The sequence below is a fragment of the Apteryx mantelli genome, chromosome 19, assembly GCF_036417845.1.
Source record: "Apteryx mantelli isolate bAptMan1 chromosome 19, bAptMan1.hap1, whole genome shotgun sequence".
Classification (NCBI taxonomy): domain Eukaryota; kingdom Metazoa; phylum Chordata; class Aves; order Apterygiformes; family Apterygidae; genus Apteryx; species Apteryx mantelli.
This window is the reverse complement of record NC_089996.1, coordinates 9,413,195-9,547,795: the sequence shown is the minus strand read 5'-3', so window position 1 is coordinate 9,547,795 and position 134,601 is coordinate 9,413,195. Positions and strand designations below refer to the sequence as shown.

Sequence of the window (134,601 nt, the reverse complement as noted above, 5' to 3'; positions counted from 1 at the left end):
CGATACTGGGTTCTCTGGTTGAGCAGAAATATCCCTTGTGCTGCAGCCGCAGTCTTGTCTCCTTGGCCAGGGAGAAAACCTCTTGTAGGACTCTGCCTTAGAAATGTCAGCAGGTTCTGTCATGGACAGGGCATCAACAAAATGGCTGTGCTCTGGTGGGGCTGGGCTCCTCTTTTTCGCCTCTTGGGAGGTTTCTTTTTTGCGCCGCACCTCAATGTACATCTTCCTGTTAGGTGGTAACAGCCTCGGTCTCTTCTTGGAGGAAATAGCAAGCAGCAAGTCTGTAACACAGATTTGGACAAACTCCTCATCCTCCGAGTGCTCCTCTGAGTGCTCCTCTGAAATCTCCTCCGAGTCCTCTTTGCAGTCTAAAGGGATGTTGACTGGCTGGTTGCCTGTAGGAGCAGGGTCTGTCTCACCAGGCGATGTCTTGTCTGTATTCTTGCAACAGTCCTGTGATGCTGAACCAGACGTGGGTGTAGAAACCGAGCGCTCTTGTGGAGTCAACACCTCTAGAAAGCAATCAGCCGTTTCACTGGAGCTGCAGCTGGGCTGTTGCACCTCATTCCCAAGGGAGAGAGGGACAGGCCCATGCGATGGCTGTGGCCCTTGGGCCGAAGCGCCACTGGGTGGCTGGCTGCTTGGCAGCTGAGGAACAGCAGAGCTCTGGCATGGCTCATGTTTCTGATTTTCCTGCCACGCACGCATTAGGCTTTCACCTGCCGGACCTGGGCCTGTCTGCTCTGCTTGGTCAGCCCTCAATTTACTCAACCCGCTTGGCCCTTGGAAGGGTCTTGCTGAGGTTGAAATGTTAAGAAAAAAATAGTAGCTAATCCTCTTAAGAAGAGAGAGTGCGAGTTAGAGGTGCTCCAGCTTTGGAGTAAACCGTTTAGAACCTCTAGCGTTGTCCCAGTGTTGCCAGGAGACTGCAGGTTCCGGAGCAAACGCCCCGCAAGCACCTCTGGCAACCAACCGCAGGGGCCAGGCAAGGCTTTGGCCCTTGTAATGTCACAAACAAAGAGCCATCACTGCGGTGGCTTTGTGACATGCCATACCTGAGAAATGGCCTGTCCAGTAGGATGGAGGTTGCTACCAGCCCTAGGGAGTGCTTTTGGGCCAAAGCCACCTGTATGAATTTTCAAACAACAGCTATTAGCTGTAGTTTATTTGGAAAGGCCAGTCTACCAGTTAGTGACAGTTCTCCCTACTGAAGGACTAAAAATTATGGCTGGAAATTTCTAAGGGGCCTTGGGCAGTTTAACCAAACAGTTGCCATTAGCTTCCACTGGGGATGCTGGACAATTAATTCCCACTCCATATGTCTTCTGTAAGATATTCTTTTGCTGCTGTGCACCCAATAGTGTGAGGCTACGCGTGTGACCTGCAACAGCCAGCATGTTTCAGTGCTTCCTCATTGCTTCCAGCTCCAGCACTAGCTTGCTGTCAGTTATATGCCCTCTTCTGCAGTTTTGTCTGGAGTAGCACTGTCTTCATAGTATTGTAGCAATGCTTCGCTAGTATTAATAGAGCCTGTGTCTCTTGGTATTGAGTGCATCCTGCATTTCTCCAAGTATTTTTTTACTCCCATTTATGGCAAACCTGATCTCTGACAAAATGGCTGATCTCTGACAAAGTGGGGCATACATTGTATCTTACTGAACTGAAACATGAAGCTGTATTTACACCTCCAGTTTAAGCTAGTGTAGATCTGTGTTGCTACTGAGAGCTGGTCCATCCTCCCCTGCTGCTTGTACCTGCTCCCTTTCTTGTGCTAAGATATATTTGTGCTTTTTAATTTTTTTTAACAAGCTTAATATTTTGCTGACTTGAAGTGATTTGAAGTGAGGGGAGCAATCGGCAAGAGCAGCTGCAGGCAAGTGGGCCCACGCACTTTAGAGAAGGCTCACCTTTACATCAGATTAGCTGTAACGTCAAACTGCGCCTTTGATGCTGTAGTCAGATGACCACCAGAACTGGTGCAACAGAAGCAGCTGAGGAATACAGAAGGAACTGGAGTGTCCTCCTTCAGATACCGGTTATAAAGTCAGTTTAGCTGTAATACAAAACCTCACCCCTAGCTGCTTGATTCCTTCTGGTTTTATCTCTGCGAGCTTATTAGCTTCTGTTAGGAATTCTCAAATACCTGGGTGTAATCATTTCAGTCTGGACAATCTAGCTTTCCACGTTGATTCTCTGATTTATACTTCAGGGGCTCTGCTGCCTCCTGCAGAGAAGACATTGCTTGTGGAAGAACAGGCCCTCTGGGCAGCCACCTGCCAGCGCTGTGGCCCACACAGTTGGGGAGCTCACTCCTGCATGCATGCATGAAGAATCAGGTTGAAAACCAATTCAAATCCAGGGGATTTCATTGACTGAAATAAATTCTATATCAAACCCATAGCGTCCAGCTACAGAGAAAACTCCCTAGGTATGAACTGGAAGGGAAACAAGGACTGCTCCTTCCTTGAGGCCACCCAGGCACCTCAGTGTGTCCAGTGAAAAGAAAGTATGATTGAAACAAGAAAGCACGTCCTCTTTAGTTATGCTCTCACTAACACAGGACACAACAGCAGTGAAGATGCAGTCGAACGACAGTTGGGCCTGTTTTCCGCTTTCTAGTAATGTCAGAGTTCCTGCTGCTCTCATTACCCCACCAGTTACTCACTATATTGTTACCTGCTGTGGTTACCGGTCCGTCAAGATTGAAGTCAGTACAGGTTTGCGGGGCCTGATATCTTTCCTTTGCTCTTTTTAGGCACTAACTACAGATGTAGGTCAGGGGAATAAAAGGAGGAAGCTTGAGCTGGGTCTTAGCAGAGTGCAAAGTCTTTCGGCTCAGACCCAAATAAAATCCATCCCTCCAGTTTGGTGTAATGCCATCTGTACAGTGTGTCAGTGTGTCCTTCTGGCTGACCTCTGGGTAAGGGACATGGGACATTGGCTCGCAGTGCAACAGGATCATCCAGCCTTATTGAATGGCAGACAATTGGGCAACAAAGCACTCCTGAAATATTCAAGGAGGTTGTTTTCAAACGTGTGTAACTTAATTGTTTTGGTTTCTTCTTGCAGTCATGAATACTTTATTTGGCTTCCTCGGGTTACTGCTGGGGAAGAGGCCCTCGGAGACCACCTAGCTCATCTTAAAACGGCTGGAGGAAGGGGCCAGAGACTTTATCATTTTGGAGCGGAGAGAGGACTGGAATCCCCTCACAGTAGCCTAGGGTGCAGGCTCAAGGGAGGATGTTTTCTGTCAGTATGAGGCAGCATGAGGTATGGAAGGAACAGCATTGATATTGTCTATTAATGCCATGAGAGCTAGAAAAAAACAGAACAGCATTGGCCACCATCACCCCCAACTACCCCCAAACAGGATTGTTGTGCATCTATGCACAGTGTCATCTCTCTGATCAGTCATGACCGTTGTCTGCTCATTTATGCCTGTGATTTAGCCATTTTTAAAATTCGGTGACCTTATTAGCTCTTTGCTGCAATGGCATCAATGCTTTTATTTCCTGTTGTTGATTTAAGAAGAATTTGCAGTGAGAAGGAGGCACTGATGTGTTACCTGTTTTTAATCACATTTTTAAAATGGTGGCTGAATACTAGCTGAAATGACTTGATGTTTTGCATAAATGAAGGAATCTTTAGGAAACTGGGGAGTCCTGTACGTCCTCAGGGAACATAGCCTCTTTTTAAGCCTTTTGTTTCTTCCATCTGCTGCTGCATTCCCCAGTTAAAGCTCTTTCTCCGAGGTAAAAGGCCTTTTAAATCAGAGGACCTGTCTAGCTGGAAATTCCCCTTGGTACTGGTGTCCCTGGGTAGCACGTAGATGGCAAAGACGATCTGCTTTCCAGCTGCTTACCCCACCCAGCACTGCCTTCTCAACCCTCTATGTCCAGACAGGAGAGGGCACAGGGGGAGAATGGAAGTGAAACTGGGAAAGTGCAAGCAAGATTTTAGTTCCAAAGATGACTTAATTCCCATTGCATGTATCAAGTTTTAAGGGGGCTCTGCATGAGGGCAAGCTGCGTCACTGCTCATACTCCCCTCTGAAGTGAATTTGTCTTGTCTTTGACGCAATGGCGTGTGCAAACCTACGCGGTAAATCAGTGGCCGAGATGGGCACTGAACCCAAGACTTGGGCTACGTGCTCCATGGTCCAGTTTGCTCAGGGATCTGTAGGTGAAATCTGGAAATGTCCCATCTTTGCTGTTGGTTACCTTCCCTTCCTTTAAAAAGATATGAACAAACTGCCAACATTTTGCTAGGAGCACTTTAAAAGCCAAACAAATGTAGTGTTTAGTCTGTGCAGAGAATTCAGGTTAGAGGTGCTGAGGCAGACAGGCTTGAGACTGAATAAAGGTGGAGAGGGAATATTTGCAGAGAATCAATTTAGCCTCTCTCATTTCAGTGTAGCTCAAAGCAGATGATAACTCTGATAAGAGAGCTAACTTGATCCGTGCCTTCTTCTCAGCTGTCCTCCTCAGGCAAAAACCAATCATACTGTCTGAGACTTCTGACAAATCAAAGAAATCAAAGAAATACGGAGGGCTCCAGTTCTGCCTTGGGTTCAGAGCCTCAAAGAACCTCCAGCTGATAATGACATACTTTGTTAGAGCCACTTTCTCCACAGGAACCCTCAAGAGTTGGAGTTTTCAGAAAAGTTTCTTCCCCCCCCCCACCCCCGAAGTTTAGAGCTAATTGCCCAGGGGTTTTTTGCATGGTTAGAAAAGAAATTCATGCTCCAGATGGCACCAGTCATTTTGGGCTTTAAAGAAAGGATCTTTCTTCTCACCAGAGTTATTTATAAATAATGAATGAAAGAAGGTGATGAAATAGTTAACTAACCTGCTGTTCTACAGGCTCATTCTTAGTGAGCTAAGGAGGAGAGGACCATCCAGTGGCAGAAAGCTTAGGTAAAGTGGATTTTTTAAGTTCTCCAGCTCAGCACCCGGTTTTTGTCTTTCCTTCTCGGTGGAGGAGACCTCAAAGCATAGTGCATAACAGCCAAGGGGTTCTTGGAAGGAGACGGGAAAACAGGCCCCACCCAAGCAAACGCTTTTAAGCATCCACTATCTTATCTTAACAGCACTAATCACATTTTAGGTTAGGGCCACTTGTTCTGGTTGCTGGCCCCACCTAAACTTATCTTGTTTAATCTCTCCCCCCTTCAGAAAAGCCATTTTGGGAGGGGAGTATGGGTAGAAGGGGACTGTGCTTTAAAGAACCAGGGCCACCTTCACGGGAGTTAAGCACGGCACTAAGCACACTGTCCGTTTGCAACCTGGTGAGTGCAGAGGGAGAATGTGCGTACAGCCCACGTGTGCGCGCTTGCATTGCTCTCTGCTTTCTTGGGGAAAAACCTAGCAAGGGGAAAACCATCACTGATTTCAGAAAAACCTAGGAAGGGGAAAACCATCAATGAATGTGGCAGCAATGTTGCGTGGACATAATCAGTTTCTGTCTGCTCCTGCTGGGAGTAACCTTGACCTGCCTGCAAAAGCTTTGTCCAAAGGGGAGCGGAACTTTATTTGGAAAAGCAAACTGCATGGACATTCAGTCTTTCTGCTTGTTATTGGACTGAGAGATTTAGGCAAAGTGAGGGCAAGAATGGTGCCGGTTTTGCTGCCATCTCAGTGCTGAGCTGGAAGCTGCTTTCCTGTTGTCAGCAGAGAACTTGGTGTTGGCAAGGAGAAGAGGAAAAGGCTACCTGAGCTGCACATACTTGGCTCCCTGAAATAAAGCTCCAAGGTTGCAGAATAAAGAGGCCTATAATTTAGTTCTTTTCACCAATTTAAGCTCTTATTTGGATGGTATTCACAGTGCCTTGACTGATAGTCTCTTGGACTGTAACAGCCATTTTTGGTACTGGAATCGACGTATCCTTTTCAGTCTCTAGAGATGTACCCAGTCATACCATCTCTGAGCCTAGCTTCTGCTGGGGTGAAATCTCTCCTATCCTCTTATCCCAAACCCTGCCAACCAGCTGGTGACATGGCTGGTTGAAAAGTTCAAAGGTGCCATGAGAAAGCTTGAATTATTCATGCCAGTTTCCTTCCCTACGCCTGGCCCAGCCCGGCCAGAATCGATGTTAGACTCCACAGCTGGGCGGGCTTGCAAGGACGCTGGGACAGACTGCGGCTGCTTGGAAACAAGGCACAGGAGGATGAATATATTACCGTATACACAAATATGAGCTATGATATGTGGTGCTGAGCAACTTGCTGGGATCAAGCGGACAGTGTAGGTACGTTGAGAAATTTACTATGCAGAGTGATAAAGAAGGAGCTTGAGCAATTCTTACAGGTGAATGAAAACATAAGCTGCTAAGACAAAGTTCCAAACATTTTCTTTTAAGACTAATGACTGTACTTTATCCTCTGTATGAGGTAGGAGAAACCAGTCTGGAGTACTGTGTTTATGGAAGATGAGATTCACTTCTCTTACTGGTCTTAAAATAATAACAGGTATCTGCACTTCTTTCTGTCTGTAGATTCATGCTGTGTTTCTTGATAGCACTGAGGTTCTTCCCTCTGATGTAAGCAATTCTCATTTCCTCTAAAAAGGCAGAATAAAATCAAACTGTTCTTTTTTCCTGTGGTGATTTGGGTGGAGTTGTTACAATGAGTTGAACTGAAAAACTGATGAGCAGGATCTTTCACCTGCTGCAGTGTGTCAAGGAGGCAGATGGTCCAGGGCAGTCAGAAAACAGGGCTGGTGTCAAAGGAATTGTTTATATAAGCAATGATTCATCTTACAGTTCCCAGTGATAGCAGCAGTGTCACAAAGCAGTCTACTTTAAAACCCTGTCTCAGAAAAAACTGTGCGCTCCAGATTTTCATGTTCTAACCCAGATTCCGAATCTGAGGTACTATCTTTACAGTGAGTCAAACTAAAGTCCTGTGTCCAAGCTCCCTACAGACTTCGGCAGTGTTCCCGATATTCCTCATCATCCAAGTGTTGCAGCACTTTTATTTGGTGGAAGATTTTAGCTTTCTGGACACTGACTATCTAGCAGTAATACATAAAAACAGACCTTATTTATTTATTTATTTATTTATTTTAAACTTCATTTGACATTGTAGAGAAGCAGTACCAACTTTAAGCCTTCAGGAGGACAGAATATTAACACCTATCCTGTGCTGAGGATTTAGGGTCTAATTCAGCTACCATTAATCTCAGTGACAAAAGTCCTGTTGCAGGATTTAAAGATCTAGGCCACTAGTATTGGTGTATTAAGCATGCGGAACTGAAATAAAGTGACTAGAGATTTACGTTTTTGAGAGACTACTGTTTAAAGAGAGGATAAAGGAAGAGGATTTGATGTTAGGAAATGAACTCTATACTGTGCAACATACACATCCAGGATGCTATGAATAGTGTCAGATCTAGACCAAAGTAAAAAAGCAAGTTTAGAGGGCTCCCTAAAAACACTGATTGTTGTCTTTCTAGCCAGGTGTGCAGTGCTGTTTCTATTACTTGCTTCTCCCTGATGTTGAGGCAACGTAACAGTGCTTTCTGGGCAGCAGCTAGTGGCTCAACATCAGAGCTGCAGCTGGGGAAGAAGGAGATACTGTTTTTCCAGATGCAGAGGATTGTTCTGCCATGCAGGAGAGAACAAAATTAGTACACAAGAAAATACTTGCAGTAAAACCATGTGCTTTATACACCTACTGTGCTCTTTTTAGAGTATCAGTCTTCCTGGACTAGGTAAATCTCAAATGTGGTTTTGCTGCTCTCCTTGGGGTGGGTGAGGCCAAGCAAACTTTGATCAGCTGAATTGTCCTTTACCAGTTTGTCATTCCCAGAGCACTGGAATGTATTTTCTTTGTTATTTGTTTTTAAACAACTTCTAAGGATGCTTGGTCTGCAAGCAAGTCATAGGGCATTCTAGAGAGCGGGTGGACTTCATTAGTGGACTGCCTTCTTGCAGTGCTAAATGTTAAAAATTCTCATTCCTCATCAAGTTTTATAGTAGCTACAAAGATTTAAAGCTTTATGCTGACTTGCCATCTTGACTACTCACTCTTCCTCCCCCTCCTCCTGCCCTAGGGCAAGAGGAGGCCTTAGACGGGATGGAAGCACATTTCAAAAAACTTTGGCCAGAACCCTTTCAGGCTAGCAGAGTGTGTACAGTACCCAGCAAGGGTTTACTTTTCATATGGGGAAGAAAACATTGGTTCTGTATAGTATAGCTAATCCTCCCAACTCAATCCCATCTATCAAAAATTGCCTGCCACCCTTGTGTGTCTGTCTTTGCAGTCCCCATTGCTATTGGGTATTACTGTCACAACTTGTACAGTGCAACCATGACTGCTGAGATGCAGGGTAAGAGCTGTGAACCAGATAAACGTGTTTCCAGTATCCTGTCAATAGTCCTACTTCTGACTGAAGGCTTCCAGACCCTGTATTTCATCCTTTAGGTAAGTTAACACCTCATGGAGTTACAGTGAAGGTGGAAATTACTAACAGAATCTTGGCTGCTAGGTCTTCAGTTGCCTGTTGAGAGAAATTGTAAGAATATGATAGAAGGATCTCTTCTCCCTGTAGAGAATCCACAGAGTTGGCTGTAAAGCAAAGAGAAAGAGAATGAAGGAGCAAAGGGAGAGAAGAGTTTAACATAGAAGGAGGTGAGAGGACAAAATACATAACAGAATTTCCCCGTGTCCTGTGTGTTGGTTTGTCCTTATGCATGGTTGGCTAGTGTCATCTCTAAGGTAACTATGAATGTCCCTAATAGGAGGCTTTTTACCTTTTTTCTTTGGAAATGATATTGAAGACTAGCAAGAGGCTGACTCATAAAAGTTTTTTATAACTGAAAAGGATAGAGGTGATATTTTCCAACAGGCTGAAAGATCGGGACTTAACCTATGGGCACTTTTACGTCCCTTATTTCCTGCCTATGATTAGAGGAAAGATAAAGAGGTAAGTAATGCTGATTAACATTTGGAATACTGACCATTCCCTAGACTGCCAGCTAATAACAGCACACTCAGGAGGACTTGTGTGGAGATGCCTTTGCCTAATGGAGCAATATTTGCTTGTGACTTCTTGCTCAGTCTAGCCAGAAAGACACTGAACACTTGTTCCTGGAACACACCATTCAGAATCAAGCCCCATCATGGTGAAAGAAAAGATGGAGTCAAACAAATCCACTGACATGCACTTGGTCCGTAGTAGAAGTTTTCTTTGGCATAAATATGTTTGCAAGGATTTATTTGGGTACTTTTGCAATACAGTTATGTATGCACAAAAATCCTAATGTAGAATCAGTTATATTGGTGAAAATCCTTTTGCTGCAGGGAACGAACATACGCTATCCTAAAAAAAAAACCAATCTTCCCTCAGTATTTTATGTATCAGAAGCAATTTTGAAGAGCGGACTTATACTACAAAGTTAACGTACTTAGTTTTAACTGCTTTTTTTCTGCAGAGATTGTCTGATCACTTGATTGGATTTTTATTGTTACTCTCCACTCTCCCTATGATATTTATTTTTCCACCACTTAATTTCTTTTCTCTTCTTCCCATTCCTCATTTATTCATTTATTTATTTAGCCTTCTCTCCAATAAGATTTCAGCAGAGCTGTTAAGGGGCAGACTTATTATTTGCTATGAGAGCTGGTTTCCACATATAAATTTTGCTACTTGGGCTAAACTGTACTTTCAGGATGGGTCAAATCTTGAGCATGATCTATTTAATAATGTCCTTCTCTTGCACTGCAGAAAACGTAAAAGGTTTTCCCTGGGATAAACAATTACTATTTAACTAAAATTAACACATTTATTTAAATTTAGTCAGCACTTATTTGTTAGGAGAGAAGTGCTAGAATAAAAGGGGGAAGATTAGCAAATGATCACAAAAACCAGGGGTTATATTTTTGCATCAATTCTAGTTTGAATTCTAGTACTTCAGTATCAATGCAACTGGAACAGTTTGAGTTAGATGCCTTTTTTTAAACAATTGGTTGCCGTCTTTTCAGTTCTACTCAGTGATACAGCATCTACTCAGTATTCTGTATTTTCAGCCTTCAAGCTAGCGTTGTTCATGTAGGTCCAGTTGTGATTCTGGGTACCTAGGAAACTGAGTTAATGATTTACTGTTCATTAATTTGCTGTAGATCATTAGATGTGTTTCTCTCTCCTTCAGCATAAAGAAGGTTAAAAGAGAAGGAAAACCTGAAATGAAATAATCTTTCTTTCTTAAACTACAGCATGGCCAAACTTTTGTCAGCTGTGGAAAATCATGGACTTTGGTTCAGTTGTCTATATATGACTGGCCTCTGGAAAGAGACCTAATAAAAGAAGGAAAAAAAGGGTGATTCATGACAAAATGAAATAGAGACTAACCTGGTGCAAGACAGTCAGCTTGGTACTCCACAGCTGTATAGGTGTGGTTCTGCAAACATTTGTTCAGTTCTACAGAAAAGAGGTAATTATCACTTACGAGGACCTGGCCTGTCTTTGTAGCTTATTTCACAGCAAAATGCACAATGTTTTCTTTCATAGGTGAACTGAGATAAGCACTCACATCCTCCTGAACACTGGAGGAATGGCTCCTTCCCGATCCAAGACTCGGCACAAAAAGTTTGGAAAAGAGAAAGTGCTGAACTGTGAGAAAAAGGCAAGCTCTCCGGGAGATTCAAAGATCCATTGTGGGACACTGTGGGAAGAAAAGAGTAAAGGCCAGCTGACAGGCAAAGAGTCATTGCCTGAACAAGATGAAACCCTTGAACAGGACACCTTAAAAAGCCAGAGGCCGGTGAGGCCTAAGGGAAGCAAAGAAGGTGGCCACAAGAAGTTATTCCGGGAGGAGAGAGCCTCCAAGAGAAATGATCAAAGAGAATCTGCTTTTGGGAGAAAACATGGAGAACAATTAGTGTCCAAAGTGAAGAAAAAAGGAAAGGCCTCCAGACAACGGGATCTGACATCAGGACAAGAAAGTGATGACAGTACTAGTAAGGAGGAAAAGACCACTGTAAACAGCAAGAAACAGAGTTGTACAAGGAAGAGTGGAAAGCATCCTGTTGTTGGTGAAAAAGTCACCGAGTCAGAGTCTGTAAAGTCCTTTGCAGTGCAAAGTGTTGAAGGCTCTTTTCAGAAACATGACTTGCCACAGAAAACACACAATGCCAGGCCTAGGAAAAGACACAATGAGAATCGTGGCTCTAAGGAAGCTTCTGAGAGGAAGTCAGGTTCTCAATTTCAAGGCAGTGCAGCACAGGGCAAAGGTGAGAGAACTGGAGGAAAGGAAATTGGAAAACATACCAGGATTATTGTCACTGAAAGCGCAGAAGAAAAGATCCTGGAAACTTCAGATAACTCTTGTTCTGACTGCAGCAGTGAAGCCCATTGGACCCCTAAAAGAGGTAAAAAAAAGACTGGAGTTGACAGCACTGAAAGCGGTGAAGAGAAGAGAAGCTCTTCAGAGGAAGATGGCATCAATGAGAAAGAAGCCATGCTGGAAGAACTTCCTGCAGCTGAAGGAAAAGGCTACGAGAAGCTGCTCAATGAAAGCAATGAAGCAGCTAGTGTAACTGAAAGGCAGCAGGTGACCACGGATGGAAGGAAGGAATCTGAGGATGAAGGCACTTACTTTTCAGGATTAGAGGTAGAGGAGAAACTGAAGAAGCAAGATGACATGCCAAGACAAACAAAATCTATTCTAACTGAGAGCAGTGAGGAAGATGATGAGGCAAGTGTTTCAGGGTGCCAACTCAAAAGTTCTAACAGAGAAAATGACAATAATGGAGAAGGCAAGGAAAATATATTAGAAAAGGACAAGGATCAAGACATGTTAAAAGATGACCATGATCATTCTTACAGCAATGGGGAGAATAACACTGAAGTGAGCATTGACAAAGGAAAAGAAGTAGTAGGAAGAAAACCATTGTCTAGGGCTGTGAAAGCAAAACTCCACCACACTGACCTTAGCAAAGTACTTCAGGGAACTGAAGAAGAAAAGAAAGTGAATGATGAAGGCAACACACTGGAGGATAGCCCTTTGCTGTCCAAGCAACAAATGACATTGACAGAGAAATCCAGGAGGTGTGATACTGCAGAACAAAGTGAAGTGGTGGGACATATACAGACAGACAATTCTTCCTTAGACTGTAGCAAGCAGGAGTTAGCAGTGATGTTTACAAACAAGTGCTCTTCTTCATCCCAAGTCCTTCTCAATATGAAAAGCAAACATAAAGATGCTGAGATGAAACTATTAACAAGCTGTAAAACAAATTCTGTCCAGATGGCTTTGGAAACCAACCCTGACCTGAAAAAGGTTGAAAGCATCTGTTCAAAACCTACCACTCTAGAAACCCTCAATATGCATAAGGAGCCCGAAATAGCTCAGAGTTTTGCAGAGAAAAGATTAAATCTTTCAAATATTTCAAACTGCTCCTCTATTACAAAAAAACCATCTGATAGGCAGCTCCTTTGCAAGAGGAAGAAAGTTGGAAAAGTTATTGGAAAGGTTAAACTGGGTTCAGGCCAGACTCTAGAGGCAGAAGAAGAGAAAGCAAAGGAAGAAGTGACTGCAGATGCACCTTCTGAAAAAGAAAATGTGCAAGATAGGAAAGGATCCAAGTACTTGCATACCCTTTCTACTTTCAGAAGAGTCACCAGCTGGCTCAGTCAAAAACCTGCCAAGAAAGCAAGCCTGAAAGCTCGTCTTTTGAGTGTGGCACGTGCAATTGGTATCTCAGGATGGCTTCTGAAAAAATTTGGGAAAAGGAAGAAGAGCAGCAAGCCTTTTGGGTTCAGAAGGAGAATGGCAATTAGGATTGTAAGCACCACTGGGTGGGTTGGTAGGTCTGGCAAAACCTGCCCTGGTGCAGCAGGACAGCTGGGGATGGATGAGTTGAATGACAAAGAATCTTCTTGGCCATTAGTAGAGGGGAAAGGTGGTGCTGAAACAACAGAGGAGCTGGGACATACTGATTTTCATTCTGATGGTTCCCCTCTTCATGGAACCAGTTCCTTTCCATACATACGTAGCTTGGATGAGGAGGAGAACAATGCTGCTGATGCCAAGTTTGCTATAGTGTTCCCTAGAGTCCACAGCATGGTTCAGACAAAGAGTTCCTTATCTGGGCGCTCTGGTAGTGATTATTCCCTAGAGAAAGTGACAGCTCTATCAAGCAGAAAATCTGTGATACCTGTGCAACAGGGTTGCAGATTCAAATGTGACATTCCCAGATCTTTGATGGATCAAACCCCTCAGAGAAACAGCCAACAATATTCCTGCAATGATGAAATATTTGCATCGACAGCAGGCAGTGCAAGACAGATGACATCTACCGCAACCCAGTACGGAGTGACTAGGTTTCCGAGCTCCTCACCCCAGCAGATCAAAACTCCTGAGGGAGCTTCCACATCCCAGTTCTTCACCACTGGGCAAGACTTGCAGTCTCACCACAAAGACACTAAACTCTCCCTTTCTTCAGAAGCATCTGGAAATTACTGTTATGCTCTGGGCTTCCTTCCACAGCAAGAAGAGGATCCAAGGTATATAGCAGATTATTCCAGTGAGGTAGATGTCAAAGAGAGTTCAGGTGTCCTTCAGACTGCAGGGTCAAAAGTCACATCTTGTATTCACTGGTCTCAGCAGCAGGCTCAGGGACATGATCCTGCAGCATGGCTGAACTCTGAATTGCTGCTCCCACGACTCACCATTGAGAACCTAAGCAAATGGACCATTTACAAGGACCCACATCTGTCAAACAGCTGTGGGATGAAGGACTTCAAGGATCAGTGGGAAGCAGAAGATATTACTGAGGATATGCTAGAGGTGGATTTAATGCAGAAACAGGTACAGGTGATGTCCTCAGGAGTCATTTGAACACAGTGGTTTGGGATGAAGCTGAACTTCTGATTTTCAATAATGTGTTTGTGTATTTCAGGTGTACATGAGTGAAGAGAACAGTGTGGAAGTTGAGGAGATTGAAGATCTAACTGGACTGGAGTATGTATTGTCAGCAGTGTTCTGCAGCTGACTCAAAGTCACAGGGGCTTTTTTGTTGCCTTTAAAGCTCCTGTTGGCTCAGCAGCAGAAAGAACATTGTAGATCCTCGGCTATCCCTTGAGAAAATAGAATACCCCTAGTAGAGGGTATGATGCTCCTGAGAAAAGCTAAGTAAAAGGCTGAATTGTGCTATTTAAGTCATGGACCTGTACTGAGTCAGGTGTAGAGGGAATTCCTGACTATGTTGTGTGCAGTGTGTCCCCATGCTCTGCTGCACGGAGTGCACACTGAATCTTGAGTGTCACACACCAGAGAGGGAGTAGCTCACGGGGGCTAGCAGACTTTCTTACAGATGCATCCGCAAAACTCTAGCTCTCCTGCTAAACTATTCCCAGTCCTGAAATGAATTTTAAAAAACAAATCTACTTTACAGATAGTAAAAATGAGGTCCAGAGGCTGATGTGACTTCTGTGATGTTGCAGAGGGACAGAACTGGGAATTGAACATACCATTCTTTTTGATGAAATGGTCAGTAAATCAGGAAGACTTACAGGATGAGAGGCACATTTCTGTCATATTCCTACCAGCACTGACATCTGTGGCTTTTGCAACTCCCATTGCCTGCAACTATGGCAAACTCAAGCCCTAAATCTTTAACAGTTTTAAAGTCTTGGGTGTACTGCTATTGTCAAAAGAGGAACACCTAACATGACTCCTCACACATGCCCTGACAGCCTGTACCCTTAACATGCTGCTTGGAGAGACAACTATAAAGGCTGTATGCAAGGAGACATGAGCATGACACAGACAGGGACAGGCTGCATGTTCTGAGCTTTGGTTGCTTTATTCTCTCTGATGTGGTTAATCCTGGACAGGTTGGAAATGCTTAAGGCCAGTGAATAGTCTCATATCCCAGCCTCCTACAAAAATTGTGGAAGGGCAGAAAGGTTAACATTAAAACATGCAAGTGAAGCCTATAGCTGACAAGTCCTTTCCTTTGTTTCTAGGGAAGTCTGTGAGCGCTCAGTTCTGCTGTGTCTGAAGAAGAGGTTCCATCGCAATCTCATTTATGTACGGGTAGCGATATATTTTTTTCTTCAGTGCTCATTCATTCTGAACAAGGAGCTTCAAGAGAAAATGATTTCTGTCATTCCATCATGCTTTGATATTTCACCAAGTAGCACAAGAGCTTGCTCATTCCTAGGAACAGTGATAAGAAGGACACACACTGTTTTCACTCAGAAAAGGGGTAGCATGAAATGTTTGTGGTAAAACCTGAAAGCCCCAGAGTTTCTCTTGAATTTTGGTATTTGTTGCCAACTTTTGAGTGTGCTTGTGTTCAGTTTCAGACTCAGCTGCTCCTAATGGAGAGAACTCCCCTGTCTTAGCAAACCAGTTCCAAGTAAAATTTGTGCATCTCAAGATGAAACTTTGGAGTTTCAGCAAACATTTCACAGTGTTGTAGTCTGGAGCTAGTTCTCTTTTTTTGCAGTCTGGACTGTTCTCTTTTGCACTTAACTGGCTCAGGTGTTCAAACCTGTGCCTGAAGTAGCATGTGGAGCTTGGAGAATAGGAAGTGACCAAAGAAGAAAAAATACCCTTTTCTCCCACAATACTAATGACGCAGTTTTGAAAAACACCACTAGAAAATTGCACTATGCCCTGAATGAGCTGGCAGCATAGTCAGAGTAGATAGTATTCCTTTAAAGCTCATTTTAATCTTTGTATTAGTATATGTCTTCCCAGTCGGTGGCATTCCTCATTCAGAAAATTCTAATAAGCCACCAGACATAACAAAACCTTTTTCTCCTGTTCTTATTTTTGGCCTAGACTTACATTGGACAAATATTGGTTTCTGTGAATCCTTTCAAAGACCTCAGTATCTACTCTGAAGATGTGGCTACCCAGTACCAGCAAGGGAGCCTCTCCAAAAATGCCCCGTATGTTTCTCTTTCTCAAATAACTCCCTAGACTCTTTTCCCTTTGGGCTCTGGAAACTGTTTTATTTGCTTCAGGCTGTCTGATAGGGCAGGATGAATGCCACAGGAAGTGAACAATCCATTTGCCAAAGTGGTAGTTGCCTGAACATGCAGTACTACAGAGCTAATCTCTTTAGCTCAAGTTTCTTCGCTACTGGTGGAAAGTCCTAGATTGGATGCTGACTGGGACTGTAATGTGTGCCTATACCTGAGGAGTTCCTGGCAATATGCGCTTCCTATTGCTAACACTGGCACAGTGCTAGCACTGCTGGAGCTAGCAACATAGGCAGGTTCCTCTAGTGCAGATAAGACTGCTGGGGCCACCTATATTAAACACCATGGCACAGAGCATTGCTCGGGTTGAGCTGAAGAGGTTCTGCAGGAACCTGAACCTTGTAATGCCTTTTAATTTAGGTCAATAGTGGTATTGACCTAAAGTTAGCAGGAACAAAGCTCTGATTTCCCTGAGTCCTTGCATTTCTCAGATCATGGTACTGGCCCATCTCTAATGTAGATCACTGATGAATAACCTTTCAGTGCCATGTTTGTGTGGCAGAAATGTAGAGTCGGTTTAGTTAACTGGAGTTTCCCTTCTGTGCAACTAGACACATCTTTGCCATAGCAGAAATGGCCTACACGTTATCCCAGTCATCAGCCCAAGAACAATGTGTCATCATCAGGTAAGAAATGATTTAAAGGCTTATTCATTTCCTAAGACTTTCATCTTTATATTTCACTGACCATGAGTTTATCACTCGGGCTCCTGTGTGAGGGCTGTGAGTAGAGAACATAAATAAGATGGATTTTTCTTTCACTTTGCACAAATATAGTTTGAATTTAGTTTCTCCTCAGTTTGGGGGAGTGGGAGAAAAGGACTTTGTCCTTCCCCAGTGGATTCTTATTTGGGCCTCTTTTGCCAAGTACTCTCAGTGTTTCAAACAATATGTGACAGATCTTCATTTGTTGTAAACCAGTACAACTTCACTGATTTACTGTAACAAGACCTCTGATATGGTTATATGAGGTAAATCTGTTTTGACCCCTGCTTCCTTAACTCTTGTTCTTCCAGTGGACACAGTGGATCAGGTAAAACAGAAGCTGCCAAAGTAATTGTGCAGTACCTGGCCATGCTGTACCAGAGATCAGACAGCTGCAGGCTTACTCAGGTAAGAGGCAACTGAGTTTGTGCTGTGATGGCTTAGCAAGAAGTGGAAGCCAAAGTTAATGCAAGAGGCCATATTGTTCATGCTGTTTCTCCATTCCTGTTTCACTGGGCTTTGGATGGGTTGTGGTTCAAGGTGAAGCTGCCATGAAGCCAGGGGCACAGCTGATTTACCTGCTGTTGTTTATTTTAGTATCTAGGAGCGCTGGTGCTGTACAGGCTGCTGTATCTGTTTGAGCAGAAAGATGATACCTGCCTCAGGGACCTTATAACAGAGTCTGGGAGTTGAATCTGAACAAACACAGAGCAGAAGTGAAAGATCATTGCAGTGAAGGGGAAGAGCTCATAGAGCTACTTACCCATCGTTGGAGATAATTACACCATGATAAATTCGAAAAGAGACTCTGTAGCCAAGTTGGAATTAATTCAATGAAGTCCCATCTTACCTGGATTTTCAGAATAACAGTTACTTAAGTTCCTTTTGGGTTTAAAATCTATGACTCCTACTAGGGTGTTCTCTCCCTCTTTTATTCAAGCCCTGCAATGTCCTACCTATCCTGGAGAGTTTTGGGAATGCCAGAACCATTCTCAATGACAACTCAAGTCGTTTTGGGAAGCTTCTGCATGTCCACCTGCAACAGTGAGTTAAAGGGACATCATGGGATGCTGCCCTTCCCAGCTGCCTGGGGGTGCTTGATGAGGAAAAGTCTAGCAGTAGTCAAGGATCATGCAAAAGCCCTCTCTCTCTCACACTCAGGATAGGAGGAGGGTGAGTTTAATCCCCTACTTTGCTTTTAAGTTTCCTCTGCAAAAGAATAGATCTTTACCTCTCAAAATGGGAAATAAATTAAGGACATAAGAACGGCTGAACTGGTTTATATCAGGGAGTGATCTAAACCAATATTGTGCCTCCAGCACTGCCAACAAGTGTCCACTGAGGCAACAGTAAGAGCAGACCAAATATATATGATGCTTCCCTCTAATACTCTCAAAGCCCTTGGCTGTTTTCAGCTCAGGAGTTTTTCAGAGCCTGTTGTGGTTTTCCATTTTCTTCTTGAACTCATGTAAACTTCATGCATCTGCAACAGTCTTTGGTGAGTGTTCTACAGGTCTAACCAGTTCCGTGAAAAAACACCTCTTTTTGTTTTGAACCTGCCTTTCTAACATCTGGTTCTTTCTTTCTTTTTTTTTTTTTTGACTGTTGCCAGGCACTGAGCTGATGTTTTTGTGGAACTGTCTATTATAACCCAAAGGTCTCAGTCTTAAGTAATGGTTAGCTCAGAGCCTGTCAGTTTATATCTGAAGCTGGGATTACTTGTGCATCACTTTACATTTATCTACAGTGAATTTCATGTGCCATTTTATTGCTCAGTCACTCAGTATTGTAAGGTCTTTCTGCATTTATTCACAGTTGGCTTTCATCCTCGCTACCTTGAATAACTTCATATCATCAGTAAGCTTTGTCATCTTTCTACTCAGGTCCTCTTTTAGGTCACTTATGAAACCTTGAGTTACATATCACAGGTCAGAGAACAGACACTCTGTGGAACTCCTGTGGTGACCTCCCAGTGTTATGAGGATTGGCCATTTACTCTTAGAATTGTTTTCTTACTTTTTAGCCAATTATATATCCATGTCAAGACCTTCCCTCTTATAGCATGATTGCTCAGTTTCCTTAAAAGTCCTACAACTTAATCAAAACCTTTTGGAAATCCATGTAGACTATATCTGTCAGATTGCCCATATCCACATGCTTATCATCTCATCTGAAGAACTCTAGGAGGTTTGTGAAGCAGGACCTCATTTTACCAAAGCCATATTGACACTTTTCAAATCAACTATTTATTCAGATGCCTACTAATTCTGTCCTTCATTACACCTCTGCCTAATCTGCCTGGGACAGACAGGCAGATGGGCTTACAGGCCTATAGATCCTTGCATGCAGCTTGACTCCAAACTGCTGGCCTCATAGCACACTATTGCTATAGTACTTGGCCTCCTGCTGTTGGTCTGGGATCATGTTGTGCAAGGTTATGTTCAAATACAAAACAAAAAGGTGGTCCCTGTCCCCAAAAGCTGTCAGCCTGACATAAGGAATGGGTGGGTAAGGACAGATAGGGGAGTGATAATGCAACTGAAGGGAAGGTGTGTAGCTCGTCCCCTGAACATTTTGGGGACATAAGCTGTGAGAATCATTCAACTTCAGGCTCCCTTGTACTCTGGAGGTTGTTCAGAACCCAAGTTGGAATCTTGAGGGATGTTTTATGGCAACTTTCTGTGTAATAGTCTGATCCAAAATGCCAGTGTTGGATGTCTTCAAAATTCAGACCAAGTTGGTCAGATTGTACCCTTGTTTCTTAGCAGCAACTCCCTCTGCTAGATCCTCAGAGAAACAATCTACAGGAAATCTGTCACAAGCCTCTTACAGAATGTCTCCTTCTTATACTCAGTGGGGCCATGGTGGGAATGTCCATCTCCCAGTACCTGCTGGAGAAGTCTCGTGTGGTGTTTCAGGTGAGGACCAATGAGCCCCTCCCTCCTAGAGGGGTCCCTCACTCTCTTTGTATTATTCATATTTTATGTTAAGTTCACTGTTAAATAAAGGGGATGGGAATAAGTATAATTGCCTCCCATTTCTTCTGTCAGCAAGAAGTACGTCACAAGGTGGCCGCTTCTCTTATTTGAATAAAATAGGAGCTCTCTACTCCAAGCAGGTTGAATTAAGCCACTTATTAGGGCTTACTGAAAGTTAAGTCTTTCCTCACCTAATTTTTCATGATGTCTGGAGTCTGGAAAGGGTCAGATATTGGAGCCCTGTGAAAGGAACTGCTCTTGGATGGAATGCTCTTAAGGTGTCAGTGAGAAATGCTGGAAACTTTTCAAATGACCCAGTTCTTGGGTGGTTTCTGCCCTCATCTTACTGACCTCAGAGTTTCATTGTCCACCTATTTGAGTGTTTGGTTTGTGGAAGCATGTATTCTCTAGGGTCCTGGAACTGGACTCAAGTCAATTCTATAAACTGTGTACCCTATTAGGCCCATGGTGAGAGGAACTACCATGTGTTTTATGAGCTACTGGCTGGGCTGCCTATGGAACAGAAAGAGGAGTTGTACTTGCAAGAGGCAGAGTCTTACTTTTACCTGAATCAGGTGAGTGAGGTGATGGTGCTCTGCAGCAGGTGATAAAGTGAAATTGCTGAGACATCACTTCTCTCTGATTAGCAGGGCCCTTTATGAGGCACCTGATAACTTTGCTTCTCTCCTGATGTGCCCCTCTCAGCACTATGCTGAAGTTTGCTCTGCTCCTTCTCACACTTGACCCAAGAAGGAATGCCTTGGTGTCTAATTTCCTATTTTTCTCACCCTTCATGGCCCCTGCTGCTCCCAAAGAAAGCCTTTTAAAAAAAGCCCAACCATCGTGTGGCCCCATGGCTCCACCTCGTGGTGTGGAAATCCCTTGCTCGTCACCTTTTCTTGCATTTGTCATTTATTACGGGACTGAAAAGAACATGGGGAATTTCTTTTTACCTTCTCCAAAACGCGCATGATTACTTGACTGAGTCAATGTGTGGAAAGTCTAAAACCACTGAAATAAACTTTTGATTAAGATTTATTTAAATCAGAAAATTGTTCCCCAGACTTTTGGCAAGTCATCATCTTGGAGCACGGTTGCTTTTGTTTGAGAATGGTTTCCATACCCAGGGAGTTCACAGCATCAGCAAGACATCTTTCCTGTTTCAGCTGTGTGGGTCAACTTTCCCAGGTGAAAAAAACTCTTTTATAGCAGTTATGGCCTTTTGAGGAACACTTGACAAGTGATTGCTATCATCTTTCCTTCAGGCAAGGAAGGGACAAGTAGCATTAATGACTCAAGAATGGAGGACAATTAAGGGCCCATCCTACCCAATAGATACTTATTAGATGATTGCTAAGGGCTAGAAAACTTACCTGCTTGAGGGGAAGTCTGTCTTGGAGGTTGGTAATATACCTTTCTCCACCACCTGGGAATAACCAAGACGACTATGCTGTTTCTGGCCTGGATCAGTGTTTCTGAGGTCTGCTGGCAAGGTTGTGTTGACGTATGCTGTGGAAAACTTGCACCTGTCACCAGCATTATCCTGCCAGAACCTGCTGGATATGGTGCTGCTGCTCTGTTAGGAGTGTGTTTTTTGTCAGCTCAGACAACACTGTTTGCAGAGAGGATGTAACTACCTCTGCAGAAAGATGCTCCTATATTCTCATGGGGATTTTCTAGTGGCAAAGGCTCTGTGTTGTAAACCAGGCCCTATGAGATGTGATGTTCTAGGTGATAGCTAACAGGAGTGTCTCAGCCTGCTGCAGAGAAGAAATGGAAAAAGATCAGATCATGTGGAAAGAAGTTTAGTAGAGACTGACAAAATCTCTCTCAGATTTCTCTTAGATCTCAGGCTTGGCAAGAAAAAGCCCAAGAGCTGCCTGGACCTCATTCTTTTCCTTATCTGAATCTGATGTCAGGTGGGAGCTTTCGTCAGAGACTGCTCTTGTACACAAACAGGTTCTACAGACTTCCTTGACCCAGGACCTCCAAGTGCTTCAGGATCACAGGTAGTTGTTAGGAGTGTCATTCTTGCAGAGAAAGGCACAAGAAGGATGGAAGTGATTTACCCATAGTGAAACTCTATGTCAGAGGCGAGACTATAACGCTGGACTGCTCTCTGTGTGTATAGAAACCCTTTGCCTTGATACATCAGGTTCTGGTACCATCTGAGGTAGTAACTCTGGCATGCCTCACCTGGAGGAGATTCTAGCATCCCCTCCCCTGTTGAGCTGCACTCCAGTAGTGGGTAAGGGGTGTCTGTGGGTGCCTATCTTGAAAGCATAATCAAAACACATCATCTGTGGGCAATAGAGATCTTGCTCTCAAAAACTTCAGGGAGAAAAGAGACTGGTCTTCTCTGAATGCTGAACTCCCACTAGTGGCAGCTGGTTGTGATGTCTCTGGTCTTTCTGTCTCAGCTGCCTCCAGCCCTTACCCCTGAAATCCTGGTCTGAAGCTTGCTGCTGGGACCTCAGCTTCAGCTGGGGGCAAAGGGGGCTGACTATGATTATTTCTCCCTTTTCTCTTAGGGCAGAGTGTGTGACATCCTGGGGAAGGAGGACAGTCAAGACTTTGTGGTCTTGGTGCAAGCTCTGGAGGGAATCAGCCTTTCAGACGATCAGCTGACCTCCACGTGGGCTGTGCTGGCTGCCATTCTGCAACTGGGGAACATCTGCTTTACCTCCTATGAGGTATGCTAACCCTTGGCAGCTTGGGATTGGGCTGCTAGTGCTGAGCATTGCAGTTGTCCCATGTGATGGGACCAAGGATGTTATTTTTGACTGAACATGATATGATCTGAAGACCATCCTGTTTCTAGCATATGAGGTTCCAGACTGACCGAGGCAGGGACAGAAGATGGGAGGCAACCAATGGGCAGCTGTTTGAGGAGCCAAAGTGAACCTAGATGGTGGTGTTCTGCCCAGGCTGTGACCTGTCTCTGTGCTGCTGAGATGCTGTCAAGAGTATTAGTTTTATCTGGCATCTGGTATCTAGTCCACAGTTGAATCTGTTGTTCTCCTCCATTATCTAGAAAGGATCATTTGAACATGCAGTCATTGCCAGTGATACTGAGATTCGGATTGTGGCCAATTTGTTGAGCGTCTCAGCAGATCTCCTGCAAAGTGCTGTCACTCACCGGGTCACTGTGAGTACCTCTGTGGCCCTTTCTCGTTCATCCTGAGGGATGACATGCTCTGTCATCAGAAGGGCTGCCACCTTGCAGGGTCGAAAATCTGGGAAGTAACTGTAGAAATAAAATGCTGTAAGATGGTTCCTATGCTGGATCAAGAAGGATGGGCTGAACCCCTCAAGGCAGCTCTGTCAGGGTGGAAAGATTGTAAAGTGGCAGAACTCGCATCTAGGAGGCTCTTCTCTAACATGACACGGTTTCAGGCCTAACATCTTGGCTAGTTGACTGCCCAACACAGATGTGGCAGCAAAATTCTGCTTTTATTTTTTCCTTTTTGGCACCTGGGGAAATTCTGAGGCCAAAAAGAAAATCCTGTAGTTAAGCTGGGCTAATTTTCTTGTGGATTTTCAAAAGAGAGGTATATTTGCAAGATAATAACAGTAAATCCCAGCTCTTTCTATGTGTCCAGGTGATGTCGTATGATCAGATCTTCACCCCTCTGTCTGTAGAAGGAGCCATTGATGCCAGGTAGTTCCTGCTGCTGTTTGTCTGGGTTGGTGAGATGCACTCAAGGGTGCTATCTCTGCTGTAACTGTCTTTACTCCCCTCTCCCTCTCAGGGACTCCATTGCCAAGACTCTGTATTACCTTCTCTTTGAATGGCTGCTGCTGAGGATCAATGAGTGGTTGGCTCCCTCGGAAACGGACTGCACTGTGGGCATTGTGGACATATATGGTTTTGAGGTTGCTTTTCCCATTCCTTTCATATTTTATGGGCTGCAAGTGCGTGTGCTAATTCTCTCCAGTCACTGCCAGAAATGGGAGAGAATCTGATCATGTCTGCAGAAAGGAGACAGTATTTGTACCATGTAATGTAAGTGCCTCTGTTGCGGGGGGTACTTCTCCTTCAGAAGCAGTGGAAAGGGCTCCTTCAGGAGATGATTTAACACATTTACTATAGATTCTTGCCATGAATTGCCATGTGGAGGAGCCCATCTCTCCCATGACTTTGTGGCATAGGTAGAATCCTAAGGCATGTACAGTTGGGTGGATTGGTGTGTAGGTGGAGTCCTAACTGATGTAGGCAGTTAAAAACCTAGTCTCAAATGGTGAGAATGGTTTCTGGTGCTCCCACCATCTCAGCCTTACATGTTTCATATCTTTACATGAAGTGACCAGTATGGTGCTGCATAAATAGTGCATATATCTGGCTTTCTAAGGAAGAGGAAAATGATTTGGGTTAAAATCAGACCAAACCAGCACTTTCAGTGAAAATGTGAATCTGACCCATTGTATTAACCCATTGTATTGAACACAGATCAAAACTGTGGTTTCAGCAAGTGTGCTGGAGTTTAGAAATCAAGGAGGTTATTTGTAATGTTAACAGGACACATGGTGATTTTGACTCCATGGTTCTGTTCTTATATAAAGAAGATTTGACAAAATCCCCAAAAGTTCTTAGAGTGTTTACTCTTAAACAAATTCCTGTAAAAAGCAGCTTGGAGTCCTTTCCTCACAGCCTGTGTTCTGCTGCTCTGCAGTAGCTCAGGGAGCCAGATCATTCGCTAACCTGTTTTCATGGACCAAACCCAGAAGAATTTCTGATATAAATAAGCTACACTGATGGAGGGAGCTGAATGAGGTAACTCTTAATGAATCACATTTTAATTATTGCTGATGCTACTACTAACATAGAAAAGAAAAACATTTTTAACACAGTTTTAATCTGTTCCCATTTGTTCCTGAAGACTTGAATGAAGTTGGAAATATGTTCACACAGTCTATTAAAATGTATTTTTTTCATGTGCTTCAGCCTGAGTAAGGCTTCCTAACATGAGTAAGAGTTAGTCCAGAATCCACTGAAGTTTCTGAAGAAATTTGCACTGATCCAGTATGTTTTAGATCAGGCCAAGGATAGGAGAGTTGCAGGGATTTTTGTGAGCAAAGGCCTTGCAGATGAGACTTTTTGAAACTGAGGTTAGGGTTGCATGTAGAGTTCTCAGTCAGGAATAAGTCCCCTTGTGGCATGCATAGACCCATGTTCCTGCCTCAGTGAGCTTCTAGGGGCTTCGCAGACTTGTGAGCAATAAATAACATGCAGAACGAGCATGGAGTGGTATGTGCTTGTCAAGGCCCGTGAGTCTTATGCTTAGGATTCATGTTAAAGTCTATGCTTGGACTGGTGCACACTGAGAATGATAGCACATATACAGGTTGGGGTGTGCATCCAAGAGTATATCTCTCTTCGTGCTCCTTCACAGCTTGTTTTGCCTCTTGCTGTTCAGGCTAGTCAATAAACCAGGCTGAGAGCTTGCAAACCAAACATAAGATGATTTGGATTTCTCAGCTTCAATACCACTTATTGATTAGAACAAATTGCCTGGACTGGGGGCTCAGATCAGCACTAGCTGGTGCTGTGTGTTATGCCCAAAAGGCACAGCCTTCTAGGAGGCTGCAGGTTGGACATGTAATGCCTTTTTGTCTTTGCAGGATCTAGGGGTGAACAGCTTAGAGCAGCTCTGCATCAACTTTGCCAATGAGCATCTTCAGCATTTTTTCAGCCAGACTATCATTGCCCAAGTGGAGGTAAATGGAACTCATGACAGCAGATGAGGGGCAGCATGTTTGGAATGAGCTTGAGACAGCAGCAGCTGGAGAGTGTCCTTTAATGGGGAAGAATGAAACTGAATGGACTTGGCCCTGTTAAGCAGTACTCATGGGATCCTAATCCAAAGAAAGCTGGCTATTACCTTTTACTAATTTGGTAGTAAATTAAGAGAAAGAGAGATTGTTAGTGCCTTCTTCCTCTTACAGATTTTATAAGCAACTTGGTCAGGATCAGGGACCTCAGTTGGTACTCCTAAAGCCTGTTCTGATAGATTCGTTGTAGCATTTTGCTCACAACTTCACAAGCTCCTGGAAATAGAAGCATATTTATCAGACTTGTTGACTTTCATAATTCCCTTTATCTTATTCCAACTAGAAGCCTTTCTCCTTCAAATTAGGAAAATCATTAGTGGATTTAAAAAGTTTCATAAGACAAGAATAGATGATTCTAGGCAGGTTTCTAACAGCAGGGAAACACTAGCTTCCTGAAGAGTAAACCAAATCTGTTTGTTAACTCCTTCAATTTGTTCTTGTTTTCATGGCTGGATTTGACTAGTTGATCTTTAACATGCAGGAGGAATATAGCCAAGAGCAGTTAGTTTGGATTCCTATTTCCAAGATGTACAGTGAGTCATGCCTCGATTTCATTTCTGCAAAACCCCATGGCATCTTGCGTATCTTGGATGACCAGACTTCACTGCCTCAGGTGAGGAACTCTTCTTATCTGATCCCTCTCACGGGATAGATATGGCAGGGTAGTTATACCCATTAACAAAGGTATTTGTGTGTTTACAGAGGTGTTACGTGTTTCTACACGTAACAGTGTAGAAACCTTCAGTTTAGCAGTGACTTTTTGTCCCACAAAATATGTTGAGTGGCAGGAAACATGTTTATCATCTCCTTTTCAGGCCACTGACCACACTTTCCTCCAGAAGTGCCATTACCATCATGGAAACAGCCCTTGGTACACCAAGCCCAAGCTACCTCTGCCAGTCTTCACTGTGAAGCACTATGCAGGCCCTGTCACCTATCAGGTGAACTCTGTGGACTGGCAGGGGGTTCTGAGCAGTGGGAGCAATGGGCCAGAGTGGAAGCATGCTGTGGGTGTCCTGATGGACCAGCTCCGAGTGCTGTGAACAAGACCCTCTCTTTGTAACTGTACATCCCTTTAGACTGTCAGTGTATCAGGAATGAGGAGAGACAACCAGGTCTGGCTCTGGCAGAAGCAAAGTAGGTAACTGGAATTACCTACTTTTTGCTCATGCAAGAGCCCTGGAAAGCCAGGAAAGCTGGTGCTGCTGAAGAGGATGAAGTGAGACATCAGAGCCTGTCTGGCAGTGTCTTCCACTGCGAGGGGAAAAAGGAGCAATCCCTCCTACAAGCAGCAGCCACTTTCCTCTCCACTCTTGGTGGCAGCAGGAACAGCAAGCCTCAGTCTCTAGCACTTACCCCCAGCTCCCCTCTCCAGCTGTCTGTCTTAAGTCAAGGTGTGTGTAGGAGAGGCGTTTGCCGGTCTGGTTTGTTGATCTGTACTGTGCATTAAATCAGGCTTTGCCTTTGCAGGTCCACAAGTTTCTTACTAAAAACCGTGACCAGCTGCGTCCAGAGGTGCTGGATATCTTCTCTCAGAGCCGCCTCAAGGTACTGTAGTGGATGAGGATGAGGATCTTTGCTTCAGGCACCTAACAAGCCCCTCATGGCTTTCATATGAGAAGCAGAAGGAGCCTGATCAGGCTTGGGGAGAGCCTGGAGGAACTGTGAGAAGATTTGTTCTGCTGAAGGGCACTTGGGAATTCAGCAAGTCCCTTCTTTGGCTGCAATTAATGCATTTTATATATAAAACTTACAGACTGCCTCAGGATGGGGGTCCTGGCAGTGCTGGGAGCAAGGGAGAATGATCCTCCAGTTTCAGATAAAAGGGACTGTTCTTTCCATGTAGCTGAGGGAGCTTTGGCTGTTCCTCTGTGTCTTTCCAGTTGGTGTCTCACATTTTCCAGAAGGCTAAGGCTGCCTACAATCAGCAAAGGGAGCTGGGGGCCAGAGGGAAAGGGCTCAAGCCTCAGGCTTCCACCTTGGTGTCCAAATTCCAGCAATCTCTGCAGGACCTCACAGCCAAGCTGAGGAGGTGAGAGATGCTGTTATGGTGCCATCCCTACTTTGGGCTGATTGCTGCACCCAGAAGCTTCCCCTCCTTGGTTATTTTGGGATGGATTGGAGTGAGTTCTTGAGCAGGGGCTGGTTGTGAGCTGCTGAGGCAGAAGGAGAGGCTGGTGTTGTGTGTTGGAGAGAGGTGTCTTGGAAAGGTGGAGGCTCTGTGAAGTCTGCCCAAGTCAGCACAGAGAGGAGGCTGGTGAAAGGTTCTTCCTTTCTTCTGCTTTACAGGAGTCATGCCTTCTTCATTCGGTGCATCACCCCTAATCCCAAAAAGGTAAGGCAGCATCCTGAGCAGCAGAAGTACTCCACTCCTCTCCAGCACCTTGCCTGCCACAGCTGGGGTTAGGGCTTTTATTTTTTCAATCGATAGCTGAGACTTTTCTTCCCCTTCTTTCTCTCACGCCCATCCCTGTGGCTGTGTGAGCTGACCACATGCTAGGGGATAAGAAGCCAGTGTCAAATGGGGACTCAAAGGATTCGATGATTAGTGTGTCCTGTCTCTGTAGACCATTGGAAGATCTACCTGAAGACAGGACAATAGAAGGAGCCCCTTTCTAAGCACCCAACCCTCTGTCTCCTTTCTTTTTTCTTTCCTCTCCCTTTTCCCATTTTTAATTCTGTCTTATGTCCACAGCTGTCAAATATCTTTGATGTGGAGTATGTCACTTGTCAGCTGAGGCATTCTGGGATACTGGAGGCCATCCACATTAGAAAGGAGGGATACCCATTTCGTTTTCCATTCCAGAACTTCCTAGCCAGGTAGAGTGGTTTATTGGCTTGCGATTCCACTCAAGGCCTGGGTGGACTTGTCAGCACATCAAGATTTGTTCTTTGGTGACTATAGGTAGAGCCCTGACTTCCCTTATATCAATGTATTGTCTTCCAGGTATGGAGTCCTGGCTGCGAGAGGACATGACTGCTTGGAGGAGAGGGAAGCCTGTGCAGCAGTGTTGTCTCACGTGGTGGGGAACCCCTCCGAACTCTATCAGATTGGAGTAACAAAGGTACTGCCTATAGAGAAACTCAATCGCACAGTTCCAGCCATCTGTTCACTGGGTATCAATGGAGAGTGAGCACCTCAGCCTTTCTGCCCAAAGAGGGAGAGCCCTGCATGCCTCTGCCTCCATTTTGGTTTGCCTCTTGCCGTTGGTATGAAGGAGAGATTTTTAGTGACTTGGATGGAAAAACAGGAAATGCTGACTCCAGGTTGTTGTAGTAGCAGGGCCAACTCCTTGGTCCAGCTAGTGTTCCTCAATGGAGGCCTGGGCTTCTTGCTTCCCTGTCTGCTAACCGCCATCACTCCCTGATGGCCTGCTCCTGAACTGTCCTCCAAAAATACTTCCATCCCTCCCTCCTGTCTCCTGTGCCTAAACCTCCTGCCCTCCCCAATGGAAGGCAATGCACTTCCCTTAGCAGGGGATCTTATAGCCAACAAAGGCTCCAAGGAGGTGAACCAGCAGCTTTTTATTATTGATCACTCCTTAGAGAAGCTGGCAGCTTCCTTGTGGGTCAGCAGCTTCTCCCTTTGCCCAGGTGTTCCTGAAGGAGAAGGCCAGGCAGCTGCTGGAGAGACGGTGGAACCAGAGACAGAGCTGGGCCATCGTTACCCTCCAGCGGAACTTCCGCCGCCTCCTCCACCGCAGGCGCCTCCGCATCCTCCAGGAAAAAGTCACGATCATTCAGGCTCACTTCCGTGGTTATCAGGCAAGGTCAGGAGTCAAAGGTCAGGCAAAGTCTGGCCCTTGTCCTTGCTTAGGATGACAAGGTGAGGATGTGCCTGGCCAGGCCCCTGGGTGGGGAATCCTGTTGGATGAACTCTTACTGGAATGACTGGAGCTCACTGGAGCCCAGTGGGCTGTGGAGGCAGTTCCTGATGAGGACCAGGCTTAACAAGGGAATACCACATCCAGATTGGCTGGTTACATTAACCTTATGTTTGCCCAATACTCTTGAATTGAGTCCGCAGTTTGCCCAAACTTGTTGATATTTCCTTCTCATTTGCAATTCTTCTCTTTCCACAACCCTTTAGGAAACAATACAGGAGACTGAAGAAAACTTTGATGCAATTTAAGGTCATGATTTTAATCTCCAGACCCTTTGTTCAAAGGAGGATGTACTGCCAGGTAACAGCCCTGTTCACAGAACTTGTACTGCAAGAGCTATTTCTGCCCTAGGTAGAGAGTGGGTGAGGCCAGGGCAGGGCTGGCCTTCAAGACAGTTTATTGGAAGTGAGGCAATGATGTGGTAAAACTGTCTTTCACTCTCTGACTGAGATAAGTGTAGTCAAAAGAAGCAGTCACTGAGACTGGAGCCTTCTCTCTGTAAACAAGGTACAGAACCGGCAAAGGCAGTACTTCTGTGAGTGTGAGCTTCTTTAGGTTGCCCCACACAAGACTTGAGTCTGTTCCAGCTCTGGACTCCAGAACTGCTGTTCTGCTCAACCTGTAGTGAGTCATTCATCTTGCTCTTGCAGTTGCCCAGTTTAATTTCTGGTGTTATCCCAGATAGTGACTGAAATGCAAGATTTCTTCTGTCCACTGTGATCCTTCACTGACCTCCTACAGCTACTTCAGTCTGCTGGAGTCCTTAGCCTTTTGGAAATCAGCCAGGTTCATAGATGGGGTGAGAATAGGATGGCAGTGGTTTGGGAAGATAGAAAACTGTCTGCAGGAAGGAGCTATGATTCTGTTGAAAGTGTTGAATATGTTTTGCACAAGCTGCTAAAAATAAAATTGAAAATAGGGAACCAGACCACTCATGGTAGCAGCTAGCGTCCCTGTAGCTGGCAGCTTCACAAGTTAGGGAGGGAGGAAAGCAATGCGGCTGCTGGCATGACTAGTAAAGCACAGGAAAGAATGTTCAGGTCAATGTTGTTGGAAGACTCTGCAGAGGTGCCTTCTGCCATGCCGTGCCTAGACCAGCGTGTGTTTCTGTTCCTTCTCCTGTCCCTTCCTGCTTGGACAGGATCCAGCTTTTCTCTGTCCCGGGTAACCACAGCAGCAGTGCTCTTTTGAACCTGTTTCTATTTCTCCAGTGTTTGCTTGCTGAAGCCACAGTACGTACAGTAGCAACAATAAAGCTCTCAAAGTTCACCTGCTGGAGAGAGACAGCCCTCTTCCTCCTTTCCTCCCTCCCCACAGCCCTGCCCTTTGGACTTTAGTATGCCTACCATCTTTCTCAGCCCAGCCCTCATAACATCCCATCTAGTCACACCATTCTGCAACGCAGACAAGCAGGAGAGAGAGAGGGAGAGACTGAAACCCTCCTTTTCTACCTTGGAGCGGGCTGCAGGTGAGTGGTGAGGCTATGGGACAGTAGAATGGATGGGAACCGGTAGTGCTGCGAGAGAGTTTGACTGTTGCTGTCCCTCCCACCCCCTCTAAAGGGGTCCCTATTCATGGACAACCTCTTAGGTTCTGTTCAGGCTGCATTATCACCTTCTCTGGCGCTGGTGGAGACAGGTGAATGTTTCTGACAGCTCGTGTGTGCTATTGCTTTTGTCCTGAGATGCATCGAATGCCAGGCAAGGGAAGAAAGGTGTGGTGGGGATGCTGGGCAGGTGGCAAAGGCTGCTGCTGTTGAACTGTGGTGTGCGAGGCACTTGGTGCTTGAGCAAACCTAAAGGCTTTGCCTGAGCATCCCCTTCCCATTCTGTGTCATGAGTCCTAAGAAGGCACTGTAGCTGTTTCATCATTTTATCTGCTAGAGCAAGACACCAGCTCCTGCCTGTCCACAGTGTCTGCTCCCAGAACTAGCTGGACTTATATACATCTTTTTCTCCCCCTCTCCTATCTCCTAACAGCAGGAGTTTGAGGAAGGGAAGCAAAGAAGGAAGTCCCTGGCCAGTGGTGACAAGGAGAACGGTCCCAGCCCGGGAATGGTAGGTTAACAAGCAGTCCTGAAGAGTCTGAGACAAAACAAGGCAGGCTCTCAGGGCATTCCTCTGCCCCCTGTGCCTCCTCAGCTTGGGGGACTGATGGATGGGAATTCCCTGGGGTACCTGTGAGATGGAACAGTGCTGAACTCTGGAAACATTCTTAGGCATTGTAGATTCTGGATAAAAATGTGCAGAATGGGAACATCCAAATGACTCAGCATCTTCTAGGAACCTTTCTGTCTGACCTGCCAAAATGAGGCCCTTGCCATTTTGCTCATCCTTTGGATCCACAAGGAGGGGATGGACTGGGCTAATGAGTTACTATTTAATTCTATTCTCTGATCACCCATTTGTAGTAGGGCCTGTTTCATTCCTGCTCAGTGGTGGAAGCTGGGAGAGCTCAACACTTTGCAGGAACACAAAGATTTGGGGTGATGTAAACTTGGTGCTGCTGAAGTCATGCAAAGAACAAGAACATGCCTGTGATCTGGTGCTGCATTTCCCACTAGGAGTTTTAAAACTTTTCCTCAAAACCTGGTTTGGGATTTCCGTTTTTATTTACTACTGGAAACCCCGGAGTTTCACTACAGGCCACCTCTTTTACTTCCACCCTTCTTGTTACTGTTTGGGTGTTGAGTTGAGACAATACCATCCTAGCGTTGCTCTTGGGGTTCATTTGAAACTGATGCAAGGATTTTTATGTGTTCTTGCACTGTTTGGTGTAGGCTGGCTTTATACTGCAGGTGGCTTCTCTGAAAGCTTGTTGGGGAACAGCAAAACACCTAGACAGTGTACAGAACCCACATGTAGGCTGGAAACCTAGCAGTAAGGGTGCAGTTTAGCCTGATATGAAGAGCCTTTTACCTCTATAGCTATCTTGGTAGGTCATTGTTTCCCAATCACTGGGCATAGTCAGGCATCCTAAAGTGGTCCTGAGGAAGAGTACGGTGTTCATTTGTTGCACTAAAACCTGTTCACTGGATCTGGGAGGAAGAGGAATATGTTCAGCTGTGAAGGGTAGGAATGAGGCAGTTCTGGGCAAATGTATTTACGGAAGATGTTGTAGATGAAGAGAGATGTTAAATGCTTTATAGTAATATAACTGCATAAGCCATTAATGGTGTACAGGAGTAACCCGTATCAATTACTGAAGTAACACTGCTAACTGATGTCATTACTTGTGTATTTAGACAGCGTGCATTTGCTGTGATGCATGTAACAAGGAAAGCTGGTCGACACTTTATCACCCACAATTTTGTGTGGATTTGCCAGTAATGACAATAGTTGTATCCAGCTCTGGGTGCTCTTAAAATACCACCTACTTTCTCAGGTTTGGATCCAGCAGTGTGGAATTTCACAGTACACTTCCTGAATGCTCCACTGAGAAGCTTGTTTTAAAATCAAAGACTTTATGATGAGCAAAATCAAACTGATCAAAAATACTGTGAATCAATTAATAATTGCTGAGAGATTATTTAGAGAGAGATGCCAGAATGGTATGCTGGTGAGTAGTGGCTTTATTATGCAGATCTTAAAAAAAAAAAAAAGAAAAAAAAAAGGTGAAGCTTCTGACCCTTTTGCTCTGTTAAATAGTTTCTTCATCTGAGTAGTCTTGTCAGAAATAAATAAGGCTCTCTGGCCAGCAAGATACCTGCCCTGAACTGGGACCAATATGAAGCAGCAGTCTCAGGTCAATGCTCCAGAGCACAATTATCTTTGGTCTTACATTACATGCAGATACTGATTTTGATACGTTGTGGTGCGCTGGTCCATTTACTTCCTACCTTGTACAAATGTATGCATTGTGCAAGGTGCAAAACAGTGAAAAATCAAGGTTCTCTGCCAGATTTTCATCAGAATTACCGTAGTGAAAATATGAGTTTCCTTAGGAATAGTGGTGGTGCATCAAAAATTGGAATCAGATCTCTCTCTAGCTATGCTGTAGCACTCTTTAGCACTCTGAAAAATTAAGAATAGCAGAAAAAGGAGCAGAAGGAAATTGCCCTTATCCTTAAACCACAGTCTCTTCCTTGCAAAATGAAAAGCCTGTGAGTAATGAGAGATGAGTCAAAGAAAATCAATGTGCCTGTCTCTTCTCTCTGTGGCAATTGCTGTTGGTAGAAAGAACTCACCTTTCCTTGATTTGCTGACCCAACTCAGATACTTGCTTTAATGTGATACTTCCTTATTTGTAACCTTTCTGAACATGCCACATGCAGAAATTACTATTGTTGTTCAGCTACCCAAGTCCTTGTTATGGCCAGCTTTTCAAAGGTGGCTTTACCCGGTCTCAGCAAAACAGAGTCCAGGTTTAGCTGTTGTTTCAACTGCAGGAAATTTCCATTTCTGGTACCCCAGTGGTTGACTTGCTCACTCTCTCCCCAGGATGTGGGACTGCTGGAGATCCCTGCAGAGCTTGCGGCACTCTTGCACTTAGCTGAAGGTTAGAAACTCTCTCTCCTTCCCTCCCTCTCCTGCACTGTTTTACTTTGTTTATTATCTTGTTTCCTAGCAGGAGGTTGTGTGTGTGCCTGTTCTACCTGCTGTCTCTCACCCGGGCTGTATTTGTTTTATTAGCATTGCAGTGTAATTATGATAAAGGCAAATGGATGTTGTGTATGTGTATGTTTTTGTTTTCTTTTATTTTTTCAAATCACTCAAATACCATTAATCAAAATTACTTGCCCGGCTCTTGACCTGATCTTGAGCAAGAAGCTATTCACAGTTTCATTTCCTCTGTAACTCTTTGTACAATGTATATGATTAAGTTGCAAATGTGTTGAGACAGGAATTGCCTCCTTGGCATGTTGGTACAGCATCTAATAAAATGACAGCCCTATCTTTGGCCTTCTATATAGTGCAATAATAGGTAATAATCAGTCAGAAGAATCTTGTGAACTGGAACAGACTGTGCTGGATTCCCTAGTACTCCATACTTCATGGCATACCCCTCCAGGAACTATCAGCTGGTCTAGGAGCTTGAGGCTGGACTGCACTGAAGCTACTGGAAATTAATGCTGATGGGATGTAAACAGGGAGGAGGACAGAGGGCATCAAGGGGCATATTGGTTTGGAGATAGAGGAGTGCAGCAGAAGCTGTGCTGCACTGAGAAATCTCTTCATTCAGAAAGATGTTTGCTCCTCTATTATTCATGATAAATCCTTTATCCAATGCCTCATTATGATAACCTCTAATTTATTTGTTGACCGAGCAGTTGCCAGCAGTATCTCTGTGTAACCTCAGTGTTTCCTGTCCTGTAAGCTCTGCATAACAGAATTGAAATGCCAGGTGTTGACAGTCCTCTGGGTGTTACCCAGGCATAAGAGTCCAAAAGATCAGAGCTGCAAAAGCTTCCCACTGATGTAAGGCCTTGTGGACTCAAGGTCATGAGGATGTGCCTGCTTGGTGGGTTGGGGGCAGCAGGGATGGGTTGGGAGTCTCTGGAGCCAAGGGGTCTGGTACAGATGCTTGGGTGAGAGTAGATATGTGGAATAACCACATGTTGCGCTGCAAGTCAGGTATGCTCTGGCGGCATTTCTGCCTGCCACAACACAGGACTTCTTTCTCTTGCAGGTCAATATCAAGCACAAGCCAACCAGATAACTGAGGCATTGCCTCCAGAGGTCAAGGTCAAAGATGACCTTTCCCTCCCACCTGCCATCAACAGCTATCCCTTCTCCTCCTTCATCAAGTCACACTTCCAGGTGGGAACCTTTCTCATATCTCCCCATTGCTTCCCTACAGGGAGGACATGCTAGTTCTGGTAACACCAAGTACCAGACTCCATGTTTCTGTCCTTTTGTTTCCTTGTAGAAGACAGATTTCCCTGCCCCCGGTCAGCCCTTGCAGCACCCCTTAACCCATCTGGAAGCTGAATACCAGGAGAGTGCACTTGAGGTCAACAAACTGGTGAGAGACTTCTTCCTTGACCAGGGCCTTGTTGAAGAACAGGTGGACATAAGAGAATACTTTGATGCCTTCATACAAGATGCTGAAGCGCATGGTGGTTACTACTGTTCTTAAAATACGCAGTGTGCTAGGAGAGCAGAACAAACTCCAGCTCCTTCTAGGCGTTGGAGCTGTCTGACAGAGATCACATGCAGCCCTGAAGGGTTTCTGTGTTTTTGGTGAGACACAGACCAGCCCTAGAGGGTAAATGTTATCTTCAGTGAGTACCTAAGTAAGACTTAGAAGGTAAAAGGAAGTCTCAGTAGGAGTTTTGCTACTGATTCAAGTGAGAGCAGGACTGAGATCAAAGTGAATTGCCTAGTGGCATAGTCTCATAACTTGGCAGGGCATATAGGAATTAGAATGCTAAGCTTTGTTTCGCAGTGTTGCAGCTTCAGTAGCAATATATGATATGGTATAAGGGAGATCTGTCTCCTCCCTCCCTCAGGCACTTATTCCTATACCTCAGTCAGAACTGGTCTCAGGCAGAAACCCAGGTCTTTTCCATGATATGGTTTATAGCTAAAACACACTGGTGTGTCACAGATGTACAGTTGCGTCAGTGCACGACAGGGGACAGTGAACTGTGGTATAGAGGCTGGAACGAGTGGCCACAGGCAGGGACTTTGTCATCAAGAAAACTACGCCTGGAACCACACCTTCTGTAGTGTTGGTGTAATGAGAGACACCATTATATCCTGGGTCAGCATGGTTCTGCGCTACTGTATCATGAAGGTATCAATAGCAATTGTCCTATGAAGACACAAACTGAGTTTCCTATATAAGGAGGGTCCAGCCCTCTTCTCTGTGGATGTGAAAAGTACATTTCTTAAAAATGATGATTTTTACTCTCTGAAATAGAATGAATCTTCAGAGAATTTGTAAATAAATCTGTTAATCCTTTGGGGAGTTATGTGTAATTAAAATAAGCCCTCTTCCATAAAGAACTAAACAACCACCATCTCTGATTTTTCTCAGTAGTCTCTGACACCCCCACTGCCTTCAGCCAGAGATTTTAAGAAGTGTTGCTCTTCGAGAAAAAATAGATCATCATAAATGTCCTTTTCAAAGCTGTCCATGGCACATTTTAGAAAATTTTTAATCTAATGACATATTGAATTGTAGAGGCTGAAAAGAAATTATTTTATAGCTAAGGGTGAGAAATATAAATTACAAGCACACCTGTGATGCTGATGTGCCTAGCAAAGAAGCTGAATCATTGCTTAAGTGAGTTGTTTGAGCATAGCATGTCTCATGCTACTTGGTATAATATTAAATACACCAAAGTCTTTTTAACATTGAGCTGTTAGACTGCATTTTTTCATGTCTAGTTCTCTGAGTGTTTCACAGAGATCAGCTCTGAATCAATTTGTTTTTCATATTTTTACAGCTAAGCAGCCTGTGGGCTCAGACACAGGAGAAATAGCCCATGGTAACAGGCTCATCTGTCTGAGCTGTGATGCCTAAAGAAGGGGAATTGTTTTGCCCAAGAGCAAATTGTGTGTCAGAGGCAGAATAAGAATAGACTGAAGAAGTCCTGACACTTAGTCAGAGTCCTATCCCTATGAACACCGTCCCCCAAATTCCCCAGAAATTAGGTGGTGCATGAAAACTGAGCACAAATCCAGATGTGAGTGTTGGCTACTCTTCCTAGGGTCACAAACACCCTGATGTCTACAACTCAGAGTTTTGAGGTCACTTTGCAGCACAGTTTAGGCCAGAGCTTTGCAGCTAAAGCTCTCTCTTTTTCCCCTGGATGCTTCTAGATTTTGCGGTTCATTGGTGACAAGAACCTCCATGGCTGGCAGGAGGTGCTTCTGGGCAACTACATTGCTGGCAGAGGTTTGAATAACCTGTCCCTGCGTGATGAAATCCTCAGTCAGGTGGTCAGCCAGACGTGGAAGAACCCAGACATGGAGCAGAGCCAGCGAGCCTGGGTCCTGATGACAACCTTGCTGAGCTCTTTTGCTCCTTCACCAGCGCTGGAGAAGCCGTTACTGAAGTAAGGAGGAGGGAAGGGCTGGTTATGCTTTGATTAGGGCTGAGAGAGATGAGCAATGTGCTAAAGGCAGCTGCCTTTTCCCAGATTTGTTTCAGACCATGGCATGGAAGGCTACAATGCTGTTTGCCAGCGCAAGATCTTGACAGCAGCACAGCACACACAGACTGGCTCAGCAGCCTCCCGGGCCTACCCTCCCACTCAGCTGGAGTGGACTGCAAACCAGAGGAGAGGGAAGATGGTGCTGGATGTCCATACCTTTAATGGTAACTCATGCTTCTGCCCTTCCACCATCACCTAGTCCCTAACGACTCCTCCAGCGCAGAAATTAGCATTCAGAAAATACTTCCATCAGCTTGGTGAAGAGTGATCAGAAGACCGAATGCTTCTGGTTGGTGCAGCCACTGAGGATAGGAGTATCTGAATCCAGACCCCAGCTCTCTAAAACCTGAGCCTGCTCAGCTCAGACCTGCTACTCAGGCATCCTGAGCGATGGGATTCTTCTGGATTGGGGCCCATCTCAGCAGAGGTTGCTGTCCTGGTGGTGCATCTCTCTGGATCTAGTTTTTCTGTTACCCATTACTGCATAGGCCCTATAGCAGCATCCACTGCCTTTGTTACAGACTTTCTGAGCCTTTCTCTGCTCCCAAACATTGGCTCATGCTGCTTCCTGAGTTCTCAGAAGCTCTGCGAATTGGGTGCAGGGCATCCCTCCTCTGGCTTGTTAGTGAGGGGAGTGATGGCCCAGATGAGCCACAATGTTGTGAGGGCTTTCAGCTGTTGGATTGGAAATGCTTTGAGATGTGCTGTGAAACAGTCATTATAGATTTGAATGTGCTCATGCAGAGTCCTCCGTCTGCTTTCAGTTCTTGTGGGCCCCTTCAGGAGTGTGTGAGGCTTTTCAGCTGGGCTCTACCTGTGCTCTCCAGAGCCTAGGTGTTGCTTAGGGCCTTGCCAGGGGCTGTGTGCACTGACTCTTTCTTTTCTGGGCTAGAGGAGAAGTTCTCAGCTGAAGTGGAGTCCTGGATGACCGGGGAGCAGTGTGCAGGCTGGCTCCTGAATGCAAGGTACTGCCAGAGGATGGGAGAAGATCTGGGGCTATGAAAGAGACCAGCTTAAGAGTTCAGACTGGTCAGGGCTGCAGGCTACAGATAGTATGGTCAGATGTGGAATAGCCCCTCCTTTCACCCTCCCAGGACATGCTTGTTCCCTCTCCCTTCCTTATCTGTGCATAGACTGCAGGTTTTCCTAGGAGCAGAGGACTTACAAATATGATCTATCAGAGCTGCTTCAGAGAAAAGATGCAAAAATTGGACAAATCTTAAGTGATTCTAGTTTCTTCCTGACCTTGTGCACATAATCATTGGTTCGCACCCAGAAGCTTAAGGACTTAAGCCAGGATAGACAAGGCAAGAGGAAATTGAATGCAGTGTTTCCCTTTCTCTCTCTTTCCCCATGCTTGCCCTGCCATCTTCTCTCTCCTTCCTTTCTCTTTTACCAGGGGCTGTGATAAGAGCCCTCGAGGGTGGTCTGTCTCCATGTTCACCGGCAACACGTGGCAGGATCTGCTGGGCTGTGACTTTGTGCTGGACCTCATTGGAGAGATGGAAGAGGCCAGGAGCCCCAGCAACCCCTCTCAATCCTCAGTCACATACCCCATCAACCCTGAACGGGACAGAAGCTTCCTCCAGAACTCTGCCTTGGATCCGTGAGTCACCTCATCCTCCTGCTCCACCACTTCTGGCCCTGTTACCCAGAGGCCCATCTCTTCTCACATCACTCTGTGCTGTCCTGATCTCATTTTTACCTTCAACAGGATCCCCCCCGCTCCAGGCATCCAGGCCCCTACCTTCCCACCACCTAATCTGCCTCCAGACTTCAGCCACCTCTACACAGGTGAGAATGGTTGACTTTTCTTCATGAAAAGTAAAAGTAAGGCAAGGGTTCTGCTCCAAAACATGGCTGTTTAATAAGGACTGGAAAGAGGGAGATGTTCCTTACCTGTCTTGTCACCAGACTCCTCTCTGCTCTTAGATGCAAGATTCAGAGATGACCTGAGGACTCCTGTGGGCTTGGATCACTACGTGGATGATCTCTTCAGCCCTGTGCTGCATCAAGGTTCCAGGGTACTGGTAAGTTCCTTGCTGTTCCCTCTTCCCTCCTTTCTCTCTGCAGCTCTCCTCTCCCTGTGACTCCCTCCTCAAGCATTCCTCAGTCTGACTGTTCACTCTGCCTTCCCTCAGCTCAGATGAGCGTTTGGATGGTTCCCCCACTGTGAAGTCCATTTATCTGACAACTCTGTTTTTTGTTGATGCAGGATATGGAGAGCAGAGAGAATCTGACTGGCCGCATGAAAGGAGGTGGGAAGATCGGACCCACACAGAGAGGAATCTTTCCTTCCACAGGTCTGTAAGGGGATGGGGACAGCTAGGAACGCCTGTGGGGCTACATGTGCTTGAATGCCTCAAATGCTAATTATTGCATGGGCTCAGCTGTTTCATGAAGAGCATTGGACTTCCAGCTTAGGTAATTAGAATTTGTATTCCTCCCTCCCAGGTGCTGGGAGACACAGATGCTTTGGAGAAGGTGCCTAGCTACGGGTACCACCTTTGTCTTGCTTTTAATTTCTCTCCTGAGTTGGTCTAGGGCATAAGGCAGCAGATAGCTTGCCTCTGACCCAGACCACCTCTTCCCTAGGCCAGTATTTGTAAGTCCTTCATTCACTTTCAATGCACCTTGTACTTTCCCAAAACAATTGCTGCCTTTCTCAGGTGAGGGTTTTAATCTTTCATATTGCTTCTTTACAGACTTTCCCGTCATCTCTAGCTATTCGATGGGTTAGTAAGTCTGAACCTTGTGGAGGTTTTGGTTTGTGTGTTTGGCTTCTTTACTTTTCCTTGTGTGTGTGGAGCCCAAGACTCTGTTATTTTCAGCAGGGTGGAGTCAAACACCACTATATTAATGGCACTGAGAAATCTGCATGTGTAGGAACACTCCCAACTGTTTCAGAAAGGTGGGGATTGTCCTGTTCACGTCTGCAGTGAGACTGGAGCTATTTATGGCTATTGTAGAGCCTCTGGGGCATGACCATAAGCCCTATTTCAGATCACTGGCATGAGACCAGTTTGTCACTCATGTGGCTACTTATGTTATTCTTAGTGTGCCATTAGAGAATTTTGTGCCCTTTGGTCAATTGTGGAATTGTGCCATTCTCACTGGGTAGAACGTCGTGATTCAGAAGACCTTTGCTGCATGCTGTCTCACTCCTAGCTGACGCTGATCTTTGTGCCTCTTGCTCCGCTGGCTTTGCTCAGTGGGATTTCTGTTCTGTGGTCTCGTGTGGATGCTGACTGCTGGGAGCAGAGAAATTCCTTTCTCCCCACAGTACCTTCACATGCTACTCAAATCAGCCCAGGCCAGGGCTCATTGTTCGTTCACCCATGCTACCTGCTGCAAAGAGACCCACATGGATGTGGCACTTCCAGAGCTCTTTGCCCATCGTTCAAAAGAAATCCTTCTCCATAATCATACACAGGCAGGAGGTGTCTTTATGCTTAGTCATGAAGGATGTGGTGTCCTAAGGCTGCAAAAACAGAGTCTGATTCCTGCTATTGAAAAGCTCATCAGGCCACACGTTTCTCTTTGATTTCCTTTTTCACCTGAGTTTTGCTGTGTATCCTGCTGTGTATGAAGAGATAAGCCCTTCACGTATCTCTGTGCTTGGTGTGTGTGGAGAGAACCAGAGGTACCAAGCCTGTGTGTCGTGTTCTGCAGGACTGATCGGGGCTTTCTGATCTGGGATTCCCCAAAAGCACTGTGCATGTGCCTCTTTGCCTCTAGGCCTCCCTGCAATGATGCAAGTACCAACTTACCAGCCTGTGCCTGCGATGGCGGGGATGATGCCAGCATCCATGCCCATGATGCCAGGAGCTGGTGGGATGGCACCTATGCCAGGTAATAACACAGTGTTTCAGTAACTATACAGGGGAAGAGAATGGAAGGGCTGGCATCCTAATGAAGCCTGTGCATTTGAATATTAGCAGTATTTTGTCATCATAGCACTTTAGACCTTTCCTGGGAAATCACAGACTTTACATTCAGGAGGTTCAGCAGCTGCCACTGCAGTGCAGCTACCTCTAGAGTGTAGTCCACCAGCTGTTTGGCAGCTGTGCAGCCACATGTTAGTGTAGCGTGATCTGTGTTGGGGCTGAAACCAGGACCAACTCTTTCAGAAACAGGTGAGCTGAGTGTACAGCCGTTGGGTAGCTCAGCTCTGTGAGAAAAAGATGGGGCCAGGCAGGCTGCTCTGGGCTGATGCTCAGGCACAGTGGGGAATGATTGCCTGTGAGTATTTGCAGATACGTGTGCGTCTGTCTTTCGCAGCCATGGTTATGCCCCAGGCCCAGCCTATGGTTCCAGCTGTAGATCCCAATCAGTTAGCAGCACAACAGCAAGCCTTTATCAACCAGCAAGCCATGCTCATGGTGAGTGGAAGGGACTGGGTGGGAGAGGCCCAGGAACTAGGGAAGAAAAACACACTAGTGTATGTGAGCTGTGAAAAGATTAGCCATGCTTACGTTCTGCCTTGGGCCTGCTCTGTAGCACTCTGTGCTTATGTGCTGGGGGTTAGGTGTGTCAAGTTGGAGTTATTTAAGACTGCAAAGCTGGGAATCCCCTCTTTGCCCCTTTGTGTAAATAGGGACATTGAAGCACCACAGGGTGAGTGAGTAGCAGGGGTAAGAGCAGGTCCCAAGAGGCCTCAGCTGTAATTCCCAAATGTATTTAAGCTGGATTTGCTAGGGATGCAAATCTGCAGTATTCTGCTTTCTGCACAAAACCCCGTGAGGGCAGGAAGGCCCCAGGCTATATCACTGATAGCTGAGTCTTTGGGGTGTTGTCAGGAGCTCTGAAGGCCTGCCTTGTCCATAAAGGCGGGGGACAGGGAAGTTGTGATTGCCAGTGAAAGAATGGGGCAGCCTGACTGATAGTTGCTGTTTGTGAGGCCTAGGACTCATGCACACTGCAATTCCTTCCTCCAGGCCCAGCAGATGACCCTTCAAGCCATGACCCTGTCTCAGCAGCAACAGCAGCTACAGCAGCGGCAGCAGCAGTCTTCTGAGAACTCAAGGCCAAGAGTCTCAACTCCACCACGAAACCCAGCCACTTCCCCTAAACCCAAGAAGTCTCCCAGCAGCCAAAATGTTGCACAGCCACCGAAGGCTCCAGAACCTCCAGCTCAGGCGGAAGAACCGGTACAAGGAACAGATGGTGGTGGTGAATTGGGTTTGCATGTCATATTTTGTGTTTGCTCTGCTCCCCTTCCATTCTGGCAGTGGTTCGGCAGAGAGGAGAGCAGAGAGCTACACTCATCTATGACACTGCAGCCTTTCAAACTCTACTTGCTGAGGCTTTAAGATGCAGGGTCAAACCTTGGTGACATTTAGGTCCGTGGAGGGTTGGCTGCAGTACTGGCCAATTCATTCCCAGCTGAGCTGAATTTCAATGAGGTATATAGGAAATTCATGACTTTGAATTCTTTATCTTCCAGCAAGCTGTCTTGGGGCTATAACATCCTCCTTCTCCTCTGGACTTGGTTGATGTTTTCTTGGGTCAGAGCCCGATCTCTTGGGACACTGCCAGATGGGGAGTTCTGTGTCAGGGTCCAACCCTAGTGAGGGAAGGTCATCTCTAGAGTTTAAGGTCACTCTGGAGGTGTCCCTGCTGGCTAGTACTAACTGACCATGTTGTGAACTGCTTGCAGATTTTTGACTACACGAAAGACCAGTTCTCTGACAGTGAAGATGATGGCTACCCTCGGGAGACTTTCGAGCAGAAGAGAGAATATTTCCAGAAGATGGGTGAGCCTCTACCACTTTGGGAATTTCACTCATCACATCATCTTGCTCTGCAGCCTCCACAGCATAGCAGCAGGGTTCCCTGTCTGGAATCCAGCTGATCCCTGCAGGAGCTTGTGGTGCTGCATGTATCAGGAACTTTGTGTGCCTGTTCAGCTGGCTGCAGTTAAGATTGTGAGGCATTGAGTTGTCAGTTTTCTAGAAATTTTGGGCTTGTGACTGCCACATTCTCCTTTGCCCTTGGAAAGCACAGGCTTCTGCTGACTGATGCAAGGGTGAGAACCAGGCAGCCCCATGCCAGGGGCTAGGTGTTTGTTATGGCTTTGATGAGCCGGGCTCCCCCTTTCTGTGCAGGACAGCAACAGATCCGAGTGAAGAAAGTCAGGCCTCCTTCTAAAACCTGGACTCCTCCAGCAAATCCTCAGCCAAAGGAGGAAGAGGAGAAGGAAGAGAAGGAGAAAAGGAAGGAAAAAGAGAAGCCCAGCCCTAAAACAGAGGCAGGTAAGATGACATGCAGTGGAGACCCAAGCAGGCTGACAAGCAGGAACTTTCCAGGAGTGAGCATCAGCCCAGGATATAGCCAGAGAAGGAAAGGATTTGGCTGTTCTGTGAGTCTGCATCTTGAGAACAGAGGAGTGAGAGAAAGGCCTGGGCTTTATAAAGTGGGATGTCAAAGCAAGGCACAGGAAGGCCAAGACTAGTCAGGCCAGGAGTGAAAGGGAGGGACTTTCAGATGGGATTAAGGGCTTTGTCCTGTGCTGGTCTGTTGGTTAAAGCTCTCATTCCCAATAGCTCCTGTTCCTATCTTGCCACCTCCTGAGCCAAAGCCAGAAAAGCAGACACCAACAGCGAAGAAGGAGCCACCTGTAGTGAAGCCTTCGGGCCCTGAGTCACGGCCTGCACCCAGCCGGGAGATCCGCAACATCATCAAAATGTACCAGAGCAGGCCAGCCCCTGAGCCACAGCCCATCGAGCCTGTCAGGTGAGAGGGTGGGAGCCACCCAGGTGGGCAGAAAGGGAGATGAGGGGGACCACATCTCAGCACTGCCACAAGGCTCCGTTGTGGCCATGACCCCACTGCAGCCCCAGCAACTCTGTTTTCCCTTGTTTTGCAGGAGAGTGTCCAAGCCATTTATGAAGAAGAATGACCCCAAGAATGAGGCTCTGGCCAAGCTGGGGATGATGAATCTCCAGCCTCCCAAATCAGTGAGTTTCTTCCTCTCTGATCAGCCAAGATCTCAGCAGAGAGAGCCTGTGTATGCAGCTTCCAATGAGTTGGGAGCTATCTGGTAGTGCAATAAGAGCCAGGTGATTTCTTTTTTGGTTACAAGATAGCTGTGGGTTCAGAGCTCATGGTACTGCCCATCCTAGAATGCATTCTTGTCTGTAAAGTTCCTTCAGATCCCGGAGAAAGGCCCTGAAGCAACAAGGCTTATTGTGGTATGTTTAGGGCTGATCTGAAAGAAAACAGTTCAAAGAGAACTATTCATGTCCCCCACATTTGGCCCCAAGGTCTTCTTCTGTTGATGTCTTTTTTCCCCCCTTTCCAAATGGAGGATAGAGTCTCAAGTACTTGGTTCTCTGCACCTGGATTTGCTCGATCCTCATCTGTTTGTGATTGTACGCTGACTTACAGTTTCCAGTACTCCTGATCACACAGGTCTTGCTTACAGAACTGAGCTGCTGCCCTGGGGATGATTTCTGACAGCGGTGTCAGGGCAGAGTGCAGTGGTGCAGAGAATGACTGTCTTGAATGGTTTTGCTACCTTGCAGCCATCTCCTGGGCCACTAGAGAAGAGTCCCAAAGGGATGCCTCCACCTCCCCCACCCAAGAAAGGCTCAGCTTCCAGCTCCATCAGGGAGAAGCAGATGCCTCTCCTGTCCATCTTTGGTGACCCACCAAGTACTCCTCCAGGTTCTGAGACCCCTCCTGCTTCCCCACCTTTGCGCGCGCCACTTCTGCCTGGGGACCAAGGCTGGCAGGAATCTACAGGGAAAGGTGAGTGTTGACTTTGCCAGAGTGGGTTTGGTGGCAGGTGGAGGATCAGATTCAAACCAGTGGCCAGGGTGCGAGGAGAGTCACAGCATACACTCTGTTGTTTGCTAGCTGGCCAAAGACTGAGTGGGCTCTGGGGAGAGGCACAAGACTGTGTGAAGTCAGAGATGCTGTCACCACAGTCGCTGGCCCAGCTCTAACTCCTTACTTCCCAGTGCAATGCAGGAGGTCAGACAGGAATGATGAAGAAGGGGCTGGGTTTCTCTAAAAAATGCAGCTAAAAATAAAAAGGACCTTTGGGCTACAGCTTTATCAAAGTCCAGACCACAACACATTTTATTGCCTACCTGAATCATAGTTGCTTTATCAAAGCTGCAATTCAAGGGACAGACTTTAGACTAGGGGGAATGAAAAGGGAGGTGTTCTACCTTCTAGAGTCTCTGGAGGGCTCTTAGAGATGAGCTAAGGAATGTGGGAGTGTTTCTCAGAGGGAGAATGGGAGCCTGGGAGATCCTTGGACACTGGCCACATAAAGTATGTCTGGATGCTGCCCACCTGAAAAATGGGGTAGCTAATGCTTCCAAGCAGTGTTTCAGAAGTGTTATTCCATCCGAGGTTTTGCCTCTGAACTTCAATGGGAGCCTAGGGCCATAATTCATTTTATACTATACTATTTTGGACACATGTACCACTGTCTTTTAAGCTGTTTCAAACACTCATCAGCATTGCATTTTATAACATGCAAAGAGCCCATGCACATTCCTGCAGGCTTACATCCTGCAGCAGCTTCTCTGATATAAAAGAATTGCCCTATTATTTCTTTCCCACTCTCTTAAAAAAAACCCCAATGTTTAGGAAGTACTGTGAAAGCAAACTTAGGTAGCTGGATTAGCCTCAAAAATCCCTACATTCTTTTTATAGGGATATAGAAATAGCTGCATAGTGGGATCTATTGCATTTCTTGACTGCGAACTCCAAAATTTCAAAAGTTGTGACTCTTAAATGAGGACATTCCTACCTCATAAAGGAATGCCTTTGAGTGGTTGCCTTCAAACTGAACCTATCTCTAATATCTCTCCTGCAGAGAGAAAATCCAGTGCAAGTACTAGATGCCTTGTACCTGAACCTTACAATATGCAAACTTGGGAGAACTTTTGTGTCCTTTTGAATCCTTCAACAGTCATTTTATAGTGATGTAAACTGAAAATGTGTCTTCAAGCCTAAGCACAGTGGCAATATTTTGCCTGGGATGCTGCGTACTCCTTATCTCTGGAGTGCTTCGTTTTTATCTTGAGCACTGAACTTGGTGGCTAGTACAGCAAGTGTAAGTGCTATTGGAAATGCTGGTACATGACGACTTTTTTGTGCGCGCATCCACATTAGCTGATCACTGACCTTGAAGAGGGTTCCTGACAATAATCTTCTGTGAGGCACATGGCACTGTCCCCTTTCTCTTGGTAGGGCAGAAGGGGGGAAGGTGACTCTGTAGTCACCAAAGCCCATCTTTACTGCTCTTTCTTCCTACCCAGCCTCTACTGTAACAATGGCAAAAGATGACGGTATCAAGACCCAGCTGTACAGGCTCACTGCCAGTGTCAGCTTCTCCTATGTCAACCCTGCATGGAAAATCTTTCTGCGCAAAGAGGTACACTCCATTTGCTGAGGGCCTTGTTGTAGGGGGAAGGAGCTGGTCCCACAGTAGGTTAAAATCTGCCTTTGCCTCTGCACCTGCTGTGATGTAAGAGTGCAAAGATAGTTCTGGGAGGAGGCCGCATGACGCAGGAGTGGGAGTTAGGGGATCATCTGGCAGTTAGGGCATCAGGGTCCTACTCCACCTTACCAAATCTTGTTCCTCAGTTTCCCTACCTGTCCTTACCTTCCTCTGTAAAGAACTGAGAGATCTAGAAATGAAGTGAATCTGTTGTTACCTGCTGCTTTCTCTTCAAAATATTACAAATGTGTTTAAAATCAAGTGTCGGAGAATGCACTGAACTGAGCAAGGTTTTCCCTGTGGCCTCACCACTTTACTTCTGACCCTTCACTTCTGGTTCTTCCGTTCACATTCACCCTGTCTCTTCTCCCACTGACTTTAGAGATGGACTCACTCCTCTCTGGCAGTAGGGCATATAGATTACATAACATCCCTGGCGAGCTATTTCTGCAACATCTGTAACATCAATGTTGCTTTTCTCCTCCTCTTGCAGGTGTTTTATCCCAAAGAAAACTTCAGTCACCCTTATTATCTGAACTTGCTGTGTGAACAGGTGTGTACTGGTGTATGACTCAGGGCCCCTCGCCTCTGCATTGGGGGACAAAATATTCTGTAATAATATTGCATAAGCTGTCTTCACTCCTGCATCCGTAGTAGTGTTGGTCCCTTTCTCAGGTCCACCTAGCCAAGTCCCTACTCTCTTCTCTCTGAAACCCAGTCTGTTTTACAGCCTCAGATGCTCCAACACACTCAGCTGTGGCCCTTTCCATGGAACCCTCTCTGTTTCCTTCCTCTGCAGATCATCCGTGACACCTTCTCTGATTCCTGCCTTCGGATCTCCAGGGAGGAGAAGCGCAAGATGAAAGATCTACTGAGTAATTAACAGTCCCATCCTCCTTCCCTCCCTGTGCCCACCCCAGCTCCTGGTTTTAAGTGAGAAACAGGCCTCCAAGCCCTTTCAGGCAGGACTTAGTGCAGAGGATTGTTTGTCACTGCAGCAAGAAAGCACATTTGTGTGTGTTGTGTAGTTCAGTGTAGAAACATTCATTTATTCCCGATGGCCAGAACATGGCCCCAGAATTTCTCTGAGCCAAGGAAACTTAGTTCTGATGTGCTCATTGTGGAGGGAGAAAACTGAGGCACACAGATGGGATTTTGAAATGTCTTAAAATCCATCTGTCTTCTTTGACAGGAGTTTCATGGAGAGGGGGACAGACACTCGTAGTAGACTGGTGTGTGCAGGTTGTGTTGGTTCTTCCCATCACAGTGTCCTTTTGCCTCTGCATGCTGTTTACTGCCCCCAAATCACAAAGAATGGTGTGAACAAGTCCCAGGGCAGAGGAAGGCTTGGCCATTTTTGCCTTGCTGAGAAAACACCTGCTTTGTATCTCTGCTAGCGGAGTTTCGGGTTGGTGCTGATGTCCAATCCATTCAGGAGGATGGGATAAAGAAGAGGATTGTACTGGCTGCTCGGGATAACTGGGCTAACTATTTCTCCCGCCTTTTCCCAGTTCATGTGAGTCTTAATTGTCTCACCAGACCCTGGTGTGCTGTGGCTGCATGGCTCTGGTTCATTTGGGATGTCTTTCTGTCTCGGCCATCTCTTCCTCCCTGGCCACACATCGCTCACTCTTCTGTGCTTTCTGTACTTTTCTCTTCACTTGCATATTTTCTTAGCTCTCATGCCCTAATCCCTGCTCCATGCTGTGATGTAAGAGTGCAAAGCTCCCTGCTGGGCAGTTGTCCCTTGAGTCTTTGTCCCCATAGTTCTCCCATTTGTGTCTCTCCACCCTCAGACTCTTGCTTCTCTGTCTTCCTTTACCTGCTTTCTCCATTTGCCAGGCTGCTGCAAAAATATTGCTGTTTGGCACCCCTGCCAGCCCAGGCCTCCTTCCTGGTACATGTGGCAGCATCTTCCCCGCTGTGTCCTGTCTACTGCTGCACTTCCCTTTTAGGGTGAAAATGGAAGTGACATTCAGATCCTGGGTGTTTCTCACCGGGGCCTGCGGCTGCTGAAGGTGGTAAGGGCGGCTGGCCATACTCCTGAGCACCTGAAGATTCTTTGCAGCTACAGGTGAGCAGAAGGGCACTGATTGCTGCAGGAGGAACGTTTGTGACTTGCAGGTTGCTTTTAGAGTGGTCAGTCAGTGGGAGGCAGACTGAATGGGTGAGCTGACAAATTCCCTGGTTGTGCTGTGCCCTCCAGGATCGTCTCTGTCCTGTCATGACTCACTGACCCTCCCTCTAATGAGTTTGGTGTTTTCCTTTCCTTCCCACATTGCACTTTGCTTAAAATAAGTAAGTGCTAAGCCTGATTCAGCACCATGCATGGCATCAGAAGGGAGGTTCTCAGAGTGGTACAGCAAAAACCTTCAGCAGCCTACAGTGCTACTCTTTATTGTTATGAGTATTGGTGAAAGACCACCCTCTGGAGCATGCTGAGGGCTCTCTGGCCTCCTCAGAGCCCCATCCCCATGAGCTTCTGGTTACAGTTCAGGCAGACCCTAGCTCTGGCAGAAGCAGCCTGAACATGCTGGCTGTGTTCTCAGCTTTGCAGATGTGCTGTCAGTGGAGCTGAAGGGCAGCAACACCCTGGAGTTCTCTCTGAAGACAGAACAGCTCCTCCTGCACTCTGCAAAGGCTAAGCACATCAAGGCCATGGTGGAACTCTTCATCCAGGAGCTGAGGCAGGTGAGAGAGTGGCTGTGGTGCAGCAGGGAATGAAGGTGGTTTTCCCCCATGGCCCCAACAGGGTGACATGGTCCGAGCCTCTTACATCTTGGGGACAAGATCTGACCTCCCCATCACTTTTTCCCCAGGACACCAACTACGTTGTTGCTCTGCGCAGCTATGTCACAGATGACAAGAGCCTCCTTAGCTTCAAGAAGGGTGACCTCATCCAGTTACTGCCCATGCAAGGCGTGGAGCCAGGTGAGGGAGTTTTCCTGAGATCAGCAGGAAAGATGGGGACTGGGTTCAAGGGCCTGCTAGATCGTGGAGCCCTACATGCTGCTATCAAGCAGACCAGAGGAAAGCAGACTGTTAAGGGCTGACATTGTGCACCTTTGGCTCCGCCATTCTCTGATCGTGACCTACTCTGTTCCTGCTGCCACAGTTGTAACGGATGTTGCCTTAGAATGCTGGAAAGCCTGGTCAGAGACTGATGCTCTCCTTTGCCTGTAGGATGCCTCACTGCTCCTTTCTCTTTGTGGCTGCCATGCAGCCTGACTGTTTCTCTCCCCCATCTCTGCAGGCTGGCAGTTTGGCTCTGTTGGTGGCCGCTCTGGTCTTTTCCCCACCAGCCTGGTGCAATTGGCTGCAGCCCCTGATTACCTCAACACCAGCATGGATAGACATGGAAGGCTGCGGAAGAGCATGAAAGCTCCCATGGAGGGCAGGAACACCAGCAGGGAGGTGAGGTGTCTTTGGGGAACTGAAGGGGGACATGGCTGGGTGTGCCCAAGGCCCCGGTAGTGTCTTACACCCAAGGCTGGGGGAAGGAGAGGATTGCTTAATCCTTGTAGATGGAGGCCCACCAATACTATCATAATGGGAGAGGGAGGCACCACACATAGATGAGGCCTGCCCAGGTCTCGCAGGTGAGGAGAATATGCACTGCATCAGCTGACCTTCAGGTGGATTTGGTGCCTGTCCCTGCAGAGCTCTGTTCCCAGCCTGACATCAGAACCCAACAGCATCATGCTTGTTCCTGTTGGTGATCATTACACCATGATGGACTTTGCCACAGCCCACTTCCGAGAGGATCAGTCCATGTGAGTAGACCGTGGTCCTTCCTGAGGAGGCATATGGGCCTGTGTAGCCTGACCCATGCCAGCCATTTCTGTGTGTGTCTCTTGGACTGGCTTATGTTCTCTCTCCTCTGGCTAGGCTGGGATGGAAGGGGATGCCTGCTGAAAAGATGATGTCTGGTGAAAAGAAGAGTACTGCTGACCTAGTCCAGCACACCAAGGTGAACCAAGGCTAGCATTGCTTCTAGCTTTTCTCCATCATGGTAAAAGTGCTCAGGGCAGATCCCTGGCTGCAGTCTCTGCAGAAGCGTAGGTGTCCCCTGTTCTTCAGTGCTGCATGCAAGATGTTGGGAGCTTGTGTCTTTCATGAAGCCTGCAATGCAGCTCTGTGCTGATCTGCCTCCCCTGCCTACCCCTATGCTCTGGCCCCACAGGTCCCAATCCAGGAGTCTTTGCTCCGGTACTCTGATAGTGAGCTGAATGAGCTGGCTACAAAGAACTTCATGAGTAAGTATTTCCCCAAGACACAACACAGCAGAGGCTGGAGCAGGGCTGAGCAAGATGGCCTTGGTGGCCACACACAGACACCCTGGGGCTCGGGATGGGGAATGAAAGTTGTGAGGAGAGCCCCTCCTAAGGCACTTTTGCTATTGATAGCCACACACGTCCTTGCTGGAAGCACACAGCAAAATACACTTTGCCTTCAGCACAAAGTGCCCAAGATCACACACTGCCTGGGTGACGCCCCATCCAGAAAGTATGTCCAGTGCAAGTGTGATAATAGTCTGTGGAGCAGAAAGGTCTTCAGGATTTTACTAGTCTACTGCCTGCCCCATGGCAGAATCAGCTCTGTTGAGACCTAAATGCTAGCCCTTGCTTTGTAGCTCTAATGCGGTTCATGGGAGACCAGCCAAAACTCAAGAACCAGAATGAGGTTGGATGCATCTATGAAATCCTTCAGGTTTGTGACCTTCCCTTGGGCAAGGTGCTGAAGCACCGATGGGAATGAGGGGCCAAGGCCTTGCAGGGAAGGCAGAGAGCAGGGAGAGCCATAACACAACCTCCTGGGTGAGAAAAGAAACCGAAACAAAGAGGCTGTTTAAAAATTGGAGAGGGATGTGTGTGTAAATGGTTTACCTGGATATCACTCCCTGGATGAGAGCACAACCTGCCATCTTCTCTGGGCCCAGATAGCACTAGAGACCAGAGGTTGTGAAGTCCCAGCTTTAGGCTATGGTGGGGAGTTAGGGATTTCCTGAGGGAGCTCAGGAGCTGGGAGAGGAGAGCTGTGGAGCAGACTTGGGGCCTCTCTGATGCTGTGTCCCCTCTCTGAATGCAGCTGTGCAAGGAGAAGGAGATTTTGCATGATGAGGTGTACTGCCAGGTCATCAAACAGGTCACCCACAACCCTCAAAAGTGAGTACCCACATCATCAGCTCCTGTGGGTGCATGGCTGCAGGGGAACATCTGCCATGCTGGATGGACAGCAGAGCAGGGGAAGAGGTGTGTTGTCCCCAGCTGCTTAGTTGCTGGGGCTTTAGCTGAGCACCCAAGGAGGTTAACCTGTCAGTGGGTTTGGCTTTGTCACTTCAAAGGACAATTGTCCTTGTGTTTCTGGCTCCTGAGGTATCTGGGCACTGGTAAACGTTCCTGGCAGCTCCCAGCTGCAGTGCTGCTCAGAGCCTTGGTTTCCTCTTCCGAGCCCTGGGGAGCTGGTACAGCAGCCAGGACTGACTTGATCCCATGCTGCCCTGTGATGTGGCAGCAGTGGTGTTAGAGTGGCTGTGCCTGTTCCTTTCTTTGCTGCTGGAGTAGGTTGGTCAGTCCCTTCTTCATAAGGATACTCTGGCCAAGGGCCACCACCTCATTTTTGCTGCTACCTCCCATAGGTGTTGAGAAGGGCAGAGGTTCACTTTGAGCTCCTTGGAGCAGAGTTTGTCTTGTTCCAAGGTGTCCACAGTTCTTTCTGTCCCATAGGGAGAGTTTGCTGCGTGGTTGGCTGCTCCTGAACCTGCTTACTGGGTATTTCCTCCCTTCCAACGTCCTGATGCCCTACGCCACCAAGTTTCTGCAGCAAGCCAGCAGCGATCCATCCAGCAACCACCATGGTATGGCTATTTCTGTGCCCTGTAAAACAAACAGCTCTCTTCCCTGTTGCTAAGCCCCAGTGGTCAAGGAAAGAAGACAGAATTCAGGGGGGGGAAAGGGCCAATGGGGAAATCTCCTTGATTTTGTCAAACAGGAGAAATGAGCAGGATACAAAGGGAGCTGGGCCTGCAGGCAATAACCTGCTTTGTGTCTGAAATCTCCCTGCTTCCAGAGGTCATTTCCTGTTTCATCTTCACCTGAACAACGATGTGTCTCTCTCTGGGGCTCAGCTTAGCTCTGTGACATAGACCCAATTTGACAGTCAAACTCTAGAGGCAAGGTAGGCTGTGCTCTTCCAGAGTCATCAGACGTGAAGCATTTGGACTGGAATCCTTCCAGAGAAGAAGAGGGTCCCATCACTCCTGTGTACTCCTACTGCCCTGGGCACTATCTGGGGCTGGCCTCTCACGATTTGGACATGACCTGACAGAGTGAGGGACAGGGTGAGGTCTCTTTCCTAGCAGTGGACCGGGTTGAATTCAACACTGCCAGGATGACCCAACACTGCAGGAGTCAATGCTCAGCCTTCTGTCTGGCCCAGCACATGGAGCTTCTTCCTTTTCTTGCAGATATAGCCAAGATCTGTCAGAGCAACCTGCGGAAAAATGTCATGTATGGGGGCCGTCGACACCTTCCTTTCCCTGTGGAGATGGAGGCACTGCTGGTACTGAGGGGCAGAGGAGTGGGGATACTGGGAAGAGAGGGAGGGCAGATGCTTGCCTGCAGGTGTGATGTGCACTGTTGCTACATGTGGAAGAGGTTGCGGGGGCAGTTAGTGGTCCAAGAGAGGACATGAGGCATGTATCTGTAAGGGGACTGGGGGGTGCAATGCCATGGGGTAGATACAGATGTGGGCAGGGAAGAGGCAAGTGCTGTGGGTCAGGTAGTAGAAGGCAGAGATGAGGAGGGAAGATGAAGAGGAGACCTGTGTGGCTGGTAGGGTCTTGTGTGTCTTGCTGCCTGAAGACTGTCCTTTGCAGAAGGGGCGTGGGGCCCGCCGACTTGTGATCTTCATGCCTGGAGGTGTGGAATTCCTCACCAGAATCAAGACATTCACCGTGAGTTTTCTGCTTTGCATTTTTCCATTGATCCAGACTCTGAGCCACACCAGGGAACTCCTTTATCTGTCAAATCCTCAGGCCTAGCCTCTGCTTCCCATGGTGCCATCACAGCACATCTCTGCAGGGCCTGCAGCATGCTGGGACCACCACACCCAGCCCATATTTCTGCACAAGGCCTGGAGGCCCTCCAACAGGCCCAGCATGTCTCACTGTTCTGGGACTGCTTTGGGCTTCCTGGCCATAGTGCTTATTGGCTTCTTTCTTGCTTCAGGTGGCCAGGGAGCCCTTGCAGGAGATCTGTGAGCAGATGGGAGCAGGCGAGCAGGAGGAGATCCAGGAATTTGCTCTCTTTGCTATCAGGAGTGCCAGTGGTAACCTCGGCAAGTAGAGAGCAATTAGCTTCTTTCTTAAAGTTTGCCCAACAGGCAGTACCATGGCTACTGCTTTTGATAGTTTCCTCACCCTTGCGGGCCTTGGGGAGGTTCCTTTCCAGTTGTGTCCCCTGTACTAAGGTTAGGGATGGTGCCTTCTCAGGGGCTGTGTTGCTTGCTCCTGAAAGCTGAGTGTGTGTGTGTGTGTGTGTGTGTGTGTGTACGCACACACGTGCGTGCGTGTGTATCCACGTGGGTCTGTGTGTGTCCATGTCCCTTGGAAATGGCTGATGCTGGGTGTTGTAGGGGCAGGGTGGAATAGGGGTGTGCAGAAAGGCTCCCCTTCCAGGCCATAGAGTTTGACTCACTGCCTTAGCTTTAAGAGTGATGACCATCTCTCTGCATTAACATGTAGAGAAAATGGTGAGGCCAATGAGATCAGAGGAATATCTTCATGATTATCTGCTGGAGGACAACTTGATCACCATGAGTTTACGGAGGGTCACCTGGAAAATGCCTCTGCACTTTGAGAACAAGATTTATACTGATGTACATTATGGACAGGTAAGCAACAAAGGCAGCATGTGCACCAGAAACCTCCCTAGCAGTAGCTCCTGAGAGCCCTGCAGCAGAGCTGGTGTACAGGCCAACAGGGATTTTCCTGGAAAACAGGAAAACCAGGGGGCTTGAAAAAGCATGAGGACTTTAGCTGATTGACTTTGTTTGCTGTTTCTGGAAATGGCTAATATTTGATGCTATGGATCCAAGGAAGGCACTACCCCTATGGCCTTAGCCCGTGAGCTGTACTGGAGAGTGATGGTGGAGGAGGCAGCCGTCACTGTTCCAGACGTGGTTTGTGCAGTTCTGCATGCTTTTCCAGAGCCCAGCAAGCTTCTGCTTTAGTGTTTTCAGCTTGAGCTCTCTGCAAGGCAGGATTCGGATCTCTGCAGCCTGGGGCTGCCCAGACCTGCGTTTACCTTCTGGCAGGTTTAACAAAGGCCACTTTGTTGTGCTCTCTCTCAGATGCTGTGGGATTACCTGAATGGGAGGATGCTGCTGGGCTATAGTGAAGAAGTGGAGACGCAGGTGAGCATTTTGGCAATGCTCCAGCACTGGGCCAAAACAACAGAGCAGCAGAGCACTGCTCCCTCCAGGTAAGCTTGTCTCAGGGTGGTCTGTATCTCTAATGGCTGCTGGCATCGCAGGGGTCAGAGGAAGGTGCCTGAAACTACTCTGTGGATAATTAGTGAACATTATACACTAACTGCAAGCACTTAGTGTCTGACTCCTGCCTGTAGTCAAGAAAGTTTACTTCCTGTTCACACTCTGAATGCTGACCATCTCTTATCCACATTTCCTTTTGTGACTCCTCCTGAGCTCAGGGCCATTAGGGTGCCACAGACATTTCTCGTGGCTGTCAGTCCCATGTTCAGGTTACCAAGAAGGAAGTGCTTGAGCTTATATAGCTGTAGCTTTTTAATTGGGCTGAATGCTCTTTTGCTCTTTCTCATGAGGGCCAACGTTTTCAATCCTGGGCACCTGAAATCTGTGGTGAGGTCTAATGGGAATGAAGGTGTCCTTGGGTACTGGGGAAGGTCCTCAGGCCCCAGCTGCTGTCCTGCAGCCCTCCTAAAGCCCCGAGCTTTATTTTCACATTCGTTTCTTCCTGTATCCTTGTGTACACTCAGAGTGGTGTTAGTGGTAGGATGTCTATCAAATCCCCTTAAAGCATCAGCATTAAGGGGTAATGGAATAGCCCTGCTGGGCATGGGGAACTCTGCTCGGTGTAGTACTTTGGAGACACAGGAGCGAGACAGAGATGGAGTGCAGTGTTTTTCAGCTGAGACTGCCTATGAAACAAACACCCTGTACTTCTCCTTCCATGCTACAGTTCTTGCTTGAAGAGCTCCTGTTGTCTCTGGAAAGGAGGGATTTCTCTCAGTGTACTAATCAGTGGTACACAGCTTTCTTCCCTGTGGAAATCTGATGGTCTCTCTGTCTGTGATGTTTCCTTCCACGTTATTCAATTTGGACACAACCTCTTGTGCTCTTCTCTCTCCCCCCACCCTCATTCCCGGCCTTGCCAGTGAAAATTGTTGTTACATCCCCTCCTTGCTTCTAACTCCCCTGGCTGAACTTTCTGTTTTAGCTGGGCAGGGGGTGAGTCAGTCTCTGCTTGTTGGCACAGGGAGGAGCTGAAGGAGTACACGCCAAAGCTCCTGCAGTCCCGCATCAGCCCCCAGGCTCTGCAGAACCACATTGGCCTGCTGCTGAGAACCAGGCAACCACTCCAGCCAATGGACGCAAAAATCCAGTTTATAGGTGAGGAGACATCCAGATCTGCTAGAGTAGCCCATCCCGAGCATGATGGCAGCTGCCTCTGAATCCACTTTTGGGGCAATTCTTGAGCTTGGCAAGGATCTTTGGAGCCTGGAGTGGCCCAATACACATGACTCCCTGACAGCCCCCCCCGGCAGAACGGCACTTGTTCCCAAGCATGATGATCATGGTACAGGTTCCACCTCTTGGTAAAAGCCTGCAACAAATTTTCAGAGCCCTGTATGATTATGTTTAAACTGATATTCTGGCTGCATGCCTGTTTCCTGCTCTTTAAACAATAGCACATCCATTCGTGTTGCTGACAACTGAATACCAGGGACCTAGGGGAGGAGGGAGAAGTTGTCAGTCTCACTTTTTAATGTAGAAAAGCTTGGGAACACTTGCAGCTTTTGACTGTCTTAGGTTGGTGCAGTAGATTCTTGACTGAAAGCTGCTGCCTGAAAGCCACCTTTTGCTTTCTTACAGAGCACATGATCAAATTGCCTCTCTTTGGCTACAACATCTACCTCGTAGAGAGAGTCAGTGATGAGACAATCCCTGTGCCCTGTTTCTTTGGCGTGAATAAAGAACAGATCATCGTGGTGGATAGCGTTGCCCAGGTATGCCAGACAATTCTTCCCTCAAGCCCAGAACCCTGATGCCTGCCAGACATTAGCTTTGACTTTTAGAAGAACCTGTGCAGGAGGAGACTATATTTACCTGCATGACAGCCATTCGCTGTAACAACAGCTCTAGCCCAAAGCAAGTGACAGACAGAGTGGTAGAATAGACATGCATGCTGCCACGTGCTCTTTTGTAAGTACAACTGTCTTGGAAACAAGCGTGGTCTGTAGTAAAACTAAGTCTGGGTCCCATTCCTATTTGTCTCATTCCTGTAGCAGTTGTATGAACACATTGGCAGCAGGAGCCTAGCAATTGCTCTGGCCCTTCTGTTTTCAGTGCACATTGCCCTGTGCCTCACTCCTTGTCTCAGCTTTAAAGAGACTCTTGAGACAAATCCTCCTTGACCAGAACCAGGTGGTTTTGTTCGTAAAGACTGTGCCAGAGTGCTCCGTGTCTTTTTCTCCTTGCACAGATCTGCTGCGTCATCCCACTGAAAGAGCTGCAGAAGATGCGAACTCTGCGGCCTGCCTCTGACGGTGGGCTTCCTGGTGTGGAACTGAACTATGGCTCAGCCGCCAGCCCCAAGACTCTGTGGATTGAACTGTCACAGGTGAAATGATCAGCCTTGACCCACAGCTTTCTCCTGGCAGTTCAGAAATTGCCCTTCACTGCCCAGCTGAGCCACTACCAAGAGAGTACTACTGCTCTCTTCTCTCCCAGAGGTGGTTGGGGCAGTGTGTTTCCCAGTTCCTAGAATGCAGCTTGGGTTCCAGTGCATAGCTGATACTTAATTAAGGGAAGATACTTAATTATGGGAATATTTAATTACAATAAGCAGGGATTTCTGCGGCAGCAGTAAGTAGAGAATAACTGGGGCCTGATTTGTGTTTTGACAGGCTAAAGAAGTGTATCACACAATTGCTGTCATCTTGAGTCAAACTGAATTTCAGCACTAGAGCCTGAGAAGAGAACTGACCAGGCAGAATAGCACCGGTTTCCTTTCTTTGGGCTTGTTCAGTGCTCCTTGCCCTGTCCTCTGGGGATGGCTCTCCTAAAAGACATCCTTGATCTCTGCTGCTTTCCAAGACTGCCACCACAGTGATGGTCTGTTTGTTGATGAACTGACCCATAATCTCACCCCATGTGCCTTGCAATTCAGTCCCTGTGAGTTGAACTCTTCCTTGAAGTGATGCATGCACTGGCTGAAAGAACCACACAACACATTTTTCACACCATTGCTTTTTCATAGCCTGCTCCATCATAGAGCAGCTGAACAGATGGAAGCACAGAGGCAACTGCCTTCAGGCTATGCAGTGTGGGACTGTTTTTTCTCTTTCTTTTTTTGAATTAATGAACAGGCGCAAAGACTGATGCTTGCGGGAGATTTTTGTATCGGAAAGCAAAGCCAGGGCTATGATATGACTGCACTGGCTGCTGGTGTTTTTCTAAGACCAGTTTTTTTCTCTATCTTGATGTGCAAGAGATGCCCTGCAGCAGGGTTTGTGAAGCAGGAGCTTATAGAAAGCATCTTAATTACAAAGCAGATCAGTGTTAATATGCAATTACCACATGTGCTGGGTCACAGATTGAGCTGCAATGGTAAGAATGTTTATTGTTAATTAATTTCTTACTGACATAATTATGTGCATCTTTTTCCTTCTACTATAAAGAACTCAGTCATGTCCATGCAGCTGTCCTATTTAAATGATGGCTCTATGCCCATGGAGAAAAATATTCAAATGGAACTTGTATTACAGCAGAGGATAGAGGCCTGGGTTGTATAAAAATGCTTAATTTATTTTTATTACTACAGCTATCTTAATGAAATAAAACATACCTTCATTTTTAGGGGACTGCAATAAAATAATCACATAATAGCTGTTTTGCAGCTATGATATGACAGATCCTTGTTTACATATAACATGAGAAGGTTGACCTGCAGGTACCTGGAGAAGCTTGAGGAAAAGGATGTTACTGTTGGCTGGGAATGGACTAGATCTGAGGGTGCTCAATGCAAGCCATGACCCACAGCTGGCTCCTTGCTGGTGAGCTGATGCTGGCAGTAACAGCTGAGTCTTTTCTGTCAGGAACTTCCCTGCAAGTGCTACTTGCTGTGGCCTGGTAGGCCCCAGCTGAAGCATGCTCCATCCTCTCCCTTCAGCAGTGTCACTGCAAGGCTGGTGAAGCACCACAGCAACATGAAACAGAAGAAGAGATTTCTGATGCTTAACTCATCCTTCTTCCCTTTGTCTTTTTATGAGCTTTTGCTACCCTCCACTGAGGCAGAACTCCCCACACCACAGCTCTTCTGGTTAGAAATGCTAAACATGGTGCTTCAATGCTGTTTCACACAAACCATGTCATAACGGTCCCTTACAAGAGCCCCCTGATTTACAAGCCACACAAAGTATTTCTGAGAAGTTCACCCAGCCAGACAGCAGTTGAACTCTATAAGCACTAAACTCTAGACTAGAGACAGTAATCCCACTTAAGTTGCCAGTAATACAGGATCTTTAATGGAAGGTGAAGCAGAAACCATCAAGCAACAACTGAAAAACACTTTTTTTGTGTGCAAAATGCTTCTTGTAAAGCTCTTTGGTCCTACCAGTGAGCTCTTTTAGTCCTACCAGACCAAGCTGAAGATGAAAGTGACTTTGAGTTAAACATTTCCAAGCTCCTCTTACAGTTCTAGCTGGAAAAGTCCTGAAGCTATCAGGATTGGAGATGTCTACTGCCAAAGACTTCCCACCCATCATATCCCAGTCTTGCATTCATTAGCTGCCTGTTCAAACAAAAAGAATGAGCTTTCATGTTTGTATTCACAGTGATGGAGCATGGAGCATTGTCTTAATGTAACTTGAGACAAGTTTATATGATAGGTAAGAAAGCTTTCAAGAAGAGTCCACAGCAGCTATAATATCATTTTATTGTCAGTTCCGCACATACCCTTCAGTATATTAAAAAAAAAAAAAAAATCTGTTGAGTACAAGTGATTCAAAAGCTTGTTTCTTTCATGGCTTCTCAGGCTGTGGATTCCTCTAGCAGCACTAGTACCTGAGGCCACCATCCTCTTGTAGGCACAGAACAAAGGCAGAACCCAACAAAAACCCAACAGAAAGGACTTGTGCTTGGGGATCAGGTTATTTAAAGCACACTGATGCCCTAAAGGTTCAGGTCCTTATATAAATATAGCAGCAGAGGCACCACAGCATCAATTTGAGGGCCACAGCAGTTATGCTAACCAGTTGTGACAGCAGTGTTGCCCTCCATACTGGGTGCTGTGGGTGAGGCACAGGGAGCAGATATGGCTTTAGGGGTTACAAGCAAATACTGGAAAAGTGTCAGCAATCTTGGTGCCACCTTTGGAGAGTTAACACTGAAAGAGCATCACCACTTAAATTAAAGGGCAGGCAGAATTAGACACAGTTAAAAAAAAGTTAGGATTAAAACAAAAAGAATCCGAGTTTCTCTACCTTCAGAAAGTAGGCAGTGCCTCCATGGTAAAAACAAAACACTGCCCTCCAAGGGAAAATGTTCCATCCAGGAACTCAACCACCAACTCCATCATTGGCAGCCCTGAGCAAGCATGTGAACATGTTCATAGTGTAAGGCTTCTATTGGTAACACTTAAATAAGAACATAAGAGATGGGGGAGCAAGGGGAGGAGCCATCTAGGGAACAAGAGGATGCTATCCCAAAGCAGAGTCCCAACTGGAAAATCTGAGCCCTTCCCAGACTGCTGCAGGGAGCAGAGGTTGGAGGCACTGCAGAACACCTGAGGCAGCAGCCTCTAATCTACACAGCAGATTCAGACTTTACAGCTCCTGGCAAGATGCGCTGGAGGGCTTCCGTGCCCTGGTAATTGGAGAAACTCTCCAGAAGTTCACAGAAACTGGTTTCCTGGAAGTGTGTGTCACTAAGGTGACACTGCAGACAGAAGAGACCAAAAATGCAGCAGAAAGAAAAAGCTCCCTTCTGCATTTTCACAAAACTCTCCTTGGCCAAGCTCAGCAAGTCCCCTGGTCCCACCTGCTCGAGGAAGGAAAAGAGCCAACAAGATGCAAAGATTATGTCTCTGAGCTCTGCAGCTCCTGCCAGTCTGTCTCGCTCTCACACCTGACCCGTGTTTTGAAAAATTCCTTGATGAGTCTCTGTGCTTCTTCTTTCACTGCAAGAGAAGCAGCACCACCTTTGAGAAGATACTTAAGACATCTGCCCCCTCTAATAGATCAATCCACTTAGCATCAAAAGAACCCAGGACTGTTGGTGCTATCCCCAGCTACCAACTCACCAGTCTTGCGGGCAGGGTTCTGCTCTTCAGTCAGTAGGTGAGACAGGTGCCGAGCAAAGCCCTTAAACAGATCCTGCAGGGATGGAGAGGAGAAAGAGCAGGAAGTCAAGATTAGTTGTGTCACTGAACCATTCCCACACTTGTTCTGCCTTTAGCATGGGCTGGCTGTAGCACAAACTGTTCAAATATTTATACTATAGGAGTGCTGTAAGCCTGCAAATAGACCTGACCCTTCAGTGCTGAATTAGCATGTGCACACACATGCTGCCTTGCAGAATACATCAGATAGATAAACCAGACCAAAGCTGAACCTGATCTGCTGCCATTCCACAAGGCAGGAGTTCTAAAAACCTGCCAGAGTTTAGTGTGAAAACATGAACACTTCTGAACAAGTACAGGACCAACATGATGCCGCTTTATCACACGCAAACCCTTTCCTGGGAGAGGCAAGTTACTGGACCTAGAGTCACTACAGCAGCACGTACCAACATTTGACTTGGCAGAAATATCCCTATCACATCTTTCCCTTCTTGGACACCCGGATCACTAGGTAGATTCAGTATCCTTCTGCTAGAGAAGGCCTTGAACCATGCCCTACCTTGGAAGCAAATTTGCCACCCTTGTAGAACGGGGTCAAATATTTGACAACGATGTCTGCTGTCTCTTTGAGGGACATGCCTTTGGTCACTGGCTGGATGGTCTTGCTGGTTCCTTCTTTATCACACTGTGATATGTTTGGATCAAAAGTCACTTTCTTCTTTGCTGGACCAACGCTTTTGCTTTCTGGCTGGGACAGAATAGAAGACTTTGCTGCTGTCCGTAGCCTCTTTGTTGCAGGGCTTTCCATATCCTGGAGATAGGACAGAAGAAAACCAAAACCATCGATTCCTGCAGCAGCATTAGCCTTCCAAGCAGCAATTGCCTTCTGAAAACACGAATCTTTGCAGCAGGCTCTCCCTATAGTGAATACCATGCAGGAATCTGTATAACCCATTTTGCCTCCTTCCTGGGGACATGAAGCTGTGCAGCCATAATATCATCCTGGTTCCCACACAAATTAAAGGACTTTTTCAAAGCCCCTTTCCGACTACCATATTTAGAATTAGCCTATGCCTTTATTAGGACAGGTAATTGCTAGACCCTCTCTTATACAGGAAAGTGATAGGAAAATATCTCCCAGGCTGTCTGCTGAGAATACACTTCTCAGGAAGAATCAACCACCACAGGAGAGCTGCACTCCCATTCAACTCGGAAGAGGAAGGAAAAAACTGCGCTGTCCAGGAGAGACAGCTACCAGGCAGTCACAGACACCAAATGCAGAACCAAGGACTGAAAGGCAAGGAAGGCTGTGTCCATGGCCTGCTGCTGAGTGGTCCTGTGGGTTATTGGCCTACAGTTGCTCCCTTGACTTGAGAAAGCAACTTGCTAATTATAGTTAGTTACCAATCTAGACAGGATGGAGATACTCATTCCAGGCAAGTCATCAGCAAAGGGTACAACCACATGCATTTCAGAGAAGGGGAAACAAAGCAAAGCGGAGGGGAGGCTTTCCAGACCTGCAGTGTGGGTTGCTAGCATGGGCCCAGTGGGCAGAAGGGGCATACCAGGAAGGCAACTTGACCATGGTTCTCTTTGCTGTGATTGCAGCTGGGCTCTCCCCAAATAACACTATTAGGTGAAGTTCATACTGGGAACATCACTCCCAGAGAGAAACTTGGCACAAGCTGAGCAGAAGGAACAGAGGAAAACAGCATCCATTAAAGTCTTACCTCATCTGATCCTGGTCTTTTTCCATTCTGACCTTCCCCAACAGCAGTTAGCTCACCTTCTGTGACAGTTTCAGCAGCACTGGTATGGGAAGAGTGGAGAGAAGGACAATTTTAATTATTCCACAGTAAAGACGTTACTGCATTCACTGTCAGTGGCCTTGAGACTCTCCATGGTAAAGCAAGAGCCTCCCTCCCCAGCCTCCAACATGCGTTTTCAATTTCCAGGACAAGGCTGGTGGAGCTCTGCAGGTAGTTAGTAAAGCAATGTAGGGAGCACAGAGGTGAAGATTTTACCTGGATTTTTCATCAACTTCTGTCTGAAGTAGTTCAGATTCAGCAGCCTGCTGGGTCTTAAAGTCCTCCTCTCTCTCAGTCAGTCTTCCTTCCATCTCCTCCAACTCTTTATCTTCTGCCAGGGACTGTCCAGTCACATCCTCTCCAGAGACATCTTTGATTTCCTGAGGTATCAATTTCTCTTGACACATGCTTTGAGAAGAAACCTGAGGTAGTGTCCTTGCAGAACAGCAGTCTTCCTCTGCTGAGCTGCAACTTGTGGCTTTAGATCCAGCTTTAGTGAAGGAGAAGAACTTGGAAATATCCTGTGATTCTTTTTTGGCCGCTTCTGCCAGCATTTGCTGTTTCTTGCTAGGTTTGGCCTTCTTAGGAGGGCTATCCCAAAGGGAAACTTTTGTGTCTGGACTTGGTTGCTGTTCCTGCTTTTCAGATAGGAGTACTTCTCCCCCAGCACTCTCACACACTGCTTTGGTTGCTATTTCCTTCTCCTGGAGAACCGGGATTCTGGTGTCCAGTTCCAGATTGCAGTTGCTGTTGTCCTGCCCATTTGGACAATCTTCTTTTTTGACAGGCTTGGCATTGCTCTCCTCCTCAATCTTCAGCAGTTCTGAAGCTGTCTGGAACAAGCCAGATTTCTTTGGAAACCCAGCTCCCACACGCTTGGGTTTGAACTAGGGAGAAAGGAAGGGGAAGACAGATTTAGGATATGAGAGCATTAAGGAGGCTTCATGTGCAGAACCCTGAAAGGAGCAGTGTTTCCATTTCCTTGCCTGCACTGTCACAGCAGTGTACCAGGAGACAGAAGAATGGCCTATTTTTGAGCTGTGCAAACTAAGAAGTGGAAGCCAATTTGTATTCTGGAGCCAACGGACAGACCCCACCAAATTAGGGACTGGCCTTTAAAACAGGAGGACTATAGGACTAGGCAAACAAATAACCTTGGGGGGAAGGGAAAGAATAGGAGCAGGAGACTGGAAGAGACACACATGATGAGGGATGCTGAAAAGAGAAGCCATATCGACACTTTCTGCCCTGTGGAGCTTCAGCAGATGTTGCTACTAAGGTATATTAAGTGATCAGACTGAGCCAGGGTGTCACAGCCAACCAGCTCTGCTGAAGAGCCTTTTTTCCTGACTGCCACTTTGAGCAGGGCCAGCAGGAGGTTAAAAGAGAGTTTCTTAATTTTGTGGCGCCACAGATGAGGAAGCTGAGTTCTAGCAGGAGATTCAGCAGAGGCTAAAGGACTAGCACCTGTTGTATTGTGAACAGATGCATCTCAGGATCCTCATTTTGATGTGGAGGAGGCAGAGCATCCACACACACTGGCAGCACCTGAAAATTTGTAAGAGTGGTCAACTAATGGAAAAGGTACCTGATAAATAGTGGTGGACCAATGGAGCTCACTGCAGCACAGGAATTGGAAAGAAATACTTCCTTCATCCTGATCAGATGGAACCCTCTCTGGAGCACACCTATGAGCCTTGGGGATGGAGCTACCAGGTCAGGGAGCCTTGCTTTAAAAAGGCTGTCAGTAAAGGAGTCCAAGCACTGCGGCAGTGACTCCTGCAGTGCAGCAGCCTGATCCCTGCAGAAAGCCAGCCGGGTTTGTTTCTCATACACACACCCCTGCTGAAAAGCCACCAGATGAGCTTTGGTCACCATTAGTTTGGGAAGGGTAATATCTGCCAGTGGATGAGGAAAGATTAGTGATGAGCAATGTGATCTGAGGGAGAAGCCATTCCTGAGAAGTCAAGCAGTGACTAACCAGGACAAGCCCTGAGTGCACCCCAGGACAGCACACCATATACCACAGCACATACACCCATAACCTGGGGTGGGCTCTAAAACTGACTCATCATCATCATAACCATCAACTGAGCCATTAGAGAAATGGACTGGGTTGAAGTCATAGGAGACAGACAGCACCCTTGGTTAGAGCAAGATAAGAAAAACTTATATGATGTATGGCCTGCACGTACGTTATAATCACCAGCATGACTAGTTGTTCTCACCCCAACAGCTTCACGGACAGGAGACAAAGGGTGACAGGGAAAGCAATTCCAGTCTAAACATACAGCTATGGCCACACAAAGAACTTAAAACAAAAAACAAAACAAAACAAAACAACCTTTTTAAAGGGAATAGCCAAACCACATTATTCCTTCCTTGTCTGTCCCACCACATTATTCCTTCCTTGTCTATCCCATCTGTACTCACTCACCGAGTAAACCTGGGATGCAGGGAGGAAGTCCTCTTCTGCTGGATGTCCAGACTTTGTCTCCAAGCTGCTGTGGCTACCAGTTCCTGACCCAAAGACTGAGAACACTTCTCCTTCTTTTGAGGCCTTGTTGATCTCTGCTACCTGAAGAGAGAACAGAAATGGTCTCCAGTGGCTAGAAATCTTGATGTATGCCTGCCTCTCATATGGGCATCTCGACGTATGCCTTGGATGTATGTACCAAAAGCCTTAGTGGCAAGACGTGTCTTCCCTGGAGAGACACCTATCTCAAGGATAGGAGCATCCTGAAAGAGACTTCTGTCAGCCAGTTAGACCAAGTTTTCTCTACTGTCAGTGATAGTCTAGGAACTCTGCATTCCCTTTATCGCTACACCTAGATGATATCTGGATAAGCTTGCACTGATACGTAGGTTTCCAAAGCCTATGGGCTGAAGCCAACAAAGATGTGAAGCCAGTGTGATTGTGGCTCCTCCTGGAAACAAAACCATGAAGAAAGGTTTGGAAGACATCCAAGGCAAAGCAAAGCTGCTCCTTCACCTTTCCTGCACACAACTCTACCATATTTCCTCTTGAGCTGAGGCCACACCTTGTTTAGAGATCAGGAAGCAATAGCAGACCTAGGGCCCTACCTTCTTTAACACAGTTGCCTTGTATGAGTTAGCCATTTTACTGGTTCGGAAAGCTTCATACTCCAGCTCCACAGCACAGGCGTGAGGGTCTGACCTGTAACACAGGCTGGGGTGATTTCTGGCAAGACACACTTCTATATCTGTAAAGGGAACACTAATGCTTAAACATCTCCCAGAAAGTATAGAAAATTCACACCCTTTGGTACAAGAATGAGAGATAACTCCCAATTAAGGTCTAAGGTATGCAGGGGTGACTTGCTGGGAAATGGAGGGGGTGGTGAAGAGATTTAAGTCAAAGTTCTCTTCTTCAGTTGCTGGATTTGGGAAGTACGCTATCCCCATCTTGTGGGGCAGGGAGGAATTGTGACTCCTAGAATCAAGCTGAATTAGCAAAACTGGACCCAGGAATCCTCATGTCTGGTCCTAACATCACCACAAAAAGGATGCTGTTAAGCAAAGCTACATCCGTGGACCCAATAACTTAAGAAGGTATTTCCTGAGAATGGTGATCTCGCTTAGGACAGGGTAGGCCCCATGTTAAGATACAGTTTGCTACCCCTTTTCTCTCTTATCCCATACCCTTTTCCTGTTGCTGCTGGAACTTTCTGATTATTGGTCAAAGCTTCTTCCAGTATCTTCAAGCAATGTTCCCGTCCCTAGGAAACACAGGATAGTCAGACATGCTCTATGGAAGTCATGATGCCCCTTGGACTTCCATCCCTGAAGGAATAGAAATGGGGAAGGCAAAACCTTTGCTCTCCTTTGTGAATCAACAAGATTGAATGTTAAACAGCCTTTCTTACCTTCACTGTGAGCTTAGAGATTCTCCTGCTGAAGGCATCCTTCAAAGGGCAGTCTGCACCTACCACAGAAGAGACATTTGGGAAAGATGTCATAGCAGGGCCAGGGCTGATGGAGAACATCTCACTAGGAGGGTGCCAGACCAGTACTGCTTGGCATGCTCTTCCCTGCATAGTCACCCCAAGGGCCACTACAATCACCTCCTTACCTGGAGAAGCTACAAAGACCAGGCAGAAGTTGAAGTGAGATTTCTCTTTCTGGATGGGAATGTCTACTTTGCTAGCTTATGACTGGCAGCTCTCCAAAAACTCCCCATCCCAGGAAGCACTTTTTTGAGACATCCCAGTTCTTAGAAAACCCAATTCTTTCCCTCCCCCCTGCAATGGCAACCAAAAATAAAGAGGCTGAATAGAGTAACATGAACTATCAGGTATTCGTTTACAATAGTTTAAGTACTGTGTTGTTAGACAGGGCTCCAAGTAGTACAAATAAAAATGGCAAAGTTCCTCAGCAGTTTCCATATAGCCCAAGTGATTACTGCTGCATAACCACTGCAGAAAAGAGGAAGCCTAAAAACCCAGAATAGACAGGGTTTTTCTTCTCTCTTGCTCATTAGAAAAGTTGTTCATAAAGATGCATTCCATATCTTCACCCCGACCAGGACTAAGCTCAGACTGATCTCCTTCAGCCAGGCTTCCACAGCCAAAAATCTAACCTCTGTGCTTAGGGATTGGTACCCCCAGTGTTGATGCAACATAAATTACATGCAGCTGCAAAATACAAGAATCCCTTCTCCCAAAGAAAACCCACTATAAATCAAAGAAGATATTTACTTGGAGGAACAAAATCTTCCTTTTCTGGTTCTTTGCCCTGGAAGAAAAAACAGATCAGTCAAACATTTCCAATGCTGCAACACACATACAGGTCTAGGAGCACACAAGACACTCTTTATCTCCCTGCTTCAGGGAAGATTACTGATGAAATTATGAAGGTGCTGAAAAGGCAGCAAAACAGAGCAAGGGAGGCAAAGGATGGGAATCAAAGCCAGAGATTCACCTTCACTATAGGAATGTACAGGAGAAGCTGAATGGGAGAATCTGTTTTTGCTAATATCAAAGATGCTAAAGACAACTGGATCCTCTTGATTAGCACTGCAGAGAGATCAGTATGTAATTAAGTTGAGTTCCTTCACATTTCAGGACTGATCCAGAATACAGACAGCATGGCAAAAGCAGAGGTAATCAGTAAAAATCAGAACAAGCAACAACAAGGTGCAATAATTGACTTTCAGTAGTGCCAGGAAGCTTTTAAGTCTGGAACATAAGCTCACAGCATAGATGCTAAAAGCAAACAATCTGTGCATCTCTTATACGGGGACATCAACTCACTTTGCGCAGACTCATCTGCTTTTTGTAGAAGTTGTTCCACTCCCGTTTCCGATTTTCTTCATTGACTTCATCCCCATTCCCACTGCTTTCCTCATCGTACCTGAATAAGGCAGGAGAGCAAGAGGAAAAAACCATTCCTGCAGGCAGATGCAGCATTAGCTGGTTGGGGCACAGGCTTTGGAAAGCCTGGGTCATCCCAGTATTTACAAAGAAGAGGTATTTCAGATCCTTTCTGAACAAGTCATAGCTCTTAGTTTTGCTACCATCCCTCAGCCTGGGTAGTACTCCCCTCCAATTCATGGGATTAACAGCAGGTAACCAGTGCTCTGAGAATGGAGAGCTCCATTTCAGAAGCTCTGCCAGCTTCTCCCATGGGGTTGAGCGGTCACTGCCGCCAGCTGCCCAACCTCTCTCTCTCTCTGTCAGCTGTTACTGCCCTTGCAGCAGAGATGGCAGAACGGGCACAGCATCCATTCTTCAGCTGCAGTTGTTCACAGACTCATATATTAAATGAAATCACCATCACTAATACTCTGAAATGTTGTGCCTTATTCTTCCCAGATGTAGCTCAAGAGTTAATGGCCTTCTACAGCTGTCACAGTCAAAACTTCCAGGTATCACAAATCAGAACGCTAAGACTGGTGACTAGTACAGCTTCTGAGGAAAAGCTATGAGTGAGTCACGTAGAGGCTCAATAAACCAAGTGGCAAACTGTGTTGTACAGCAACAACACTGGCTGCGTCTTCTCAAGTCCTAGAATCAAACACAGACTCAGGTCACAAGTACAGAAGTTTCCTCCAACTCAGCTGGAATAGCCTGAAGAACAAAGCTACGGTTACTCTCCAGCTGTTTAAAGTAAAGCAGAGGGCTAGGCCAGGCTGCTGTGCCTCATGGCAGAGCGTCACTGGCAGTGCAAGCAGGGAAGATTGCACCCTGCCTCACCTGCACAATGGCTGCAACCCAGCCAGGCCACCTATCTTTGCTTTTTAACATGAGGATTCTTGTGGAGAGCAAAGGAGAAGAGAAGTTGTCATCTCCACACTGCCAAGCATTTTACAGAATAAGTCATGTTTCCCCACTGCACCTCTTCCTTTTACCATCCATCTGCTAAGGAGTCACTAAAATTTAGCAATCTGCAGAAGAATCTGACACTGGCACCCCATTACATCCTCTGTGATGGCTAAGTCCTCTCAATGGAGCCTCAGCCTGCTGGCCCCATAGACAGCAGTACTAAGCCAGGAATGAGCTCTGGGCCATGTCATACTTTGCTCTCATCTCTGTCTCAATTTAAACATTTTGCGTTCTTGTGGCTGTGAGCAGGGGCTAAGCCCCCTTACTCCTTTCAAAACTTTCAAGTCAGTTTCTTGAACCAATTACATTCTGCAGGGCAATTCTTAGGTCGATCAAAACAGCTTTTGGCTCTCCGAGACATGCATTTGATCAAGGCTGCCAAAGTGCGTGGAAAATGAAATTCCAGCTCCTGCTGCCAGAAAGTTACAGGAAAACACCACACAGAAACACGTGCTGAAAACAGGAGTGGCAGGGCCTGCAGCTGGAAGATGCTCTCCTCTCTCTGATAGCTCAAGCGAGTTGAGTTTGAGCTACCAAATACAGACCTGCTAAAACCTCTGCAACCTCTTCTCCCTCCTTCATACAGCTCTGGATCATAACAATCCCAGGAGGAACCTGTGGGCCCAATGCAGGTTTTGCTCCAGCTGTTGCTGCAACGCTCCAGTGACTCCAGCTGCCTTTTCACTGCCCCTGGGTTCTTGCAGTAATCACAGCACTTGTTACAAGGCGGAGTGACATCGCCAAAGTACTTCGCTATGGCAGCATGGCGACAGCTAGGAGACAAAAGGGAAAGTGAACTGGTAATTATTTTCATTGAAGATCTCCAACCCCCAAGCACAAGTTGTCTTTTGATGAAGACTTGACTCTTTTTTGCCCAGAGAATGCCAATTCCAGCCAGAGATGTAAGGATCAAGCCCTGGAGCAGAACTGGGGTTCTGTTCCTGGCACCCTGCTTAAGGGCTCTGTGCCCTCCTTTCCTCACGTGTAAAACAAACAGTGGCATCAATCTACTCTGCAAAATGCTTTCAGATTTTGAGATCTACAAAAAGTGTAGTGGATTAAATATGCAGTTATTAATTCTGCATCGTTGGCCAAATATATTCCATGTGAACCCTGTCCGATCAGAACGGCTCTAAGATAAATATGTACAGAAGTCATTTTGTTCCCTACACCGCAGAGTTTAGAATATACCCATATATTTCACATTGGAGAGCTTCTAATTTTATAGTTTGTGGTCTGAAGGTGAACAAATCTACATTTGAAAAAGCAGGAATGTACATTAAGTCACAGAAATAAAGTCTGGACTAAGGTAACAGGGAGCATTATTCAGAAAAGGACATTTGGGTTCTTGACTTGCTTCAGATCAGTGGTTAAAGTTCTGGTAGAGTCCAACCACCATGAAAACTGTGATGAATACCAGTCCATTTGCTCATACAATATTGCACAACCAGTTCTATGAGCCTGAGCAAACTAGGCACATGAAGATGATTAGATTTTTCCAAGAATCTTCAAAGATTTCTGGCAGACATTAGTGCTTTGGGTTACGTAAAAAAAAAAATTAGTGACAGATACATGTTCATTAGCAATACAGGCAGGAAGCAAATTCTCTTCCAGAACACCCCCTTAATTAAACCAGTGAAGACACTGCGATTTTGCTGGAGAATGAAGAACCAGGCAGCCACTTTTTTCAGAAAGTTGGCAGAGTTGAGAGGAGCTTTTTTTTTTTTTTTTTAAACTTGGATTTCACAGCAGAGGTGGTCAATTGTCTCTTAATTAAAATCCTGATACCAGACACACAGAGACACTCACTTCCCCAGGCATTCAGAGACCAAATCCTGCAGCCAGGCAGCAACAAGAGTTATTTTAAAAGAGAATTATTTTACTTCAAGCAAGATCAAAGTGGAGATTCTCCTTCTCTGCCAAGGACTGCCCTTGTTGGCTTAGCAACTTGGTGTGCAAAATGGTTCACAGAGAAGAAAAGTAAGAGAGTGAACATTTCATTTATTCTTATTAGAAACTCTTTAAGGCATGTCTGAACCTGCCAGGAAGCTGAGTAACAAATGCAGTTTGCTTGCGAGTGTGTGTGTGTGTGTGTGTAACACGACCGCATGTCTATCAAAGCATCACAAACCAACCCTGTAAAGGTCTGCGGTGGCTGTTGGCTCATTCATTCCCATGGCCTGGAGGTTAATTTACCAAGCAGGAGAGCGAGCGAAGCAGCAAAGCAGCAGGTTCCAGCCTACTGTTGCCAAAGCGATGAAATGCGTGTGCTGAAGTGTGACGGACCTGGCACCGCTCAGGTAAGGAGCGCTGGAACAGGGGTGACGTTGTGCTGCCTGGGGTAGGGCACTGAACGCCTAGAAAGGGCTACTACAAAGCTGGCTTTATATCCCCCTGCAGAGCGGCACTGCCTCACTCTCCTCTCGCACTCAAAGAAAGAGCTCCTTTCACATGGCAGGGAAGGGCGGGGGGACGGGGACGACACATTCGATCCCCTTGTCCTGCCTTTCCCAAAGAACCACTGGCGCTGCCTGTCCTGCCAGTGCAACGTGATAATAGAAATGTCAGCAAGCTGCAAGTCAGCTTTTTGTTCCCCGGAAAGAAAACAGGCAGGCATTCTCATTAGTCCCTGTCTCTCTCGCACTCGCTGATCTGAATTAGAGTTAACTGAGGCATACAGTAATGGTCAGGCCCTCTCCCCCTCTCCGACAGTCCTACTCACCACACTTACGCTGGGGAGAGACACCCACATGCACCTCTCTCCCCTAAAGCCAAGAGAGATGTCCCCAAGGGAGTGTTTTGGCAGAAGCAGAGATCAGCTCTGAGTCACTAGAATTTAGAGTTTCAAGTTGGTGGCTTATCAGGCGTGTAAAGCCAAGCTCTCTTGGTCCAGCCTCCCATAACTGCCTGTATCTTCATGCAGGATTACCCAAATCAGGGCCACCGCCTCACCTGAGCTAACGGTATTCCTGAGTGCGGGCACAAGGGAAATTCAGCTGCAAAACTGAGATTGCAATCCCAGAACTGTGAAAAGGCCACAAATAGGTTCACCAATAGAAATGCTAGGGAACCACTGCGTTAATGCTTAACTGAAGGCAAGAGGTCCTAGCTAGTTATACCTAGCTAGTTATGCATTGACACGTTGTGGGAAAACTTCCTGAGTCACAGGAGCAGCTGACAGTGCACCGGAGATAGAGATCTGGTTTACATCAATTATCGGCAGTTTGCATTGTTATACATGTCCTAAACTTAGTCCTTTAAACATGCAACTTTATTAGTTGCCTCCCCCACACTTCAACAAGAGTATGTATAAGCTGACCATCTGTCTTTAAAATGTCCAAAAAAAAAAAATCATTATTTCATTTGAGAGATCCTACTCTAGTTTTACATCATGGGATAGGATGAAAAAGCAGAAAACAATCAGGTTTTGTTAATATGTTTTTTCCGTGGCAATAAATTTCAGGAAAGTGCTAAACTGACCCCGTGGATGTCTGCACCATGCCTCCTTTTGGTACTACTCGCTTTTGTACATCAGATAAAACTGTAGCCCTATTCCTGCAATTCGTACAAACAGATGAAGCATCAGGGAAGAAACAAAGTCACGTGCCTCCTAAAAGAAGCTTTGCCTCTATCAAAATACACCAGGAAAAAGTGTTCCCTCATACGAGCCACGGAAGGGTTCCCAGCCGCATGGGAAGAGGTCCCTGAAAACACAGCAAGTCTTGGAATAAAGCCAAGAATTCAGAGCATTAAAAAGACAAAAATCATACAAAGACAAATTATTTAGGTAGATGCCAGTTGCTGAACAAAAACCATTTAATAAGCTCTATCAAACAGAAAGGCAAACTATGAGGCTGATGAGGTATTATCATTTTGCACCTGTCTGAAGGACTGCATCCTTTCTAATATCACCTGAACTTCAGCAGTCCTCTGAGATAAGACAGCGAGCGTCAGCTGTCCCCAGCATACGAAAGGCAAAAAACAAGGCATCAAGAGAGTTAAGTGAGCTGGCCAAGGGCATGGAGCAAATTCACCCCTGCAGCATCATCCCTGCTCCCCTGTCCGCGGCAGACGGGGCTGCGCTGTCATTGCGATTTCTTGCTCTGCTCCTTCAAAGAACCCAAGAGAAAAGCTCCTTCCCCCCGGGAGTCGGAAGGAAACTGGGCAGCAGAAAGAAAAGTTAACTGCTTTAACACACCCAAACTATCGCAAGGAGAGAATCAATTCAAACCCCGCTCCAGAAAAGCTGCAATTAAAGGGAAAAAAGAAGAGACCTTGCTAGGAGGAGACAAACAGAGGAAGCGAGCAACAAGTGCTGGCGCTTGGGAACTCCGCGGAGTTTGTACCAGCGGCTGCTCAGCTTGTGGCGGTTCCTCGCGCCCGCCCGCCCTCCCTCCCTCTCTGGCACACATGTAACATGAAACTTCATATCTCCAGGACAACCAATAACAAAAAAAGGCAGAGACAACAGCTGGCTGTCAGCAGCAGAGCAGAGAGGAGCCGAGCGAGGAACGAGGCACAAGCCAGGATGAGGGGAGCGATGACGTGAAAGTTTAAGAAGAGAGAAAAGCAAGACGAGAAGAGCAGTCCCGTGGCACGGCTGGGGTAAGGCTGAGCTATTGCTGGTGTTCGCTCAACCGTAGCACCTTAACATTCAGCTAGTTAGCACGTAGCTGGCGCTTTTGGAGCTCTTTGTGTGGTGAACTGCAAAATCGGCCATTGAGCAGAGCTTGCTGGCCTGAGTTTGCTTGCAGGGGACACTCAGGGGTGAAGGTGATGAGAGAGAAAAACTTTTAATAGGATTCCAGAAAGCTGGGCTGCAGCCGCGCTACTAACAAAAGGATCCAGCCTGCAGCCTTGCTTTGCTCCTGCCACAAACACTCAACAGCAGCTCAGAGCAGGAGTAAGCAACTTTTTAGCTGATTAGAAAAGCCGTATGCTATTTTCTGTTGCTGTTACAGAATTTGACCTTACGTGATAAGCAGGGTCTAGCACGGGGCATTCTCTGCAGTCATGTTTTGGTGTATTAGTGCTTAGTTTGGACGAGAGCGCCGCTCTGCTCCCCTGCACAAACAGTGTATGTGCCGTGAGAGAGGAGCCGCGGCGGCACACGAGCGCATGGCAGAGCGAGTGGGTGCCAGCCACAGCGTTTCCCCAGAGCTCCTCCCACCTGGAGCCGAGTTTTATCCCCCCCAAATCCTGAAGCAAACAGCTTAGAAAATAAACCCTGGTCGGGGAATTAACATACTGTGCAAGTTAAGCATCTGTGTCCAATAGAAATAAATGCAAAGCTTTTACACAGCCTCTAAAGAGAGCATTTAAAAAAAATCAGCTAACCTTTCAGGCACAGATGCTGGTTTACTATTCAAAACAGCCTGAGAAACCAGTGCTCTGAGAGAGAACACATACATACACATACGTGGTCTGTGGTTACTTAACAGTAACAGAGGACCGTAAGGTCTGACTGCACTGAGAAGGGAAGGAGAAAAGGAGAGGGAGCCCCCAAATACATGAAACTACTCACTGTCAGCCTTGGGTTTACATAGAGGGGTGTCCCCCAGCCTTACTCCCACCTCCGTTTGCTGCTGGATGCGGGGAGGGGGGCTGGCAAGGGGATTGACCGTACGAGTCCCTGTTTTCTCCTGTCTGAAGCCAGTTATTCTGTTTGGAAGAATCTTTCAGCTCCCGGCACCGAGCCGAAAGCCCGTGCCTCCTCCAGAAGGGCTCAGGCATGCAGCTGTTTACAAACAGGCAGGGAGAGAGGCAGAAAGCCAGTTCTCCTAGTGAGATGTCTTCCCCAATCCCATCTGTGTCCGTATGGAGGAATGTTAAGGATCAGGTATTTCCACTTCTCTCCAGTGCCATTAATGCGGAAAGGAGGGCAAATCCTGACATACGTGTTCTACGAAGACAGAATTGGAATTGCCTGTGTGAGGAGACCTGGTAGTTAAGATCCACGCGCCTGCAGTCTAGCCCGAGGTTCAAAGGGGACGGAGGGAAGTTCCCACCCTGCTAATGAAGGGCCCGTAGGTTGGTTGTTACAGTTAAGATGGTGTCTCGAAGAAAGTACGGGAAAAACAAAGTTTAGGGGAAAAAAAAAAAAAAAAGAGAGGAGGAGGAGGGAGCAAGAGGAGAAGGGCAGGGGGAGGGATGCAGAGAAACAGGCCAAGTTTTCCTTGCCGAAAGAAAATCGTAACGGGTTTGGCTGGGGGCTTGTCCAGCCACAGCAGCGTGTGTATGTGGGGGGGAGGAATAAGCAATATGAAACACATGTCTGGATAAAAGAAGCAGGCCATGGCTTGCGTTACGGCTGTCACTGAGCACGGGCCTCAGCCTGCGTGAAAAGCAAAAGCGGTTACGGAGGGGAGGTACAAAATAAACCCAGGTTGATAGAGCAGATCTCTCCTGTAACACAAGCCCTGAACAACCAGCAGCCTGCCCACACGGCCGGCGGTGGGCCAGCGAGCGGAGCTGCGAGCAGCACCCAGCCCTTGCCTCCCTGCAGGCCCCACCACTGCCCCGCGCAACCTCGCCACAAGTCTTATGGCTGATACGGTTTGAAACCGCTTCTTCTGAGGAAGCAGCTGTTGTGTCCTGCAGTTTTGAGTTCCTACACCCAAGCGGCATCTGTACTAAGATTAGACCAACACATGTTAAAAACTCAAAAATGCATGCCACGTCTGAGATCTGCAGAGCAGTCAAGGACAGGACTTAGAAGTGGTTGAAAGAAGATGGAGAAGGTATTTCCAGCACTCTCAGTGGGGCTCCAGATGCCTCACCTCCAACCCCAAACTGCTGATAGATTCCAATATGTTTGTGAAGTAACTATTTCCAAAGCTTAAATAGGCACGCAGTTACTTCTCTGTCAGCTTGCTGGGAAATGGTTATTTTGCTAATGTTAGAATAGACTTTCAGGCTAAATTCAAGCATCAGCAATGCTTGGGCCTAAAAAAAGTTCACTTGTAGAACAGCTATGGATTTATTTTTAAAATTGACCTTTTCCTTTCACTGGATAACACACCATGGCTCTGTGCCTTGGTTTCCCCACTTCTTAAAAATGGGACTAAGTAGTAAGGAGTTGTCTCCTGAAGTTTTGTGGACTTGCTTGTGAGATGGAGTGGAGAAAGCCAATGGGTTCTGTAGAGGTGTAGGGACCCTAAGCTCAGTGCCCCTGATAGGTACCTCAGCTTCTCAACCTGCTATTGCAGGGCATTCAGTACCTTTTTATATTAGTCTAATACTAGGTTGCAGGGGAGGAAAGAGACATTTACACTGCTACCTCAAAACCAGTCTCCAAATAGTGGGTGGTAGAGATGACAGGGTGTTTCAGCCAAATGGCTAACCAGTCCGGGCTGCTTTATCATCTGAAAGAATTTGGAGCCTTCTTTTCCAGACCAGCTGACAAGGTCAAAGCTTTTCTCCCATGACATTCAACTGCAATTTACCAGTTTGGGTGTGTGCTGTTAAAAAATGAATTCTCTTGATACTGGGAAACTATTTTCATCTGCTTGGGAATGATTATAGGTCTGTCTGGCTCCATTCGCTCCTGTTTTAGGAAAAAGGGCTTGCCTGTGAACCGCAGTTAAGATTCATGTGGCTGGTCAACTGCAGTCATGCCAGCAAACACTGCATTAACAATGACAAGGGAAAACCCTGCACCAATAATAATGCTACATTTCTATAGCTCTTTTCATCTCAGAAGCACGTTACAGACTTAGAACAATAAACAATCATACAGGGATTATCACATCTATTGCCAAAATGCATCTACCCTGCAACAACATCCCACAGCCCAAGACTGTTTCAGGACAGGAAGCACTGCAGACCTTATCCATCTGAAATCAGGAGCACGTTTCAGGAACCAAGAACAAAGCTGGTAGGCTTAGGAACTGGTCAAGACTTGGGGCCTTCATGTTCTTAAGAAATATGGTCACAGCTTGTTTTAAAGTGTTAGACGAAAATAAAAAACATCCCCTCCCCTTCAGCTGCTCAGCACCCTCCTTCTGTGAAGGCTGGGACTGCTGTATGAGATTTCCTACCAAATCAGCTACCACAGTCCATAGACACTTCCCATCCCTGCACTGGTCCAATTCCAATCAACTTATTTGACTTGTCTGAGTGAGAACAACACAAAGTATTTGCTTCTCCACAACCACAGAGTCCTGAAAAAAAACAGCTCCACAGTGAGGATGTTGCCCAGCATTTTGCTTTCCTGGGCACATCAGGGAGGCTCAACTGCATAAGGTCTCTGGAGTACTGCTGACATGGGGAACGGGCACTGTGGAGGACATCAAATTCACCTTCACAGGGACTTGCTGCATTAGGACTACAGGTGTTGGCAGCTTCTGGCCACTACCAACAGGTTCCCCCCTCCAAGGCTTCATCTCCAGTTTTAGATTACAGTAGCAACAAACGCATGAAAGCAAAGCTTCTTGGGGGGAGTACAGTAAAACCAATGAATCAGGAGGTCACATCAAGAGAAATAAAACCCTATGGGGCATGACTGCGTAAGCAGCAACCAGGAGTGGAAGCCATGCTTTCATCTACTTTCACCCTAACTGGGCTCCATGACTGAAGCACAACAAGCAGATAGCAAGCAAAGGTCATTTCATTTTGTAACTGTAACAAAACCAGGGACTAACTTTCTATCTAAACTTCTCAGACCACCTTGAGACTTGGACACACAACAATTAGCAAACTGAACCTCTGATGGTGGTTACGTATCCTGCTGCTTCACAAGAGATGAAGTCACCCAGCAGGGGGATGGAATGACTTACCCAAAATCACACAACCACTGAGTCGGTGGCAGGCCCAGCACAGGGCCTGCATTTCCTAACTTCCAGTCTTGAGGCTTAACCACAAACTGAAATTCATGTTTGTTATGCTGAAATAGGCTGCTGAAATGCCACCATGGTTATGACTAAACAAGCGTCTCATTCCTCAGCAGTAAATTTAAGCTCACCCACTCCCTATAGTTCTTTGATGCACCTGCACAGACACACAGAAAGAATGTAGCTTTCCAAACCAAAACCAGGCAAAACACTGTTTAATTTTCATCGGTTCCAAAATATTGATAGCAATTTGACTAGCTTAAGGCAGATAGAGGGATGTGGGACCCGAGTTCTGTAGTCATCCCAAAGCTCTTTTTCTTAGTTGAAGCACAGAAGCTATCACGCACAATTGGTTTGCAGTACCAAAACACCCTGACCAAAGCTTTTTTCTTGAATATCTAGAATGTGGCATTTTAATAAATGGCTTCATTCTCAGAAGGGCTGAGTAACCAACATCTCTGAGTGCTTCAGTATGGCTTAAGTCCATTAAAACAGATCAGAAGGATAATCTCAGTGCTATTACGGCAATTTTCACAGCTTTATTCAGCAGGCACAGCAGGATGAATATGCATAAAAACAAACATTAGCACTTCCTGGAAATCTAACTCTAAAAGCGCCCTGAACGTAAGACATGCTTCTTTGGTTTTAAATGATAATCTAATTTTTGCAGCTAAGCAGCACACCTGCAGACCACAGACGTCCCCCTGCATTACTGCACACTCTCTCTTTTCAAGCAAGGCTAACAACTCACGGCACATGGCAGATTCTGCCTTATTTTTCAAAAAGAAAGAAACCCAGATTAAAAGATTTGTTTTATTCTCTCCCCTGCCTGGCCCTGCAACGTGGAGGGCAGCAGAGACATTTGATGATCTAGCCTCACTGGTTGAGATGTTTTTAAAGAACAGCCACAAGAGAAAACAACTGCAACCGCGAATTTCAGACTGCCACAGCACCCCAGCAGGAGCTTCCAAACTGCCTGCCACGAGGCACCAGCACTGTGTCACGTTCTTTTCTAGGCAGGTTTGTCTTCTTGCCTCCCTTCACCCTATTTTCACTTCTTTTTATCTCTAGCTGCAGCTATGGCAAGTTAATGACATTTAGTCTGACAACGCATAACAAGTTCCCTTGACTTTGCTGCCCTAACAGCCACGTCTCCTCTGCTCTGGACGGTTCCTGTCCTCCGTGGATGTATTTTTGAGGAAGGACAATGAGCAAGGAGTGATTCTCAGATGAGAAAAACCCAGGCAGAGAATTACGTTTGCTTCAAACCCCGCAGGACCTGTGAGCCACAGAGTTTCCAACAGAACTCGCTGTTCTAAGGCTCTAGAACAGTGATCCGGTCTTAGAAAATAAACTGCCAGCTAAGGCCTACAGCCCTAAGTTTCAAATCATTTTAAGAATTTCCCGTTTTAATAATAATTATAGTTACTGCTTCATCAAAATCTCCTGCACCACCTGGCATCTACTACTATTGGCAACTGGGAGCTTACTTGAACATAGTATAATGAAAAAAATGAACTATTTCTTACGACTCTGCTGTGAAACCTGTAAGTAATGTCATCACTGTTGTGTTGTAGATGAGGGAGATAAGCAAGTTGTCTCATGCATCTGCCTTAAGTCGCACAGTCAGCACTAGCCTTACCCTCATGCTAATCTTCAGGGCAAGATCTTGGTTCTGCTGAAATTGATGGGAATAAGATCATAATCCAAACTAGTTCTGAGCAAAGACTTTAGTCACAATTAGAATGGAAGATACAAAAGTCCCTGAATGCAAATAGCTTTCCTGGGGGGTTTATACTTTTTTTTTTTCTTTTTTTGAGGAGAAGTGATTTATTCATCCCCTTTTTGCTACACTCCACAAGCAGAAATCCCAAAGCGGTGTGAGCCCTTGGAGCCGGCGTGCAGTCGGAAGCGCAGGCAGGTGGAAAAGCATTTGCTCCCTCACGGGCAGATTGGAGACTGCACCACCAACTGCAGTTCAGACCTTCTCCCTGAAGAAGTTCAAATCAAGGTAAACAAGCAACATTCCTTGCAAGTTTTGGAACAAAAACTGCTTCGCTTAGAGCCAGATAAGGCACCATAGGCAGAGGAACGTCCATTACTGAGAAGAGAGAGTCAAGACAAGCTCCTATCATTTTAGACTAGGCACTCTGTTAATCTACATGGAGTTATACAATTCTGATTGTAATTTTACATTTTACATCCAACCTCAGAAGTCTAGTTCTTATACTTGCTGCTCCTGATGCAGCCTAAAGCATGGTAGGAAAAGTTAGAGCAGACTCCTTTCTAGGAGAGCTGCTAGGCAGGCAGAAATACCCCCAAGGGGAAGAAAAATTTTTAGAATGCTATAGCCAGAAATATATATATATTTAAGGTTTTCTTTTAGAGCCAAGAGCAAAAAGCACAAATCACTTCACCTCTGCCTGCACCGCCATCTCTTAGAATGGAAACAGAGCTGGAAACTTGCTGACACAAAGTCCTAGAGCACCGTGCAAAGCAAAGAGCAGCCGTTTCTGGCGCAGTTCGCTTGGGGTGTGGCAATCATCCGGAAAGAACTATTTAACCCTAGTCTCAAAAGTGACCTTTTCAGGGCAAAAGGCCACAGCTATGCCTCCCTGCTAAGTTGCACAGAGATTTTTCTGTGGGGCGAGCTTTTCCATCCACCCCCATCCCCAAGAAGCCAGCTGGTTCCGATTTTTATTCCTTAGCTTGGGTTTAAAAGAACAAAGGAAACCCTTTTTGCATTGCATAAACATACAAAATGTAATTTTACTTGGCGCTGTAGTATTAAAGCCCAGCATGCAAAGAAACAGCCAAGGTCTCTCTCAGTCCTCAGTGTGTTTAGAAAAACTGAACTCCAAGCATCCATTTGTTTGAGCAACCAAACCAGATGTGCACTAGTGAACTAGCCGGCTTATTCTGGAAGTCCTGTTTAGGTCTTTTGCCTTTGGGTTATCACCAAAAAACGGAAATTAGATTGCAATGTTTAAGTCCCATAAAACTGTGTTGACTATTACAGCACGCACAAGCTAGGAAATTTAATGACATAAGAGCCTTAATCCATCTGCATGTCCAAAAGCTTGTTTTAGGCAAGACTATGCATATTTCCCAGCAATCTTCTATTCCACTTACTGACTGAAGTAAAATTTTAACTTCTGTAGCTCTCCTGCAAGCCTATTCATTGCAACGCCTTGCAAAATTTTGCTTCCGGGGGGCAAGAAATACTGGTGGCAAAACTGAGGTATCTAACTTTGACTAGACTAATAATATCAATTAGCAATGGTTTCTGATCATCATTCTCTCTGACAATAAGCAAAGTGTGAGATTACTGAGCAGGGCAGGAAGGACTTTCTCTACGAGGCCCTGACAGACTCGGCAGCTTTTCCTTTGCTCATCACCAGCAGTGACGGACGGACATCCACCGTTCAATTTACATAATACTCCATTAAACAGAGCGTGACTAAAAAAATAAATAAATAAATAAAAAAGCTACACTTAGTCATCTGTAAAAACTTGAAAATCATCCAGCTGTCTCCAGTAAACGCAGACTTTAGCTTTTAATATCACCATTCAGTAAGACTGGTTGATAAAGCCAGAGTTTAATGGTATTGTAAAAAGGTGCTGAAATAAGCACCTTATTTTTTGAAGGGGCTTTCTGTAGCTGGAACCACAGAGTCTTTGAAGGGACCTACTGTATGTTACTCAGTAGGAAACAAGTGAAACCTATGTATCACCAGAACACAGTATTTGGAACACAATTTGAGTTAGAATTGCATGGCTTTCTGGAAGACAGTTGAAGCACAATTGAAAAAAATCAATTATTTTCACTGGGGGAAAGCCAAGGGCAGCCACTGTCCAGTTTTAACTCCATGCCTGCTGACATAGGTGTACTTTTAGAAGAAATACCATATTTTTGCCTTTGCGTAACAGTGCAACTGTCAAAACAACCCTCAAAGCCAGATTTTGAAATGCAAACAGTGCCAGAACGTGTAGACAGTTAATAGTCCTCCACCTTAGCTACTGGGAGCAAGGACTGAGACCAGATAAACTTGTTTTACTTGTGAACCCCAGTGAGCTCTATAAGAAGGCTGGCAGCTTCCTAGCATTAGTCCGTGAAAAGCTTTATTCTCTCTCCATTTGTTTCTTTCTACAGCATAAAGCCCGAAGCGGTTGAGCCAGAATGTCTTCTGGAGGCTTTCTGAAGGAAATGCAAGGCATTGGCGAGAAGCTGCTCCTTAAGCTCCAGAAGCTGCCCAAGGCTGACCCCGTGGAGATTGTGTCCTTCTGCGTGATTCTTCTGTTTATTGGTGAGTTTATCGGTGGAGGCAGAGGGGTGCCAGAATGTCTCTTCTCTTTCGCAGGGGCAGCTTGCTCTCGGGCTCTGTCGATAGATCGTGTTGTCAGCAGTTGTTTTCCAGACCGTGCTCTGAAGCCCAGTTTAATCTCTAAGTCAGTTTTAATGTTCAGTGTGCACCTCTGCACACACGTAGAATATGACAGGCAGCAGCGTAACTCCTCTATTCAAGTCTTAGTTTAAACAGCAGTATTTAGCCAACGCCAGGTTGCTGCAATGTTTTGAGGCAGAGGAGATGGTTTGTGACAAATGGCATTAGGGGACCTCACTGCCACGTGGACACTCAGGTGGAGGACTCCAAGTGTCATTTCTGTGCCTAGTTCAGTGGAAGCAGCGTGCTTCAAACGAGCGTATTTATTCACCTCTGGTAATAGCGAGACCCCTTGTGCTGCCATGTGGGGATGCCGAGGAAGGAACAACAAGGACCTGCTCGCGCAGGGGGGGCAAAATTTGTTGAAAAAATGGGAAAATGAGGAGGAAGGCAGTTCCTCCCCCCTCCGAGAGGTAGAGCTTGCTTCCAGCCGCAGCGCCAACAGGAAGGGTGTGCGTCCACCTTGCACGCTCCTCCCCGTGCTGGAATTCAGAAACAGGCACACCTGCCTTTTCTTTTATTTTTTTTTCATAGCTACAGCTGGTTCCCCACAGGTCAGGTTACCTGGCAACCCATCCACAGACTTTTAAGGAACACAGACGCACACACGTGGGCACGCACGTGCTCTTGCACATTTTGACGGATTAAACATGTCATCCTTTTCTCTTCCAGATAAACTAAGATATCCCTCCCAACCCTGACCATTATGTCTAATATAGAATACCATCAGGTTAGCTCACTGCTTTAAAAAGCAAAACCTTATGCTTGAAGTATCTATTTTCTCAAGCTAAATACGGAAGAAAAAATAAAGCCAACCCAGTCACGAATATCTATCATCATTAAAGGGCACGCTGCACCCACTCTTCAGAAATAGAACTGCCACAGAAATGCCAGTTTGACTAATCAAATCCTCTCTGATGCAACTATGGGGTGACTTCAATCTCCGTCCATTCCAGACACACAACTCCACCTGGTTGTTGCATTTCATCCCAGAAACAACAGCCACATAAGGCAGGTAAAGATACGCACCCACATGGCTTGGTATATAGCTCTTATGATCATCAAATATTCAGTAATGACGATAGGAGCTGTGTGTGTGTGTGTAATGGGTGAACTCTGGGCCCACAGTCTGGAAAGCAATCTTTCAATCCAAAATCTATAAATATTAAAACTCTGTATTTTTATTGTTATTGCATTGCCTACAGATAAGTGTATGCAATTTCCCATACGGACACTTTTCCACTTGCCCAGAAATAAATGCAACAGTCATTGTAATTTGTTCTTTACAGTTGCAGCAGAATTTCCCTCTGCCATTTCCATAATTTATTTATTTACCTCTGGAAACAAATCTAAAATTACTTGCCTAAACCTTTCTTCACTGGGCCTGCCCTATCTGCCTGTCCTGAATCTTTGAACCTGTTGGCTGATTTCAGCCAAGCCTGACAAAGCAACAGGAACTTTTATCTTTTGATCCCTTCCAAGTATCCATGAAAGGAGACATCTGGGTAGAGGGGAAAGATCCAAATTGGTGCCCCACATTGGGGAAGTCAGTATAACTAGCTTCTTAACCATTACGGGCAGCCAGCTGGCCAACCAGCAGAGGCACTAGCAAGCCAACCAACACACCTCTGGCTCCTACTAAGACCTGACATGTGCTGACATTTGTCCAGCTAAATGGATAACGAATACAAGAGGGGAGGAACTTAGAAGGAGGAAGGTAAGGGACACGGCAAAAATCAGGTAGAAACCAGGCTTTGTTAATTCTGCTGTTCATCAAACAACTTAGAGGAGACGTAGGGTAATTCTCCAATGATTCTCCCTGTGTCATGAATCAATATCCTTTGCTTTTCTTTCCAGTTACTGTTCTGGTGATGATGATCATCGCCTGCAGCTGCTGCTGCTATAGCTGCTGTAGCTGCAACGGACGTCCTGACCACAGGCGTAGGAAGATCCAAGTCTGCCCAGTTGCCCATCCATGAGGTGTAACAAGAGATGACATGACCTGCTACCAAGGACATGCATGGATATCATGATTCAGTCACACTGGAATGCCTGTCTACACTAACTCATGGAATATGGCAATAACAATATTAATGAATATGACTCAGAGGACCAGAAATCACAGCCTGGATTTCATTCTTTCTGCTGGGCTCCACGGTGTGACCACAAAGGTAATGCTACTTTGCCATCACTGTCTCCCTCAGCTGGAGTGTAGGGGGGGTGCACCAACACACGCTACCAAGAGAACAGACACACTTTCCCAGTGACAACCCTACAGCTGGGCCAGCCAAGGATTCCCTTTGTGACCATGGAGCCACAAACCAAAGCAGAGAACACGTAAGCTGCCACACGGCTAGGCAGCCCCTACCCTCTTCACAAGTCAATAACCCGAAGGATGATGCTGGGCACTAGCAAAACCCACTAACATCACTGGGAGGTGCACGTGCTCAGCACATCTTGGAGGAAGCCCAAACCTGCTCTCTTGAAAGCCGTGCACAACAGAGCACTGACATTTAGGTGAGATGTCTGCTGAAAACACAACAAATCATGGACCTTCTGAGCTTGACATGCCAGCTGAGGCTCTGAGTGCAGCTGGTTACAAATGCTCCCTGCTTCTGAAAACTCAGTGTTACAAGGATGTGAAACTGCCAAAGAGAACAATTAGATCATGTGCAATATCAATTGTAATCAGAAAGATGAAGGCAAAAGGGGAAAACTCACAAATATTACAGTTTAATTTGATCGCTCTACTACTAAACATGCTCTCTACCACCCATCCTCTATGTGGTATTCAGATCCTTCAAGAGTTCTGCTCTTTCTGCATATTGCAGGTGAATGCTCCTTACAGAGCGTGGGAGTCACAGGGGATGCACAAATCTACATCCTCACTTGAGGGACCTGTGCGCAGGACTCCCTGCACTGGGTGCAGTTTATTTTAGTGGACATAAACATTATGCTTAAGGTGTGTTTATTCGCATACACCAAGGCATCTCACAGAAGTGACATACAGTATGGTGAGCGTCACTTCAGGGTATATATGCAGCAGCTGACACTTGGCATTGTGACAAAGCAGAGCCATGAATGGGCTGCACAGCTGAAGTTAACAAGTGCAAATAAATCCCTTTTCCATGCTGCAGCCACTGTGTATGTTTGGTTTGTATTTTGGGGAACTTCAGAAAGGGATTTATGTACAAGGCTACAGCACAGGCGATGACTTTCGTAACTGGGACAGAGAAATGGAAGAATATCATACTGCACCTATTCTGTAAGCCACTGGCGTTTTTTCAGCCCCAAATAGTTTGCCACAACACGAAACCAATCATCTTAAACCAATCACCTACATCATGCAGATAAGCCATCTTCTATCCTTGTGTTCAGATTGTTAAGCCTGGAAGAGTCAAAGGGGTTATACATGTATATACCAGAGTCAGCGTCCAGCTAGAGAGAACAGAATCATTAAGTTTAAATAATGAGCTTTTAAATACTCTTCACACTACAGAGGGGCAAGATAGGGAAAACTTTGTAAAGAAACCTCTTCTTTCTGATGCCTGCACCTGGATTAGTAAAATGAACATTGCATCAGTAACTTCTCATGTATATATTGCACTTTAATTATTTCAAAGAAACTAGATGTAGGTATTTTGCACTTTTGTACAGTTGCAGCCAGCAACATAGAGGATAGTTTAAAAATTAAGGAGAAAAAAACTCCTAAAGCCAACAACATTACTTTTAAATTAAAAAAAGAAAACGTTTCCAGCAGAAGATGGGGATGTTCTTAAGAGAGCAAAGATCTGAGCCCCAACTTGACAACTGCCAATAAAAGGAAGATCCCCAGAGCTACTGCATGCACAGACTAACAAAGCACCGGCTTTTATTATGCCATCCCAAAACTTTCACTCCCAAACTTGTTAGGGTAGGATAAGCTCAAGTGTGTCATCAGTTTACTCTCATCAACGTTCAGTGTGATGCATCACACTATAACCCCTCTGTCAGATATGTTGCTTTTCTCATTTCATTTACAGACAAGTGACAATCAAGGTGACAGGATGTCTTGGAACCCCTCTTTTGCAGGAGATGGGCTCAGTTTAACAGACCTTTTTGTTTCTTAATTATATCACGAGACCTGTGAAAGAACAGAGCTTACTTTCTTCCCTAGTTTGTGCTAGACATGCCAGCTGCAGGAATTAACAGGATCCCACTGAGAAATGTTTCGGCAGCATGGAATGGGCCTGCGCTAACGGAGTCAGAAGGAAGTTCTGGGGGTTGGAAACGCATCAATGCCTGACAAGCTGCTGTCACTAGGAATGAGCTCAGAGCTGCCAGGCCTTATCTCAACATGAAAAGCCACAAATGCTTGCTTGCCGGTCATGCTACAAGTTACACCAGTGACAGACAGCAGGCAGGGGGACAGAGGAAATGGTTCCTCTATTATCTCTGCTACTGTTAGTTACTGAATTAGAAGCAGAAGAGAAACAGCATAGTTAGAAAAGAGAAAGGGAGAAAAATCAAGCAAGTCTCTAAAGAATACAGGTGCCTTTCTGGAGCAGAGGAGCAGCCATCAAGCATGTGACTCCACAGGGTAGGGGTTCCTAGGCTGGTTTCCACACACTTGCCTAGACCTCACTGATACTCTGCTTGGCATTTCATACTGTTATACTCAGTAGGACTATTCGTATACTTGATGCATATGCATAAGTGTTGGGCTGCATTGGGGTCTGCCAACTTTCATGCAAAAGATCAGGTTGGCCTGAAAGATGCCCAGCAAATCTCCATTCAGTTTACTGCAGTTCTTCAGTTTCTGTTGGCTGGAAAAAATGCGAGACAGTCCGAGTCCCTGCACACCACTCACACAAGCCTTAGGTCTTTTTTGGCTTCGCCCATTATCCACATAAAGGGACCTGGAACACCCTGAGCACTAGTGAGGCTGTATCTTCTCTGTTTCAAAAAGGAGAGAAAGATTCAGAAGAGAACAGACTAAGGTAAGACTTCTTCAAACACAGCAATTTCTGGACACATTGTAAAAGCTGGAGCGAGCCTGAAAGTAACTGCAAGGAAATACAGTTACTTTAGTATGACAATACGACTAGTGAAATAGTTTCTTTCCATGAGACACTCACAGTGAACCTTGAGGCCAGCCTCTCCAGCAGAAGCATTTAAAGCTTTATGGAATAGTTTCTACTCAGTAACATCATCCTTCTGGTTTCAAAGTGATCTGCCTGGCTTGTGACAGAAATTTTCCTTTACACACATGCATCACGCTTTCCTCCCCCCCCATATATACACCTCTCTCCAGGAGCTTTTTATTTGCAGCACCTTCCCTCTGATCTTCCTCAGTTAAGAAAGCAACAGTGAGTCCATTTTACTGCAGCTAACAGCAGTGCAAGGCTCTGTAATGAACTTACCTATCTAAATGGTCATGATGAAGTTTGGACTAGAGGGCAGTCTTGTTCACAGTTTCATTTTAGAAATGCCAGTCTCTTAACTGAGCTTGCAGTTCACATACAGCCAGGAGCCAGGGAACAAAGCCCTCTTCTCTCCATCACAAGCTGTAATATCCCCCATTTAGAGGATGTAGTAGACCTTTACTGGCACTAGGAAGGTTTGGCTGGAATAGATGCATGCATGGATACAGGCACAGAGAAGAAGAAATGTTTAAATCACAGGTAAATTAAGCCTTTTTAAGTAGGCTGAAGGCCTTTGATTAGATTAGCCACACCTTTGCAAGAAAGCCAGCTGTTAATCATTTACTGCAGTACAAACAGGCAGTTTCCACACTTACTCTGCAAGTCTCTGGGTGCAATAAGGGGGTCTTCACTACAGGCCAAGATCTCTTGGAGTGGGTGCAGAGGAGACACCAGAAGAAGTGCACACTACAAACACAACAGCTTCAGGTATTTATAAGACTGTATATGACTGTCTTATTTCAGGAGGCTAACTATAGTCAGAGGAGAGAGAGGAGCTTTCTGGGGTGTATGGTCACACAGGGTTTCTGCCTCTGGGTCTGCAGAGTTAATATTGAGGCTTTTCTGTCTAGGCTGACTCCTTTTTAAAGGAAAAGGGAGTTATCCAGAACAGCCTCCTTGTCCTGTATACCTGTGGGTTAAGGACTGGGCAAGGTGATCTGCCATCACTCCAAAAACCAAAGCATTAACTGACTATTTTGGCTGCTTAGAAACAAAAGCGTCAGGAAACTGAAGTGTGAGCTTGTACTCCTAGTCAAAGGTGACTTGTTGTGCAAAGTGTGTTTCATCCTCACCTAATCCTCTCCTTTCATATGATATTAAGGATGCAGACATAAGAGGCAGCAAATCAGGCTTAAATATTTTGAAATAATGAACATATCTTCCTGTATTAAGCCTGTACAGTAATATTTGAGTGAGAGTACAAGAAATAATCTATCCTTCCTTTCATTTGAGAAGCATCTAGCAAGGAAGTTTTAGTAAAACCACAAGATGCTTGCAAAGAGATGCTGGATGTTCTTTAGAAAGCTGACAGCTGGGTCATTATGCAAAGTATCGGTGAATGAAAGAGTAAGTGTGTAGAACCCACTGAGATCCCAGTTTAAATTATTACTGGACTTAAGAATTCACAAGAGTGCCCAGCTTTCATTTTTAAAGATCTTTCCAAGGGTATCAACCAGATTCTCCCATTGAATACCTGTCTGTCATGTGTAGGCTGTGCAGTTCCCAGAGATGAAGGGTTCATGCTGGGAGATGCACTCAATTATTAAAAATATTGATAAGCTACAATTAAAACAAATCTCAGCTACCAAAATCTTGGAAGGCCGGAAGATTTCTGCTTTACTTCTCTGTAGATATGACTGCTAAGAAGGCCTCAGCTATCTTCCTTCTGGTTTATGCTCCAGATTCTGTGAAGAGTGACTCTACCTTTTGGAACAGGGATGCCTGCAGGCACAAAGGACTTGTGCATATATTGGTTTAGGGACTGTGGCTATTTCTGCTCAGGGCACAGAGAGGATACATCAACATCTGATGCTGTTCTTGTCTAACTCTGGCAGGACAGAAGCCACCATGTCATCAGTACAAGAGGAGTCCTCGGTTCTGGAAGACCTGAAGAGACGGATTATAACAAGTGACTGGGCTCTTGGGGGGCTAGTGGTGATTGGTGCCTTCTGTCTCATCTTTGTTGCTCTCCTCTTATTTGCTGCCATCTTTGGGTGCTGCTCATCTCCAAAGCAAAAGCAGAGCTGTGTGTAAACAGTGAGGCTGAGTGCAGTACTCAAGCCTTGCAGCCAGGCAAGAGTCAGCACAGGAACAATCTTACTGTGTTGTTCATAGAAAGCTTTCTCACCTTCTGTCCCTGGATGGTTATTTCTCCCCATGCAGCAATCCTGCATCAAGAGCCGTATACTAGCGCTAGCAGGTTATTCTGCGAATCCACAGCGAATGCAATACATTCAGCAATCGTATTCAGGAACTGCATGACTAGCCGAATGCCAGAGTCTCTGCCTGACTTTCATCTTTCAAGCAAAACCACAGGGTAGCGATGATAAATGGTCAGCCATCACCTAAAATTGATGAAGATGCCTCCAACTGCTGCAGTTTCATGTTTTCTTCTGCCTCACAAGTAGGCAACAGGAGACTCACCAGCAAAAGCTCAACTTGACCTTTCTGTCTCAATGTCTGTTCTCCAAAAGCAGCTCATACAATTATTCTCCTGTCATGCTCAGGCAATAGCCTAAATATACCATGCAAAAACTTGCCTATCAGAATATAAGTCTGTCTTTGTTCTTATGTAGAATCTTGCAAGATCAGCGTTTCAGGTTTAAAGAGCATCTTAGTCTCCTGTACAATTACAAGGAAGAGACAAATCCAGACAACACTGCTGCAATATGTGACCCTGGGATGACTTGTGGCATATCAGAAGGTAGTAAGCAGGTAACAAGCTGGGAGAGGGAAGAGAGATGGGCAAGCATTTGAGTTTAACTAGGTCAGTGAGCTTCCCTCACAGTAGCATGGCAAGAAGCAGGAATCTTTCTCTTATGTACTCAGTGAAATACTATTTCCTTCTCTATTAACCTGAGCACAGGAGAATCTGTTTTCTCTCTGCCCTCTCAGGCATTGCCTCACTACTGCAGCCCAGTTCTAGTGAAGATCCTCACTACAAATAATAATCAGGGCTTTTTTTGCCTTTTTTTTTTTTTGTATATATGAAATGGGAGATGCTGTAACATGGTTACATGGATCCCAACACATGCCCTCACTAGGATACCACCCTGGCATGTCCTGTAACTACTTCTGGCTTATGCAAGGCTAGTTTGTTGATCTAACACAGTTCTCGCAGCACGAGTGTCTATTCCAAGACAACACTATCACAACTAACTTTATTGACAACCTGTGTAAGGACCCAGAAAAAACAGATATTGAGACATTTCCAGGATCAGCATCTAACCCAATAGACACAGATGCCTCATATTATATAAAACCCAGACAAGCAGCCATCTGGCCATTCTTGCTGTGAGTAGGTGACATGCAACAGAAGGAGCAGAGCTGCTTAGGTTTTTACCTAAGTGGATCAAAGTCTTCTAGCAGGAAGCATCCTAATAGCTACTTCCTCAAATCGCCTTATCTTTGGACAAAAACACATTACCTCAGATGCCCCAGTGCTACTCAGCATTGTGCCATACTTCAGCACAAGTAAGACTCTTACAGAACAACCCCATAAAAACAGGATTTGTTTTTCAAACATGGCCTGAAAGAGAGAATATGCTCACCAAGGCATCAGAAGAGAAACACATGCCACATCAACCCTGAAAAAGCCACCTTAGATGCTGCTGTGAAAGATTAAACTAAATGCAGATCTGAAAGCAAGATGACTAGTGTTGACTGTTTTCACTTAGTGAACACACACTGCTCTGTTACTGGCAAAATTATAGCTTTGATGTCTCATCCAGCATAGCCTAGCAATTGGTACAATTACAGCTTACAAGTCATGAATTAAATCTGAATAACACGTTGCAGATGCTAGTCTGCGTTTAGATTGGGCACATCCATAATTTGAGCCTGTTTCTGAAAGGTTCTAAGCACCATCAGCTCCTTCTGAGGTCAATGAGAATCAAGGATACCTAGTATTTTGCAGAGTGGAGCCCCTGAGATTTAGAGAAACATTAAAGCTAAATGCTTCCATCCTATGGTGATGGTCTTTAGCCTGTCTGTCCGTCTCCTTACAGGAGACGTGGCAAAGGAGGAGAGTCAAAACAGAGGCAACTGGAACTAAGTCATTCCACCACAGCTAAAACATATTAAAATTCATAGCCAAAGGAATCATAGTTTAACGTCAACATGTTACTTATCAGACTCCAAGACCAATATCTCAGTTAACTCAGAGGTGGGAGTGAGTAACAGATGTCTAAGTGACACTTTTGCTTGGTCAAGACAAAAAGTATCAGGTGATTCATTCACTATTTTCTTTTTCCTGGTCATGCAGTTACAGAAAGATCTCAGCCATAACAGTGCCTTGGAGGGAAATGACATTGTTTCCCCAACATTAAACAGCGTTTGAAAGAAATGCACTTACCCCAGCTCCTCACAGAAGTTGACTACGGCATCAAAGGCTGTCATCACAGCTTTGTCAGACTCTTTCAAGGAGCCTTTTTTTTCCTGGAATTAGAGAGGGACAATAACTATAGTCTTCAATTCAAATAGAAACAGGTATAGCATCTCTAGTGACAACCAAATCTAACCCTGCTGAGCAAGGCAGCACAGATACAGACACCACCCCTTTCTCTGCTCAGATCACTTCTGCTCGCCCATGCTTCTCTAATAGGGCTGGAGCTGGGTCTGGCAGCCCTTTCCCTCCCTGCTTTGCTCTCTTCTGCTATCCCTTGAAACAGGGTTACAGACAGCTCCAGAGCCAACAGCTACACCTGCAGCTCCAGAAAATAATCATTTCATCTTTGCATATTCAGACATTACTACAGGCAAGAGGCAAACCAGATCTGAGCAAAGCCAGCATACACAGGCTGGTGGATACTATTCTGCAGATCCTACCTGGATTTTAGAGAGCTCTTTCTTGATCAGGAAGCTGACTTGATCCCGGTCATTCCTAGAGTAATAGAGGCGGCAGCAGGATGGCTTCCCATCTCTCCCAGCTCTGCCAGATTCTTGGTAATATCCAGCCATTGACTTGGCAATATTCCAGTGGGCAACAAATCTGCATGCGATAAGACAACAGGAAGCACATGGCTGCAGTTTTCTCAGATAGCTTCATATACAGTTGCATTGTTCATAGACATCAACAATAGAGTAAAAATCAGGCAGCAGAAGTATGAAAGACAGAGAGCTTAGCAGAGCAAAGGATTTTGAATGCAGGCATTTATTACTTCTTAACACTTGAGGCGCACAGGAAAGCAGCAAAGCTATAACAAAATCCAGTACATGTGAACACCATGTAAGCAGGATGTCACTCAAAATGGATGGAAGAGAATGGACATATGCATATTCCAAACACGCATACAGTTGTACAACTCTGAAGGATGAAAATAAGGACACTGACTTAAGGAGTTTGCAATATTTTACCATAAAATAAAGCACTCATTAACAAGTCCTATTTATTTTGTGGAACACAATTTGAACATTACAGAACACAGTTTGAAATATTTGATTTTAAAAAGAAGCTTCTTTGCCAACAAAGTCTGCATGGGAAATTCTGTCTCACCAAGGTCCCTTGTAGATGAAGGCATCCTTCCCAGTCAGCAGATATGACTACGAATCATTACTAAATGATAAATAATCTCTCAAGGAAAGTTTTGAACACAGCACTGCAAGACTATTTTAAACCTGCTCATACTTGAATATTCAGCAATTCAGCTCAAACCTGTATTGAGAGATCTCAGCATTTTACAGACCAGTGATGCTGCCAATATTTTAAACACCAGGCTGCCCCAGAGCTAATCCTTTTTAATCTCTGCAAGCCACCATGTCCCAGAGGCAGGTATTCTACAGACAGGTGTGGCAAAAAATCAAATGGCAAAAATCAAGCAAACATGTTTCTCCAGACATGAACACTCCAGGAACAGGCCAGCCTGGAGGCAGCAGGACCCTAGACATTTCTTCTCCATCAGGCAGCTTACTGAAGGAATTAATAAATAATCTCAAGCAAAGCTGAAGTAGCAGTAGAGAGGATCTGATTCTATCAAACAAGAGACAACACCTCTGTTTCCCCTTTCATCCTGAAAAGTCACCTCCAGAACTCGTCGGACTTGATCTTACACTTGAAAACATATGCATGAATAAGAGCTTAAAACTCTGCCAACGTACAGTCAAGGCTAAGCAGCAGTGCCTTGTTGCCAGGGTCAAACAGACTTTTAACTATTAAAAAACTGCTTGTAAATAGTCACTTTAACTTCATTCCTTGGAAACTATCTAGGTTACAAGGATGTTTCAGCTATATTTCACTCTCCTTCAGCCCCATGCATTTCAGCTACTCTTTGCTGTTCCAATGACCGCTGTACTGAGCAGGGCAGAGACTAATTTCAGCAGGTCACTATAATTCATGCTGCTATAGTGGAAGACTTCTCATTTCACTGTTGGGTAACCTGAGTTAAGCAGTAAAATAGTCCATCATTGCTGTGGGAACGTGTTATCTGTCAGCATAATGACAGAGACAGATAGATGGCACAGCTGTTAACTGATGTGATCATCTCAATGATGCCCTGTTCGTCTCCCATGGCATTCAAAGCAATTGCTTCAGGTGGATTTTAGAGCACAGGAGATCAGGTCCTTATGGGGTGTTGTGTGAGCTGCAGCTGGGTTAATCTACAAAATGTACTAAATGATCTACTAAATGATGCATCTACTAAATGATCTCATCTTACAGCACTAACACAGCCCAGCTATAATGTGGTGCAAGGATAATAACAGGAATTCTAGTAACACAGAGCAATTATGGTGACAGTTCCCAGAAGAACAGCAACTGAAAACATTTGCAAAGTTTCTAACCTTTGGACTAGAGTAATAATTTTAGAATGCTTATTGTTGTCTGTGAACTGCTCTTTTTCCTCATTGCAGTTTGCAAAGAGGGATCTCCAAGAACTGGCTCGGACTATTTTAGTAGAGGGTGTGCAAACTATTTTAGGTGAAATTTTCCTTTTCGCTGCTTTCTGAGGGCAACTATTGCATCAAGAGAAGTGAAAGGGGCAGCTGTGATTGTGTCTGGATGGCTCTTGCTGAAACCCTGGAGAGTGTGGTAAGAACAAGCATTCCTCCAATTTTATTGGTTTCCAGGATGACTAGCACAGATGAGCTCTGGTGCTTTCTTAGTTTCTTTACAAAACCTCTCCATGTTTGTTTTTGCTGCTTCTAAGGTAGAAAACCTCAAGCTCTGCTTCTGTGGATTTTAGCTAGTGTTCATCGGGCACTTGAGTCAGATGTGACAGGTAACAGAGAGATGGAGGCTTTCCCTCCCCACTGCTCAGGTGTCAGTTTCTCATGGTGCACAAAACCCAGCCTCACACACCTGACATTTGCTTTGTCTACTCCCATTCCAAAACTGATGGTTGCAACAATAACTGGGATCTTCTCTTCCATCCATTCATTCTGGACTGAAGTCCTGTCAGCTGCCTTCAGCCCTGGGAAGGGAAAAGAGAAAAAAGAAAAAAAGAAACAAGAGGATTGAAGGGGAAGTAGAAGTATTCTCTTCCTCCTCCATTCCCCCACTGCAAGTCAGCTCCCTCACTTAAAAACAGACTGATATACACCCTCCTCTCTGCCTATGTTTAAACTGGCCTGGGACCAAGCAGAAGACATCAGCAGCTGACTCTACTTCAGAGAGGAAAATCCAGAATCCTCCTGGGGCAGAAGCTGTTGTTATATTTAGGCCATGCAAGATCCAGCAAAAGTCAAAGTTCTGGAGTGAAGGGAATGCCGTTCTGTGGAATGCCCCATGCTTCCGTCATGGACCTGTCAGCTTCAACGTCAGATATATTGCAGACCATGCCTAGAAAGTTGCTGTCTAGCTAGCCCTGACCCACACCTTAAAGGCGGTACAGTTCAGTTCTACCAGTTTCTAAGAGATGCAGATGCAGCTTCCAGTACCTGCATGATATGCCTTGGCTTTCACTCCTCGGTAGCTCAGTTCAATCGCCAGCTGGTCACACACATCCCTCATCCTGCAGTACACTATGCCACAACCGGAGTATACCTGTGCAGACAGGAGAGAAAATCCAGGACACTGTCCCAAGCCAATCAGCAAAGCTGCGGTCATTAGTGCAGAAGAGACAATGGGGAAGCATAAGACTCAGTTCTTTTCCAAGCCGATTCCCCAAAAACTGAATGATACTGCTGCAGCACAGAAGTAAACCAGACAGAGTCTCCTTATGAGGCCGAAAGGATAGTGACTAAATATCTCAGGCCTCTCCCACTCGTACAAGGCAAGAAGCAGTCTCTCTCCGCTTTACAGATAACAAACTGATGACTGACTGGCTGAGAGTTACTCTGAAAATTAGTGTTATAGCAGGAAATTCAATACAACACTCCAAGTGCTTCAGTTCACCCTTACTGTATTTTTCCACACTATACAAAGAGCAGAACACAACCAAACACACCCTGATTGGCTTGGAGAAGAAAAACCAAGAGACAAATGCTATTCACGTATTCTGAACACGTTTTTTAGAGCAATCCATTTCTGAGGTTGCTTTTGTTTGAAAGGAACACAGCTTCACATTTTACTTATTTTAGAAGAACTACAAAACATATGTGAACACTTCCCTTCCAGGAACTACTTCCTTCCTCATCACAGACCTGTCAGGGCTATACTGACCACTGAATAATTAAGGAATATTCTGTTCAATTCAGCCTTTTTCCCCAAATGTAAAACCTACCCCACTGGCGTTCTTCACTTCAAGCGCTTTCAGACAGAAATCCTTCAAGTTGGCATATGGATCAGTCAAGAGCTCTTTGAACTGCACATCGTAGAACAAGTTAGATCTGAAGCAGGGAGTCTTAAAGGTGGCAAGAGGCTGCTTTAGCTTAAGAGCTGCCACAATGTCTTCCTGGACCTGCTTGGTGGCAGTGGCAGTCAAGGCAACACATGGCGTATTTGGTATACGAGAGCGCAAGGTGCCCAGCCGTAGGTAATCAGGTCGAAAATCGTGTCCCCACTGAGAGACACAGTGAGCTTCATCAATTATCAGGTAGGACAAGAGGTTTCGGGACACCAGAGAGTTCAGAGCGGGCTGAAAGGAGGAGGCAGCTGCCATCTCTGGGGTAATGTACAGGAGCTTTACTTGGGGCTTCTCGCTTGCTAAGTCGGCCAGGATGGTCTTCTTTTCCTGGGCAGAAAGCTTGGAGTTCAGAGAGCAGGCTTTGATCTTCAGAGCCAGCAAGTGATCCACTTGGTCCTAGATTAAATAAAAAATAAATAAATGAATTAAAAGAAAAGCAAATGGAATTGAGTAAAGCCAACTATCACCAAAAAAGACTACTGGGGAGATCCAGATGGGGCCCCAACTTCACCTCCAGGACTGAGTCTCAAGACAATATCCACATACAATCTGGCTATTTAGAACCTCAACTCTAGCTGTCTTTATCTTTAATTGTAACCAGATCTGTTCAGTTCTATCATCCACCTGCATTTTTGTGTCTCCATGCACTTTAAGACTGTCAATTTGCCACTTGCAAACATCATCAGGAAAAATACAAAATAACTTGCATACGTGCTAAATACCTTGTCATATCCAGAGCGAGTTGAAACAAGCCACCTACGCATCTCAGGATTTACACTATCAAGTCATACATGGAAAAAGAATAACACCATCCTTTAGATATTTTGGAACAAAATGTCCTCTGTTACTAAAGAACTTTGTAAACACAGCTGAGATAAGACAAAATACAAGGCTCAGGCAAATCACCACTGCAACAGAACTGAGTCTGGATGAGAATTGGGCCTTGAAAATCAAGAAGGAAACATGAGATCACATTCAGATGAACACTGGACGTAGAAATTCATCTGCCTGTCCCTGCATGGAGCTATGCACTTGACTTGCACGTAACATTTCAAAAGATATGAATAATCCCGAAGGATGGATACTTCATCAGTTCACTCAGTAGTTGCTTTCAGCGATTAATTATCTCTCATTCCTAAATTTTCACATGCCTGATTTTTAATTTCAAGGTATGTGATATTCAGTTTATATCCACTGATCTTCACCAGGTCTTACACACTAGATTGGAGAAGCTGCTAATATCCATTGTTTTCTGCTCACAGAGTCAACTCTCAGTCTTCCCTATAAGAAACTAAACAGATCAAGCTCTTTAAGTTTGGCTACACTGAAATATGTCATGATCATCTCAGACATAGCCACCCTGCCCAAGGGCTGGATGAGACAACCTCTGAACGTTCACTCCAGCTCTGTTCCCTAAGATTCACTGAGCCCATCTCAGCATATTTATCACTCTGACACATTCTGCTTCACCTGGAAACCTTACCAGTGGTATTTTTTTTTTTTTTTTTTACTTCTAGTTCACTGATAAAAATACTGCCTGTGCTGGAACTGCTACTAACTCCCCTGGAGCTTAATTAGAAATTCTCTCACTTGGAAAGAATTCACTATTTATAACAGCTTTCTGAGATGTGTCACCAAGTCTGTTCTTAATCCTTAACGTGCACTGTAAGAGATTAGAGAGGAATTAAAAAAACAAAACAAAACAGCAACCTACAACACCAGATGTCATGCAGTATTAATCAGATGCTTTACAGAAGTCTAAGTAATGCTACAGCTGCTCTTGCAGGGAAGCATTTCTCCCCAGTAAACAGCAAACAGTAGAAACAGTGGAAAAGGGAAAATAGAGCAGCTCTGCTAAACCAGCTTCTTCCCATGACAGAAAGAAAGACAGCAACGAAATGACAGTTTGATGCAGAACAAATTATGCCTTCAAAGGCAACTTCATTGTTTCCAGAGTTATTACTTTATAGGTAAAATGGCAGTTTTGTTCTGGGGAAAGATCCAGTTTGGTCCATTTGAGGTATTTGACTTTGGTGCTTCTGTAGAGCACACTGCCATATGGAGGTAAAAGGTAAGTGGAGAAAATAGAGAAAGGATCAGTTACAATAACCACTGGGTTACTATTAAAGAAGAAAAACCTCATAGCATTAACTTTGTGAAAGAGACCTGCCACGGTCCTACCTTCTACAGAATAGCATAACATTAAACCAGAGTTACGCTGTTATGCAGCTAAGCAGCAGTCTCTTCACCTATCACCATGATAAGAAAAAAACCCAGGACATCAAGATGAGAATCCAGAGAAAGGCTAACAGCAGAGACTTCTGGACAGAAAGGCAAGATGCAGCTGTGCTTCCGGAGTTTCCTTACCCCCTTCACTGTCTGCTTTTCCACAGCTAACAGGAGACAGTTACCTGAATCAGTGCAATCAGAGGTGAAATGACAATGGTGATGCCCACTGCCAGAACTGCAGGAAGCTGGTAGCACAAGGATTTCCCTGCCCCTGTGGGCATGCATACAAAGACATCCTTCTTGCCTGCAAAGACAACAGAAAAAGCTCAAGGCTACTGAATGGTGGCAACTTCTCAGAGCTGTCTGGAGGGACGGGCACAAAGTCTGTGAGAAACAGCATTAGTGGCCTGTCTGTGCACGTACCTTGTGGCATACCAACAAAAAGATGCTTCATTTTAGTTTCTAAAAGCATAGTAATACTTTGCATGCCTGCGATATTTCCTTCAGAGACTCTCCGATCACTTTGTAAACATTGAGAAACAGCTTTACATCAGCACCAGAAGATATACAGAAACCAAGACAAAGAACAGTTAAACAACTTATCCATATTCATGCTAATTCTCTTCCAGATGAGCTGCTTTCATTCATCTGACAGACCTTCAAGTTACCAAACTACCAGTCCCATGACAGATCTTTATCACATCCTATTAAAGTTTATCCCAGAAAGATCCCTTGTAATAAGAGTTGGAAACCTCTCAAACACATGGAGAATATTATTTAGTTAGTAACCACCACAGTGCCAAACAATAGTCGCTTCAAATCAGAGAGATGCCAATGCATACAGTGTTATTTAAGAAGCAGGGACACCCTGCTGACAGAACACACTTCTGGCAGGTCTGTTATCAATAGCACCTCTGTACAACTGCTGGCAATAGAAGAAAAGTGTAACTATATCCTGAATGCCGAGTTTGACACGGTTCTGATTTGCATTACGAGATCTGCCAGGAGAGCTGTCAGTTCGTGTGTGCGAGCTGCCTGTCCAACCAACAGCAGGAGGCTGGCGGATACATTAACACCAGCACAGTCATATGTTTCTGATAACATCTGCATGATTCAGAGAACAGAGAGGAGCTTCAGCAGCAAATTAATCTTCTGCTGGTATCAACTGTGTCTACTCCATCTATAATAAAGACAGGTTTGCTCTGCAAATGGATCAGTGCAATAGTTTTAACCTCATCTGATCACGACCGTGCCAGCGGATGCCTCTAGCGGAGATACGAGCAACGCAGCACTTCAACGTTCCCCTTTTTTTGGTTGATGTAATAGTGGTTTTCGAAACAAGCGCCAAGGGGAAGAGGCAGAGGCAACGCCGTGCTCGGGGAGCTGCCTGCGCCATCGCGGCGCCCCGCGGGCCGGGGAGGGCCGGGAGGGCCAGCGGCGCCCTCCCGGCGCCGGCGAAGCGTCTCCTGCGGCTCCGCGGACGCGCGGCGGCTCTTCCCGCGGCCGGGCCTCACCTTCCACCACCGCCAGCGTCGCCCCTTCCTGCAGGGGGGTCTTGAAGGCCTCGAAGCCGAAGACCTTCCGCAGGGCCGCCCGCGCCCTGCCCGCGCCGCGCTCCTCGCCCATCCTGGCGCCGCTGCGAACAGGCCGCGGAGGGGACGCTCAGCCCGGCGCCCCCCCCCCCCCGCCCGGCTCCCCGCTCCCCGCACACGGGACCCCGCGGCGCCCCTCCCGCACGGGCCCTCCCCGAGGCGGCGAGGCCCCTCCGGGTGCTGCCCCCCTCCCCCGTATCCCTCCGCGCGCCCCCCCCCCCCCCGGCCCCTCGCCATCCCCGTATCCCTCCGCGCCGCCACCCCGACCCCCGGCGTCTCGCACTTGCTCAGGGTCCGGCAGGTGCTGCCGCGGCGTGGCGCGGCGAGATGACGTCAGAAGAGCCCCTTAAAGGGCCAGCCCCTCTCACTAAAAGCGGGCCGCGCACTTTTATCCTCCCCTTCCCCCTAGACACCCCACTTCGCTTACCGCGGGGTTATTGGTCTCGCCCTGCGCCGAGGCTGGAGCATCCCCGGCCGACCCGGGGATTAACGGGAGCCTGCTTAAGGCGGGCCGAGGGGGTGGCGTTGCTATGGCGACTGTGCTGCAGACGTCATCGCCGCGCGCCGGAAGCCCGCCCGGCTGAGGGAGAAGATGGCGGCGGCGAAGCGGAGCGTCCTGTCCTCGCTGGCGGTTTACGCCGAGGACTCGGACCCCGAGTCCGACAGCGAGGCCGGGGCGGCTGGCAGCGACGGCGGAGCGGCCACGGGTGAGGGCCGGGAGGGGCCCCCCGCGGCCCGGGCCTCCGCCGCTCCGAGGCCCCGCTCGCTGCCGTCTCCTCATGGCTTTCTCCCCCTTTCCCCCTGTAGGAGAGAAAGGAGGCCTCGTCTCGGTTGGGTACGGAGACGACGACTTCACCCGCCTGGATGGCGACGAGGACGGCTACGAGGAGGAGGATGATGAGAACAGCAGGCAGTCAGTAAGTAGCTCTCTGCTCCTAGGGCTTGCCCCAGCCCCTGGGCGCCTCGCAGGGCCTTGCTCTCCGAGGAAAGCCCCGACAAGCAGCCCCAGCTGGAACCTGGGAGCTCCGACTCCTGGTGTGGGTTTCAGCACTTTCTGAACACCTTCATTCGCTTTCATTTGTCTTCAAGTAGGAGACGTTCACTTTGAAACCCATCAACAGCTTGGCATAGCTCATGTTGCTTGTTACTAACTCTGTTTGACTTTTTTTTTTTAATGGAAAAGAGGCTGCTATAGGTCAACACTCATCCAAAATATAATTTATTTCTTAAGTAGAAATAGCATCTATTAGAATTCTGTGAGAGGAACACAGTGTTGCATGAGCAGCTGGAGGATTAAAAAGAATAAAGTTGTGCAATGTCTTGAGTTATTCTTTTGTGTATAACTTGACTCACTCACTACATCAGCTCATCTTGATGTAGCAGTGTCCTGTCTAGATTCGAGTGGCTTTTGTTTGTCACAGATGCATGGCATGTCTCTAATAGCATCTCAATACCAAGATAACTGGTGTGTTGTGGAACAGGGCATGAAGTTCACTGTATACGAGTGTGGCTAGAACACACAAAAGGATAAATAGTTCTGTCATGGGGCTGCTGGAGCAAAACAAGAAGGCTTCTCAGAGGAGTTCTTGTCTCCTCTCTCTCCCATCAACCTTGTGCGTGCCACAACAGTAGGAATATGTCATCTTGCCCTCACTTTAGTTTTTGTGGCCACTCTGCAGAGGAGGGAAATGAGATTCTGTTACTATACTACTTTTTCATTTAAATCTATTTTGTGTGTGTTAGACTAGTCTCTTATGAGAAACTCAATGTTTCTCCCAGGTGCTATTGTGCTATTACTGACTTTCACCAGTAGCAGAAAAGAGTCTGGTTTTTGTTCTTGCTTTTGATTTTGTTCTATTCTTACTTTGAGAAGGTGTAAGAGATAGCCAGATTCTAGGAGTAGATCCTGGATGCTCAGCAATGTAATGTAACGAGGGTGGGTGTGGGTTTTTTTTTTTTTTACTGCTTCAGTTATTTTTATATATGATGTTTTGGTTTTTTTCCTCCAGGACTTTTAGAATCTCTTTCAACGGGAATTCTTCAGTTTAAAAGAAAGTGGTAGATGTGAACCAGATAGTTGTTGAGAACTGCTATGTATAGCATCAACAAATAGGCACATAGACTGGGTATTTTTATTGCATGCATGATTTTTAGTGTAGGTTCAGCTATCCATCATCTGGGAGCTGCAAGATGCTGTTCAGGTAATGGTGATCGGTCAAGTTACTCTAGTGGTTAGCCCGTAGTTCTGGCATGTATTTGTAGTCACTCACACTGCAGATCGATGCAGGCTTGGACTTTGTTACCCAGGGTGCTTCCTACCTAGTCTTGTTGCAGCAGAGCAATGTGCATTTCCTGCATTTTTGACCAGAATCGAGAGTGTCCTTGAATTTGCTTGTGCTAGTAGCTTATATTGATTTTTGAGTTGTTTTTAGAAAGCAGTGCGAGTTGGACTCTGCTTGTCTTGAGTTTTTACCTAAACACCTGTCCTTATGTTAGCTACTTTGGCCATGATTGAAACGCCTCTCTTTTTCTGTAACGTGTTTTTTAGTTTCAGAGCCATTCCCTGTCAGGTTTTAGTAGGGTTTTGGATCTGTTCAGTTACCTGTCTTTAACATGAATGATTCGATCCATTATTGCTCTGTTGAAAAGTGACTTATCTTTTTACTAAGGGGGAGTGTGGAGGGGAAGGGAATCTCAACTGTGATTGAGCACCAGCTTACTTGGTACTACTTTTTTAGTTATACACTTTTATTAAACTTTGACTGATAAACCTGAACTATTGGCACATGTGCATGTTTCAGAAAGGTAAGCTAGAGAGTAACTGGAATGAAAGAGGGATGTGATGTCCTACTTTTGTGGGATATGCATGTTAATTCAGAAACTTATAACTTACTGACACTATTGCATGATCACTCTCTAGCTTGCCTTGCCAGAACTTGCTCATGTGCTAATACCCTGCGGTGGCCACTTCATTATAAACCCTTCCTTTCAGTTGCATGTAATCATCTCACTCTTTTTTTGTTTTGTTTTTCTTTCAAAGCTGAAACACCAAGTTCTTGTTTTGGGGCCAAAGTTGAAATTGAATGGTGAGGTTTGGAGGAAAAACCATTCTGCTGAGTTGTGTGAGCATGAAAAACTCTTTCTGCTCCTCAAATTTTGTTTTGAACCCAGAGTATGTATATATGTTTAGAAACATAAGTAACTCTGTATGATCCCCAGTGAAGTAGCTAGCTGAGGGGGCAATGGAACATTAGGCTTAACTACCAGTTGGGACCAGAGCTGTAGCTTACTTCTGAGATGGTGTAGAAGTTTTCAAGAGGTTTTGACTTTAATTTTTTAAGCTCTCATGGGGCAGAAATTTGCCCAGCTCTTCGGCTTATTTCTGGGTATAAGTAAAAACTGAATGAAGACCGGTACTTAAAACGCCTGAGTATCGATCATACCATTCTGTACAAGTTCACGTTACGAGCTGCAAATAAAGCACTGTACAAATAAGAAAGATGCGGTGTCAGCTGGCATCACCGGATCTTCGGAACTTGGTGCTAGGCCAGACCCTTGCCAAGCCTGCATGTTTGGTTGGATGGCAGGCAAGCTGTGTCCTGTATGTGTTGCTGATGTGTGCTTGGGAGTACAGTAGGTCTTGCAAATGCTGCTTTTTCTGTGAGTATTGCTGAACAGGGGCAAGGGCAAAAAAGCCCCCCCAAAACTGGAGGAGTCAGAATAATGAAATGACAAATGCTTTTTTTTCCCCTCAGTTCTGTTGCTTCTTATCGTCTAGTTTTGAGCATTCAGGAGTTGCATGAGTTCTGTGGGGGTTGTCTGCTACTTAGTGATGCTTTTGCTTTTAAAAAAAAAACAAAACAAAAATAAACCCGACCCCCCCCCCCACACACTTCTTTCCATGACTGTAGAACTTTCCGTTTGTAAGTGGGTGGGGCAAAACTAACTTGTGCGGAAAGGGTCTTGGACTTCTGCTGGGCTGCTGTATGCAAGCCCTTTGCTGAAAGTGCAGTAACTTGCCAGACCTGCTCTTTAAGCTTAATCCTGTAAATTCTTGTCTTGTAGGAAGATGACGATTCAGAGACTGAAAAACCTGAGGCTGGTGACCTAAAGGTATTTGGAAGTGTGGTGTGGTGGTGGTGGGGGGGAAGTTTAGTACAAGAGGAATAAGTCTTAACAGCATGGGTTGGTCTTGGTTTGTCATCTTCTGTAGCTACTTTCATACTTTCTTTTTCTTTTTTTTTCTTTTTTTTGTAGCTGCAACATGATTTTTGGAAGGTCTTAAAATCTGGCTTCTGCTAAAGGTAGTTAACCAGTTAGGCTATGGACTGAACAATGTGAGGATCCGGCTCTGAACTCATGAACTTGGCCTTCTTGTGAATGAGATCTGAGGTCGGCTTTCTGACAGCATCTCATCTATTTTGTAGTGATCTGGGAGACGTAGTAGTCAGTACAGAATTCTCTTATTGTTTCTGAGCAGCATTAGTTGAAAAACTTTATTTAGAACAACTTAATGAATAAGTGACCTTGTACTCCTAGAGGTCAGGAAACATGACAAAATCAGCTCAAATGTCTCCAGCTCTTTCTGCTATTTTGAATAAAGCTGTTTGGCAAAGGTTGTATTAAAAAAAAAAAAAGTGAAGTAATATGCCCATATGATAGCTATCATAACTACATGATTAACTGAAGTCCTCTTTATCGTGGGATTACATCTCACTTCTGCCAAGCAGCAGGTGTTTAACAGAATGTGGGAACACACATAAGGCAAGAAGCAGGGAGAAAGACCAAGTCCATTTAACACTTGCAGAGAAACGTGCTCTGATTTCTATGTCAAATCAATCCCCCACGCAGTATGAGGAGTCTTGTGGAATATCGAATGAATAACGATTACGAGGGTCTTTGTTCTATCCGGTGGCTTCTTCAAGGGTGCAGAGCATCTCTAAACTTTGCTGAGAAAAGCAGAGAGCCATGCTGCAAGCTGAAATTCTGTAGAGCATGTAAATTAATGTAAGGCTTTCATGGGACAATAGAAAGGCAAATGTATGTGTTTAGCTATCCTGCTTATATAAATTTTGTAACATCATCTTATCAGTTTCCATGATATTTTTATGGGTCTACAGTGGTAGGCAGCTGAAAATCTCGGCAGCTGTACTGTGGTCGGCGAGGTCTCTTGCATCATGAAGTGTGAAATATGGCTGAAGCCTTTGGCATGCAAGTAGGAGGCACAGAAGTGGAATGTACTGGCTCCTTGTTGCAGAAAAATAATTCACAGGTTTTCTTAAAAAAGAGAGCAAAGGGCCATCATAATCTTCGTTCTCTCTCCACAAGCTGCCGTTCTACTTTCAACTTTTAAATATTTCTCATTGTGGCTGTTCAGGCACGCTAGCAAGGTATTTCTGGAAACTGGTGGATTCAAATACTGCATTTGCTTACACCTATTAATTTGAATAGAAGAAAAGATGGGCTTGCTTTAAATGAGAGTTTTGATATACATCACCACAACCTCTGTAGCAGGGCCCTGTTGCAAATGTATGCATTTCTGTCCCCTGAAAAAGGGCTCTGAGACTTCAGGGCAGTAGAGAAAGGTCTGACAGCTAGAAAAGTAGAACAAAATAAGATTATTGTGGCTCTTTTCTAAGTAATGATGCGTTATAGGAATCTTAGAGCTGAACTGTGCAGTTACTGCTTTACTATATTGCTGATGCTTCATGTCAGTTTGCTTAAAAAACCTCCTAATTTCAGTGAGTTTTACGTATTATTGTACAGATAAACTTTGCCCTTCCAAAGAACGGTTACACACAGCCATGGAGCGGCATTTCAGCTTAATATGGGGAATCAAAAGTGTTTGGTATCTTGGATACACTCTACAGTAAGAATTCTGCTGAAGTGGTCAAACCTGAATTTTTTCCCCTCATTAAGGAGAATTAAAGATAATTTCTTCCTCTCTGAAAGGAGAGGATTTGGGAAGGATAGCAGGGAGACTGAGCTGAACTTCAACAGTTTCAGACTTCTATATTGCCCTTACAAGTTGACTTTAGGCATGAATGAAGAAGGCAATAGCCTCCTCTGGGCTTTTTAAAATTCTGTCTAAATAGCCAGCAGGCCCTGGGAGGAGTGGGAGAGGAAGAAGCACATTTCGGTTTGCTACACGGCATACTGCCAGGTGGCCCCATGCTGATAGGGCAGGCACGTTGCTGTAAATCATCGCATAGGGCGCTGACTTGTACTAGCCATGCTGTTAAGAAATTCAAGGGCGGGGGTATAGAATATTACTGTAAAGGTAATCTTACTCGGAGCAATAGCCAATATTTCCTATCACCCTTTTCCACCAAGTGGCAGTATTCTCCTGGTTCTTCGTCATTGCTTTGAGCTTGCAATAGCTCTGAACTTGTGAGTTGTGGTTACTGTAAATCCAAGGTGTGGCAGGAAGTAGGACACTTGATTAACTTGCTAACGCTTTTGGATAAGTTTATTTTTTGTCCCAGCTGAGTACTGAAATTGTTCTTGCTATATGAACTTCATTGTAAGGCATCACAGATCTGGATGCATGTTTAAATAGATGGCGTAGGTTCTTTATAGGTAGCTAGGGCTTTTCCAAGGTTTGAATCTGACTGTGTCAGAAGACCAATCCTTCAAAATGCTATTATGAAGGAGATCAGTTAATTACAGAGCTTTTTATAAGCCCTGAAGGTACGTCCCACATTGTTTCTACTGCTTGCATCTCTGAACATATGGTAAATGAACTACATTGAGCTTGTGTCTTAATTAGATAATTGACCAGGACACTTCTAAGTCAGGCTATATGGAGAAGGAGTTCCCCTGTACCTGCTGCATCCTGTGATTCGGTCCTGTTGTGGACTTGAACAGTAAGAGACACAAAACCTCCGTAAGGCTTGCTTTGTGTCAGTTATGGATATAGACTGAAGAGACTAAAAGTGGAGAAGGATGTAAAAACTTGCTCTGACAACTGTAACAGTAAAATTAGGGTGGAGGTTTTTGAATTTGGTGCCTGTCTCAAATAGCTGCAACAGGAAGAAGTTTTTCTATCCCACTCTGTGGTGTTTGTATTAACTTCTTTTTTTTTTTTTTCTTTTTATCTTGAGCCTAGTCAGCATGCCCTTGTTGCTCTTGATGAAGGCATTTCTGTCCACTTCAGCAGCCCTTGTCCCTCACCAGAGGCGAAGGCAGTATAAAGGGCTGGATGGGAGTGCAGCTTTCCCGTTTCTCCTGCTGAGTTCAGAGCAGCAAGTCGCAATAAGCTTTTCAAGTTCAAACGCTTCTATGATGTCAGACTGCTGTTTTCTCGATAGCCTCGGGAGATAAGCTGAGGCTTTCTGTAAACCTTCTTGAGGGATGGGTGTGTCAGGAGTAGAAGATTGCTTTCAGATGATTGCTGAAGCTTACATATTCTTCCAGAGCAGACTTCTGGCCCGTAGGATACTCTGCTACAGAGCACCTGTGAACCAGTCCTGAACATTGTATGCTTATAGCAAAAAGCAGGCTCTTCCTCTTAAATTTAAGTGGCGTAGTCAGATATGTTGCATCCTGTAGTTGTGTTTGAAGTGAGTCGCGGACCCATGGAAAGCGGGAGATTCAAATCTAGGAAAAACTGATTTCCAGAATTTCACTCTGGGAGGATGTGCCCAGAATATGGGGCAGGACATGTTTGTTATTGACCCAAATCATTTCACTGGTCCCTGCTTTTAGGATTAAGCAACAGTCACCTGTTGCAAACAAGCTCTTGTCTTAAAAAGAACTTCAGAAATGAAAGACTTCTGCTTAAAAGGGAAAAGAAATGGTCAACAGAAGTTGCTGGCAAAGGGGTGATGTTAAAAAGATTGTGTCCTACAGTCTAGATGGGCTCTTTATGTCCTCTCCTCAGATGATGGAACTGTGGATTAAAAGAAAAAGTAAAATCAGAGCTTGTGAATGCTGCTCTGAAATTTGGCGTTCTGCTGGAAGCTATGTTTTGGAATGACGAGGGTTAAAGGGCAGTGCAGCATATGCAGTTAGCTTGGGCTCTTGCCAGGGGCTGCCTATGGTTACAGCCTTGACGCAGTAACAAAATACAAGCCTTCGGAGCTCGCTAAATGGACCAGCCCTGCAGGAAGAAGCAGAATGAATCTTAGATGAAGCACTGGCCTCGTGCTCGGGGCCTTACCTGGCGGGTTCTGCACTGCCACATCGTGGGGCTGGGTGACTAACAGGTTGCAAGTGGCGATCAAGGACAGAGCCCAGCCCTTCTGCTCGGCTTACTGGAGTTTTCCCAGGGGGAATCATTAACTCTCAAGCCTTGATTATGGTATCAGGACTAGCCAGCACAGGAAAGTTGATTAAATATTGCCACTCCCTTTGCAAGTGAATGCCTGACACGTGGTAACAGTTTCTGAAAGCAGGTAGCTACCTTGAAATTTTCTGTTTCCTTTTGTCTTAAGGGTCCCCCTGCTTGCTTCTGGTGTTGTACTGAGAGGCAGCCAAACGGGGATCTTGCAGAAGCAGCAAAAAGGTGTCGAGTGTTGAGAGAAATGCTGCACTCCTGAGCATATCTAACTGCCTGTTGATAATCTTCAGATTTGTTTAGCTTTTATTGATCCAGCCTACCCGTAAAACAACTTCACTGTATTATGATGCATGGGTGCATACCACTGCTTAGAGGATTTTTGGCTGCAATGTTTATGTTGCCTGCCCATTAACTTGTGTCTGTTTAAATACAAAAACTATATTGATTTCAGGTAAAAATGAGGGCTAAGGATCAGTAAATGGGTGTGCGTGCAATGATGTATTCTCTGTAACTTTATTTGGTAAGGCATATTGATATTTCTGTGTTCAAGATACATTTGTGAAGCCGGATTCTCAAAACCTGCCTGAACCTAATCAGTAACTTTGACCAAAGTGTAACTGTTCTACCCTGAATGAGGGTGAAAAAGTGTATTTGGGGAAAAACTGGATCAATAAATTACTGATATAACTGGTTGATATAAGTGGTTCGCACTGGTAGTGCACTGTGGAGGGGATCTCAATGTCTTATAATGAAGTTTTTTGACTCTGATATTCTTTCTCCACCCTCTCTTGCTTTTTGACACTACCCTGGTTTGTATTTTGGCATCTGATGGCCAGAACTGGCACAAGAGCACCTGTATTTCAAAAATGACCTTGTATTTTAGATGGCCGTGCTGTGTACATCATTGTGAACGTTTTCAAAGTGCTAACTGTGCAATTTTGAGAGCTAAAATTAGCTTGCCAGTGGTTTGTTTCCCACTAATTTCTTTGCCTGTGAGCACAGGCTGAAGCTCAGTGGTAAACATGACAGTCTTGGATCCACCTGATTCTGTAAAAGCTTCATCTTCCTTGCTTTTAATGGGCCTGTGAAAAATACTGCCTGCACTTCCGACTCTACATAGTTTTCCCTCGTTTTAGGCTTGGCGCACTGCTTTCCAGTGCTCTGCTGCGGGAACTGGGAAGTCTGGCAGCTCAGCAGGCAGCATTACATGGGGAAAGCCTTTAGGGGGAGTGCAGGCAACTCGGCTTCTAATGCTGTGTGCTGCACTATGAAAACGAGCGCTCAAACATTAAAACGGCTGATAGCTCTCCTGGTTGTCGCTCTTTTTAGGCAGCTGACCTTAGTTATTGCTGGAGAATATCAGCAGTGGTTAAACAGTTCTCTACGCAGGAAACTGAGTAGCATTTGGCATTTGGGGGTTTTGCCCCTTCCCCACAGAAGCGCCTGTACTTCTGTGTCTCCAGCTCTGCCTGCCTGAAAGGGAGGTAGATCGTAGCATTTTTGCCCTTCGAAGTTGACTTACCTGCTTCAGAGCTGCTGGCTTGAATCCAGCTCATGAACTATTTGGAAGATGAGACATGTCCAAAGACATGCTTGTTCCTTCCTCCCCGCCAGGCATACGTGCCGCGGCAGACCCTTCCCTCCCTGCAGTGCTGAATACCACAGATTATTGACACAGGTGTGGCTTGCTTTTTTCCAAAGGAAGAGTCAGGCTTTTTCTGTTTGTCTTTAAACTTGAAGAAAAGTCCTTTCTGGAGCTGCTTTCCTTGCATATTTCGCCTGATAAAGGTGTATATTCTTCAAGTCCAGTTCTGTTGTAGTTATTTCTTTGCTGAAAACAGGCTGTTCTAAACTTGCATGTTGACACATGTCAGAGTGAGAGTCCTGGAGTCTGAACAGTCGGCCCAGACAGACAGATGATTGTCTCAAATACCAACAGACATCAGATAACAGCTTCTTCCAGCTTCTGCGTTCTGGGTACTGAAGGGCCAAAAGCTGAAAAATCTCCATGGGACCCACTCATGGAGGAGGAGATTTTCTGATGTTACTTGCTTTTGCACCTTGTCTCTGCTCTAATCCATGAAGCAGGGTTTTCAGTACAAAGTACTTGGGAGGAAATCTTGCGCTAGAAGTTAATTTTGTCAGCGTTCTTGAGCCTTTCCCTTGCTGTTGTTGAGGCTTAAGTTTTTTCACAGTCCAACTTCACCTTCTGCTTGATTTTGCCCTGCAACAATCTGCAAAAATAAAGTCCTTAAGGTAGCTTGACACCTCAGGCCCCATCATGCAATGCTGGTATTAACTTCTGAATTCCTGCTTCATTATTGGAAGCAAAAGTGATTTGAAAGCAGAATTTATGGGCTCTGCAGAGCAAGCAACTTCTTATAGGCTGTTCTGGCTTCTGGTGGAGACTGCAGGGAGCTGCGCTACTGGGTGGGTTCAAAGTGTGGCAGTCGTTAACTGTTCTCCTGCTCTAATGGGCTGTGGCCGGGTTGGTTGTCCAGCTAGGACGATCTTTGTGCAGGTTGTCCTGCATATTTGCACCACTGTGTCCTGGCTGATGCCTGTACTATGGAGAGGCCATACCCTCTGGTCTTGATCTGCTCGTGGTAAACTTGGAGAGCCCCTAGGAAGGAGTCCTAGGTGGAGTGAGGTGGGGAAGGAGGCAGGGAACTGAAGCAGGTGGCTTCAGGATCCATGTGCCGTAGCAAGCCAGGCTTTAACTGTACTTCAGCGTGGAAAGCAAGAGTTCTGGTGTACGCTTCCTTGAGTGGAAACTACTTATAACAGATGTCTGTCAGCTATTGAGATAGCACATCAGGTGAATGGAATCAAGTTTCAAAGAAGCTATTTAAAGGCTTTCCTGCTATGAAAGTTCCCTTCTAATGCATTTTCTCACTGAAACACTTTGCCAGATCTTGGCTGGGTTTTTTGGGGTGTTTTGTCATAGAATTTGGAATGAGTGAAGATGGATTTTTAGAGATTTGATTTAGCTTAAAAAGTGAAAGGCAGTGTCAGCTACGCATGTTCTTTCTTTTGATAAGATGCTTAAGGAATGTCTCAGGAGTTGACTCTTTCCTGTGTTCTTCCTTCCCTCTTTCTGTCTGCAACAGCAATGGCATCTCGAAACGGATAGATTTGTACAAATAGTATGCAAGTGTCATCAAAGTTTGAATACAATCAGTTGTTTCCTATAGATGGCTTATTTCTGAGCCGCTGTGCTCTTCTGAGCATCTAGACCATGGTCCTGGCAGTTTTCTCCCTTTTCTTGGTTAAATTTCTTATCCTGTACTGGGCAGTTTGCCTGGAGCTGTGTATCTGAGCTGGCAAACAGGATATGGCTGTAGGAAATGGGCTTGCTTGGAGCTTTCTCTTGGGATTCTCCTCTCTCACAATACAAAAAAAGGGGGGGGGGGAATACAAGTTCTGTCCTTCGGTTCCCTTGCTCTCTTCTCCCTCACTGTGAGCACGCATGGCACCCGTTGTTTGCTGTCCTCTACCTTGTAGCGCGTTAACACTGGGCAGATCTGGTAGACAAGAAATGGTTCTTGCCATACACTCTTAATATTAAGAGAAGCTTCTGTTTTTCTCTACACTTTAGCACTTCTGATCTTGTAGAAAAGCAAGAACATAATTGCTAGCATGTTGCTAAAAAATGCAAGGTCCAAAGATCAGAGAGGTTCAATATGTCAAGGATAAAGCTTTTTTCCTCCTGCCTGTATATGAATGTTTCACCTGCGTGCTCTGGCGAGACTATCTTCACTATCAGCTTAGCCAACTGTTCTAACAATTTGTGCTGAGTTAAGAGTTTTTCTATCACACTCAGCCAAATGAGGCTGTTTGATATTTTAGGACTACAGGGGAGAGTGAATTGTGGAGAGGAGGAGAAGTTGCAAAAAACTATTGCTGGCACTTGCCCAGATGAGAGGAGTTCACTGTAATAACTGTTGTGGCAGTAGGTGAGTCCCTGTGTTAAACAGCTGCTCTGGTTACTGGTCAAAGAACTATACTAAAAAAGTTCTCAGTATGATTGTCTCTAAATTAATCCACAGCCCACCAGGATAAAAACAGTGGGACTGGCCTTAGTATTGAGTGGGTGTCAGTCTAAACTGAGTTACATTTCTTTGTTTAATTGCAAACGGGTGAAATAGTTGGGGGAGGTGGATCAAATCCTGCTGAGTAGCGGCAGTCCCTGTCTCTGGAAAAGGGGAAATGTTGAGGTGCACTGAAAGGACTGTGGAAACTTCCTAACTACTTGAATTTTTTTAATACTAACTGGAAGTGAGTGTGGGGGGAAAATAGGAAGGTGGAGGGCTAAGTTGGCTGCAAGTCTGGGAAAGCAATTGCGTGGTGACAAATCTGGTGTCAGCTTCTATTTCTTACAGCTTGTACCTTGCTTAAAACAGGTTCCTGTTTTTTTCCCCCCATCTCTTCTCTCTCCCTGTATGATGGTTTCTCCTCCTAGTTGGAAGTGTACCTGCACTAACGTACGCAACTGCTTCTATGAGAAATTGGTGGTTGGTTGTACCTTTTGGCAACAGTTAATGCCAGTGTCCAATGTGAGCTTTATACTGCATTTATGGATCTCGTTTCAGGAAGGATTTAGCAAGCATTGTTGTAAATAACTCCATTCTTTCCATTAAATAAAGCTGTTTTGGGCAAGCCTTTCCAAGCTCGAATTCATCAGTCTCAGATTCATATTGTTTTTGCTTCCTTCCTTTAGTCTGTTCCACACCAAGGATTGTGTGCAGTTGTTTTTCTGTGGAACCTGAGCAGAGATTTTTTTATGTAACTTATGGAAACACTCTACAGCTGAAAAGATGGTCTGTATTTTGCCTCAGTAAGATGGAGGCTTTAACCAAAATGCGGCGCTTTCCTGATGTGCTTATACACAAGCACTTTCAGCTTGTTGTTCTTCCTTAACCGATTATAAGTCACGAAAACCTAACTATCAAACTGGGTTCATATTAGTCAGGCGCTATCACAGGCAGTGTTGCCTTGCCCAGGGCTCAAAGATGCTGCCTTTTGTCCTAGAGAAGTAGTAAAAAGTGGAAGACTTTCCTGGATGCTGATAGACATAGTAATAAAGTAACTGTGCTCTCCTATCAGTGAGGTCATATCTAAGGTGTGTGCAGTCACTCTTAGATGCACAGAAATTGTGACTTACGTTGGTGGGTGGCCCAGTTACGTGTTCAAAATGCTTTTTTTTTTTTCTTTTCTTTGCCCATAACAGTTAAGCTCTTTGGAGGCTGCTGCTCTTTGTTAGTCTCTGGATCAAGGGAAAGAAGTCTATCTCCCCCTTGCCTTGCTTTCTCTCAGTCCTCTTCCAGCTTGGCCCTGAGCTGCTGCAGCATCCCTTGACTCCTTTCAGTGGGTCTGTTGGGACAAGCCTGTCTGGCTTTAGGCCCTTAAACAGTGGATCCACGGAGATCTATGCTGCAGCCAGACAGCAGCCAGAAAACCAACTTGCTGAGTGCGTGAGGAGGACTACCAGTAATACAGATGGGATAAAGTGGCTAGAGAAAAGGGGAATGGCTTTGTTGCCTGAGTATTTCCATGATGGTAAAGAGAGTTTTCAGCAAAACTGATTTGTCCGGGCTGACTTCAGGCAAGTGGTGAGCAGACTGGCTGCAGAAGTAGATTCAGAGCCGTTCCCTCGCAGCCTTTCAGAGCTCAAATCAGCAGGACTGGCAGGTGCCACTGGTGAAATCCTGGCTACTTCTCAATGGTCAGGATCCAAATGGAGGTGCTCCCATTAAGTGGTGCCTGCAGCTCTGGGATACTTGAAGGCTGTAATAATTTTCATCTAGTTACTTGGCTGATGAGATTTGGGGTGTAATCTTGCCTATACAGTACCACTCAGTGGCTTGATTTTTGTACTTTGTGCAAGATACTGATGCATAGTACTGTGGGTATTGGCGATACCTTAATCTGCAAAATGATCAGCTTGCCCTGAAAGAATTTAAATAACTTCTCTACTTAAACTTCGGTTACCTCCCAAATTTTCCATTGCTTAAATGCTTTGGCATTCCTGTACAAATCTTCTGTCAATGTCCAAAGTGTTTCTTTCCTTTCACAACTAAAAGATAGGAACTGTGCAATATTTACTGTACCTCATTCTTCTGCTCAGTGATTATCTCGTTCAACTTTGTATAGGATCAGATCTGCAGAAAATGCCTAATTTCTCTTAAAATGTCCTGTTTTCTAATTAACCCATTGGATTCAACATTGCCCCAGTCTTAAAATAGCTCAAGCGAGATTTTGGAAAATGAAATCCAAGATCCATTCCTGCTAGTAGAAGTTATATTCAAGATATTTTGGCAGGACAGCTGGCCTAATCTGTGCAGCTGAAGTGGTGATTTAGGATATAGTGGGTACGTTGTACTGCCTCTCCTGTGGATGCTTGCTGTGCTGTAAGTACCTTTACGCAGTTCAAGTTAAGCATCTCTGGAAGTTTATTTGCCTGTCCTGTGCGTTGGGTCAATTCGCTATCAAAATAGTGTTAGATAACTGTTAAGAAGTTACTGTAGGACTTCTTGTTGGTGGTTTTGGCTGATTACTCAAGGTTTTTTGGACTATCCTTAAGTTCTGGACCTTCAGGAGGTGCTAATAGCCTTGAACGAGACTTCTTGCATCTGCCAAACTGTATGCCTTTGGTCAAATTGTTGATACTTGCCTGCTGAGTGTTGGACAGTAAATTGAGCAAATATGAACAAGTGCCCTAGGAGGAGTCGGTCATCCCTTTGTTTTCTGAAGGCATTTGAGAGGCTTGAAAGAAGTCCGGCTTAATGAAAAGCTGTGTTGATGTCTTCAGCTTGCTAATCACAGAGCAGTGGGTGTAGGTAAGCAGTAATTCGTCAGTAAGCAGATTTCATATCCTCTGGGCAGTGAGGTGTGGCTATAATATGTTAGTGAACTTGTTTTCTTTTGCTTGGTGTAGCTCTAGGGTTTCTGATGTTTCGACTGTGTCCTGAGGATATGGAGATAAGACTTGGTAGAGCGGCTGTGTTGAAATGGGTGTAGGTGGTTAGGCCAGGTAAATACACAGCTGCAGCCTGATAGGACTGGCTTCACTTCAGCTGTTGCGGGGCAGACTGGTACTGTAGCTCCAGGATCCAAGGGTACAAGTTAAAAGATAAATTTACTTCTGGTGATGAAAAACTTATGACTCTGGAAATTCATAAAGCATACTATTTAACATGTCTGGCACTTTGGAGAAATATTTAAGGCTAAGAAATACTTGGAGAGGTTTTGACCATCAAGTTATTTCTTGGAATATTAATGTATGTTTTCTGACAAGTGTGTTCATGCATTTGGTACTGGCTCCAGACAACTACAAGAGACTTTAAAGTGGGATTTGGAAAACTTCAGAAATACAGTGAATGCCCCTGCAGCCCTGCTAAGGCTGCCTTATTAATTTGGTCTGTCCTTGAGGACATTTAGTACCTATCTAAAGCTCTTGAATTCGACTGTGCCATTGGGTTGCTTAAGTATATGCTTGGCAATATTGGTCATTTCAGGGATTTTTCTTTTGCCCTTGTGCTCTTAGAAGGTGAGAGGAGGGATGGGCTGGAAAAAACGGGAGGGACAGTGGAGTAACAAACCACAGTGCTGCATAGGAGTAAGGACCAATGGGTGTTTAAGGACATAGACCGAGAGGGAAGAGGAAGAGAGATACTATCTGTAACGGAAGACTTTCAAAAGAATATCAGTTATAGACTTTAATCCAGCTAAGGGTGAAGCAACCGCAGTTCCCTCCTTGCATCCTTAGATATGTTTGCTGTCTCTAAAACGAAGGTGAGAAATACATTGAAGTACACATCTCCCCTCTCAAGGAAATAAGGCAGCTTTTTGTCTGAATGTTTAAACTACCGAATGAGCAATTGTACGCTGTCTGCACACGTGTTTCCCTTGCATCTGTAGCTCTAACTTCACCAGCCTGCTTGCAACATTTGCATGCTAATGTGAGTTTGTCCTCACAGAAATCTGCTAATTACTGCGGAAATGCACCCATTTCACTGATGGCAAACTGAGGCTCGCCAGGTCGATGTAGCTGAGGCTCATCATGTTAACGCCATGTAGGTCCGTGGAGGACACAACCTAGCTTGCCTGAATTCCTGTCCAGTGCCCTCACCAAAGAGAGCTCGTTCTTTTGGCATATGCTTAGTTTTCTGCTCTAAACATTGTACTTCTGTGCAACTTTTTCTGCTTGTACTGTTCTTTCTAAAGACCCTGGGAGAAGAGGTGTTAATAGGCTGGTCGGAGCTGTTAAACCACAGCCCGTGTCGGTGCTGCACGAAGGGGGCTGGGGCTGGTTCGTAGCCAGCTGGCTGGCAAGAAGATGCATGTTCCTTCATGTACTTTTTTCTTCTAAAATAGCATTAGCCTTGTGGGGTTTTATGCTCTTAGTGTACTATGGAGAGACAGTGCTTTTTTTCATGGAGGGCTATAAAAAGTGCCACAGAGCAGTTAGTGCCACAAAAAGAATGTGGTTTTTTTCCCTACTCCTCGAGGGCTTTGGCTTCTCTGCAAACTGGTAGGTTTTCGCAATGACTTTGACCGAGCCTGTTCCCAGACTGGCTTGGCGACCTTGCTCCTTCTTTCTCCGCACGGCACGCACCGCATGCACCTCTCACCTGATTGGAAATGGAGCAGAGGAGGGGGGTTTAAAGGGCGGTTACTAAGCAGCAAGGAGGCAGCATTATGCCTGGGTCAGGTTGAATGAATAGCTTCAGTGTTCGGCAGCCCGGAGGAATTTGCGACACACAGTCCAGTGAGTCACAAAAAGCCTTTGGCAGGGAGGGGGAAGAGGACAATGTTAGGCTACAGCTGATACTGTTTCAGAAACCTTACTTGTGCTGAACTTGATCTTACTCGTGGCTCTCCTGGGATCTCTGAGAAGTACCGAAACATTTGAACAGTAGTCTCAACATAGTGAGGCATATTCATCCTGCATAGCACCTCCTGCCTGGCAGAGACTACTGCAGGCATCTGCTGCGCTCCCACAACTGAAGCTGCCTTTAATTTATACCAGTATTACTGAGAATGGATTAGTCCATGTTGTAATGTTGAGCTCTTCTCCACATGTCGGAGTTTGCCCTTGGTTTGCTGGTAGAGCAGATAAGCTGTGTTGCTCCCGGAGAGGAGCTGGCAAGAGGAAATTGATAGTGGAAACCTTCTTCAAAAGTGGGAATACAAGTGTCTGTATCAGCACTGTGCTCCCAGCACTTTGGGTGATAAACCCTCCAAGAATCAAAGCCCCGAATGGCACAAATCTAGAAGTGAATTCTGGCACCCCACACAACCAGGAAACCTCTGCAGCCTGGGACACTGAGCATAGTGGGGACACCCAGGTGTCTGCAGTGGGCAGCTTGGATGCCTCTCTGAAGTGGCTGCGCTCTGCCACTGGCTCTGGGAGCATTTCAGCGATTTATGTGTTACTCTGGGGAATACATCCTGCTGGCCCTGCTCAGAGGGCTGTCTGTTGTATAGGCCTCTTGTAGGCATTCCCGGGCTCCGAGTCATCTTCTGTGGGCCGGATCCAGCTTGTTTAGCTGGCTGTGCTCTAAAGAATCACTCTTGGCCGGTGTCAAAGGCCAGTCATCGGACATGAAGAATCCATGGTTTGATCTGTTCTGAGGAAAGCCTTCGAGTACAGCAGTTTTCATGGAATTGAAAAGGAGCTGAGTGTTCAGGACTCGCAGAAACAAAGCCATAATTATTTGGTTAAATTTAGACACTAGCTTTGGAAGGAAACTGTGCATCCTGTAAGGCTTTGAACTTCCATGGTACAAGCATTGCCCTATTATCTAATAACTTGCATTTCACTCTTCATTTTATTCTTTTTGTCTCAGAAGTAATGTGTAAATTTCTAAACAAATGGACAGTATATCTTTTTACGTCAAAAACCTACCTTGATTAAAATCTACTTCTTCCCCCTTCCTCCCAGGAATTCTCAGAACTGGAGAAAAGAGATCCCCAGGAGCTAGTTGGTAAGTTCACTAAGAAGTATTTATTAATTCAGACGTATTCAAACTAGACGTTATAGGTTCCCCCTCTTGTAACAGATATGTAATGGGCAACACTGGTGTCTTTCCAGATGAGCTTAAAACAGTATAGCATAACTTTTGTCCAGGTGGCCTCTGTGGGAGCCATTATAACCATGAATGATGACAGATGCTTTGTTCTGTGGTTTCAAAAACTTACCTAAAGTATCCCCGCCTAAATGTGCTCCATACAGTGCTTCATGGCCAATGTGTTGACACAGCACTCCATATATGTTTTGTAATGTTTCTTGAAAACTATTTGATTTTTGTGATGTCTCACTTATTCATTGCACAATGATTAGATTTGGAACAAACTCTTGGAAAATCCATTGTAATCAGCCAGAAATAGTATCCTCCGCTTGCTTTGTGTGGGGCTATACAGAAAGTGCTGTTGTATTTTATGTTGACGTTCTGACCATCTCAAACTAACCCTTTGTTCCTGAGGTTATTAGTACAGTTGTGTAGCAGCATGTGATGATACCATAATAAATCATGAGAGTAGAACTCGCTTTGTTTTTTGTCAAGTCGGCTTGTCCAGGCTCAATTGTGATATTTTGTCCACCAAGTGTTTCTGCAATAAACTTAAACTATTGGATGGTAAGTATGAAGATGCTAAGGTGTGACTTCTAAATCCAAAAATTTAGTGATGGTTTCTCTAAGTCCTTTTCAAATGGCCTGCCTAGACTCTGCACCAAACTGATTCTTCTACTAAATGCTCAGCCTTTAGAGGGCAAAACTACCTGAACCAATTGTATCACAGAATGCAATAGAGATCTTTCTCCAAACTGCTGATCCGCCCTTAAATGCACACAAGAAACACAAATGAGACAACAGCATTTAGGGTAAAGATTAAATAAGAATACTTGAACACCAATTACCCTTCTACTCTCTACATGCAAGTAAAACTCTGCACTAGTGAAGCAATATAGTAGTAATTCCTTTCTTTGAGGTATAAGACTTAGGTTACAATTCTGATTGTCCCCCTTTCCACCAGAGATTGCCCCATCTGTGGAAGATTAGGACACTGAACCCTTTTTGTCTCATGACAGCCAAGGCTTGCATGCCAGTTTGAAAGCTGCACACAGGGCACTCAGTGTCATGTATTTTTTGGTAAGCAGCATTGATGAGTCTGAGACCTGGATTAAGGTTGTAATATATCTTTAATATCATTTCCCAATAGTGGCACACAGAGCAACGTACGGGCTAGCTTTGTGCAGAACCAGGTTACCTGGGATCAGAATACTTGCCATGCTGGGTTCTGTAGTTGACTTGAATCAAACCATATCTTATCTAGTTGAAAAAGAACTGTTGCAAGAGCCATATGGTTGGTGTAATATAAGAACCACTCCCTTCCTGGAAGCTGGGGCTTTTAAAGGCTTAGAATTCTTGAATGGAAAAAGATAGACACAAAGCAAGTAATTTGTCCAATCCAGAGATCTAGAGTTTTGTCTAATATCGGTATGTGGAAGTGTAAGTCTTCCTTAGTTCTCCAAAACGGCTTTCTCCATTAAAAGCTGTGGCTTGCCCTTCTTGGATAACCTGATGCTGTTCATTGTCACCTTCACCAGCTAAGTCTGCAGTTATGCAGCCACTTAAGCACGGCACAAATGCAGGCTCCTGCCAAAAGGAGCGTTTGTTCTACCTCCCCATACACATGCTAATGTTTGTGTGCTGTGAGCTGGATGGGGAGATGGAGCCAGCAGAGATCTACCTTCTCCCCACCCTGCTCCTCCTTTTCTTTCCTCCTTCTTTCTGTGAGGCCGCCAGCTGGATCCAATGCCTGGTCTGCTTCGTGCCTGCCAGGTGAGCACTAGGGCTGGCACATAGGAAACAGCAAAAATGAGCAGCTGGGAAAGGCATGGTTTTCCTGACTTGGGCTGAGTTAGTGATTGTGTAATCAAAGCCTGAAAGACTGGAAGGGAGGTTTCCAGCAGTAACTGCTCTGTGGTGGAAGAGGGAGTATATATGGAACTTTTTTGATAAACTTCTGCATCCATGTGTTGTCCTCATTTTTTGTACTGCTCTAAAGAGTGCACATTACTGACAGCACATCTCCATTTGCTGTTTCCTGTGGCCTTGCGAAATAGTACTTTTAGGATGTTTGTTTGTCCCAAGGCTTTTTGCAGCATAGTTTTGTTTACCTTTTGGCCTATAAGAAATGTCCTCTCCTGCCCTTAGGATATCTGAACACAAAGTCGGCGTTCATATCAGCAGAAAATATGGCTGAGATGCTGGTCTTTCTGTATATTTCTCAGCCCACAGAACAGTGAGGGAAACTGGTGTCCTTTCATGGATGGGTGACTCACTGGCATGTTGTTGCCTCGGATTCTTCCCTGTGATTTGGCTGTTTTGGTGCCAGGAAATCAGAAACCCACACACCCTGGGTTATGCCAAGCAGACTTGATTAGAATGCCAAAGAATGCAGTTTTAGAGACCAGGCACCACTGGTTTGCATGTTTCTAGGGGAAAGCCATGCCCCTCTGATTACTCTTTCCAGGTTTTTGCATTTTTTTGTTTTTTTTTGCATAGCATGACTGGCACCTGATACTACCTGTAATCCTTTGTGGCTGCTTAAGGTACAGTGCACAAGTGAACCTGGAAAGGGACCAGGTTGTTAATCCTACCTGGGAGCAGTGGTATTCACTGAGAGTGCTGAGGCAAGATGCTTTACCAGATCTTCATATGATCCACACCCCAGTCTGTCCAGGTACTGCCAGCTACTCTCATGTTCACTCTTCTTTTGGTTCTTGCACTAAGGAAAACCGTCTAACTGTTTGCCGGAAATGAAGCTCCCGTGAGCTCTTGGGTCTATGTCTCCAGCGTAGCCTTTGGACTGCGAGCAGTCATTTACTTCTGGAAGGAACTGCCTGAACAGTTGCACTGTGGCCGTGCACTCTTTGCAGTTTGGCGCAGTTGCACTCTATGCTTTTCTGTCCTGCTTTTGCAGTATCTTTATTCTGTCTGGTATGCTGGCCAAATAACCCATCCATCTGAAACTGAACCAGGCTAAATATAGCACTTCCATTTAATTATCTGCTTCATCAAGATCTCTGGCAAGCAAATATTCTCCACTGACTACTGAGGTTCTGAATCTTTCTGAAATGCATCCTAGTAGCTGGTTGTGCTTTGGCCTCCTACTCGGAGTTTAGGAGCAGCTGGACATCTCTGCCTTGCCATGGTACCTGCACTGGCTACACCAAAAGCCATGAGTACCTATTCCATGTGGTGCTTAGGTGAACCTGTGAAAGGAGAATGTATGGACTTAGCAACAGTAGCCACCTCCCTTTTCAGCAGGAGGATGCCTTGAGTTGCTGACCTAACAGTGCCTTGGCTCCCACTTTCTTGAACCCTCAGCTGACTTATGGGATCTGTTGTTTCTTAAATGTTCTTTTTCCAATCAGATTCATAGTGCAGGTGAAGCTATTTACTCATTGCTAGTCAGAATTTGGGTGTGCCTGTAGTGATTAATCATGCCAACAGCCAACTTCCTGAAGTCCCAAGTGGAGATCCTTTACACTCTGAGCCAACAAATTGCAGGGCCAATTAGAAACTGTGGCTGGTGTCACTACCTCTGACTCATGCAAAAGTAAAGCTTTGATCTTGACAGAAATAACAGGATGCACAAGACAGTTAGATATATCCTGGGAGGACACACCTTAGCATTAGCTCTTAATTCACATTTACCGCTGTATACATGGGGAAAAGCTGTTGGGAGTAGAATGCTCACTTGCTGGGGGCTTTGAAAACACAAGACCTGTTACGCAGCACCTTGCAGCTGTTACCTGCACCAGTTCCATGATCCCCTGGAGTGAAGATCCAAGCAGTCTCCAGGGGAATGGCCACCAGCAAAAGGCCATGGAATCAGCCACTCTGATACCTGTTTGGAGAGGAAGTCTGAGGACTGCTCAAGGGCGTGAATTATGTGTACTTTCTTGCTGTAAACAAACCCAAAGGGGTTAAACTCATCCTTTGTCATGATCTGGCATCTCAGTCTGACTGTGATGTGCTGAAATAACTGAGTAATGATGAATATTTGTCTCTGCTCAGTTTGGAAGGTGGAACAATACACGTAGCCTCACTGCTGACTAAGTCTTCAGCTCTGTGCAGCGACAGTGGGATTGCAGTGCACAAAGATGTCTTAATTCCAGTTTCTTATAAGCCATTAGAAGAGATGACTTCCCCTTACCAGTGTAATGATGATTGATTTGTTTTCACATGGCTCAAACAAAAGAGCGAGTGAGCAGCAGAACCTGTACGCGCTATGGGTCAAAATATATTGTCCCAGTGTGAGTTCTGCGTTGTTCTTCCACTACTCTTCCTGTTTAAAGGGAGCTTTGAACTGATTGCTGAACATACTCTTACAGCTTTATGTGACTTCTTTGCTGGCTAGATGGAGTTCTTGCCCTTGGTTCCTGAGTTGATATGAGCTCAGAATTCCCCTTCCCATAGAGGTTTCTCTGCAGCTTTTCTGGTCATCAGCGAAGAAGCTGAGAAGGCTATGAGATGTCTAGTCTGAAAGCTAGGCTTGGTTTTTAAGGTTTTTTGTTTGCTTGTTTTTAACCTAATGAAGTCTGGGCTTGGTGGCCTTCTTGCTTTTTTTTTTTTCCTTTTTTTTTTTTTTAATGTTTTTGCTGACATTGTGACTCTTGTAAGCCATTGATCAGCTTCTCTGGAAGCCTAGTATGCTGTCTATTATGACCACTTCTGTCTATTTGCAACTGTTTCTCTGGGTTCCTGAAATCCTAATTAAATTAGGGACTTCCCCATCCCACTAGCAGCTGTAACCTATAACAAATGTCTGCCTTGTTGTCAGGGAGCTCCAGTTTCCCTGCTTTCTCTGTAGGGACTCTGCCAAGCTTCTCTTTCTCTATAGAGGCACCCTCTTAGTAAATGCCAAAGGACGCTTTTTCTTCATTACTTGCAACTGCTGAAGAATTTAACCCTCAGCGACATCCTGATCAAACAGAACGAGTAGTCGCCTGCCAGCTTTGCGTCCCGAAAGGATATTGTTCTTATTGCTTTACATTTTTACAAAAGAACAAGAAACTGGAGTAGCACTGAACATGTGTAGTGTTGATTATCTGTAACCTCAGCTATCTGATAGTCCATGCTGGATAAGTGGGATAGTATGCTGTGCTCAAATACCAAGGTCTGCCCTTTGGGCCCTTCTGGGCTTCAGTAAAAGGAGCTGAATTGAGCGTGCTGGAACTGCAGTTCGGTCAGCTTTTACACAAGAATATGTAGTTGGGAAGCCACAAATGTGAATGTCTTCATTTGATTTCTCCCCCCCCGCGTGTGTGCATGCACACACACACACACACACACACACACACACACTGTGAGCCTCTGGCACATGTTCCCTCTATTAACTATGTTTGGAAACAAACCTGGCTGCTTAAATGTAGCACGAAACTCTGCTCTAGGACTTAGCCAGGAAACTGCATGGCTTTTCCATAACTGAGTGGGAAAGGAGCAAGCAAAAGGGGGAAGCATGGTGGTCTCTTGCTGATACCTCTGTGAATTAATGCTCACGGAGCAGTTGGGTGCTGTAATAGTGTATCCCAGCACCAACGGCTGGCTCTAGAAGCCTGGCAAGCTGTGGTGGTTTGTCCTCAGTCCCACAGCACGAAGTTGTTGTTTCTAGTAATGATCAGACTCTCTAAGTGATTAAAGTGCCCATTAAGGAAATATTAACTTAAGGATGAAATGTTATTTCTTGCAGTTAACTCCTGACAGCTCTGCTGAGGGTTGTTTGCTTTTTGAACCATTTTGTTTCATGTAGGTAAATCCTGAAGTAAATGGGATCCAAACTGCTTAGCTCCCCAAATACGGCAGTAGGCCAGGCTGATCTAGATTCATCCTCTGATTCTTCAGACGCAGAGTCTGATTCTCTCTGTAAGAGTATCTTGTCCCAAGTCTTGCCAAAGGTTCCAGATTATCTGAGCTCTTCAGAGCAGGATTTTAAAGTGCATATGGATGATCTGGAGTAGTGGAGAGCTCAGTATGTGATGCACAGTGCAAGGCTAGAGGGTATGCCACAAACCTATTTTTGTTCCTCTGCAGGTCCTTTGTCTTTGAGGATCTTATCAACAACCACATCTGGGGTGGGGAGTAGTTCTGCTTTTCATGCTACCGCTTAGGGTGAAAAGACTCAATATAAAGCTTTAAGCATGGGTGTAACACCGAGCTACAATATAAGGTAGATGTCAGTACTGTAGTGCAAGAGTCACATATTGTTCTACCAATGATCTAACCTTTAGGTTAGATGCTTCTCCAACAGCACTTCTAAAATACCATGACTAGCAGTTTACAGCATTCCCCTGTTTATATATACCCCCTGGTATACTTACCCATTGGTTCTCTGTGATAGAGTAGCACTGGCAAAGACATAAAAGAAGTTTCATGACTTGCATGGTCTTTAATTGCCTCAGTATTGCCAGAACTAATGCCTGGTTTGTTCTCCACAGCCTCTTTTTCAGAGAGAGTGCGGAACATGTCTCCTGATGAGATCAAAATCCCACCTGAGCCTCCTGGCAGATGCTCTAACCACTTACAGGTTGGTATAAGTTCTCTTCCACTTTATTTTTCTTAAAAAGCTTGTATTTCAGTGGGTCAGGGGACTTCTGAAAACTCTTAGTATTTTTGCGCACATCAAAAATCCAGCATTAAAGCTGTGGGTTTTTCTGTTTTTTTTTTTTTAAAAAAACAATACTGAGTTTCTGAATGCACTGTTTTAATGCTTTAGGCTTGGCAGCAATTCTAGTTTAGGAGTCTCAAATTAGCTTTATGCTGTTCTCCGCAGTCTGTGTGGGTCACTTGTGCATTAAAATGGCTCTTGATTCCATCAGTGGTACAGAAGCAATGTTTACTGTGAAGGCTGCTATCCTCTTACCTCAGCAAATTCAGCTCTGTAGGAGAGAATAAATCATTGTTTTTCTACATGGGCCTGAGAATCCCCTAAGTGGAATAGTTGAGGCAGCATTAACTAGATTCCTTTTCCACCTACATATCTCTAGATAATAAACATTTAGAGGGAAGGCTAGTAACCTAGAGGCAGTGAAAGAAAACAAATGCTTGTTTTCTCTGGTGCACACCCAAATAATTGCAATAACTTTCAGTTTAAGACTGCCACAGTCCACTTCCATGAGTATCTCAACTCTGCCTTGTGATGTAAGGATTTTTTTATCAGTTGGATGACTCACAAAAAAACTTCTGCTGTGGACTTGACTTGCCAGTCCTACAAATCTTGGACTTGGAATATTATTAACTGAGCCTCTGGCTCTGATTGTGTGTGGCAGAAATGTTAACATCCAGTTAGAATATTCCCTGTATCCAACCTGCACTGTGCATAAAGGAGTTAGTCTGAGCATTTCCTGATGGCATCCTGTCTAGTATCTATCCAAAATGAAAGCTATAAGGGAGTTATGTTTGTGTATAATGCTTCTTACCTGAGTAGTAAGGAATGTGCCATCTGCTTTAGAGCAAAAGTAACAAAGTTGAGCTATCTTCCATTGACAGAGTTTGGCTTGTGGTGCTCCTGGGAGAAGTTCTGTAGACTTCTGTGTATAACAAAACTTCTTTCCAGGATAGGTGGAAGAGCCCCTTCTGCTCCGTTTGTCCTCCTGATGGAGGGCAAATGAAAGAGCAGTGACTGCTGTTTCCATCCAAATGGATGTTACCATCCATTTGAGTTCTTTCTGCAGTTATTTACCCAATAGAAATACAAGTAAAAAACCACTTCTGGAAACCTCTACAAAGCAAGCAACTTGGAATGGTGATTCAGAGTGACTGACTCACCATCCGGATCACAGTCTCTTCTCTTTGCAGCATACCTAGACGCACCCAGTAGTTCTTTTATGCTGCAGCAGGATTTTATTGTTCTGACTTCAATGAATTACTAAGTGTGTTAGATCTGAGGAATGCATAGAGCTTGAGAGAGTAGATTGAATAAAGCAGGCATCTTTCCTTTTGATTGTAGTTTACCAGGTTAAATCAAAGGATAACTTGTCCTCTGTTAGCAGGTCAAACCACATCTTAGAGGACTTGGAGCAAGGAGATGGGATTGTTCTTTGGAAACTTGAAATGTTCTAAGCTTTTCAGTGTTGATTTGCTGCTTCTGTCGGGTTCTTCCTCTAATAAACTGTCTTGAACTCTGCCAAAGAGAGTCTTTCTTATTGTAAAGGTGACCTAGTAGCTTCTCATCTGTGGACGTTACAAATGTGAATCATATTGGTGCCTCTAAGGGGAGGGCGGAAAAGGGGGCACGCGTTCAATCATTTGCATTCAATCGTTTCAACCCCAAAAGCTCGCCACTTGTTGCAGTTGTTCCTTCAAGCCTTATGGTGTGTGCTTTGGATGTGCAGATTGTGTAATTACTTCTGGCTAATTTTGTGAGGATCTCATGAAAACTTATCAAATAAAGCGTTCTTTTCTTAAAATTCATGAAATAACAATTTCATATTAGCTCTTAACAGTAATCATCTTTTATTCAGACATCAATGAACTCCTTAACAATAGTCAGTTCTGTATTTGAGTTGAATATCTGTACAGAGGAAGAGACATGCAGTGACTTACCCAGAAATAAAAAAGGAAAATTGACCCTATTAGCTCTCCTGACTTGTGAGACTGAAGTCTAGCCAGGATCTTATTTTGTATGCTTTTTGTACATGATAAATTTGTGTCAAAAAATGAAGCAAGTTACTGAGAATGTTCTCCTAGTAGTAATGCTGAAATGCATGTTCTGCCTGAAAGTTTCAGTTTCTGCTGTCCCTTCAGCATCACCAGGGTAAGACTACTTTAAAGGCCTTTCACTACCCTGCTGAGGGAGGGAAAAACAAAACAAAACCTCCAAAACCATGGTTCTCTCTCTAAATCTGTCAGCCTTTTTGGAAGGTGGACTGCTTATCATTTCTGACTTGAGAGTCAGTTAAGTTGTCTTTCGTAGTGGCTTCTGGCTTCGCTAAGATATTCTTAGACTTGCCTAACTGTGCGAATTGTAATTGGCCAAATGCACCCAAGAAGAGGCTTACAAGTGTGACATTCCTAAGAGCACTTGGCAGCCAGTAGACACCACCAGCAATACCTGCTGAGGATGATGTCTGAGTAGGCTGGCTTGGTTTTGGTTCTCCAGCAAAACTCGCTTCTGCTCATCTGTTTCCCAGGGGTAGCCGTGAGCCTTGACTTCTGTATGGTGTCGCCCAGCAGCTGTTCTTTAGGTGCATGTCTGAGTCGGAGGGTGGGTGGGTCATTCACTGTAAGTCATGGAAGGACCTTTGTGGAGCTCATCTTTCTCTCTTGGTTCTGCCTTTGCGCTGTCACTGTTGTGGAGGAAATCAACTGATTGAGGAGAAAGAGTAGGCTCTACTGCCTCAAATACAAGTCTTTAATCACTTAAGCTTTGAGATAGTGCAAAGATCGCTTCCCTTACCCATCCATACAGTGCACGGAGAGGATACTTTCAGACTGTAAAGGAGGGAGTGTCTGTACTAACCAGCCTAGCTGGCCTTGGGGGAGAGGTGCAATCCTTGCTCCGTGTAAGGACGTCACTGGTTCTGTTGGTTTGTTTTCACATGTATGCTTTGATAGCCAGCTGAAATGCTCCTCATTTTTTGTATTGGCTCGTCTTGTGGTCTTGCTCCATTAGGATAAAATTCAAAAGCTGTACGAGAGGAAAATAAAAGAGGGCATGGATATGAATTATATCATTCAAAGGAAAAAGGAGTTCCGCAACCCCAGGTGAGCCATCATCCTTTCCTGTATCACCAAAGTACCACACAGCAAACTACAAGAATTTTTCTCTTTGCTATTGGAGTTGTAGTAGAAATGGGATCCTGAGCAAGTAGTGCTACTGCTTACAAAATTGAGAAAGGTGTAATTCAGTAGTAACTGAAACAGCAAAGCTGTTCTTCGGCATTCTGTGTGGCAGCATCTGGAGTTAGCATGCCAGTTAGACTTTTAAACCCATTAAGTGTACAGGTTTTGTATAGATTATTTTAGAAGATGTTTGCTCTGGGAGATGTGAGATTAACTTGGAGGAAGTGGGATATACTGTGTTTGGTGGCATGCTGCATACATCACAGAAAGCAAAGCTGCCTGGGTTCTGATTTTGATGTTACATTGTGAAGAGATGTCAAGCTTTTTGCTAATAAATGTGAAACACTTAAATTTAGAAGAGTGAGTGAGCTAGAACTAAACTCTTGTCTTTCCTTTGCAGCATTTATGAAAAACTGATCCAGTTCTGTTCAATTGATGAACTTGGTACAAATTATCCAAAGGTGAGGTGCAATACTTCTGACTAGCAAGGGAGAGGGTGAAAGATGATGCAGGGATGTGGGGTCTCACCTTGGCTTTCTTGAGCCTGCTTCTTTAGAGGTCCTTTAAGGGAATGTTAGTCTGATCCTCTACACTGAATGAACATTTTGCATGTGGTGCTGAGCCTCAGTGCCTCCAACTTTGCTGTAAAGACTCTGAATTAACACTGTGCTGAAAAATGTGGATATACCTGAAACTGAGAGGATGATAGAAGTTGAGCAACAGAGAAATATATATCTTATGCCAGAGCCCTTTTGGCTTCAAAAATGTTTCTTCATTCACAACAGAGCATGGCCTTTCAAAAGGTCTGATGTGATCTTTATGTCACTGGGATGCATGAAGAAATTGGTAATGAATATCATCTGTGAACAGAAATACACATAACACTTTTGAACTAGGTTCTGTTTATATGTGGAAATAGCCTTGATGTGACTTATTTTTTCTCCTTTTAGGACATGTTTGATCCTCATGGCTGGTCAGAGGATTCATATTATGAGGCACTAGGTAATTCCAGGAATTTTTTTGTCTTAGCTTAGCTCTTTCCATTTCTTAGTTACTAAAATGCACTGGAATCTTTACTGTCTTTATAAAAGAAAAGTCATCACATGCTGCTTTTGCACTACTTCATTCTGGTTGGATGTGTCTGAATTTTATTGATTCTTCATCAGTCTGGAAAGCCCTTTCATTTAAACTGCTGCTTTAGTTTCTTCATCTCTTAAACCATTAATTAGTGCAGTAATGCTTTGCTTAAAAAGATAATTTCTTAGCAGCTTAATTTTCTAAACACAGTTTGAAATTATTTTTGATTGTTCATGATGGAAATAAGTCAGAGTTTTTACTGATTCTAGCTCTTGCAATATCTGATTTTTCTCAGCTAAAGCGCAGAAGATAGAAATGGACAAACTGGAGAAGGCCAAGAAGGAGCGCACAAAGGTAGCGATTCAAAACCAAAAGCTATGGCACTGAGATGCATTTCTGGTTTGCCTGCTGAATTTCATTTTGTTGCCTTGCTGTTTCTTATGAACTCTCCTGTGTGCTAATACTTTTTTTCTCCTCTGGTTCTGTCCTTTCTTCCTGCATGTTTTTTCTAAGCTGGACAGATCAAGTTGTTTGCCTTTCCTTATAGGTCCATTTCTCTAGGCCATTTATTCCACTGGTTTCCCTCCTGTTTTATCAGCATTTTTAAACCAGAGCACCCAAAATGGTGCTCAATAAGCCAGATACAGGCAAGATACTGCATAAAGAACGGCTTTTTAATCTTTGACGTTTTGCCTGGTTGCATGGCCTAATACAGCTTAATTTCCTCACCAAATCTCATAGAGAGCCAATATCTGATTTCTGTTCTTTAGCTTGGGAGTGTCTTGGCTTGTTATGAAATGTGCATGCTTCTGTACCCCCTGCTAAGAATAGAAACGTGCTTTGGAAGATTTTATTCCTCTGCTTCAGTGATGTTGCCTTTAAGTTAGTGACTGGTATTAGAAAACTGGTGAATGGTAGAGATGGCTGTCTAACCTAGCAGAAGGCTCCTTAAGTAGTAGTATTGGAGGTATTTTTTTACTTCTAGTGCATGCTACATCTTGCTACTTGTTCTGTTTGTTTTTTTTGTTTTTGGTTTTTTTTTTGCACAGTAACCCAGGTATCTGATTACGTCCTCCTTCCCCATATCTGCAGTTTTGAAAATATGAGATTGCATGCAGTTGTAACTCTTGTTGCTAGGTTTCCTGTTATGATGCAGTCACAGTAAATCATGCAAGTAGGGACTTGTGTCTTAGAAGTTTCTATTCTTTTTCTTTGAAGAAACATGCAACTGTATAGATACTTTTTAATGACCAGGACCTGTCCTTATTCTCCAAAAATTGCATCAAGTCCTTATGCTTATACTAGTTAAACACATTTTTATGGTATCTGACTTAGGAACTCAGACACAAGGACACTTAACGATCATGACTTCAGTACACTTTGGCCTGAGGACGTCTGTCTTCCTACATGACAGTCAGCTCAGAGGCCAATGTCTCACATGACACTAAAGCTATTCTTTAAATCCAAAATCATAGGGAGAAAAGATTTAGATTAAAAAAGCCTATGTATATTAACATTTTTTTCCTCCTTCTCCCCTTTCTCCTGGGTGCCTCTCCCTTCCCAGATTGAATTTGTGACTGGCACTAAAAAAGGGACAACAACAAGTGCTGCCTCCACGACAACCACAACAGCCAGTACCACTGTGGGAGGTAAAGACCTGTTTTGCCTGTACCTATTAAGCTGTAGTAATGCTGGGATTAGTGCTTCCTGGAAACTCTAAAAGCTCCTTATTGATTGCATATATAATACAAGAAAAGTGTTCCTTCTAGGAGTTAATAGACTAGCTTTCCTCTAGTCCCCATGTCCCGTGGTGGTCCTTCTGGAATGAAGGCCTGGGGACAAGTTGGACAGTGAAAATGTCTGTTAGTGGGTCAAGAAATCTGCAGAAGCCGATGTTGTGGTGTTCTCTTGGGACTGATATATCTCTTAGACAACTGGGAAGGCTGTTAAAATCATTCTCCTGCCTACAGTCTGCCTTCTTAAACTGGGAGGAGAGGAGAAAACTCGCTCCGAGAGTGTTCTGTGCACATACCTAAGGAACTGAGATACATGTGCTGTGTTAAAACTAAACTTGCTTTGGGGCAGGGAGTGAACCTGTCTCATTCGGCTGAAGTTCAGGTGTGCACTTTTACTTTGACTCTTGAAGTATAAAGCTCCTCTAGTTGTCTTTCCTCCTCAGCATTTACTGACAGCATATGCTGAAACTAATGCAAGGGAGAGTTGTCTAGTCAATCAGTGGTATATTAAGAGTTGACAAGAAGAGGTGTTATTAAAGGATCAGTGATGTATAGCACAGTGCTAATTCCTTGTTTGCTTCGTCTAATCAAACGCACAGATGCACAGAAGAGGAAGAGCAAGTGGGACTCGGCCATCCCTGTAACCACGATAGCTCAGCCCACCATCCTTACCACGACTGCAACGCTGCCAGGAGTTGTCACGGTGACAACCAGCGCGAGTGGATCCAAAACTACGGTCATCTCTGCTGTTGGCACCATTGTGAAAAAGGCAAAGCAGTGACTAGCATGCTGGGCTTGGATTTTTAGACTGAATTGTCATTGAAGCCACTGTCCTCGAAATGGAGGGCTAGCTTTCACCTTTGGTAAAAGATGACAAGACTTTGAAGCAGACCACGGTTCCCATTTGAAAGAATGGGGGCAGGAGCCGGCATGCCAGCTGTGTGCCCACAGGAATGGACCTCTGCTGAAAATGCCGCTGTCTTTTCTTGCTGCGGGAAGAACCACAGTCTGTCTGTGTTGTGCTGGAGGAAGGTGGTATGGGAAGGCAACTTGTAAAAGTTAGCTTACTAAATGGCTGCATTCTTCAGACTTGAAGGTTCTTACCCTACTTGCAAGTCTGTTTTCCTTTCTTTCTTTTTTTCTTTCTTTTTTTTTTAAAGCAAGCAGTGGGGGAATGTCAGTATTCTTGCATATTCCAGGTCCTCCTCAAAGGCTGCTGCTGTGATATGTACTCCTTCACATGCACTAAGACTGAAGGGAACGAAAGCAGAGGCGATTGGTCAGTGTCCTTGTTCAAGTGTGTAGCAGAGATTTGAGAAGCAATCTACATCTATGAATGTGGACTCATTCTTTGTTATAGTACTGACATCTGTACCTATGTGCATATTTGTGTAAGTCTTAGTGGCCATGTGTTAAATAGCTGAAATATTGAGGAAACTACACTGAAATAGTGTTGTTAGCATCTTGCAGGGATGGCGACTTCTATGCAGAGGCAGTAAGCTGTAGAGGTCTGATCTGTGAACTCATTTGCAAAGATCTGTGCAGAGAACTCTACCATTAGCATGGAATGAGATTGGGCAGCAGGCAATCAGGAAAGGATCGGTGATCTTGGCTGTGATGTTGCCTGTCTCTGTAGTGGATAGTGAAGTACCATGAAATGCACACGTAGCAGTTACTGCTTGCTCCACTGTTGTGAAAAAATATTTTCATTTGAAAATTTTATGTATAAATCTTCTTACCTGTGTTGCAAAAAAATTATTATAAAAATGGAAAAATCTTAAAAAAAAAAAGTCTAGTGTCATTTATGTCTCTTTGCATTTCTCATTTTGGCTGAGGAGAATCAGTATCAGATTGTTGCTTTTTGGGTTACAGATATCACTAGAGGAGTCTTTAATGGGAATGGCGGTAGCATACCATTTTTTTTCCCCCATAGTTTTTTTTTCATCTCAAGCTCTTTGCAAAAATTTTTGGCATTAACCTGATTTTCACTGGAAATGCTTCTTTCCTTTTGTTTTAGTGTGTGTTCTAAAACAGTTAACTCAGTTGTTCTTAATGCTATTTATTTCAAACCTGTTCTAGCGTCTTAAATTTCTTCAATAGTTAGCTTCTAGCACTAGTACCAAGATATTTCATGGAATTCTCTTCATCTACAGAGGGCCATCCCTTAAAAAGGAGCTCAGTAGCCAATGGTAAAGTGGTTTCTTTACAGTTTTGAGGTGGGTGGGAGAAATAACTTGAACAGTTCCATTTGTTTAGAGGAATAGCTGCTAACCTGGATTTTTTTCCTCAGTGATCACTTTAGATGCTTTAAGTACAGTCTCTAATTCTTCATTAGACTGTGATTTTTTTTTTTTTCTCCAGATTCAGTAGTTCTACTCTCTCCAGTTGTTTTGAGCTAAATTCCTATTCAGCCTGTTATTTCTGTTCTCTAAGCAGGGATAGAGAAGGTTAAGTCAGCAAAAAGGTAAGTCTCTTAGAATTCAATGTTGTGCTTTCACAACACTATTTGATCTAAAACTTGTAAATATGGAGATGAAGGAAATGAAGAGTTGTTTTCCTCCTTCCAAAGAATCTTAGAACATTTTAGGCAGTTTGTCCTGACTATCGTTTTAACTTTAAAAATGAACTGTGTATCCAAGAATGCTCATGGAGTGGGGGAGAACCAGGGAGTAGATGAGTCTGTAGGCATGGGAAATTGGGGAGCTGGTGGAATTCTTTTTAAAATAATGAAATTTAAGGGCATGAAAACAGCAAGATAGAAATATCTTTTCTGTTTACCTACCAAAGTAACTCTGCATAAGGCTGCTGACTTGATTTCCACAAACCTGTAACAGATGCTGTAACTCCATCATCCTCATATGAAAGATGGTAACATCTCC

General features: G+C 45.2%; 4 protein-coding genes and 1 long non-coding RNA gene across 9 annotated transcripts; 4 read left to right on the top strand and 1 right to left on the bottom strand.

The window, feature by feature from the left end:
• The first annotated feature begins 20,189 nt into the window (after positions 1 to 20,189).
• Positions 20,190 to 22,754, top strand: LOC136993705 (uncharacterized). Its single transcript, XR_010886110.1, has 3 exons — positions 20,190 to 20,253; positions 22,210 to 22,371; positions 22,713 to 22,754. It is a non-coding gene; the product is annotated as an uncharacterized lncRNA (long non-coding RNA).
• Positions 22,755 to 30,728: 7,974 nt separating this feature from the next.
• On the top strand, positions 30,729 to 58,208 carry MYO15B (myosin XVB). Of its 2 annotated transcripts, none has more exons than XM_067308547.1 (43): positions 30,729 to 30,862; positions 31,374 to 31,451; positions 33,834 to 33,891; positions 35,023 to 35,153; positions 35,263 to 35,358; positions 37,164 to 37,399; positions 37,484 to 37,662; positions 38,391 to 38,463; positions 38,898 to 39,104; positions 39,213 to 39,292; positions 39,431 to 39,528; positions 39,714 to 39,801; positions 41,237 to 41,350; positions 41,780 to 41,880; positions 42,436 to 42,648; positions 43,158 to 43,254; positions 43,606 to 43,752; positions 44,044 to 44,233; positions 44,367 to 44,457; positions 45,025 to 45,250; positions 46,777 to 46,892; positions 47,452 to 47,511; positions 47,758 to 47,833; positions 48,356 to 48,474; positions 48,914 to 49,032; positions 49,508 to 49,649; positions 49,778 to 49,889; positions 50,212 to 50,372; positions 50,619 to 50,731; positions 50,847 to 50,928; positions 51,142 to 51,214; positions 51,592 to 51,668; positions 52,047 to 52,123; positions 52,685 to 52,815; positions 53,425 to 53,519; positions 53,836 to 53,913; positions 54,188 to 54,296; positions 54,703 to 54,851; positions 55,311 to 55,441; positions 56,476 to 56,609; positions 57,093 to 57,226; positions 57,703 to 57,840; positions 58,127 to 58,208. In XM_067308547.1, exons 2-43 carry the CDS (start codon positions 31,449 to 31,451, stop codon positions 58,184 to 58,186), a joined length of 4,914 nt encoding a protein of 1,637 aa, XP_067164648.1. In that variant the 5' UTR covers positions 30,729 to 30,862; positions 31,374 to 31,448; the 3' UTR covers positions 58,187 to 58,208. The 2 variants fall into 2 exon arrangements, with proteins under 2 accessions (XP_067164648.1, XP_067164647.1); XM_067308546.1 differs by having other exon boundaries at positions 39,413 to 39,528.
• Positions 58,209 to 59,321: 1,113 nt separating this feature from the next.
• RECQL5 (RecQ like helicase 5) lies at positions 59,322 to 101,068 on the bottom strand. Of its 3 annotated transcripts, none has more exons than XM_067308549.1 (20): positions 101,056 to 101,068; positions 100,695 to 100,816; positions 99,363 to 99,484; positions 96,829 to 97,347; positions 96,044 to 96,149; positions 95,466 to 95,577; positions 92,999 to 93,161; positions 92,526 to 92,608; positions 70,258 to 70,485; positions 68,642 to 68,741; positions 68,087 to 68,123; positions 67,256 to 67,314; positions 67,032 to 67,108; positions 66,453 to 66,546; positions 65,806 to 65,946; positions 63,585 to 64,255; positions 63,291 to 63,369; positions 62,120 to 62,371; positions 61,522 to 61,594; positions 59,322 to 59,407 (listed from the first exon to the last, which is right to left on the bottom strand). In XM_067308549.1, the coding sequence occupies exons 2-20, from the start codon at positions 100,804 to 100,806 to the stop codon at positions 59,397 to 59,399; spliced, it is 3,039 nt and encodes a 1,012-aa protein (XP_067164650.1). In that variant the 5' UTR covers positions 100,807 to 100,816; positions 101,056 to 101,068; the 3' UTR covers positions 59,322 to 59,396. The 3 variants fall into 3 exon arrangements, with proteins under 3 accessions (XP_067164650.1, XP_067164649.1, XP_013799546.1); XM_067308548.1 differs by lacking the exon at positions 59,322 to 59,407 and adding an exon at positions 59,424 to 61,398; XM_013944092.2 differs by lacking the exons at positions 59,322 to 59,407; positions 99,363 to 99,484; positions 100,695 to 100,816; positions 101,056 to 101,068 and adding exons at positions 59,424 to 61,398; positions 97,674 to 97,834.
• Positions 74,083 to 86,110, top strand: SMIM5 (small integral membrane protein 5). 2 transcript variants are annotated; one of them, XM_013944095.2, is made up of 4 exons: positions 74,083 to 74,317; positions 80,409 to 80,554; positions 82,697 to 82,850; positions 84,846 to 86,110. In XM_013944095.2, exons 3-4 carry the CDS (start codon positions 82,724 to 82,726, stop codon positions 84,965 to 84,967), a joined length of 249 nt encoding a protein of 82 aa, XP_013799549.2. In that variant the 5' UTR covers positions 74,083 to 74,317; positions 80,409 to 80,554; positions 82,697 to 82,723; the 3' UTR covers positions 84,968 to 86,110. The 2 variants fall into 2 exon arrangements, with proteins under 2 accessions (XP_013799549.2, XP_013799551.2); XM_013944097.2 differs by lacking the exon at positions 80,409 to 80,554.
• Positions 101,069 to 101,335: 267 nt separating the features above from the next.
• SAP30BP (SAP30 binding protein) lies at positions 101,336 to 133,506 on the top strand. Its single transcript, XM_067308228.1, has 11 exons — positions 101,336 to 101,479; positions 101,580 to 101,689; positions 104,838 to 104,885; positions 119,000 to 119,042; positions 125,564 to 125,652; positions 128,740 to 128,831; positions 129,310 to 129,370; positions 129,860 to 129,911; positions 130,282 to 130,340; positions 131,551 to 131,635; positions 132,322 to 133,506. The coding sequence occupies exons 1-11, from the start codon at positions 101,365 to 101,367 to the stop codon at positions 132,501 to 132,503; spliced, it is 936 nt and encodes a 311-aa protein (XP_067164329.1). The 5' UTR covers positions 101,336 to 101,364; the 3' UTR covers positions 132,504 to 133,506.
• The last annotated feature ends 1,095 nt before the right edge of the window (positions 133,507 to 134,601 follow it).

Excerpts from the sequence above, each read along its gene's own strand:
- MYO15B (XM_067308546.1), top strand. Across the intron at positions 39,105-39,212 it reads CAGAACTCTGCCTTGGATCC|GATCCCCCCCGCTCCAGGCA; the intron begins GTGAGTCACCTC and ends TACCTTCAACAG. Across the intron at positions 43,753-44,043 it reads CAGCCCTAAAACAGAGGCAG|CTCCTGTTCCTATCTTGCCA; the intron begins GTAAGATGACAT and ends CATTCCCAATAG.
- RECQL5 (XM_067308548.1), bottom strand. The coding sequence starts at position 100,806 with ATGGGCGAGGAGCGCGGCGCGGGCAGGGCGCGGGCGGCCCTGCGGAAG. Across the intron at positions 68,124-68,641 it reads AGCAGATGAGTCTGCGCAAA|GGCAAAGAACCAGAAAAGGA; the intron begins GTGAGTTGATGT and ends TTTTTCTTCCAG. Across the intron at positions 61,595-62,119 it reads GTGGCAAATTTGCTTCCAAG|GATCTGTTTAAGGGCTTTGC; the intron begins GTAGGGCATGGT and ends CCATCCCTGCAG.
- SAP30BP (XM_067308228.1), top strand. The coding sequence starts at position 101,365 with ATGGCGGCGGCGAAGCGGAGCGTCCTGTCCTCGCTGGCGGTTTACGCC. Across the intron at positions 119,043-125,563 it reads AGATCCCCAGGAGCTAGTTG|CCTCTTTTTCAGAGAGAGTG; the intron begins GTAAGTTCACTA and ends TGTTCTCCACAG. Across the intron at positions 129,912-130,281 it reads TTCATATTATGAGGCACTAG|CTAAAGCGCAGAAGATAGAA; the intron begins GTAATTCCAGGA and ends GATTTTTCTCAG.
- SMIM5 (XM_013944097.2), top strand. The coding sequence starts at position 82,724 with ATGTCTTCTGGAGGCTTTCTGAAGGAAATGCAAGGCATTGGCGAGAAG. Across the intron at positions 82,851-84,845 it reads CGTGATTCTTCTGTTTATTG|TTACTGTTCTGGTGATGATG; the intron begins GTGAGTTTATCG and ends TTTTCTTTCCAG.